A 102,626-nucleotide genomic window follows, 5' to 3' on the forward strand; every position below is an offset into this window, starting at 1 on the left:
ATTAATTCTAGCGAGATAGATTGAACATTTTTTGAAAGGAGAGGAAAATTCAAAGCTGATTAAACCGAATAACTGATGAATATTGCATTTTGAGTGGAAATTATTAGATACATTTGAGGGAATGTTCAGAAAATCTGGGGAAATTTATTTAGTAGACAAGCATTATTAAAGAATTGAAATGCAGTTAAGCTGAAACGTCGTTTTTGTGGATATAACTTCAATCGAGCTTAAAACTCTCATTCTTCTTCTTTTCAGGTACTGGCACCACTGTGTTTCTAAGTCTCAATATCATATTTTGCAATCCAAACTAGCAATTTTACTCCTATAAAGCCTTACAGATGCTTCTGTTGCTACTTTTACGGTGCTAAGAAGTAAAATTGTTAAGTTGGATTATTTACATAAGCTTAACATTTCCAATCCCTTAAAGATTTTGACGGATCGATTTTGATCGTTGCTAAATTTCAATAGGGTACCTCAAATATTACTCTAGTATTTCACACTTTTTCAAATATACCCATATTTTCTTTACTTCTAAAAAAAAAACCCTTTTACATAAAAAAAATGTATAGACTTACCTACATTATTCGTAGTTCCCATGGGAAAGAGAACATATTTAATGAATTTCGTAAGGGTACCATTTATACCATTGATTTTATCGGACTTATCGCGGATTTTTCCCTATTTCCCAAAAAAAAAACACCCTTTAACCTAAAATATTTGTTTAGACTTTTTGAGTTCTTGCTTTCTGTTACAAAAGAAACATTTTTACCAATTTTCATTGGAGTAACAATTTTTTCCCAGTTTTTGTGGTACTAATTTCGAATTTCATCATTTCATGAAAAAAAAAACACCCTTTAACTCAAAATAATTTTTTACTTTTTATAGATTCTTAATTCTTATACCAACCAAAACTATTTCACCAAGTTTTAAAAATTAAAAAAATATAAGTTAGCTGTTATGATACCTTTCTCACACACAACTTAACCTATCAAAAAAAAAACACCCTTTCAACCAAAATATTTTTAAAAACTTTATGAATCCTTTGTCCCTGTTTTATCTTAAATCTTCATCCCAAATTTTGTCAGTGTAGCATGTTTTTCACATGGGTTTCGGTTATATTTCACCTGTTGAGGTCAAAAAACAAGCACCCTGGTTTTTAATCGGAAATAACTTTTCTTAGAGCAATCGTATTGACTTTATTTTTATGTCATTAGATTAAGCATCAAAAAATAACTTGAAAACATGTGTCATATGATGATATTCAACAAACAATTTTTTTCAGTATATTTTTGACCTTCAGATCCTCCCTCTTGTCAGCGAAAAAACACCCTTTCAACCAACTTTTTTTTATAGACTTTTTTTGTACTTGGTTCTTATCCCAAAAGCAAACTTTTAGCCAAGTTTCATGAGTCTAACAATTTTTTTATTTATAAATGCCTATTTTACCTGTAGGTACTATCAATCGATTTTATCGAATTTTGAAAACTTGCTTTCAACTAAAAAAGTCAAAAATATAGAAAAAATGCTAAATTTTGAAAAAGGTAAATTTCAGTCGTTTCTAGACAAAAAAAAAATTCAAAATTGCATATTATCAAAGGATTTTACGTCTACTTTATTTTATTAGTACAAAGTAAGGACCCGGTACGTCCTTCCTACACGAAATGCCCCTTGATTTAGTAAAAAAAAAAAAAAATACAATAAAATCCTCAATTTCTTAACTTTTTTTTCATTGATTTTAGGTTAGAATTCTAGTCAAAAATAATTTTTAAACATTTTTAACCATCTTAACTTGTTAGAAAACTTAATTTTCTATGAAAAGTATCTTTGAACCATTTGAAAGTTAGGCTGGGTTTCGAGTTAAATAAAAAAAAAAAATAAAATGCACGACTGGAGTCGCACGTACTTGCACTTATGCTTTAAGTTACTCTAATGTAAAAGCTTTTTATTCAAGAAAATTAAGAAACTTTAAAATTTGATATTTTCAAGAAATTAAAAAAAAAAAATCTGTTTTTTATAATTAATTAAATATCGTTTTAAATGATATTTCACAAAAAAACCAAGTATGCCAGTTTACTTCTTGTATAAAAGGGAATTTTTAGAAAAAATTTTTCGAAAATCGTTAGAGCCGTTTTTTAAAAAAATAATTTTTTATATATAAAAATTTTCTAACATTTTTCAAAAAAAAAGTTGGTATGCCATTTTGAAGAAATAATTTATTAACGCATAAGAACGAAATTTCAAAATTTTTCATAAACACGTTTTCAAAAAATTGATTTTTCAAAAAAAAAATTTGAAATGTTTTTTAAAATCCAAAAATGAGTTTTTTGAAAATTTTCTAAGTTTTTAACATTACCTTTACCTAAACGATTTTGTATAAAAATTTTCGTTGAAATCGGGGTATTCTTGAACGAGATATTCATAAATCAAAAAAACCGTTATATGACAGGTACCGTTAATAACGGTAAAAAAATATATATTTTTTATTTAGAAAGTTGGCTTTTATGTGTACTACTACACTTAAAAATTTTAATGAAAATCGTTAGAGCCGTTTTTGAAAAAAATTAACTTTTCTATTTCCGTTATATGACAGGTACCGTTAGTTTTGGTCCTAAAAAAAAAATTTCAATTTGTCCTCTAGGGAATCACCCAAAACTCTTAACTACCAAGTTTGAACAAAATCAGTGGAATAGTTTAGACTGTAGCTCGAGGTACATACAGACAGACAGACAGACAGACAGACAGACAGACGGACAGACAGACAGAATTGCCAGACCCACTTTTTTGGCATTCTCCATCATCGTAATGTCATGTAAAATTGTTATCTCGAGTTCAATTTTTTTTACGAATCCTAAACTTGCCCTATAGTACCTAGGTATATCGCAAGTAAAAAAACTGAAAACCAACCAGTGTTTCTGTTTTCTCAGAAATGCACCAATTGATTTAGTAGCACTTTTGGCTATAGTATTCCTGTATGCCAAGGAATCATATTCAGCAATAAAAACTCTCGAACGAATTTGTTCTATTTTTGACCAATAAATGAGGCGTTCAGAATAATAAATGGGTCAAGTCCACTTCTCTATAGGTTTTATGTTTTAAGGTCTTAAAAATTCAGGGTTTCGTTTTATATCAAAAAGTATGAAAGAAAGTAGTTTTTGAGGTATAATTCTATTGATCAGTGAAACATTTATTTCAAAATTTCTGTTATATCAAATTTCAAAATATGTAATACATTAATTTCTATTGGACTTGAACCATTACACTGTTTTACAAAAGTTTTGTTGCTGAAACAAAAATATACTTTTCTGATGGTTTTCGGTGTGCTAAACTCGAATCCAAGGTCAGAAACAACTAATCAGCTAGCGTTTTTGAGATATTACAAAAAAACGTTTTTTCGGACCTTATTCTTTTGTAAAAGGAAAATTGTTTTCCATCTTTCGATACCTGTTTAAATCTTTTCAATATCGTTTGTATTGTCCGAGATATCTTAAAATGAAGTAAGTGGGTTTGGCTCCATATATTATAAATTTTATAAAATATGCCAAACAACTGAGGATATCTCGGGCAGTAAAAAAGATATCGGAAAGATTTAAACAGATTTGAAAAGGTGGAAAATAGTTCTTATCAAAACCGTTACTAAATATGCTAAAACAATTTTACTTATATAAAAGAATAAGGCCCGAATTACTGCATTTTCTAACGGTAATATTTCAAAAACGGGAGCTGATTAATTTTTTTTTTTGACTTCGGATTCGAGTTCATCACACCGAAAACCTTCAGAAAAGCATATTTTTGTTTCGGCAACAAAAAAAAGTTTAATTTTGTTAACCAGTGTTATTATTCTGAACGCCTCAAATTCGTTTTACCATAAAAAATAGGAAATTTATTTTAATACATATATCGTTCTAGAACCAATAGAAACCAACAAATTTTATAAAAACTAAAAAATGGCACCTAAAACGTGAATAAAGATGTGTGAAAAATCTGTTCTAATGAGCAAAAAAAAATTTGGTGATACAAACTGTTGGCTTATATTAAAAATGCACCGAAATAATTAGACCAACTTTATACGAACAACTCCTGCCCCGCTTATCGCTTATGATTCACATTCACCTTGAACCATATTTTTAATCTTGTAAACAATCTCATATACAGTAGCGAGCAAAAAAAATGCAAACGATAAAGGTTAAAAGAGTTTTACATGATAACTAAGTTATTTTACATCGTTATACTACCAAATATGGCACACAATATTGAAAATGTTTGAAATTAATAGCAGAAAGCGGTTTGATTTCGCGAAGTAGGATCTTGTAGATCGGATGATGAGAAAGCGAAAGCATTCAAAATGCACAGTTATGATGGAGCAAATTTGATCAGAATGTGAACAAATACCATAAAATTTATGATAGTCTTTAATAGACTCAATACCAAAAAAATCCGTGCTTTTGTTTTAAATAAAGGGTTCCCAACAAAATACACTACTGGAAAAAATTAAGGGATCAAAAAAAAAATTCCAAATTTTTGGGCGAATTTCAACAGGCCGTAACTTCGACAGAAATGGTCGTACAAGAAATCGATAAAGGAAGAAATTGTAGCTCCAAGTGTCTAGTTTTTGGATTAGAACTTTAAAAATTTTTAACCTCCGCGGTTTTTGAGTAATCGTAGAAAAACCAGCAACAAAAAAATTTTCAAAATTTTTTTAGTTTTTTTTTTGGTCTACGGGCGTGGAAAACCTTAAATTTAAAACAAAACAAAATTCCAAAAAAAAAAAAAAATTTAAAAAAATAAAATTTTTTTTCTTTTAAACTTTTCAAGAGAAAAAAATTCAAAAAATTTTTATTTTTTTAAATTTTTTTTTTTTTTGGAATTTTGTTTTGTTTTAAATTTAAGCTTTTTCTGGAGCAAAAATGTGGAAAAAGCTAGGAAAAACAATTTTTTTTCTCATTACAAAATGAGAAAAGAAAATTGAGCTTTTCAGAGCAAAAAACGTGATCCTTTAATTTTTTCAAAAATTCGATCGAGTGAAACAAAAAAACGGCTGGCTGGATTAATTTGATTTTTTGTAGGGTTTTTGTGGACATATTGAACTGTAAAATGCACACTTAACTTTAGCAGTTTCCTCAATATTTTCGATCTAGCGCTCGATTTTCCAAAAAACCACCAAAAGCCCTTTTTTGTTGCATTTTCAAATTCATGTGAAAATAAGAAAAAAATTTTTTTTTGGAAAAGCAATAGCTAGCCGTTAAGGAGAATTCATTCAAGTTCTTGAAACCCACCTTTAACTTTCTGTGCGATCATTGGTTGCTGAGATATCGATAATCAATCACAAAGGATTTTTTTCCATTTGAAGACCGATATCTCCGCGAGAAGTGGACGTATCGAGGTGTTCAAAAAACCAAATTAAAGCTAAATGAACAAAGTATCCGATCCTTATAGTGGTTAAGCTAAAAAAAATTTTCCATGCCCGTAGACCAAAAAAAAAAAACTAAAACAATTTTGAAAATTTTTTTGTTGCTGGTTTTTCTACGATTACTCAAAAACCGCGGAGGTTAAAAATTTTTAAAGTTCTAATCCAAAAACTAGACACTTGGAGCTACAATTTCTTCCTTTATCGATTTCTTGTACGACCATTTCTTTCGAAGTTACGGCCTGTTGAAATTCGCCCAAAAATTTGGAAATTTTTTTGATCCCTTAATTTTTTCCAGTAGTGTATTAATAAAATATGAACCTAAAAAACCAAAAACATAAACAAAAAATATGAATAAATCATTATACTTTATTGTTTTTTACACATTTGCATTTTTTTTGCTCGGCTAAAAACGCATATTTAGGCAGACTTTTGACCAAATAATTGTCTTGAAGTAAGATATTCCACAAATCGACTCTGTTTCGTGAAAATAAAACATTTTCAATATTGTGTGCCAAATTTGGTAGTATAACGATGTAAAATAACTTAGTTATCATGTAAAACTCTTTTAACCTTTTTCGTTTGCATTTTTTTTGCTCGCTACTGTATGTAACTAAAATCATAACCTTCAAACTTGAACGAATCAACCTGAACAATAACCATCATTCTTCATAAAATGGAAGCACCAATCCCCAAGTCATCTATACTTTTCAAGAATGCATTACAAATCTCTAGGCTTTCAGCCTTGACTTTTCAATACTTTGGTACATCCACCTCAAGACGCATTATACAAAAGACGAAGTAGAGAGGAAGAAAACCTTAACATATTCGACTGTTGAGTGTCAAATTTGAAGAATTATCGTCTCCACCCTAAAATATGAAATCACCGAAATGAAATAAAATTTATTGTCATTTTTTAATGCCTTTTTCAGTTCATATTTCTGGGCTTGAGAGGAAGAGGATGAGCAAAATGAATATACCTATACTATACGCTATATAGCCATTCGAATTTCTTGTTCTCATCTTTTATATGTGAGTGAGTGTTGTGAATTGAGTCCTTGCTTTTGGGCCAAAAAAAAAGAAGAAACAAGAAACCTCCCTTTCCCATTTTGAAAAGAAGATTCTTTTTTGTTTTTGCATTGCGTTGGATAATTTATTGTTTCACAATCGACTGGAGTCCCTAGTTTTTTTTTGGACTTGTTGTTGTTGGATTGAAGAAGTGCCAAACGGATGTGTGTGGTGGATGGTACTGGTGCTATTGCCCTTCACCTCCTCAAGCAATTTTGATTTGTGTCCTTTCAAAAGCGTGCGTCAGTATATTATTTGATTTAATAACAGACGACACAGCTCGTCGGTCGCGGAGAATAGAAAATGATAGACGCTTCCTCTAGAGTGGGCTGGCTTTTGATGTATCCAAAGATACATCATCTCGCGATCTGGGTTTTCCAATCTTGCAAGTTGCGACGCAGCGCAGCGCAGCTTGGCGGCACACCAGAGTTAACCGTAGGCAATGATCGGCACATAGACAGCAAAGTATACGAGGTCCACCCCGCATTCGAAGAGAGATCTGTGCCGGCGAGCAAAGAAGACATTGACATGTAGCGGACATCTGCTACGGATCCCGGCTTGGCCAGGGCAAGCCAACACATCCGAACAACTGTTCCTTGAGGCCTGATTCAACTGTGAGCAGTTGGTCGGATACAAAACTCGACATCGCGTCGTGTGTGAAGCCTCATCTGAAGCCAGCAGTGGCACACATAATGAATAAGCGAGCACAGAGGGAATTCGGGACGGAGGAGCTGGGAAATCATCATCAGGAGACTATGTAGGAATATGACATTTGGGATTTGCATGTTGGCCAATTCGAGTAAATGGCTTAGAGCGCACTGTCTTGGTTTACAGTGTAGCAGCAACAGCAGCAGCAGACGCGAGTGCATGAGGTGGAAATTAATGGGCGCACTTAGTATCTGTCGGAGGGGCTCATTGTTTGGTCAATTTCCGTTGCTTTTTCGCGCGGCACAAAATAGATAGACTTGGCATCGCCGAGTGAATAAACTCAAAGACGAAGACCACGACGACATATGTATGACGATGTCGTTCTTCTCGTCCTCGTTGTCGTCTCGTCTTGGCGGCATGGTTCAGCTGTGGCAAATGGTTTTGAGAGGCTTAAATTGCACCACACGATGCCGACTTATGCACTCTCTCTTTCTCTCTCCTTTAACTCTGTCTCTATATGGACATCCTGATTGAGATGAATTTTGTCAATTTGTTTCGGAGTTGTCTAGCATATAAATGAAAGAGGCTGATTTCTAGGAAGCTCCAAATTGGTGTAGATTTATAAAAGTCGCTGACAAAAGATCCGGGATTGGGATTGGGATATGAAGTTTTAGTTTCCAAGAAAATAAAAAATAATAATAAAACATAATTTTGATGTGAGAGGTCTTTGTGATTGTTATTTATAACCACAAAGAACCTCAATGGAAATGACTTGGAATATTTTCATAAATGATTTAACCTGAATACGAGTTTATAGTTCAATTATTTTTAGTTATGGGTTTATCGCTTATGGCAGTAGATATTAACCAACTTAATATCGAAATTTTCTTTCTCTATTCGTCTAAAAATCTCAGTGTTAAAGTTTGCAAACTTTGTGACTTAAGCGTAAGTAGTTTTAAAACTCACGAAAAATATTTGAAACAATTTCCAAGCATTTGCAACCAACCCAACTGTCTTGCGAAAATGTGTAGAATTGCAAATATCTACTGTTTTTTAAATTCAATAAGATAGTGTCATGCTCGCTGATTATATGTATTAAAATGCTCTTTGCACGCAAAATGAGATAGCAGATAAAACATATCGCACCAATATTACAATGCTATTGCAAGTCAAAATATGAATTCTAGCTGATTGCTGAATCAGCGAGCCAACAAAATTACCGAATACCATTTTGTGGCTGTTGCGCAAATATTTGAATAGTCGCGCAAAACATTTGCGAGCGTTTCCACAATTTGCGAACATAAGTTTGCGCATTGCTATTTTTTTGAAAATAGTGTTCAAATTCCATTTTCTGCCGATGCACATTAAATAGGTATCTGATCTTCGTCGAAGTTTGTAGTTTTGGAAAAGGTTGATTGCTCATAAACGACTCAAAAGATTTGATGAAAAAGTTCAAATGTTTGTTTCAAGCAAGGTCAAAATTTTGATGGAAAAAGTTTTTTGTCGAAAACTAATAAAATCATTGTTAACAGGGTCAGCCATAGAACTGTTTTTTTTTAATTTCTCAATTTCTCCCAAGCCACTGATTCAATTTTAACGAAAAAGCATTCATATAGGCACATATGTAGGTACTGTACATTAGTGATGGGAACTATCGAATAAAAACTATCAAACTATCTATAGTTGTAAAATATTCATTCATTCGATAGTTTTAAATCATTCATTCATTTAGTTACTATTTTCATTCGAATAGTTTTTTCATTCGATAGTTTAGTTACTATTTTCATTCGAATAGTTTTTTCATTCGATAGTTTAGTTACTATTTTCATTCGAATAGTTTTTTCATTCGATAGTTTAGTTACTATTTTCATTCGAATAGTTTTTTCATTCGATAGTTTAGTTACTATTTTCATTCCAATAGATTTTTCATTCGATAGTTTAGTTACTATTTTCATTCGAATAGTTTTTTTTAATTCGATAGTTTAGTTACTATTTTCATTCGAATAGTTTTTTCATTCGATAGTTTAGTTACTATTTTCATTCGAATTGTTTTTTCATTCGATAGTTTAGTTACTATTTTCATTCCAATAGATTTTTCATTCGATAGTTTAGTTACTATTTTCATTCGAATAGTTTTTTCATTCGATAGTTTAGTTACTATTTTCATTCGAATAGTTTTTTTTAATTCGATAGTTTAGTTACTATTTTCATTCGAATAGTTTTTTCATTCGATAGTTTAGTTACTATTTTCATTCGAATTGTTCTTTCATTCGATAGTTTAGTTACTATTTTCATTCCAATAGATTTTTCATTCGATAGTTTAGTTACTATTTTCATTCGAATAGTTTTTTCATTCGATAGTTTAGTTACTATTTTCATTCGAATAGTTTTTTTTAATTCGATAGTTTAGTTACTATTTTCATTCGAATAGTTTTTTCATTCGATAGTTTAGTTACTATTTTCATTCGAATTGTTCTTTCATTCGATAGTTTAGTTACTATTTTCATTCCAATAGATTTTTCATTCGATAGTTTAGTTACTACTTTCATTCGAATTGTTTTTTCATTAGATAGTTTAGTTACTATTTTCATTTGAATAGTTTTTTCATTCGATAGTTTAGTTACTATTTTCATTCGAATAGTTTTTTTAATTCGATAGTTTAGTTACTATTTTCATTCGAATAGATTTTTTATACGATAGTTTTGTCATTAAATTAGTTTTTTTTTATTTAATAGTATTTTCTTTTGAACATTTTTCTTATTCGATAGTTTTTTCATTCGAATAGTTTTTCTATACGATAGTTTTCTCATTCGAATAGATTTTTTTTGTACGATAGTTTTTTCATTCAAATAGTTTTCTTAAAACCCTCTGTAGGCACACCTCTTTTTTGTGACGAGATAGGCACACGGGTGCGAATTTGGTTTGTACTTTTTCACGTCGCTAGAACTTTTTTCAGTCTCAATATTTTGTAGAGAATCATACATGAAATTGATGTAGAATTTTCCGAGGAATTTCAAAATTGTATTTATAATTCCAAAAAAATATATATTCACCGTTATAAAGAGACTTTTTTGTGACCACTTATTTTAAAAATCCTTATTTTTTTATTTTTGTCTTGCCAAATTCGCACCCGTGTGCCGACAGAGGGTTAAACGTTAGTTTTTTCATTCATATAGTTTTCTTAAACGATAGTTTTTTCATTTGAATAGTTTTTTATGTACGATAATTTTTATTCGATAGTTTTTATTCGAATGAATAAATGAATGAATGAACTATTCGATAGTTCAAATCATTCAATTACTAACTATCGATAGTTCCCATCACTAGTGTACATAGATTTAGTATAAATCAAAAATAAAATTAAAAAAAAAAAAAAAATAATAATTAATTAATTAAATAATTGGTCTAAAAAAAATTAATAGTCAACTTTTGGCAAATGGGGCATTAAATTTTGTTTTCAAAAAATTATAGGTATTAATAAAAAATGAGATTTTTTTAGAAAATAGAAAGATGGAGAAGAACGATTTGTAGGTTTTTTTTCACAAACATTTACTAAATCTGTATCTATACCTAAACAATTTTTTAAAATTTAATTAAATTATTATCTATTCTTTTTTCAATAGACCAAAAAATTCTAGGGGGGCAACTGGCTCCCCCCTGCCACCCCCTGTGTACGCCCTTGTATGTATATGGTCGCTCAAGAGGGCACACGAAGGGCATGATGAAAATCACTTCTTTGAACATTTCCATCGCTGCAATGTTTGTTTTGATTAAAACCCAAAATACGTATTTAATTAAGTGCTTAAATTATTATTTGCAAAATAAAATTGAGTCTACAAATTTGAACTCCGAAAAACCAGTATTCTGATGAAGCAAAGTTTTCTCCATCTCAAAGGGGTTTACGTTTGAGTTTTTTTTAGTAAATGAACAAAACACTCAATTGTAATCGTAATTTCGAAAATACCTAGGTACCCAAGATATTTAAAAAAACAAAACCCAGAAATTACCTTTATCGCAATTTAATTGTATTTATATCTGAGATCTGACCTCTGACATAAAAATTAAAATAAAATCACGTAACCAAATAAAATAAATTAAAAATTAATTTCAATAATTTCAAAAGAAACAAAATCATTTTAACCATAAATCAACCCCTCAAAATTCTCTTCAAACACTCTTGAATCTTTAAATCTCTTTACTCTTCTTTATCTTTAATATAAAAATTTTAATCGAAGAGCCAACTGTCATCTGTCAAATTCAGTTCTTGAGTATTTTGTCGCTACCTACTGCCGCTTGCTAAAAGTGAATTGATAAAAAAGTTAATATTATTGTGTTTTTTTTTTATTTGTTTACCCCAAAGTTGTGATTAAGTGGGAAATAAAGTGAACCTGAATACAAATATCCAAAAATTCAACCAAAAAATTCTCTACAAATTGAAAATGAACCAACAACTGTGATACGAAGAGAAATTTTGTTGTGCAGTTTGCAAACTTATTGAGTGAGTTTTTTTTGTTTATATGAAATTAATAGAGAATAAAAACTAACATGAATTCGTTTGTTCAATAAAAGTGAGATGAATCATCATTTTAGCAACAATATTTTTAACAAAATAAAAAATTAGTCTGAAATCTGAATCACAAAAATGCCGACGGCAGCAGCGACGACAAAACATGGAATCAAGTGACAGCTGCAAACAGCTGAGAAATACCCGCCAAAAATAAATTCTCTGCAATTTGTTCTCTTTTCAATTTTGTGTATTTTTCGCTGAGTTTCTCTTGCAATTTGTTTAAATAGAAGAAACTCATTTTTACAATCTACTCCACTCGAACGAATACACTCGAACTCAATGAAAAAAAACGACTAACTTGTGTTTGCTCTCACTCACTCAATTCTGATGAGTTTTTTTCTTATAAATCAATCAATCAAATTGGGTTTTTTTGGTGTCGTCGCGTCACACATCACGAATGCACACAAATCTGTCCCGTTTTTCTGCTGTTTCTCTATCCTTTTTCATTTTCAACTCATTCGCCTGCGCTAGCATTTTCTTTCACACAAACACAAAAGTAGTTGCCGCCGCCATATAAAATCGCATTATTCGTTAACACCTCTCGGTCTGTCTCGCTTGAATGTGCGTGATATGGCATAGCTCTATCAGTTTGTTGCATCTCTCTACTCTACAACTTGCTGCTTGTCACTCAACTTTGCTTTTAATTAAATTGGTCGATTTGTTGTTGTTGTTGAGTGTTGTTAGAGTTGAAGGAATAATGCCGGTGTGTGTGTATTTGGAATAAATCATATTGGGTGTGATGTTGTCTCGTTCTTGGGGAGCTTCTTTGATTTTATTATTTTTGCAAAAAGTAAAATCTCTGCAAAATATGTAGAGAAAAGAGTGAGAAAGATAGAGAAGTTAAGAAAAATAATAATCAAATATGATAAAAGAGCAGCATGGAGGATGAGTTTTTTTTTTCTGTTATTTTATTTTGTGTCCATTTTTTCTCTGATGTTTCTTGTCAATTTTAATCTGGTTCTGCTGATTGCTCTCGTTTTGTAATTTTTATTTTATATTTTCTTGTTGTAAGCCAAAGTGAAAGGAATAAGACAAGAAAAGTATGAGATTAAAAGTTAAGTTTTGTTTGTATTCATTATTGTTGGTTGATGGCAGATAGTGTTGCCGTTGTAACAATTTAAAAAAAAAAACAACATGATTTTAAAACAAAAAAGTAAGAGTAAAATTAAATCATGCAAATTTAAATTCTGAATCAAGAAAAAAAAAAGGAATGGGGTATTACAACCGTTTCAGGGACCCTAGATGATTTGGAATGTAAAAGAGCTTAAACGAAAGGTTAGAGCCATAAATCCATCTCGATTTACAAAAAAAATTACCTTAAAGCGATGCTAGTAAACAAATGAGAAGATATCCCATAGGGTACAATCAATAGGATACAAGCTTTCCCCCTTCCCTTTCATAAAAGAATATAACGTGGACTAAAATCCATCCTCCGTATACTGAGAAAATATTTTATGAGTAAAACAGATAGTTATAATACCCCAGGTGGAAATTCAGATTTTCTGGAAAATCCAAATCAGCTCTATGGATTTTGGGGAGAGCCATTTATTCCAATTCCAACACTTGATAAATCCTTTTTCAAGAAAACCCATTATAGCTTGATTATCACCTCTGGACAAGAGTCTGCACAAAGCGCCAGAGCTTGCTTGAAAGTAGAGTCAGAGAAAATAGAAAGTCTTGATGAAGACAATAACGAACTTCGCCAAAGACTTGACGAAACATTGAAACTCTATCAAGAGTTGAAATAAGAAATCAATTTACTACGAAAGAAATCTATCTTCTTCGCAAAAAAAAAAAGAAGGATTCCAAAAACTCTCACATAAAGAATCAAATATAATTCCCCAGCAAGTGGATATTTACGAATATAAAACCGACAAAGAAGGACTAGAACGTGAAACGGAAAGATCCTCAAAAAGACGTTCCAAAAAGAGGGTGCATACTCTTCCAAAGCGGTAGAAGTAAATGTACCAAGAGATACAAATAACAAAAAAAAAACTGTTAAAATAAGGCCACCGCCACACAGTGGGACGAATGTATGGAAAAATCGGCATTTCTAATATCTTGTGTTTAAGTGATTGAAACTACGCAAAGTTGCATTAAGACGTCTATTTACACCCAAATCTATTAATTAAACATGAAAACTAGATAAATGGAAACGTTTTACCAAGGAAATTCATTTTTATTTAATTAAAAGAGTTGAGCAGCGAAATTCGTTTTAAGGATTTTCTTTTTATTATTATTTATTCTCTTCTTTTAGTTAATTTTAATTTATGTAAAATAGAACTTATAATAGCATAGATATAAAAACATAATAATTTGAATATTCAAACAAAAAAGAAAATAACAAAATAAAGAAACAAAACTTTTTATTCAGTGTCGATTTCAGAAGTATAACTAAAGTCGTCCAGGTTAAATTCTAGGTTAAAACTAAGATCTGTATAATTTTTTGAAGAATATATTGGTATATATCTCGATCATAATTTGATATATGTGAACTTTTTGACCAGAAATTTGACAACTGCTTAGCAATTTTTCATTTTTATAGACTTTGATGACATCATTTTTTAATAAACCGGTAAAATGTTATAAATAATATTGGTTTAAGGAGCATTTTTTTTTTTTAAACTGATGTTATCACTTACGTAATCCTGTATAGCTTTAGTTATATTTAGATTAGAATTCAGCCATTATTCGTTAGCGCTCATGAACATATTGAGTCTTCTAGAAGACTGCTCCATCTTCTACTTTACCTTGAGGCAATAAAATTTATTAACTTCCTGTATTTGAGCTTCTACCTCTCCTATCGACTCCTCTAAGCCAAGAAGTTGTAGAATTTTCAAACTCAAGTTATAAAATTTTCTGTTCTCGGACTATCCAGTCAAGTTTTTAAGTTTTGGCCATTTTTGATATAGGGGGTTGAACCTAAAAAACGCGACTATAAGTACTTGGGGGAAATTGGGGCAAGATTTTTTTCTTGATTCATTTAAAGGGCACTTTCCTGAGTATAAAACCATAAAAACCCCAGAAAGCCTTGTAGGTGTAAAAAAGAAAATCTTACTCAAAGTCAAAAAATTTGTATTTCTACCAACACTTGGAAAATCACGAATAAAAACAAAACCCAACAAAACAAAAATTTGTTTGTAGTTAAATATTAATTTATATACCTTGATGAGTGCTATTATCCATTATTAAATTAATTTTTTACCGCACAAAAAATTTTGGGAGTAAGGCAAATTACAACCTGATTTTTTAGCACCAAAAAAAAATTAAACTAGACAATAGCTGCGTTCCTTTGGAAATATTTATCTACTTTTTAGTACTTAAATTTACTTTGAACTACTTTGCTATACTGAAAAAGTAGTTCAAAGCAGCTTTAAGTACTAAAAAGTAGATAAATATTTCCAAAGGAACGCAGCTAATGTTTAGCGCTCTATAACTTTTGCACTAATTGGACAATGCAAATAATTTTGATGCAGTTAGAACCTAAATATATTTGGGATGACATACCAATCACTCAAAAGTACCGCAATAATATTCGATTTTTTTATTTATTGCTATGGGTCGTCCCACTGCGCCACTGATTTATGTTGTCCGGGTTGCGGACTTTTTTAAAGGCGTTACCATCAACTACTTTTAAAGTTATCTCGCTTGATAAACACAAGTGGAAAGTTTTGGGAAATATACACTTCTCCAGAGTAATGTGATTAAAATAAAAGGGCTTGAGAATATGCCAAACCAAGCCTTACTGCCACCGAAAAATGGTGTACTATAATATATCATATTTTGCATAACAAGGAATTGGAATGAAATTAATGCAATGCTGTTACATTTATGTAACCTGAAAATCCCCAAAGATTAAAAAAAAAAATTTGTCTGGTCAAATTACTTGCTTAAGAATGTCCTATCTCTTCAAGATCGTTTAATCAAGATATGATTACTTTCGACAAAACGAAAACAAGAGGGAATTTGGTATTATTGTATCGTTAGGTAGTAATAACGAGACCGACTTGTTTCTTTTCGGAACATAGACACAAGTGTTGCATTCTTCTAAAACCCGAAAGTTGAACACTTAGTCATTCTAGCTTCAAAAGCGTTTGAATTCCTTGTTTAATTTGAAATTCATTACAACAATTTATTATATCCTATAAAAGAAAACACAATGGCAACACTACCATTCCAATAAGTGTAAAAAATCAATCTTGTTAACTTTTATCAATTTAGTTTAACTCGTTCTTATCACAACATGTACGAGTAGTACTTTATTCTCACATCGAACAAATTCCCCTCCCTGACACACAAAAGAAAATCATCAAGAGAGGGAGTGTATCATAATCATCAAGTAAATTAATATTAACTGCCATTCTACCATCAAAAAATCACAAAAACTATAGCACTTGCTCCGTAAAAATACTAACAAAACAACAATAAAACAATGTACACAATCCCACCTTATTATTATAGTAGAGGGGCGGTACCTTTGCTCTATGAGTATCACACAGCAGCCAAACAACTTGTCCATCTCAACAACAAAAAAAAAACAACTCAAAATGATTGATTTCTCAGTACACACACCCGCAATTTGCTTGCACCAACAGCACAATACAGAAAGCAAAGCAAGTACATGTCCACACACAATCACACTCGTATAGAAAATACCAATTATTCTCTTTTCTTCTTTCCTTCCAACCGAATACCAAAACCATATTGTTGTTGGTTTGTGTTTGATGTTTGGTCATTCCCACTTTCTGATGATGGTTTGCCTTCTATTGCAAATTGTATGTGTTAGTGTGCTCTTGGTGTTGTCGTCGTCGATTCAACAAACACAAGAAGACGAAAGGTGAAATAATGTTGAGTGACAGCTGAGAAAATCCACGATGGCTGCAATTCACGTTCATAGTTTTGTTGTTGTGTTATCACAGACAAACAGAGCAACAGCAGCAGTAGCGCAGCACTCAACTCAAACTGAAAACTGAATAAGAAGACAAACAACAACACAAAAAAAAGGGTAGGAGAAAGAAATACCTTGTTTTTGCAGAAAGAGAAGGCGCATGGTTGGGGAATATACAAGATTTGAATCTGATTTTTTTTTGTATTTTTGCTGAATATTTTTGCATGAGTGGAGCAGAAAGATGAGTGTTGCCGTGATGTTTATGAAAAGTTTACTTAAAAAAAAGTTTTTAATGTTTTAATGACGTTAAAAAAATGATTGGTAAATGGATTTTGTTACTAGAAATAGAGCCCGTTTCTTAGATTTTAAGTAAATAGCATACAAAATTTTTTACTACGGGAGAGAACAAGATAAAGACGGAATCGGTACACTCAGAAAGAGGCCACCTAAAATGAGGCGGATTTTTGCATGGTTTTTTGCCGTCTTAATAAGCGGAAATCCACTTAATTTAAGATGAAAATCTTCTTAATATTATACAAATAAGAGTTTCATCTTAAATCAAGTGGATTTCCGCTAATTTAAGACGGAAGATGAAGAACAAGATAAAGACGGAATCGGTACAATCAAAAACAGACCACCTAAAATTAAGCGGATTTTTGCATGGTTTTTTTTACGTCTTAATAAGCGGAAATCCACTTAATTTAAGATGAAAATCTTCCTAATATCATACAAATAAGAGTTTCATCTTAAATCAAGTGGATTTTCGCTAATTTAAGACGGAAGATGAAGAACAAGATAAAGACGGAATCGGTACACTCAAAAATAGACCACCTAAAATTAAGCGGATTTTTGCATGGTTTTTTTTCTAGCAGAAATCCACTTAATTTGAGATGAAAATCTTTTTAATATCATACATATAAGAATTTCATCTTAAATCAAGTGGATTTCCGCTTATTTAAGACGGAAGTTATCTAGGCAAAAAAAATCCAGAAATCCGCTTAATTTTAGTCGGTCTTTTTCTCTGTATACAGTGAACTATCATTTTTGCTTTTGGAGATTTAAATGGACATCGTCGAGAATTGCAACAAGGACTGTCACTGGGGAATAATTTGGTACAATCAGGTAAAAGAAAAAAGCAGAGTATTTATTTCTAAGGTATACATGTTTACTGAAAGTGAAGTGAATGCCGTGATCTTTTAAAGAGCCAAAGCAAAAAAAAAAAAAAACCTAATTGAAAGATTTTTCATTATTTTCTTCAAAAAGTGGCGCCCCACGGTCAAATGTGTTTGAAAATAGAAAATTTTTCTCATCATTTTATGAGTTAAACAAATGAAATAGAAAAAATAATGCCCTTTTGTAGAGTACCACAAATTCTACAATTTTCAATTCAACCATATTTCAATATTTCAATAGAACTTACTGTATTTGAGTTAGCTTATGTACGAAAAACTGATATTTTTGACATTAAACCTTGAAAAAAGTATGTATATTCATAGTTGGATATATTTTGGCTAGCGATTACGAGTGCACTGCACAAATTTAGTACGTTTCTCTGCAAGGTACATGCTTATTGAAAGCGAAGTGACTAAAAGAAAGATTATTTCATGATTTTCACTAAAAAGTGGCGCCCAACGGTCAAAGGTGCTATGGAGTTAAGGATTTTTCTGAACATTTTATGCGTAAAACAAATGAAATGCATATATGGAGGAAAATCTGAAGAACAGAAATTTTTGACTTTGGACCTTTGCAAAACTAAATATTTTTTTTTCTACAATTTTCAGTTCAATCATGTTTTAGTAGCACTTACGTACTGTTTTGGAGTTATATTAGAAAAACTGATGTTTTCGACATTAAACCTGGAAAATTTTTTTTTTTCAATGCCCGATTTATACTCTTTGAAATCCACTTTTGATGATGGATCAAAGGTGTCTATCGAATTTGGTCTAAGGAGAGCACATAGTTTATCAATTTGCTGCTATATTTGTTCTGACTCATTGTTTTTTGCTTTCGAAATACCAATCTGTTCATGTCAATTGCCAAAATTTGAGTACGTTCCTATATTAGATAAGTCAATAGTGTTTGATTAAGTAAATTTTATAAGCAAAAAAGTAACTGAAGAAAGTCTTTCATTAAATTATTTGCCCCTCAGAGGTTACTTTTTATAAAACTGACATTCTTTATGAATAAAAACAAATTGACTATAAACTTATCATAAATATTTAGATTTACCAGCTTAACTCGAAATTATTCCTTCCTAGGCAGATACCTATATAATATTCGATTCAAAGGACCTTATCCATTCAAACCTTTCTCGCCCCACCACTTTAACTAAATTTATCCTTCGTTCATAAATAATTTTCCAATTTTCTTTCTCAATTTTATGCGTTTGTATTGGTGTGTATATAGACTTTTTCGAGCCATTTATTCCTTTTAATTATCCACATCAATTTCTATTTTCATCATAATAATATATTTAAGGTAGAAGAGAATAAAAAAAAAGTAATTTTCCAGTTCTAATTCTAATACCTTCCTCGAATATTCTCTGTCGCCATCGCATAGCACTCTTCTCATTTCTGCCGTTCGCTCGCGCGTCGACTCTTGTTCAAGGCTCACAAATCTTTGTCACTTGACTTCCTGCACTTTTATTCCATCAGAGCTTTGCTTAGATATTTCATTTCCATCACGCTGCCACCTCCATCAAACTTCCTCCTTCTCTTATATCTACCTCCGACCGAAACCCATGGACGCAATGTGGAGCTCCAATTACGACGCCAGACTAAAGAAAACGACGACGTCCGATGAGAATGACGAAGCGGGCGCGACCCTCTCTGACCGGTTCAAATGTATAAATATATTTATAGCAAATGAGAATCCCAGTCCAGGCAGGATCCGATTTTCAAACTCCTTCCACTTCCACTGACTCATTTTCTCGTCCTCGAAGCAGCCAGCAGAGAGAAGCTATGAAAATTAACGGCCATTATTTTCTTGAATTATTACACCCTACAGCACAGATACACAGAGAATATCACTCATCCTATGTACCGTTTGGTTGTTGGTCTACATCTCCTCCGTCGCGTCGGTTCTCGCTCGCCCACGACCCCTGTTGGTAGAAAATTAAACAAAAACCAAGTGGTTGTTTGGCGGGTGTTTTCGCAGAGGCATGGGCATAGGAATGGATAGATTGGCGAGGACACGAGTGTTTTTCATTTGCAAATCTCTTGCCAAATAGACACACAAATACACTCACTCGCACACAAGTCACACAGCTCACAGTGTCTTGTCAGACCCAAAGAAAAGAAGCTACTCTCAATCTCAGGTTTTTTTTTTTTTGCTTATGGGCTTCTGTAGGCAGTTTATCAGTTTTTCTTGTATATTTACCCGTGGCCCGTCCACGGCAATGGCAACCCATCTCGCAAGTCACCTTCTTCTTCTTTTTCATCTTCTCAGCCTGATGGTGAAAACGACAAGGATCTTTTCTAGCAAAGCTATCCTCTTGTCCCGTTCGCGCGCAATCACTCAGTTGAATGTTTTTGATAGAAAGGCAAATGCGCGGGTAAAGGACCTCTTTTTTTATTTTATTTTCTTCTTTGTCTCTATGACTTTTCTTGGGCTAACTATGGAAATATATATGCGTTAAACTCTGAGGGGTTATGGAAAAGAGTGGGAAGGGTAAGGAAGGGTAGGTACTTGTTTTTTATTCTTTGGCGCAAATTTATTGTAAATTGGGGCAACTCACAGCGAGTATACAAGTGGATGAAATGAATATGAAGTTTTGCTTGCTGAACTGCTGCTACTGTTTAAGCGGTTTTGCGGCATGGTGGGAGTTTGTCAGTATTTCTTGGAGATGATTTAGTAAGGCGCAAGATATACCTACAAAAAGTTGTCCTCTATACAGTAAATCGGAGAAGAAGTAATAAAAAACCTTGATTTTTTAGTAAAAATGGTTTGCTCTCGTGCAACATGTTGCACCTTTAGCAATATGTTGAATCAACAAATCTAGCATCTGATGAAAAAAATGAATCGTCTTTGTCTTTGTAGATAACTAGGTTCCTGACTCAAATTTACACAGGAAAATAATATCTCTATCATGACAAAAAAGCAAATAAACAGAGAGTCCTTAAAAGGCCCTGCAACATGTTGCAAAAACAAATACGAGAATGTACAGAGTAGAGTTCTTGATTTTTCTTTCGTAGCTTATGTTTCTGGTTCAAATTTATTTCAAAAACACATCATTTTTATTTTTATTAAAAACAAATAAAGGAAAAATCTAGAACTATTCTGCAATATGTTGCAATGCATAAAAAAACTAACTTTAAACTGCAACATGTTGCAACAGAAAAACCGACTAAGTCAAGAAACGAGTTTCGTTTTGAAGTAATATCTTTGACTTCATATTGCCCTTTTAACCCAAAGAATAACCCTGTATCTTCATATTTGCGAGCTAATAAAACGATTATCAACATGTTGCATACAAAACTAGTAATGGAAGATAAGCTTAGCTTCTTTGTTTAAATTCTATTAGTCAAACGAAATTACATATGAATCAAATTTTAGAATCTTAAATTTGTTAAAAAAAAAGTCTGCAACATGTTGCAATAGACACAACAAAAAAGGTGGGTTTTATAAAATTTACGCATGGGAATTTGACAAAAAAGGAAACTACAAGACCCTATAAAACACAGGGATCAAAACTTACTGCCTAGGAATTGATATAGGCTCACGCAACATGTTGCTGACAATTGAAAGAACATAATACAAAAAAAAGAATGGATTTCAATAAAACTCTGTTAATGTAAATAAAATTTATGTGTAAAAAAGCACTTACCAAAAGTTTATAAACATTCTCAAGGTCTCGCAACATGTTGCACCTGGAAATAAAAAAACGTGAAAAGGTTAAAGTGGATTTTCAAACAAAAATTGACCACTTTTTCAATATAAATTTCATCTGAAAGACAAAATTTTTCATTTCAAGGCTTTGAAGGATTCAATAAAAAAAAAGACATCTATAGACAACAATTTTTAAAATTTGAGGCCTTTTTTAACTATTCTATCCCTAAGCCTCTTTCTGATTAAAATCCACCCCTATTTCATTCATTTTCAATTCTATCGTCTTGACTTGAAGAAAAAATATAATTTTAAGAATGAAAAGTAGAAAATTTATAGAAATGAAAATCCTTCGGCAAACTTTTCTACTCTGTTTTCTGCTTTTCTACTATACTTTTGCTTACTGCCATTTGATGTTCTATTGCTTTTTGTTTGTTTGTAGGTATAAATATCCTTGTGTGTACGTGTGTTTCTATTTTACTTCGCTTTTTCTGTCTGTGTGAATGTTAAGGGCAATTAAAAAATATTTATAAGTCCCCGAACGGCAAATTCACCCTTAAAAATATATATAAAATGTAAAAGATACGTACCTACTTATATCAAGCAGCACAACAACCCTCATTGTATAATTTTCCAAAAATAATAAAATAGAGCAAACACAAAAAGAAAAACTCAAAACTCATTGCTAAGGGAGCCAAAAGCAAAAAAAAAAAAAAAAGGCAATGGATGTCAGTACTTTTGATTGATTGAGTTGCCATTGGGAGATTTTCCAAAACACATCGAGACGATGACGATGACTATACACAACGCCTGTTTAAGAGTTTGTTCTGGAAAAGAATTATTATAGGTAGGCGGTGGTATAATTGTGGGGTGGGTGGTATATAGCAGTTACAGTGGCTTGGCGCAACCCTTCTTAATTACTTTGGCCCTGAATAATGGCGACGGACGGGTTTGAGAGAGTGAGGGTGGCAAAAGGCATAAAGTAGGTATATATATCTCAGAGAAAACTGTTTTTGAAATTTAAATTAGATTTTTTAAAACCCCCTTTCCCTTTGGGTCTGATGGGTTTGGTATTTTTTAGACTTTTTTTTCAAAATGGCGATGTGCCATAATGTGCGCGCTGTCATAAAAATCAATTGACAATAAATTACGTCAGTCATCTATCACAAGAAAAAAAAATTCTTTCCTTCATCATATCATTTCAATACTTCTCTGCTCGTCTGTACTTTCTCTATACCAGCAGAAAATTCCAAACACTTTACGTGTCAGCATTCTCGCGGCAATCTCTCGAAAAAAAAAACACTCTGAAGAAGATTGAAGGACAGAATATGACGGTTCTGCTTGTTTTTTTTTTGTTCAAATTTTAAATTTATGACTGGGATGAGTCATAAATTATGATTACTCTCAGAAAATATACCTACTTTCGAGTAAAAAGAATAAAATAAAATATTGGAAAGAAAAAAAAAAGATATTTTGTTACATTACCAGAGATCAATTCAATTGAATTGGATTGATTGGGAACGATTGTTTTTTTTGTTGGTTTTTTTCGTGTTGTCTCAATGTGGCCTGGCGTTCGAGGGTTGATTGTGTTATTTTTTGTTTTTTTTTTTTTGTTTGAAGAGTAAATGTAATAAAATAAATAAAAATTTTAATCAATTTGATGTTTTATTATCCGAAAAGTGAAAGAGAGAGCTCAATGAACTGTAAAGACTCTGCCACCATGACCATTTCTGTGTTTTTAAAGAAATGAATCTTTAATGGGTTTTAATGTTTTTAAGATAGTTTTTTTTTTCTATTTAGGGTCAAGGCCGTCACACTTTATTTTTGTGAACAAAAATGCAAACAAAAGTAATTGAACATTAAAAAAAAATCTCTTAATAGGTTTTCCAAACAAAAAAAAAAATGCCTTTTAAAAGACTCTGTTTAATTCTTCGCACTTAGCTATTGAATATGAAAAAAACATTAGGAGAAGATTAGCATATTTATATTCTGTATAGGATTTCTATTATTTAATATGTTCGTTTGGCTTCATACCTCTCATCTTAACCATCACAAAGTTCTAATAAATAGACACCTTGTTTTTCGAGAGTTTTTGTAGGTATTTCTTTTATGTTTAAGAAAATCAAAAACACTTTAGAGTAGTACATAGTTATTTCTATTGTTTGAAAAAATTTTGAAATAATATTATAAGGTTATTACCGAAGTTAAGAAAAAAGATTTTGAAAATTAAAATACATACATTTTTGTGTTTAGAAAAAAATAAATTTTTTTGAGCACTTTCAGATTGCCGTTTCATTTTTTGAAAAAACAAGTTGAATAGTTTTTCAGAAAATTAAAAAAAAAACTAATAGCAGCTACAAAAAGTTTGTTTTTATCATTTTTGTACATAACCTCAAAAATATTGAGAAAAATGTGAAAAACTAGTTTTATGGTTTTTATGTTCCGAACATGTCCCGAACACTTCCCGAACACGTCCCGAACATGTCCCGAGTATGTCCCGAAGATGTCCCGAACATATCCCGAAGATGTCCCGAAGATGTCCCGAGCATGTCCCGAGCATGTCCCGAAGATGTCCCGAAGATGTCCCGAAGATGTCCCGAAGATGTCCCGAAGATGTCCCGAGCATGTCCCGAGCATGTCCCGAAGATGTCCCGAAGATGTCCCGAAGATGTCCCGAGCATGTCCCGAAGATGTCCCGAGCATGTCCCGAGCATGTCCCGAAGATGTCCCGAAGATGTCCCGAGCATGTCCCCAAGATGTCCCGAGCATGTCCCAAGCATGTCCCGAAGATGTCCCGAAGATGTCCCGAAGATGTCCCGAAGATGTCCCGAGCATGTCCCGAGCATGTCCCGAAGATGTCCCGAAGATGTCCCGAAGATGTCCCGAGCATGTCCCGAGCATGTCCCGAAGATGTCCCGAAGATGTCCCGAGCATGTCCCGAGTATGTCCCGAAGATGTCCCGAAGATGTCCCGAGCATGTCCCGAGCATGTCCCGAAGATGTCCCGAAGATGTCCCGAAGATGTCCCGAAGGTGTCCCGAAGATGTCCCGAGCATGTCCCGAGCATGTCCCCAAGATGTCCCGAGCATGTCCCAAGCATGTCCCGAAGATGTCCCGAAGATGTCCCGAGCATGTCCCGAGCATGTCCCAAGCATGTCCCGAAGATGTCCCGAAGATGTCCCGAAGATGTCCCGAAGATGTCCCGAGCATGTCCCAAGCATGTCCCGAAGATGTCCCGAAGATGTCTCGAAGATGTCCCGAGTATGTCCCGAGCATGTCCCGAAGATGTCCCGAGCATGTCCCGAGCATGTCCCGAAGATGTCCCGAAGATGTCCCGAGCATGTCCCGAGTATGTCCCGAAGATGTCCCGAAGATGTCCCGAGCATGTCCCGAAGATGTCCCGAGCATGTCCCGAGCATGTCCCGAAGATGTCCCGAAGATGTCCCGAAGATGTCCCGAGCATGTCCCGAGCATGTCCCCAAGATGTCCCGAGCATGTCCCAAGCATGTCCCGAAGATGTCCCGAAGATGTCCCGAAGATGTCCCGAAGATGTCCCGAAGATGTCCCGAAGATGTCCCGAAGGTGTCCCGAAGATGTCCCGAGCATGTCCCGAGCATGTCCCCAAGATGTCCCGAGCATGTCCCAAGCATGTCCCGAAGATGTCCCGAAGATGTCCCGAAGATGTCCCGAAGATGTCCCGAAGATATCCCGAAGATGTCCCGAAGATGTCCCGAAGATGTCCCGAAGATGTCCCGAGCATGTCCCGAAGATGTCCCGAGCATGTCCCGAGCATGTCCCGAAGATGTCCCGAAGATGTCCCGAGCATGTCCCCAAGATGTCCCGAGCATGTCCCAAGCATGTCCCGAAGATGTCCCGAAGATGTCCCGAGCATGTCCCGAGCATGTCCCGAAGATGCCACGAAGATGTCCCGAAGATGTCCCTAGCATGTCCCGAAGATGTCCCGAAGATGTCCCGAGCATGTCCCGAGTATGTCCCGAAGATGTCCCGAAGATGTCCCGAGCATGTCCCGAAGATGTCCCGAGCATGTCCCGAGCATGTCCCGAAGATGTCCCGAAGATGTCCCGAAGATGTCCCGAAGATGTCCCGAGCATGTCCCGAGCATGTCCCAAGCATGTCCCGAAGATGTCCCGAAGATGTCCCGAAGATGTCCCGAAGATGTCCCGAGCATGTCCCGAGCATGTCCCCAAGATGTCCCGAGCATGTCCCAAGCATGTCCCGAAGATGTCCCGAAGATGTCCCGAAGATGTCCCGAAGATGTCCCGAAGATGTCCCGAGCATGTCCCGAGCATGTCCCGAAGATGTCCCGAGCATGTCCCGAAGATGTCACGAAGATGTCCCGAGCATGTCCCGAACATGTCCCAAACATGTCCCGAAGATGTCCCAAACATGTCCCGAAGATGTCCCGAGCATGTCCCGAGCATGTCCCGAGCATGTCCCGAGCATGTCCCGAGCATGTCCCGAGCATGTCCCAAGCATGTCCCGAAGATGTCCCGAGCATGTCCCGAAGATGTCCCGAAGATGTCCCGAAGATGTCCTGAAGATGTCCCGAAGATGTCCCGAGCATGTCCCGAGCATGTCCCGAAGATGTCCCGAGCATGTCCCGATCATGTCCCGAAGATGTCCCGAAGATGTCCCGAAGGTGTCCCGAGCATGTCCCAGGACATCTTCGGGGCATGCTCGGGACATGCTCGGGACATGCTCGGGACATCTTCGGGACATGCTCGGGACATCTTCGGGACATCTTCGGGACATGCTCGGGACATCTTCGGGACATCTTCGGGACATCTTCGGGACATCTTCGGGACATGCTCGGGACATGCTCGGGACATCTTCGGGACATCTTCGGGACATCTTCGGGATATGCTTGGGACATGCTCGGGACATCTTGGGGACATGCTCGGGACATCTTCGGGACATGCTTGGGACATGCTCGGGACATCTTGGGGACATGCTCGGGACATCTTCGGGACATCTTCGGGACATGCTCGGGACATGCTCGGGACATCTTCGGGACAGGCTCGGGACATCTTCGGGACATCTTCTTGACATCTTCGGGACATGCTCGGGACATGCTCGGGACATCTTCGGGACATCTTCGGGACATCTTCGGGACATCTTCGGGACATGCTCGGGACATGCTCGGGACATCTTCGGGACATCTTCGGGACATCTTCGGGACATGCTTGGGACATGCTCGGGACATCTTGGGGACATGCTCGGGACATGCTCGGGACATCTTCGGGACATGCTTGGGACATGCTCGGGACATCTTGGGGACATGCTCGGGACATGCTCGGGACATCTTCGGGACATCTTCGGGACATGCTCGGGACATGCTCGGGACATCTTCGGGACATGCTCGGGACATCATCGGGACATCTTCGGGAAATGCTCGGGACATGCTCGGGACATCTTCGGGACATGCTTGGGACATGCTCGGGACATCTTGGGGACATGCTCGGGACGTGCTCGGGACATCTTCGGGACATCTTCGGGACATCTTCGGGACATCTTCGGGACATGCTCGGGACATGCTCGGGACATCTTCGGGACAGGCTCGGGACATCTTCGGGACATCTTCTTGACATCTTCGGGACATGCTCGGGACATGCTCGGGACATCTTCGGGACATCTTCGGGACATCTTCGGGACATCTTCGGGACATCTTCGGGACATCTTCGGGACATCTTCGGGACATGCTCGGGACATGCTCGGGACATCTTCGGGACATCTTCGGGACATCTTCGGGACATGCTTGGGACATGCTCGGGACATCTTGGGGACATGCTCGGGACATGCTCGGGACATCTTCGGGACATGCTTGGGACATGCTCGGGACATCTTGGGGACATGCTCGGGACATGCTCGGGACATCTTCGGGACATCTTCGGGACATGCTCGGGACATGCTCGGGACATCTTCGGGACATGCTCGGGACATCATCGGGACATCTTCGGGAAATGCTCGGGACATGCTCGGGACATCTTCGGGACATCTTCTTGACATCTTCGGGACATGCTCGGGACATGCTCGGGACATCTTCGGGACATCTTCGGGACATCTTTGGAACATCTTTGGGATATCTTCTGGACATCTTCGGGACATCTTCGGGACATGCTCGGGACATGCTCGGGATATCTTCGGGACATCTTCGGGACATGCTCGGGACATCCTCGGAACATGCTTTGGACATGCTCTGGACATCTTCGGGTGATCTCCGGGACATGCTCGGGAAATCTTCGGTATATCTTCGGGACATCTTTGGGATATGCTCGGGACATGCTCAGGACATCTTTGGAACATCTTCGAAACATCTTCGGGACATGCTCGGGACAAGCTCGGGACATGCTCGGGACATACTCGGGACATGCTCGGGACATCTCATAGTGATGGGAACTATCGAATAAAAACTATCAAACTATTGTTAGTTTTAAAATATTCATTCATTCAATAGTTTTAAACTATTCATTCATTCATTTAGTTAATATTTTCATTCGAATAGTTTTTTCATTCGATAGTTTTATTCGATAGTTTTTTTTATTCGATAGTTTTTTATTCAATAGTTTATTCGATAATTTGTATTCGAATGAATAAATGAATGAACTATTCGATATTTCAAATCATTCAGTTAATAACTATCGATAGTTCAAATCATTCGATAGTTCCCATCACTAATCAATATTATGGTTCTTTTCAATGATGAGACAAGAGTACACTAGAGACGGTACTTTTGAATGATGTAAGAAACATGAAGTTTTGATAACAAAACTGGGCCAAAAAAAACCTATTTGATTCCAAAATACAGATTTAAAAAAAAAAATTGATACCTACCGAACTTCTGATGTGGTCTCAGTATTGGTTTCATTCTCTACTGTTTGCCAGCTACTAACAAAAGATTTTATATTTTTTGTAACGATATTAAACTCTTCCTGAAAAAAAGTCACCTAAATAACCTAGCAGTACCTGATTAACTATTTTTAATACCATTTCTAACCAATACATGACTCCATATGGAAACCTAAATCTTTCGGAACTTCCATTTATTCTAACTTTCTTTATTCCCATTCTAAAAATCTCAAAAAAAAAACTCCACCTGATTGAATAATTTATCATTTCACTTCAGCACCTGCTATGAAGGTTCTATCTTTACCCTTAAAAAACTCAATTATCTTACAATATGCGGAACCTTCATTTTTATCGCTTTTCATCGGCTTCCTGTCTATGATTTTTCCATTACAGATTGTATGTTTTTTATTTTTCCATCATAACCGCAACAAATTATATATCTTCGACTCGACTGTGGTTCGGTTTAGTCTTCACTTCAAACATTGAAAACTTCAATCCCTAAATACCTTACACTCAGAGAGAAATATAAAGAAAACAAAATTACTCTACACCAAAGTCATATCAATAACTCAGATTTGGATTCGATATGCCTCACAAAAATAAAAAAAAAAAATAACCTAGCAAACCAGCAGGCACTCATAGATACATCTCAGATCCCAGGCATATGAATCTAGCCCAATCCTTTGCCATCAAAGTTTGGTATAATAATCGCAGAGCGACGACGATGACGACGAAGAAAACGACGACTGTGAGAGATTATGGCGTCTAACTTTGATTCCATCTTCAATGAAGCTGGTTCTTCTTCTTCTTCATCTTGTTCTTTATCTTCTTCTTGGGGTTTCATGGTTTTGATTCGATAAATAAACATCTCTGTCGATTTTCTTCATTGGATTTTCCATCAATTTTCATCGTCGTCATCGTTCGTCGGTCTTCTTCGACAGAGTGAAGAATCTACCAGAAAACAAGTGAAACAGAGACAGAAGATATATCAAGGAAATTATCATATAAAAATCGAAGTTATATTGCGCAAGAGAAGGGAAGAAGAAATTTAAGAAGATTCATAACCAAAAAAACAAGCCGCTGTTGCATATACATACATCTACACACAAAATAAGATAGAATAGATACAACAAAATTTAGATACATTATTATATCAATAAATCTGTCAGAATTTCTTCGCTAAGACTTTGATCAATGATTCTTTTCTGCCTGTTTCGTTTGTTTTGTTTTTTTTTTTTTTGCTTCTTTTAATATTTTTGTTTCATTTCAAATCTTAATAAGGAAAAAAAATCTATCTATCTCTGTGTGTATACAGAAAATGTATCTATACAAATCTTATGTGTAGACATAAATTAATTGGAGAATATTCAATTTTGACATGTGGCTGCTGAGTAAGCTTATAGCATCCCATCAAACAAAGCAGGAAGAGAAATAAGACGAATTTTCAATTAAAAGTTGTTTACGCAGCAGATTTTTTCCCATCTTTTTTTTATTTGAATTTTTAGATTTGGGTATTTTTATTGTAACGGGTGTGACATAGTTACATCATTTTTGTTCCTGATTGGTGTACTATTCATTAAATAATGTATTAAGTTTTTAATATATTTTTCAAATCAGATATTTTTATTATATTTTTAATTTGCCTTCCAACTTTACTAACTCTTAAATTAAGATGTATCGGGTGTGACGTTAGAAAATCGATTTATTCTGCTTAGTTGACTTAGAGGCCATATAGTAAAGGAGATTTTATAACGTTTCCAATTAGCATTTATTTGAAAACTGTGTTTTTATAACAATTCAAAAATGTTACGGGTGTGACATATTTTTGTAACGGGTGTGACATTGTAGGAAAAAACGTATTTTAACTATGTATAACCAATAATTAAAAATCTATAGCTTCACATTTCAAATATTTAAGCACTATTAACACAATAAATAATAATTTATTAGGGTCAGAATGTTTGACTCAAGATTTTTTTGAGAAAATTATATTATATTTCAATTTTGGATACAAATTTTGCGACCACTGCAATCTAGGGTTTATAAAATAATGGTTGCTTTGAAACTTTTAGAGTGTTAGATTTTCAAATATCGCGGCTAATATGGACCAAGCGGCTAATATGGACCACGTGGATAATATGGACCACGCCGCTAATATGGATCACCAGCTTTGAGGTATTTGAGAGTCGATATTTTGTCTTCTTCTGCATTCGCTTTCGATTTTAAAATTCTATGACGTTTTTCTTTACACTTCTGATCCGTCTTTATGGTTTTTCTGTATAGTTTGTCTTGTTTTCATACTTTGTTTAATTGTGACCCTCTTTGGGCAGCATTGCCTGCACACTCGGTTGTCTTATGCCCTAGAGTTCAACTACTAGTTTACATTTTAAAGGCTTCATCATAGTTTGAAGAATTATAAAGACTCATTGACTTAAGTCGGTCTTTGTATTTTACTTGAAACCTCATGGTTTCGTAGTGGTATAAAAAATCCGAATTTTGACCAAAAGAAAATTTACCATAAAGTTCTCTATTTTCCTGCTAAAGCTATTCAAAGGAAGGTAAAACCATTTAGCTGTCACTTTCTATTCCAGTCTTTGCACCTTCTATCCTAATTAATATTTGTTTTTTCCAAAAAAAAAAAAAAATTATTTATCTTTTCCACCATCACTTTTAAGCCCCCCCAAAATGAGGGACGCCATCAACCAAAATGAAAGCAGTAGTAATTCAAGATCTTCACCAAACACATCAAAAATAATCCCTTTGGAAAATAAAATTTTTACCCAAAAAAAAAAAAAACAAAACCTTCCATCTTGCATGAATGATAAAAGAGAGAGAGAGAGAGAAGGAAGACTTTAATCCCTTTTCACAAAAGCAAATCATAATTTTCAACCCCCTCTACCCTTCTTAGAGTCGTTGCTTTTCCTCTTAAATTTTTTTTTTTTTGTTGAATAATTCTAATCTCCTCATGAATATTCTGTTTCGTTTAATAAGATACAAATAGAAACGAAGAAAGAAGAATGAAATGAAAAAAAAAAACTGAAAAAAAAGTAAAATACCTACCCAAACGGCAGATATCTACACAACAGCCATCAAGTAAATCTAACAAATGAGAAGCAGCAAGCAAATATACTTTACAATATATTCCTTCAAAAAAAAAAAAAATAAAAGGACTTAAAATTTTAAGAAAAAAAAGGACTAAAATAAATTACTTTCACCCGCGAAAAAGGAAGAAATTGAACTCTCATCGCACAGTAGCCACCAGCACAAGGAAAAAAAAAATAACAGAAAAAAGGTCACGCGCACTCTCTGGCAAGTGATGTCCTTTGGCCATCATGCTGATGGTGGTCTTGATCCTTAGATGGTGTAAGAAGAGGCTGGCGTAAAATGTTGACGGCACAGCGATTACAGTGACAAGGATGACGCTGACGACTACGACAACGACAAACGACGACGATGAGGAGGATAGCAATGGCGAAAGGACAAATGTGGGTGATGGAAAGGTCAGAAAAGGACGCCATCGCCAACGGCAACGAAAGCAATTAAGAAAACAGAAAAGCACACAATTTTCATCTGCTATTTCGCGAAAGAGCAGTTCATCCTTTTTATATATATATTCTGTCCGTCCGAACATCCATCCATCTATCTAAAACAACCCCCAACTATACCCGTTTCCAGGCCCGTAGACAGTTTTCATTTCTTTAAGAGTATAGGGGACATAAGACAGTAGTTATGCTTTTAAGGAGCACGTAATATACTTTCGGAATTCACTGACTTTAATTTAATACTGAACCTCTTTCTACCCCCATCGCCCCCCCCCCCCAAAAAAAATTATCCTCACGTTAAAAGTTTTCTAAAAATTTTGTTTTGACGAGTTTTCTTCATACTTGGACTGGCACGTAACAGCCATTTGTCAAAATATTAAAGTTATATCAGTTCCAAAATGTGTCTAAAGTTTTTGGGGAGGGGGTCAGCACCTTCTCCAAAAAATCAATTAGTTGCATAGTTTTGTAAACACTGAAGTTTATACTAGTTTTCGGAAACATATTTCTAAATGATGGTCATTCGTATAGTGTTAAAAGGTTAAAAAGACTCAAGGGGGTTTTTGCACCCCGACGAATAAACTAACAAATAACCAGCACCAGTCAATGGATTTCAAATGCACTTAAGTTGGAAATCATCTTAAGGTCCTTGTTGGTTTTAAGACGTTCATTATAAACTCTTGGAATTTTAAGAGCTTGGTGTACCGGACCTGCTCATATCTCAAGCATAATGTCCTTTTCTGAAAAACGAAGCCCGTTATCATCATCAGCATGATGAAATGGAGAACAAAAATAAAAAAGACAAAACAAAAATAAAGGACACCCCTATTATAAATGTATGTAAGTACAAAGATAGATAAATACATATATAAATAGGGCTAAAAGGAATGACAAGATAGGGGGGTGGGAAGAGGGCTGGTTATATGGATAGTCGTCGTCGTACAAACAAGAAATCCAGAATCCACCCCTTCCGGGCATTTGGTGATGTGCCATCAGATCACAATTAAAAGAATTACTAAATGTTCGTTTGTCGTCTCGTGGGTCCGTCTTTTTTTTTTTGTTGTTGTTGTTTGGGAGACAACCCAGAGAAATGGTGGTAGTAGTAGTAGTGACGACTACGACGATGACGACCCAAGGGAGTTAAAATGTCTTTTTTTTTTTTTGGTGAAAAAAAGGATATTTGTATTAGTGTGTGTATGTATTTGTATTATGTATAATTGTATACATCAAGCAAGAGACCTAACGTGTACCTAATCTAATGATTTATATTTAGGTCGCCAGCCATTCATTATGCTTCATAATGAGTGATTTATGCGTGCCCATGGACATCATGGAGGAAAATTATCCAAGGAATTGTTTAAATGGGAATGACATCAAGTTTTACTGCGGGATGGATATTTACTTTTTTTTTTTATTTATTTTTTTTTTGCATTCTAGGATTGTATATATGAGTATGAGTTTAGTGTTGTTATTTTGTCCTTAGAGACATTAATATTTTTTTCTTTTGAGTGATAAAAGTATGATGTGGCATTTTAGAGAAATTAAAAAAAAAAAAACAAATTTAGAATTAAAAATGGCTGCCGAACATAATTTCTTTTGACCTTTTTTGTTGAAAAGTCACGGCTTTGTTTGAGGGGTAAATATTATAAACCTATGTATGAATAAACAGAGCATAAGAAAGAGAATGTGAATTAAGAATGAAAGTAAGAAAATAACCATTCAAAGTCAGTTTCGCTATGTCGCCATATCGCTTTGTCGCCGTGTCGTCATGTCGCTATATCACCATATCGCTATGTCGCCATGTAGCTATATCGCCTTTTCGCTATGTCGCTGTATCGCTTTGTCGCTATGTCGCCATGTCGCTATGGCGCCATATCGCTATGTCGCTATTTCGCCATGTCGCCATGTCGCTATGTTGCCAAGTCGCTATGTCGCTATGTCACCTTGTCGCCATGTCGTGTAATTTAAAGAATTTTTCAAAATTACTATAAGCACTTGTTCTGGAGACCTTTGTGCCGCTTGCTGCATATCTATTCAAAAATTTAAAAGCTTCTTAATTTAAATTTAAACGACGAATAACTTTTTTTAACGTCATTCATTTAAACTGACAACTGGATTGAAACTTTCTGACTTTGTGCAATAAGTTAAACAGCCATGATTACACTTTTCGTTCTGCTACCAGAGTAGCTTAAAAAAAAAACTGACTCCTTTACTCGAATATAGTTTATGTCAAAAACTTATGTCTCTCCAAATGAGTTGCCTTCAACTCTTGCAACAGACAAGAAAAATTGTTATATTTTATTTTTCCACCCACTCTCTCCCAGAAAAAACCTTTAACTTGTTCGTCCTTTATAGAAACTTTTATCTCATCATTTTCAAAAAAAAAAAAAAAACAAACAAAAAATGAAAGAAAAGTAAAAAATGTAACTCGCTCTGAAGAAAGAAGAAAAACTCACAGAAGAAAATGTCAAACTGAATATGAAGACACAACCTGCTTAGCAGCAGTGCATCTCTCTTTTAAGCCCAAAAAGCAAAGCAACACAAAAGACGAAAGACAGTGAAAATGACAGCCATAAATTTCTCACTTTGTCTTCATCCTTATGCTGTTTGGAGCTCTTTCTAGGATGAGTCTTGGTATATAATGGAAGTTGTCTATCCCAATACCATTCCCGAAACTCAATCCAATCCACTTCTTTACTTCACTAAAACCATCACTATGTTTGTAGAGATATACACTGTTCTTGGCTTGACCATTTAAAAGGATAAATGAAATGTTAGAAAAACAAATAGAAACTGTCTAAGAAAATCTAGAAAATGAAGAAATTAACGCTCCTCAAGACAACACCGACAGCAACACAACACCGGGAAGACATTGCCAAGTAATGTCCATCAGAGTGCCACAAAGAACAACACAAAATGGTTATTGCATTGGAATTAACCATTGGATATTGAAAATCTGACAGTGATCGGTTGTGATGAGGGTCACACTATGGTTGCACTGTCCCGTCCTGTCCCGTCCGTCCGTCGAGTTGGTCGTCATGTACCAATAGAAGAGGGTTGTTTGAATGAATCCGAATAGGTATACCGAATCTCCATCTTCAAGGAGAACTGCGGTAAAACAAGGTTTTATCTGTCGCTGATTAGATGCCATATTTCTCCCTGTCCCGGCAACCATTATCATTTAATTATTGATTGGATGATGGTGACATTGAATTATGTTTCTTGAGAAGTCATTTCCGACGAGCAGACAACGATACGTTCAAGGTTGTGAGAGAATTTTTTTTTCAGAGCATCAGGTAAATAATCTATTACATAAAGGTAGAAATGGTAGGTATTGGCTTCGTCTGGTTCTTGAGGAAGCTTTAGAGTAACATTTACACAAGTTTCCGACTTTCATCCGACTTGCCTTGGCTATCTCATCTGCTTATTTTTTATTCAAACCTGCCTGGTTCGATTGCCCAAGGTTAGCCTAGGGTTTTTAAATGCTTTTGTTTGTCATAATTTTTTTTAACTAAAGGTGAGCTAATACAAAAAGTGATGTAATTTGTTGGAGTTAACATGGTTAATTGAGAAAAAGTGTAAAAGAACAATTTTTACACTGAAAAAAAGAAACAAATTTTGATTTTTCTGTCTTAATTTTTGAACTAAGGGTGGGCTAACGGAAAAATGTGATGTAATTTGTTAAAATTACAATGGTCAGTTGAGAAAGTATTAAAAAATAAATTGCACGACTGGGGTCGCACGTACTTGCTCTTATGCTTAATGTAACTATAATGTTAAAGCTTTTTATTCAAGAAATTAAAAATTTGTTATTTTGACGAAATTTCATAAGTAGTATAACAAAATTAAATCTGTTTTTATAATTAATTAAACTCCGTTTTAAATTATCTTAAAAAAAAATAAAAATGCCATTTTATTTCTTGTATAAAAAGGTATTTTTAGAAAAAAAATTTCGAAAATTGTAGGAGCCGTTTTTTAAAAAAATAATTTTGTATATACCTATAAAATTTTTTTAACATTTTTCAAAAAAAAAAGTTGGTATGCCATTTTGAAGAGATAATTAATTTACACATAAAAACTAAAGTTTAAAATTTTTCATTGATCCGTTTTCAAAAAATTGATTTTCAAAAAAAAATTTTGAAATATTTTTTAAAAAACCAAAAATGAGTTTTTTGAAAATTTTCTAGAATTTTAATATTATCTTTACTTACACACTTTTGTATACAAATTTTCATTAAAATCGGGTTAATGTTGTACGAGATATTCAGAAACGAAAAAAACCGTTCTATGACAGGTACCGTTAATAACGTTACAAAAAATATTTTTTTATTTTAAAAGTTGGCTCTTATGTGTACACCCAGAGAAAAAACGCATAGTAATTTTTAATCCGTTCTACATTGAATCAATGGTGAATAATATATTCATTAATTTTCTAAAAAGTAGTCCTATGCTTAAGTTACAGTTTGTCACATCAATTTTTATAAGTGAGATGGCACAGTGGTAAAGCACAAGCTTGTCAACCCAGGTATAGCAGGTTCGATCCCCAGCGGATGCCAATTTTACTTTTTTTATTTTTTTAATGTGTGAACAACTTTGATTTAATGTGTGAACAACTTTGATTTAATGTGTGAACAACTTTGATTTAAAGTGTGCTACTTTGATTCAATCATTTTCCACTTTAGGCTAAAAATGTAGTGATTTTCCATTGATTCAAAGTGGTTTAGATTGATTTTACGTTGTTTTTTGGCTCAGTGTAGTACTACACAAAAAAATTTTAATCAAAATCGTTAGAGCCGTTTTTGAAAAAAATTAACTTTTCTATTTCAGTTATATGGCAGGTACCGTTAGTTTTGGTCATAAAAAAAAAATTTCAATTTCCCCTCTAGGGAATCACCAAAAACTGCTAACTACCAAGTTTGAAGAAAATCACTTCACTCGTTTAGGCTGCAGCTCCAGATAGAGACAGACACACAGAATTGCCGGACCCACTTTTTTGGCATTCTCCATCATCGTAATGTCATGTAAAATTGTTATCTCGAGTTCGATTTTTTTTACGAATCCTAAACTTGCCCTATAGTACCTATATCGCAAGTAAAAAGCACTATTAATGTACTGAAAAAGAAATCACCTAACACACCATTTTATATTTGTTGGTATTTTTGAAAAAAGTCAATGATTTTTACACTTAAAAAATATTTGTATTTTGTGGTTCTTAAGGTGAAATAAAACAAATCAACTTAAGATTCTTAACAGGATTGTTATATGGAGTACATTCAATCAAGTGAGAATTCTAAGTCAAATAATAAACATTTAAGGCCCAGTGCCCACACCAGTGAATTTACTTTTTCTAAGTAATAAATTTAAAAAAGATCACTGTGGTATATGCGTACTATTTTTTTTTTTTAAGTGAATAAAAATAAAACTTCTTCTTTGATTATTAACAAAGGGTAGGATATCGAAAATAAAAGTTCGGCTATCCTGGACTAATTTTGGTCAAACAAACCACAGTTTTAAACTAACGAGTTTTTCACAGGAAAACAAAATATAATGTTTTCGGTTTCTGATATGAAAGAAAAGGCACCGGCTTTCATTCGACTTGCCTTGGCTATCACATCTGCTCTAGACCTGTTCTTGTTCTCATCTGATTTAAGTCTGGTTCGAATCCTGGCGTGGTATGATCTGGAATTGGTCAAGTTCGAGTCTGGTTTGATTTTTGTTTATTTTTGTTTGATTCGGGTTGGAATCTAGTAAGATTGTGATTTGGTTCAGGGCTGATTATGGTCTGGTTTTGGTCTGATTCGCAAATTTGTTAGAAGTCTAGAACAATTGATTTTTTTTTTTGTAGTAAAAAAAAGTATTGCCATATGCCAAAAGTCATTTTTCTAAGACAAATCTTAAAAAGCTGATGTTAACTAAGCAGTGTTGATTGTTAACAAAATCTTTGATTTTCCAAAACAACATAAAGCTTCTAATCGACTTCTTTGTAAACCTAACAAATAGCGTGCTAATCAGCAATTTTTTATAAGTCAGCGTACATTATTTTAAGCCCCTCCTGTCATATTCTTGGACTGCAACCTTCATCATGGTTAATCATTCAATTCGCCATCAATGGACGACAAATGAGTAAAATCCAGTCAGGGAACGGGCAACTAGATATGTCATACGATTTTATTGGACAATTTCATGTTGAGATTTCATTCGACGACGACACGGACGATCGAGTATACAAGATCACCAACATCAGAAGAAAAAAACAAGAACGATGACCATCACGATGATGATGATGATCACCATGACCAAACGCGATGTCCAGTCCATCGTCTGATGGAAGAAGATTGCTTTAAAGGATCATCATCATCATCGTCGTGGTCGTCGTAGTCATTGCAGTGAAATAGCTCATTACTCATTGTTATTTGTTTATGCTCTTAGGATCTTTTTGAGATCCTTTTTTTTATATTTTTTGAAAAATTAACCAAAAGGAGTTAAGAAATGAAGAAGAAACAAAAATTATGGCAGGCACATAGATCGCCCATATGTGACAGAGGGTGTTTACCATCTCTCTCAAAGCAATGCCACAAGATAAAAATCATTAATTTTAAGAAGCCACATTAATTTTTATGACATCCTCTTCTGCTGGCTAGGCTATGGCCGGTTAGTAGAATGTGCCGTCCATTTCGTTGTGATGCTGCTGCTGGTGCTTGCTCTTCCGATCAACTACCTTTTCTATATATAAATATAATAAACTGACTCTGTGAGGCTTGATTAATAAATTTCGGTGCATTGATTCTGTCTCAAACGGCGGGTATACGATGGATCCTGAAGCAGGTACGCTACAAGCACACTCAAGTTATATGTGTAGCATCAGTTAGACCAGGGCAACAAGTTGAAGAAGCAGCAGGACGATGACGATTTATTGGCATTGAAAATAGCCGCCTGAATGTTGGCGCGAATGTTGAGAGCGCGAATGCAAGCGTGAGCGCAGTTAAAATGGATGGACATCAGACCACAGAGACAGACACAAACGTTAAGGACAACTTAATCAGAAAAAGAGCCTTCGATGGATGGCCCAAGCCAAGCCAGAAGAGAAGAATACACTTTGAAGTGCGTCTGTTCGTTATATGTTGATGGTACGAGTACGAGTAGGTATTTATATCTATATAGTGCTTCTGCTGAGGCAGGTTTTTCAATAAGCATACCTAATTAATTGCAAGTAATTTTTCTGATAGTACTGTTTTATTTTTGTTGTTGTTTTTGAATGGGATTCCATTTGAATGAGAAGAGAGGGGAAAATAGTTTGAGACATGAGTTACATGAATTGATTTGAAGTTGCTTGTTAAGAAGTTATTGATATATTTACTTCAGAGATAACTAGTTGAAGCTATAACTAAGGGAACAGCGTTTTAAAATGATATGAAAACGTTCCAGGGTTAAGAAAATTTTATGAATTCATCAAAATAGCTAGTTTCACTATTTTATTTAAAAAATCTTAAATTTGGTAACTATTGCTTTAACAAATTGAGAAATAAGGAAAACCTTTCAATTTGTTGAATGACGTTCCAGGTTAAAGGAAATAATCGGAAATTATTTTTTTGTTTAATATCAAAAGTCTACAATACCATAATAATCGTGTTTGAAGTTGAAAGAAAATTTCAGCTTTTCCGCTAAAAAAATTTCTGAAAAAAAAAAATATAGGTACACTCTTCTTCTTTCGAAAAGAAGGTTCTTTATGAAATTACTTTATTTTATTTTTTAATCAAAATCAAACAGAATTTTACGACTCATTTTGTTTACATTATGTTTAAGGGATTTTTTTTGTTGGGGATTGTGTTTTTACGTAATTTTGTTTAGAAGCTAGGGTACATAACTCGTAAAAAATTGTCCCCAGGATTTTGAAATAAAATTAGAAAGTTAAAACAGCAATTCTTTTAATTTAAAATAAAAAAATTAACTTCTGGAAAAACCTTTATACAAAGATTCGATCTGAAAGAACGTTTTAGATCATAGAAAAATTGCGTTCCGGGTTAAAAAAAAAATGTAGATTAGTAGATTTTAAAGTGGCGCTTTTTTTTTTAATATGTATTGGAATTTTTTCATTTTTCAAACTGAGACTCTATTCAAGTTATTAAATAAACAACATTGCAGTGTTCCAGATTAAGCAACATTTTTTGAAACAAAATATATGAAACAATTAAATGAAGAAACTTGAATTTTCTTCCAAAATGGCTTAGTAGTGAAAGTTTTAGGTAGATTAATAAAAAAAAAAACGTTCCAGGGTAAAGAAAATTTAATAAATATTTTATAATATTAAGCTAATAAGTTGAATTTAAAGAACAATAATAAAACAGATAGCAAAGGGTTATTCAGTTCAAATCCATGTAATTGCTGCATAGGTAACTAATGAAACTACAAAATTTATGTCAAATCGTAAAAATATAAACTACTTTTTCAATATAAAATACTTAGCACTTAGAGAAACAAAAATATCCCGACAGAAAATATAATTTCATCAGAATATAAAAACATCATAATAAAAAGAAAAAAAAAATACAAAACAAATAATTTAAATACCCAACAACAAAAATACAACACAATGATTGTGCGGAACAAATTATCGTAAAACTTCCTCAATTCACTTGGCAAATAAATAAAAACTTTTACGACTTTTAAATTGTATATTAAACCCATCAATGCAAGCAACCACCCCTTCTTTCTCTCCCCTTTATATCTGATAACTTCACGTCATTTAGTCGCTGATGCACTAAATGACAACAATTTTTATATTTATAATCCTGAAGCCTGACAAAGATGATGATATCCATTTTTAACGATCCACCATCATCATCATCAAATTCTTCCCCACCTGACCGAACCATATCAATATAATGTCCCAACTTCCATCTTTTCCATATACAAACTAAAAGCGACTACTCACAAAGTCATAAATAAATTATTGCAAGAAAATTACATCTCTCAACATGTTAAAGGTTTCATTAATTTAATAAAACTGCACTGCAGCCTCCTTTCGATATTTTTTTCAAAAACAAATAAATGCATTAATATTGTCCTCTTTTACGCCACTCCACCCTTTTTGAACCTCAATCACCTTTGTCTGTCTAAATACGGATCAGCTTGAAAAAGTCGTAAAACCTCCGCGAATGGAATTCCATCAAAATGAAGCTGTCTTTTCATTTACCTCAATGATGTCTCCTCATGAGTCGTGTCTTTCTTCTCGGGATAAATAAGGTACCTAAGAGACCTGAGAGACTTTGTCATTAGTATCAGCTTGGATCACATATCATCGGGAATAAGAATCTGTGGATGGGTTCCTTGAACCTGTCAAAACCATTCGGGACATATACCAAATCCAAGTCATAGTGATGATCACATCTCAGCTGCAGCAGTCATTTGGATACGAAAGAAAAAGCTTCATCAAACTGCATAATGATGATGGGGCAACTGGGGGCGCACTGCGCTGTTAAAGGCTTCTTAATGGAGAAGTGATAAAAATATTTTAATAAAATTGTCATAAAATAAATATCAATCGTTAGGTTGCTTTTGCTTGTTTGGAGAGTATGAAATTTGAGTTTCTCGCCGTGATGTCGCTAATGATGACGGCTGAAGCTGATGATGACCGAATGATGTTGTTGTGCATCAATTTTAAGTACTGTATTATAAAGCTAAAGAAGTTGGGGCTTTCCAGAATTAGGGTAATTACAATTAAATTGCAGGATAGTTTGAAAAAAAATTATTAAAAAACAAAAACCGTATTTATGTGACATTCAGTTTGAGTCCTTTTGAGTGCGATACATTTTTTTATGTTTGGGTCTTGAAAGATTTATTTAATGCCTTAAAAGATTTGCTTGAAATTGAAAAATCTAAAGTGTCTATAAGAATATAATGGTTAAAAGGGTGTTTTTTCTTTAGTGAAAACAAAAATGATAGGCCACCCTAATGCAATTTGATGAAAACTTTGAATTTCGGATAGAAAGCAAAAATAAAGAGTTTTCATAAAAAAAAAATTGGTGAAAGGGTGTTTTTTTCGAAGAGTCAGTATGATCTGTAATTTGTCCCAAAAAGCCAATGATCAATTTTATTTTTTGTTTCGATGACAAATTGAACGTTTATACTTAAGTTCTTAGATGTTTTATACGAATTATTGGCTTTTTTGGATCAATTACACATTTTACTGTGTCTTTGAAAAAAAAAAACACCCTCTTACCTAAATTTTTTTTAATGAAAACTCTTTATTCTTGCTTTCTATTCCAAATTCAAAGTTTTCATTAAATTGCATTAGGGTGGCCCATCATTTTTCAAAAAAACACCCTTTGAATAATCTTTAAAGGTATTTTATAAAAGGTTAATAGCACTTCAAACGTGGTATTCGACAATAAGCGATCTTTTTTAATTTACCGTAAATGTTTAACTTTTAGTTTTACCCACTTAAAGAATGAACCGTAAAAATACTACTTTTGGTCAGATCTCAGAGGTTATACTGATTATGTTAAAAACCGAAAAACTAGTTGTACCGAAATTCTATTAGCCATTTTATATTTTCGACAAATATCCTTCTTGCGTAATGTATATTTGTACAAAATAAAAAGATATAAATAAATTAACAATAAAAAATAAAAACTTCTCCGCAACATTTTATCCAACTCCCTCTAAATTATTATCCCCGAAAGAAGAGATTAACTATGATTCATGTGATTATCTCTTTGAGAACCGTCGTCATCATGAACCAAAAAACACACCCACACGACCCCCCTTTTATCCAATACTGTCTTTCTTTCCTCAACGAAAAACATCCATCCATCCGCATTTTCTCAACCATCAGCACATGGCCCGAAAAACTTCCGTCGCACTGTGTCGGTACATAACATAAACATAATTTACGGATATAGCACGTCAAACAAAAAAACATACACATACACCACCACCCACATAAAAAAAACCTCCATTTATCCTTAAAATGTATACAATGTCTGTTATATGTTACCCATAACTTACCCCCTTAAAAGACGAAAAAAAAAAACCAGTAAATCCTTGAATACTGAATTACAACATTGTGACGGGCTTTGATGGAAAAGACTTATCTCTATAAAGATATCTATAGCTAGAGCAACGTTGTACAAAATGGCAACCCAGAGAACAGAACCATCAAGCAAACACAATACAAAAAGTAGCAAATCAGCAGACGTCAAAATATACCCTTAAAGTCCTTCGAGACAGAAAAGTAAGAAGAAGAAGAAGAAAATATAACAACAACAACTTATAGAAATTCTTTGTCGATTTTGCGAAAATATCTTCGCACCAAACTGACAAGATTGAGACAGGGACGGAGGTGTGAGAGAGGGTAACAGAGCAAGCAAGTAAATTTCAATTTTTCTTAGAATTATAAAGGTTTTCTTAAAATTTACTAGACAGAAAGTATATTTTAATAGGAAGAGGGTCAAAACCCCCAAAATTCTTTTTTTTCCTTATATCTCTCAAGAAAAAGCTTTTGCGTGAAAATTTTAAACACGTAGCTTGCAAAATCTTCTACAAAAAAATCATCAAGAATTTTTTCAAGTTCTTGGCCCTCTCCAACAAACCCGCGCTTGTCTAGTACCGCAGAATATTGCCTAAGAAAAATGTCACCCCTATTTTTACACAATAATAAGAAATGCGTACATCAAAAAGTCGACAGACTGAAGGAGGAAGGAATACCTTCTAGAAAGGACGAAAACGAAGAAAAGAATTGAACTGCCACAGGAGTGAGTGATTTATTACCAACAGGACCGATGACGATGAGAATGGCATGTTCTTTTTTTTTTGTCCTAGACTTTCTATACATTATATAGCTATTTCTTTATTTATTTGTATTTTATGTTATTTGTTGTTGGTATCCTTAATGTTTGTCCGTGTTTGTTTTGTTTCATGGGGTGACAATGAGTCCATGACACAATAGCGCGACGCGGCTTCATTGTCGATAACAACAACGGGCGGCCACCTTCATAAAAATGTCCTTTAAATACGCAACTTTATGGTCTGATAATTGATGTAGAAATAAACAACCGTCACGACACATGGCTATATGGCTCATTGAGGAGAAAATAAAGGACTTTTCGTTTTATGTGACAATTTTAGAAAGTATGTTCTATTGTTTTTAATTGTTCTTTGAATTCGTTGCAGTTTTTGTGATGAAACGAATACAAAATTAGGTAAAAGGAGAAAGTTTTTACGTAAAAGAAGTTTTGTTACATCATTTCTTGATCCTTAAGACAAAACAGGATGTCGCTGAGTGAACAAGTATTTAGGGATTAGTATGTAATAGTTCTTTGGAAAAATACCTTTCGTTTAATATCTTTTCTGACACTTCTTCGATATTCCCTAATATCAAATGCAGGCATTTTTCAAGCAAATATGTTTTTGGTTTATTTTTTTTTATCATAACAGTATGTATTGCAATGTTTAACTAGGAATCCGGGGATTACTTATGTAATAGTTCAAAGGAAAAAATCCTTCCAAACACTTCTTCGTGATTTCCAAAAAACCTTCTTCGAAGAAATTCCATCAATCCCTTGTTTTTATGTTCCAATAAAATTATACGATGAACTATTATTATTATTATTAAATCAAAATAAAAAAACGGTGTTTATGATATTTTGATTGAAGAAGGCGGTCTGCTATGAAATAATTCTACGTTTTTATTGCACTTTTTCACCTTCATCAAAATTCAGGAAGTTAAAGTATAAAACTATAAAATTTCGTTTATTCCTACAACAAAACACTCAAAACAAAACAATATCGATTGAAGACCTCCTGCAAACAGATTATATACCAACAACCACTCTCTAACTAAAGTCAAAGTTGATAATTTTAATTGTCTCTAAACAATCAATCCCTCTTCTCTGTTGATCCATAGGGTTGAGTTTTGTGAGTCGTTAAAAAAAAATAAAAATAAAACCTTAAAACTGTTTACGACCTCCAAAAGTGTATTTTAACTTTATGACCTCGTTGTGTATAGCATGCAACATGGATTTTGGTCTTTTGTTTCTATTGAATGTTTTTTTTTTTTTTATTGTATAACAGAAGGTCGTCGATGTGATTGATTTGCAGTAAATGTCAAAAATTTACGATGTTAGGTCATAAATTTTGAGACAATTTTTTATTACTAGTAGGAAGTAGGTAGGTATTCAAGAAATGTCCTTTTATTTGATATAGTCACATCTGGACAGGGCCGCTATTTCTGATAATCTTAGTAGGATCCTTATAAAACTAACTTCAAAGATTAAGTTTTAAAGAAGTCCCGAGTTTCCAATTGTTTTAGTTTTTGGTACAGTTTAATTAATTTTTTAAAATGATTTATCATTGGAAAGATCTTTACATTTTAAATTGATATCTGTATAAACCCCGATTATTTTCGGGCTCAGATTTCGAAAATATCTGAATCCAAAGATAGGTTTGTTTCCTCATTCTCGATTTAAAGTGGCAATTTCTACCCAAAAACTTTTGGATTTCAGAGATTAGAGGTGTTCCGTAAAAATTAAGCAAAAAATATTATAATTGTAAAAATGTTAAAGTTAACAGCCCTCTTAAAAACTCTTGGTTTTCACCCTTTAATAGATTTTGAAAACATTATACTTGAAGAATGAAGAATCAGTAAATAGGTTTTCTCGATATTTCTGAATACCTAACAATTTCCCCGAAATTTTTTGTTTCCAAAATCCAAATTTTTTTTCATTAAATAGCCATTATTTGAAAGGTCTTTCAATTTGGAATAAATATTTGAAAACCCTAAATAATTTCGAGCCTTGGTTCCAGAGATATCTGCATCCAAAGTTGACAATTTACCATTTTTTTAAAGGGTTTTGATTGAAAACCAGTAAAAATTCCTTGAGTTTCATAATTCAACAGAAATTTTTCGGAATATTCTTTTTGTTTTCGGTCCTGTACTGCTCTTACCATAGTTTTCACTAAACCGCATTAGCCCCAGCGCCTTTTTTTTACACTTCATCTTAATCTGTCCCCGTTCCAGAGCCTTTATTCAGCTATAAACTTTGTTTTTGTATAGTTTCTTTTGTAAAACATTTGATGTCCATTTAATTGTTAATATAATTGATGAACTAGTGAGTATACATAATGGCCAAATTATATGTATTATGGACACATTAAAAACATGTTTAAAAAAAAGATCGTTTTTATAGTAGAGTTATATTTTACAAATACTTTATAACCCAGCTAATTAATAAAAAAAAGAAAGACATTTTATAACCCTCATATAAATGCAGTATAACCCTTTTATAGTTGTATGAGGGTGTTATGGTTGAACGCGCTGTGTCGTGGTCGTGCGACTCGTAATGTTTCATTTGTTATATACAAAAGACGGAAGCTACATATAAACCATACACATATAATTTTTTGTCATTAAAAATACACCAACATCCGTCATGTTATTTCTTATTGAGTTAAGTGGGTTTCTCAGGGTTTTATTATTATTTCCGTACTTATTGTTTTTTTTTAACTTTTTAGGGTGTATTTTATGAGTTTTTAACAAGAAACATTTATAAATATATTGAATATGTGCCGACAATCTTACTAAAATTGGGATACGGAATTTGAAAAACTGTACGACTTAGTTTTTTTAGACGTTGCGATTAACCTTGATCTCATTTTGGTCAGGAAGTTGGAGCTTTAGGTTATCATCCGGATTGACTTTTTCTGGCTGTTCTTTTGAAGAGTTTTCAAGTTCATCGCAATTTAGCAGCTGATATTTATTAAAAAAAAACATGTGTGAATTCACACGTGGTAGAAATGAAACCTTGAAAAATCATTTTTTTAAAAAAAAAAAAAACAAACATTACACCATTAAAAAGCTTGCAAATTTTCCCAAAGAATAGAGCCATACTTAAAGTTTTACAATGCGCAAAAAGTATAAAAATAATTTATTCTAAACAATCATTTTTCATGAAAAAAGCAAAAAAAAATCATTTTTTCTTCTAACACCATTAAATCCATTTTTTATGACAACTTATAATACATTTTATATCATCTGAAAGCTTATATTTTCAGCTCAAAATATTTATATCGCCCATTTCTATGCAACATCTACAAAAAGAGCTAGAATTTTTTGAACCCAACCAGTTTTCATCAAAAAAAAAGCAAAAAAATCAATCTTTTATCTCTTCTTACACCATTAAATCCATTTTTTTAAATCATAACCTATAATAAATTGTATATCATCTGAAAGCTTATTATTTCACCTTTTATATGATGCTTCAATCATATTTTAACAATGCCTACAAATAAAGTGAGAAGTTTTCACTTAAAAAAATAAAAATTTCTGCTGCTATATCGGTTTAAACCTTAAGTAGTAATATCTACATAATACTTCCAAGAAACATCTTTGCGGCTACTTTCTACCAAAAAATTTGAGTCATCAAAAAAAAAAAACTGTTGACTAATAGACCGAAATGGATGTCATCAAAAAGGCCAACTGACAGTCATCATAAAATTCTTGACAAGCACTTTGACAGCTGGCTGGTCAATACAACCAGCCGCTCTTAATATGTATAAAAAAAATTAAATCAACCTTCAGTCTCCAAAAAAAAAAAAAAAAACCATCATAAGATCCCAATAAACTGGATGTAAAATTTTTATAACTCAAATAAAAACAGCGATTTGTCCCTCTTTCTCGAGAGATCTCATTGTTACAATTTATTGCTCAATAAAATAGGCTTATTTCATCAATATTGTATTAAAAAGTCTTTTTTTTTCCCTCTCTCTCCTTTGACCTTTTTCTCACTCTCTCTGTCATTCTGATATCTGATAAATTGTCTCGCTTTTAAACCATTTTACGATCATCTGTGTTGTAGACGCGACAAAATGTGTGCGTGATAATTCATTAATTTTATTCCCCATCCGGCGATAATTCGAGTAGAATTTTCAAAATCAAATCAAAAAGTTATAAAATCCTAAAAATGAGTTCCCAAAATGACAGAAAAAATTGACAACAAGGAAGAAAATCGAAGAGAAAGAGGAGCGACAAATAATGGCTGTTTAAAATCAATATAAAATCCCAAAGCCGTTACCGAACCGGATTCGAATTGAAAAAAACATCCATAAAACTCTTCATCTTTTGGATATGTCGCGGTGTCGTTGCCGTCATAGCCGTCATTTATTGTCTCCAGATTTTATTCGTCTTCGATTGGCTCCGAACATATCATCCTGATGGAGATGATGCGGCATAATGGGGGATGACTCTTCTATGCCATGTATCATGTCATGTCCATTCGCAGCAACAGCAAGCAATACACACATTCCTAATTCAATATTTTATGATAATCGCCCTCGCTTTTGAGTTGCGACAAGCCGCCGCGCCGCTGCGCTGCCCCATCATCCACGTCCGTCACTCTTCTTTCCCCAGAAGCATACTGATGGGACTTTTGCGTAGGTTTTATAGAATACTCTCAGTTTGAGAATTCAAAATTCAAATGACCATCACCATCATTGACCAAACCAGCCACTTATTTGTGTTGTCTCCATTTTTTTGTGATGAGGGAAAGAGGGGGAAGAAATAGGGAAGAACATTTTTATGGCCACATCATCGAATTAATCAGTTGACACATAAAAATACGCTTAAACACATGATTTACGGATGACAAAAGCCCATAAAGAAGAAGTCTCTCTGTCTGATGTCGACGAGCGACGACTGGCGATGGCGGAGAGACTGGAGACTGGACCACGCAACAGGGTTTCTTCTTCTTCTGGGGATTGAACCCCATTTCTCGTCGAATCCCAAAATCAACTATAATTTGAATAATTTTGGTTTGTTTCATTTCGTTTTTTTTTGGTTTTTTTTTGGATTAAGAGAGACAGAAAAAAATCAGAAGATTTGTTAACATCTCGATCGTATATCATCTAATTTTCATGTTTAACTGTGCGAGTGATTTGGGCGACAACAATGTTGATGATGAGACGACCGATGCGATGGACCGTTTTCTGGTTTTGTGGAGCTCAAATATGTGGTTATGATGGTGACTCCTCTTAAACAACATACACATGATGCAGGATGTGCTTCCATTTGGAGTAGATATGTGTTGTATTCATGCCCACGTGCCTTTCGACAAACAACACCAACGACGTTTGCTGGTTGGTGCTTGGCACGCTGCTGCTGATGCTGCATGGTATAATGGCGACAATTGTCAAACTTTTTATAAATTAGAAGATGGATGCATTATTGAGAGGATTAAGTTGTTCCGGAAATTGTTTTTTGTGTCTACCATCAGATGTGACGGTGGTGATCATAAGTATCATTGGACACTCTCTCTCTTTCTGGGCAGCATGTGCCCACGCACCTTTGTTGTAGATGATGGGACTGATTAACTTGCTCGCAAATGAAGATGAATATACTGTTTAGATAATCTTTTGGAACAAGTTGGACAGTTATTATTGAGAATTCCACCGAGAAACCAAAACATTTTTTTATGTAGGTAGTTTAAATAGACTTTTACTCCATCACGAACTTGTCAGTGGCTTTCGACTCTTTTTGCAGCTTGTTTTGGGGGAAATAGACTGAGATTATGGGTGATATGCATAAAAAAAAGTAAATGCTTTTACTAGAGAGTTTTCAAGTATATACTATTTTTGATATGCATAAAAATCAAGTAAATGCTGAAAATTAAGTATTTACTATCAATCATAGTAACAACTTTTTTGGATGAACTTTTTCAGTAAATACTTTATTCCGTATGCATAAAAACTAGTAAGTAATTTTTTACTTTAGGAATTACTAGATTTTTTCAAGGTTACAAAATACCAACTTGTAAATCTCATAGCATATACTTTTTTTATTTTAACACCGTATATGAAGCCGTGGAAATAATGAATAGCAGTATTAAGTCACATTTGAGGCAATCGGTTCTTGATATTAATTAAAATAGGGTTGTTAATTTTTTTTTTCCAAATGGCAGAATTTGTACGTAGATATTAAATTCCCAAAAAGTCTATAAAAATCGAAGACCGGGTTTTGAATCAAATTATAAACAACTTTATCGTTTTGAAAGGGAAAATGTGGATTGGTTAAGTGAACACTTTATTAATAAGTAATTTCCAGTAAAATAAAAATACTGATCAGCAAGGTTTTTGCCACAAGAGGTAATTCATTACAAACAAAGAAGAAGAGCTTCCTTCTTTAAAAACCTCGTTAAATATTTCCGATATCTGTTTGATTACCCGCGATATCTTAAGATGAAATAAATCTTTAGCTCAAAGACAGCACTGGTCAACCAAAATTTTCTTTTTTTTTGCCACAATAACTAAAATATACCTTTCTGAAGGTTTTTGGGGTACTGAGGTCGAATCCGAAACCTGAAAAATTCTATTATCCTCCGTTCTTGAAATATTACCGTTATAAAAATGTTTTTTTTTGTATAACGGTAGTATATGTATATATTTCAAAAACGGATGCTAATAGAATTTTCCTGATTTCGGATTCAACCTCAGCACACCAAAAACCTTCAGAAAAGTATATTTTGGCAAAAATCTTGTTGATCAGTGACTTAGAGCGGAATTCATAGTCGTTACTCAAGTTAAGATTTTTTTCAACTTGAGCATTGACTTGAGAAAATATTTTTCTCAATCAAACTCACAAAGAAATTTGACTAATTTACGTAAACTCTCATCTAAAAATGTATTTTTTTTTAAATTCGGTATCGATTTGATTTTGTGTTTGACGCGATTTAACGATGTAACATTAAAGGAAAAAAAATGATAGCGAATAATTAAAAAAATATTTATTTTAGATGACAGTTTAATCAAATCAGTCAAATTTAATTGTGAGTTTGATTGAGAAAAATATTTTCTCAAGTCAATGCTCAACTTGAGAAAAATCTTAACTTGAGTAACAACTATGAATTTCGCCCTTAAACTTTAAATAAAGTTAAGTTTGTTTTTTACTAATTAACTTAAACTTAAGAAATCTCGGGCAATAAAAAAGATATCGGAAAGATTTAAACAGTTTTTGGAAAAAAAAATATAGAACCGTTAGAAATTTGTTTGTAATAAATTACCTCACATAAAAGTATAGCATTAAAAACGGCCAAAATTACGTTTTTGGTCATTTTATACCTAACGGTAATATTTCAAAAACGGAGGCAAATCAATTTTTTCTGACTTCAGATTCGAGTTCACTCAAAAAACCTTCAAAAATTACTTTGGTTCGTGTGGTTCTTCGTTTAGTGTCGCCCCAGTTTCAGATTTGTATTCATTAATAAATATTTTTATAGCCTCCGCCTTAGCTTTTTTAATAGAGGGTTGCTGTGCTCATATAAGCTTACTCATAAGTACATTAAGCACTTTTAAAATTCGCACAAAAGCTAAGTGCATTTGGCTTATTGACAAACCTTTCGTATTGCTACTCATCTCTACTGCTGATTTACTTTTGACTCACAAAATAGCACGAACAGATGTTCACAAACTAAAATTTAGAAACAGTAAATTTATAATGGATTAAACCGTAAAACTTCCAAAACAATTTATTTGTAAACACCAAACGAATACAAATAATCTAAAAAAAAGTATTTACTATAATTTTTGGGTGAATTCTAGTATTTACTTGGATGAATTCAGTATATACTAAAAGTATTTGCCTGCTAGCAGGTACTTTTTTTTATGCATACGAAATTAAGTATATACTATGAATTTTACCTTTTACTAGAATTTATAGTATTTACTTTCATGTTTTACTTTAAGTAAGTACTACGTTTTTATGCATATCACCCTATGTCAGTTAATCATCTACAAACCTGTGACTTTCCGCGTTCGCAGAATAAATAAATAAATAAAACAGAAATGGCCCTAGTTTGGATCCTTGTGGAACTCCAGCTTTTATGATTTTACTCGTGTTTGCTGATTGGCAGTTGACAATAGATCTGGAATATAGAAACTAGAAAGTTGAAAATATTTTCATAAGAATATTGAAAAATAAAAGTTGGTAGAACTTGTGAATTATTCATTGCTGCATGCTGGTAAAGCTGCATGTAAAGAACTGATTATTTTCGCTGGAGAAAGTTTTAAGACATTGAAGTCGAAGTCCTTTTAATATTGTGCTGATGTTGCAGAAACGTTTTTTGTGGTTGTTGTCCTTCCTGACTTTTTTTAACTGGATCTATGAATAATGTCTTGAACTTTAACAGAATTAACTCCCTGGATTGTTTTCGTTGAACCTAGCATTTTCCTGATACTATTAGGCTCGCTGAACAGATAAGTGAGAAAATCTAGGGTGGATTTTGTGAAAATGGGTCAAAAAGTAGTCTGGAAAGGCTTTGGGTCTTATCCTCGCAGGATGTAATACCACTGTTAGTGTTTGAAGCACATATAAAAGGCCTTTTAACGATAATTAAAAATCCGAGTTTTATTAACTTGATATTAACAACGGAAATTTCAATGTACCTACAGATTTTTTTACATAAATATTTTTAACTTCAAAAATCTTATCGCCTTTTTCGAAAAACAAAAATAATATAAAATTTTTGCCCGCATCCCTTAATTTTATTACTTTCTTTTTCTTTCCAATAATTCATCAAGTCGATAACATTATCCTTCTTTCTCACAAAAAGAAAGAAAGTAAAATGTCTCTGTTTTTCTTCATCTTAACAAAGTTTTCTTCCATTTGACTGACATTATTCAATTGTTTCACACAACTGAACAAACGACTGACTATAGAGAATGGGGATGAAGGATTTATGTACGAATACGAAAAAAGGAAAAGATATAATACAATTCAACCATTTTCTGTCATTTCATTTTCCATTTCCCCCATTTTCCTGTGAAAACAATGAAACCCATACACATAAAAACATAAAGAATGATTAATTTCTATTTTATCCCTTCAAATTGTAACATTGGATGGAATTGACAGTTTTCCAATGATGGCGGCGGCGGATTGTGTCAGTTATTTGAGTGACAGTTTTAGATATCCTATCAATGATGGAATACACAGTAAACGAGAAATATAAAAATAATAGCAAAATCGAGAAATTAAATAGAGACAGAAAAAAAATTGAATTATAAAAATGGCTGCCTGTCAAATATTGTTCTATGTAGGTAGATATATTTTCTTTATTTGTATTTGTGTAGATTATTTTTTTTTTCTGTTTTGTTATTCTGACATTGACATGTGGATGGAAAAAAATTAAAATATTTTTTTGAAGAAAAAAAAATATAGAACCTGCTGCCACTAACGCTTATCTCTCAATCAAACAAGAGAGATATAGCCAGGTAGATCTCTAACCTAAAAAAACATGTTCAGTGAGGTGTGGGAATTAGAAGAAATTTTCAACTAGGTTTCCTGCTGTCTTTTTTTTTTCTTTCTCTCGTAATTATTGTCGTGTATGTATGGGCCTTTATTTTATTCTTTTTTATGGGTATCATAAAAATTGTTAATATTTTTATGTCAATATGATTAAGAGTTATTAAGTGCAATAAATAACTATTAAGATAGACAAAAGACAATTACCTACTTAAACAAGTTGTAGATTATGTTTATGAAGGTAGGTAAGGTACCCATAACCATTTTTTAAAATGTCATTGATTGAGTGGACCTTCGGAGAAATTCGTTATAAGTTTATAACTAATTTCTAAATTATGTTCTGTTAAGGGCGGCCCTGTGATTAAAAGTTTTGTTAGTTAGTTAGGCCGTGTGTGAATTAGATAGTTAACACCGTGTACAATTTTTGACACTATTGAGGTTAATGAAAAAAATTTCAGCTGTATGGATTATTGTTTAAAATGTGTTCTGCCTTTTTTCTACCATGATACTTCTTTTCAATAAAAAAAAAAAAACAAAAAACCATCTGCAAAAAAAATTTAACTCAAATTTAACCAGGTCCCAGACCCCAATAAATATTCACCTCAATAGTGTCAAAAATTTTAAACGGTGTTAACTATTTAACGCAATTCACACACGGCCTTAGTGTTTGCCTGGCTTTAAGGAGAAACTTGCAGAAAATTATATTGAATACAAAACTCGAATAAAGACTGACTTTGAAAAGTTCAATTTTACCTTTATCGTTAAACAAATAATTTTTACTTGCTCTATAGGGCAAGTATTGGTTTCGTGTAGAAAAAAAAATTTGAGGTTTTAATAAAAACCAACATTACGATGATGGAGAATACCTAAAAAGTGGTTTTCGTCATTCCGTCCGTTGGTCTGTGCGTCCGTGCGTCTGTGCGTCCATCTATACATCGAGCTAGAGCCTAAACGGATGGATGGATTTGCTTGAATCTTGGTACAGATGCTTTTTAAGTTATTCCCTAGACCCGTTTTTTTTTATTTTTTTTAATATCTCCTTTTTAACGCATATCTCCCATATAACGTTTTCGAGGTATTTCAATTTTCTCGAAAACGGCTCTAACGATTTTTATTAAATTTGGTATACGTAATAGACTTATTGATTTTAACAAAACTGCGTTTTTAGTTTTTCTCAAAAAAATGCGGAGAACGGAAATATGGCGTTGCCATTTTTCAAAAATTGACATATTTTTTAAGTTTATATATTTCATCAAAGCAAAAGTCAATTTTATTAAAAATTTAAAGACATCATTTTGAAGTATACAGGGTGTCCCAAAAGTAATGGATAAAACGAAATATGGTGATAGGCCAAATTAAGGGCTCTCAGAATTTGGTAACTTGTTTATCCCAAATCTTTGAGGTTTTCGATTTAATGCAGTTTTTGTGAAATTTCGAAAAATCCCGACTTTGCAACAGTATTTTGCTTCCTCCGCTTATAATTGATTTTTGTTTTTTACAATTCTTTCACTAAAACATTGTCTAATAATAAGAAATAATTAATTAATAAAAATATTTTTTATTTCATATGCCATTTTGCTGCAAATTAATTAACAGTTCCATGTTTTATAAAAACTCAATTTCTTTCTTTTATTTCAGAGCAACACCCTGAAAAAATTTTGTATGGTAAGGACAATGGTTTATTATTTTGAAAACTTGTCGTGTTATTGCAGTTTTCAAAAAAGTACAAAAGTTTCCAAAGTTGAAGTTAGAACTGAAGATATTACAATTTAAAAGCAACAAAACAGGGCTTTTAAGAGAAAAATAACAAAGAAAAATAAACACATTTTCTCGAATGTTGTTTGTTTGTTTTCTTTTTGAATAAAAGTCTCGATTTTTGTTTGTTATTTTGCTCTGAAAACGTCTGTTTTTTTCGCATTCAAATTAAAATATCTTTCGTTCTAATTTCAACTTTGGAAATTTTTATACATTTTTGAAAACTGCAATAACACGGCAAGTTTTCACAATAAAAAACCAGTACCACACCATACAAATTTTTTTCAGGGTGTTGCTCTGAAATAAAAGAAAGAAATTGAGTTTTTATAAAACATGGAACTGTTAATTAATTTGCAGCAAAATGGCGTATGAAATAAAAAATATTTTGATTAATTAATTATTTCTTATTATTAGGCAATGTTATAGTGAAAGAATTGTAAAAAACAAAAATCAATTATGAGCGGAGGAAGCAAAATACTGTTGCAAAGTCGGGATTTTTCGAAATTTCACAAAAACTGCATTAAATCGAAAACCGTAAAGATTTGGGATGAACAAGTTACCAAATTCTGAGAGCCCTTAAGTTGGCCTATCACCATATTTCGTTTGATCCATTACTTTTGGGACACCCTGTATAATTAAAATTATATTTTTAAAAACATTTAAAAAAAAATTTTTTAATTTAATTCTTAAACTTTCGATTTTTTTTTTTCTCGACACTAAACAAAATCTTAAATTTGCAATAGATATTTAAGATAAAGATACTGTGAACTACAAGAGCAAGTACGTGCGACCCAGTCGTGCATTTTATTTTCTAAAGAATTGCAGTGTGGTAAATTTAAATCTGTCTTCAGAGGAAATCTTTCAAGTCCGTTTATTTCTAATCTTTTAAGTTCAAAGAAGATATTTAAATCTTTTTAATCGGATTTTTTAACCATCGATTCACACAATAATCTCAACTTGTACTTTAATAAAGAAAGAATCAAAAATGTTTTAATTTTTTATATATCCCAATAATCAATAATAAATATTCATTGACATAACTACTAACATAAGGCAACTCAATTAGTTTCTTTTTTGTTTTCCATATTAGCGCTCAACCCACATTCAGTCTTCCAATAAGATCCTCTCACATGATCATCTATTTCTACCTACACTATTATGATTATAATTGCATGAGAAGAGATAGCACCTAAGAGCCACTTCATCTTATCAGTCATAATTTCAACTTAATCAAGGTCTTCCAATGATGATGATTCTGATGTTGTGTTGCTCATATGCAACACAGAATTGCCTGACGCATCTTTATTAAGCAAGTTATTTAGTTCATTTAACAGAAATTCTCATAAATTTTGTATAATAGAAATGGATGCAGAGGATAGAGGAAAATTAAATGAAATCAAGAAAAGGACCAGGAAACTGATACACCACTTCCATCCTACTTTGGATGAATTTCTTAATGAAATTTATTTGATGATCTTAAACTAAGTGCGATGTTTGAATCACCTGCTGACAAAAACGTAGGCACCAATGCATTTCTGCAGGTTTATATGATTATGGTTGGTTTATCGGAAAGAATTAAGTACTTCTTCGTTTGAAATTTGATACAAAAAATTGTATGCAATGAGCTATCAAAGAGTGTGACTCACACTAGCAAGTATTAGGAATAATAATTCAGAAACAAAATTTTGAAAAAAAAAATAAATTTTGTATTTTTTTTTTTTTTTTTTTTTTGAAAATCACATTTCTGAAAACGTGACATTGAATTTTTTTGAAGTTTTGGCCTTATGTCCTGATAAGTAGTTACTACAAAATGGCATACTTACCAACTTTATTTTTAAATAAAAAATTTTTTTTTATAAAAAATTCGTTTCTTAAAAAACGGCTCCAACGATTTTGAATTTATTTTTTTTTTAAATGCACCTTAATTCAAAAAACTAAGCTGCATACTTTTTGAAGCTCAATTTCATTAATTTTTTTTTTTGAAGAAGAAGAACGAAGTTGTTTCCATTTGTTTTCGAAAATTTGATTTTTCAAAAAAAAAATTCAATTTTTTTTTTTAAATCCAAAAATTATTTTTTCAAAATTAATTTTTTTGCTTATATTAAAATTATATGAATGCTTTTTTATTAAAAGTTTCGTTTAAATCAAATTAGTAGTTTGGCAGAAAATCAGATTTGAAGAAAAATAAAAAAAACGGTTATATGGCAGATACCGTTAATAATGATTTTCGAAAACAATTTTTTTCATCAGAAGATAGACCTTGTCTAAAAACTAACATTTGAATTTTTTTTAACAAAATCGTTGGAGCCGTTTTCGAGAAAGTTGAACTTTTCCGAAATTAGTATACCTATGACAGGTTATTTTTGGTTCAAAAAAAATTAATTCCAAAAACCCCTCTGGAGAGTTTCCAAAAAATGCCACATTCCAAGTTTGATGTCGATCAGTCCATCCGTTTAGGCTGTAACTCCTTATACAGATAGACTGACAGACGGACTTCCGGGACCACCTTTTTTCGCATTCTCTATCAGCATGGAAAATTGTTATCTCAACTTTTTTTTTGTACGAATGCATAACTTGTTATACCTATAGTACCTATATCGCAAGTAAAAATGACACCGAAGCCAAAAGCGTTTCAGGTAAGACTTTTTTTTACTATGAAGTTTTGTCTACGAAGATAGCATTACATTTCCATGCCAGAAATATGTCAATGTAATACCGCCTTAAGAGAGAACTATTTATTTAAGCTTCAAGGGAAAGAAAATCAACGGGCCATAAGAAAACCTTATTTTAAACGATCGAGACGTAATTTAAGAACATGGGAGGTGGTAAAAGATTGAAGATGAGATGAGTAGTTATAAAATCTATCCAAATTTTGGATATCTCATTTCCTTTAGAAAAGCTCATTTCCTTTCGAAATCTAATCTTGTAGGGTTCTTGACTAATTCCTTAAACCACATTTTATAGTTGTTTAACTTGTACTTATATACAACTTTACTCAAGATTTGCCTTATTGTCAAATAAAATCCATCTGTTGTATTTAAAGGACAAAACCACAAAAAGGAAGGAAAACGTTCCTGTTTTTTTTTTTACTCACTGATAATAAGTGAATAGCCATCATCATCATCATCTAGAAATCACCCTCTTCTATATGTATTTGCTCTCATGTATTTTTGCCAGTCAGTGTCTCCAAATGCTTTATAGAGAAGATTGACTTTGTTAGAAAAAACAACAGAAACAAAAACAATAAGCCCTTAAAATTGTTGTCACAAAACTGGCTTGTGCGGTAGCAGTAAATTGGGTGATAACTCGTCCTTAATGGTTTTTGTGCAGTTTTTTTTCTTTGTTATATTTTTGCTTTTTAACCAGTCGCTCATTCTTAAGCATCATCCCTTGACTATACTTTCGTGGTATAACTAATCGTAAATGTTAAGAACGACCAAAAAGGGTGACAAATGCGAATAATGGTTTAATTTTCTCTGGAGAAGTCGAGTCGTCCCTAAAAACCAGCTTTTCAATCTCTCTGGGATGCTCCCCCGTTTACCGAGTGGCTCGCATATAATACAACCTAAAGCTACTATTAACATATGTCTATATCAAAGCGACAGAAAAATGCGCGCTCATCCTTCCATCATTCTCATTGCAAGGATATTAGCATTCGAGAGAATCTCTTTTTTTTTTGGTTTGGTTATGACAACAACGACAGCACGATAAGGACTTAATGTGCTTGTATAAGGCTTGTAGGTAGAGACTTAGGGTAGATAAATGATTAAGAGGCGAAAAAACCCATAAGCAGGATGTTTTTAATTGGTCTTTCTCTCTTTCTAGGAAAACGGTATTGTATACTAAATTATAATGCTCGTCGAAGAGGACCTCGATGATACACACTTGTGCATCAAATGTAGTGCCACAATTGTCGGCCTCGATAATTACGTCCAGCATCGCAAAACGAATTGTGTTGGCGGCAAGATCCAAGGGACACGAACTGGAGCCACCATTGTTACCGATGGCTATGGAGTAGGTTTTGAATATCCAGGACCTTCGGGCTATGTAAAGACCGCAGAGGAAGCTGTTGGTGGGAAATCGTCAAAAACTCTAAATGACCCTTATGACTTGCCCTATGAATTGGGTGCAGATGTTTTCTTCTCATCGTTGCAACTTCAAAGTGTTCAAGCTAGTAGTGGAGGAGGAGTAGGAAATGCTGGAAAGGCAAGTTCTATTCAGCAGATTTCTGTTAGAAAAGTTGTAAATTCTGGAAGAGATGAGGCCGACGGCGATGATTGGCAAGATGAGGAACAAAATAATTCCGATAGTTTGATGAAGGTTGTAAGGGATATTGGAGAGACGAAAAAATATGAACCAATATTTCAACCGATTGCATTTGGTCATGGATCTCCAGAGCCTGAACAAAGTGATGATGATGATGAAGATATTGATGAGTTTGATGAAGATGACGATGATGATGATCAAGATTATGTTCCAACTCCATATTGTGGGGGAAAATGGAAACCTGGGAGTCAGCCACCACTAAGAAGTGGTGGGAAATGGAAAGGAAAAAGTCATCATCAAAGCCATGCAGTTCCGAGTTCTTCTGGTGGTAAATGGCACAATAAGTATGTAGCCAAAAAGTACTTGGAACCAGAAACCTTTCCGAGCCGTCCAAAACTTTCGTATAAAAAAGATAATCCATCAAAATATGAGGTTCCACAAAGCGGTGGAAAATGGAAACCTGAAAGTTCAAAAACACTGAAAATACCAGAACCACTTCCAAGTGGTGGAAAATGGAAACCCTCAGCTGAGGACGATGAGTCACCAGTTATTCAAGCTCCTTCCACTGGAGGCAAGTGGAAACCTGAAGATGAACCTTCAACTAGTGGCAAATGGAAACCTGAAGAACGAACAACTTCAAAAATTGTTCCAGCTGAAGTTGTTACTGAATGGGATGAGACAGAAGCTTGGGAAGATGTCCACAATGTAAATCCTCCAATTGAGCACACCAAAGGCAAATGGGTGCCAGGAATGAAATATGAAAAACTCGATTACAAAGATGAGGTAAGTGATTTATTTAACTCATAAAATGTATCTTGAAATGAAAAAAATTACGTTCCACAAGTTTTTTGGTCCGATCGTTTTTGCTTCAAATCGTTCGAATGATCAGAAATTGAAAATATCAACGGCAGTGGAAAGTGGAACCCTTCTCACAAAAAATAATTTTATAAAAAGTATCTATATTATTGTGGAACGTATTCGCTTTTTTTATTTCACAACGATTTAACAGTGAGTTCAGAAACAGGGCTAAAACGCTCTTTTGTCTTAATAAGTTATATTGATTTTCGAAAAATTAATACGTTCCACACTAAAAAAATAAGTAATATTCCAAAATATTATGTGTGGAACGTATTGGTGGCGACATGAAAACCCTAAACTTTTATATATTATAAACTGTATTGAGTTTAAGTCATCCAGAAAAATTTTTTTTTTAATTTTTAAATCTAAATGTTAAAATTAAATGAAAAACGAATACGTTCCACAAACTATATCTTTCTATTTAATGGGAAGTCAATTTAAGTAAAAATTACATATTATAAGAAATTATTGTTTCCCAAAATTTTCAAAACTACATTCCACATAATAGGTGTGTTTGGTTAAAAAACGATGATAGTTTTTCTTTTTGCTTTTCGACCATAGGTATGCTCAGAAATTGTCAATTAAAATTTGTGGAATACGTTGTTCCATAAAAGAACGCTACGTAGAACGAATATGTCGCACTGATTCCAATAATTTTAAAAGAACTATGAAAAGATTAATGTAAAATAAAGAAATTTGGTGTGGAACGTAGGTTTCTATATTTAACCCAAAATAAATTTTTGTTTTCCATCGTTATTTGTTTAAATATTTCCCTTAGGATCTTCCACAACCTCCACAAGACTTTTGGTGTAATATTTGCTGTCGAAAACTCAAGACCAAAACTATTTTCGAAAAACACTTAAAATCAGCTGTCCATTTGAAAAAATCCGAAACCGAAGAGCAACTAGAACGTGCCGGTGTCGACAAACATCTTGAACTACCCACACAAAATCTTCAATCAGCTCCACCAGAATTCCTCTTAAATCGAAAAACTTCCCCCGAACCTGATCCGTCAAAGCGAAAAAGACGAAAAACTTTTGTCAAATGTGAAATATGCAAACATCGAATGCAAAGATATCTAATGGGCAAACATTTGATATCTCACTATCATTATGTTAGAAGACGTGCTAATTTAGCAAAGTCATATGGAATGGTTCTTGACAATATCCATCAAATAGTACTTCAATCACCATTTCAATGTAGCCCCTGTAAATTCTATGCCAATGATGAGGAACAATTCCTAAACCATTGGAATTCCGTTGAACATCGTGATCGAACTGAGGGACCTGGCAAGTTTTGGTGTAGTTTCTGTCAGTTTGAATGTGAAGACAACAATCAAATGAGACGTCATCTTTTAGGAAGTGATCATGGGGAAGTCATTATGGCTATCAATAGATCAGTTCCGATAATTATAAGTAAAAAGGTCTCCATTGAATGTCTAAAATGCCATCAAAGCTTTCGATATAACATCGAACTGCGACAACATGCACTTCGATGTGAAGTCTTCAAAACCGAACCAATTGGAACAGCATCTGATGAATATCAGTCAAGGTTTCGATGTGCATTGTGTCCTGAAGAAGTGCTCAAATCGAAGACGGCTCTGCAGAGGCATGAGAAATTCAAGCACAATAAACGACGGTTTTATTGTTCGATATGTAACGAAGAGTTTAGCAACTCTGAAGCAGCTATTAAGCATCGCAAGACCAAAGAGCACCGTGAAAAGTCCACAGAAAAGTTGAATAAAGCGAAAAAGGAGAGGTGTACAAAAGTTAAAGAGGATCCCGGAGATGATTTGAAATGTGAACAATGTAATCACATGTAAGTTAGAATGATTCCTCATTTTTTCAATCTTTTGAAGCTTAAATTTTTGTTTTTCAGGTCTTCTTCCGAAGTTGAAGCCATGCTACATCAAATAAGTCATCCTGATGGCTGTAAGAAGGTTGAAGAGATCCCACCGGAAATCTCCAAGAAGAAATTGAAAGAAACTTCTTCGAGAAAGTGCTCATACTGTAAAGAGTCTTGCCCAAATAAATCGGAACTAAAGGCCCATCTCAACACAGTCCATCCCGAGATCAAACATATTTGTCCACTTTGTGGAGAAGCCTTTACTCTGCCCCAAGAACTAGGTTCCCATAGAAGATACAAAATATGTGTAGCATCAACCTCTAAAAAACCATCATCTACAATCGAAACAGACACCTCATCCCAAAAAGATCCAACAACAAAATCCTGGAATTGTTCAGATTGCACATTTAGGCAAGAATCCTTAAAAAAACCTCAAAACCTAATAATTTTAATAAATAAATTTAAATTTAATTCAAAAATTCCATTCCAGCTCTGCCTATGAATCCGAGTTGATATTCCATCGTATAATCCATTCAGAGGGTGGCTTAGAAGCCCTCGAATCGTCTGGGACAAAAATTAAATGCCAACTTTGTGAGAAATCATTTGCCAAACATTCACTTCGGTATCATTTGCGTCAGCATACCAACGAAAAGATTTTCCAATGTGAAATTTGTAAACGGTCATTTTCGAGGCGACATAATTACAAAGAACACATGGAGTTTGTGCATTCGGTTGGGGATGTTGTAAGGAAACGCCACAAGGGCGGCAGTCGACGACGGTCAACGGATGAGAGTTTTATATGCGATACATGTGGCAAGATATTTCGAACAAAGTGAGTACTAATAGAGTAGTTTTTGATATTTTTTTGTAATTTTTGCAGTGATAATGTGGTGGGGTAACAATACAATATTGTTAAGTGTGTGAAATTAGAACATAAACAAAGCTGCAATTACTTGCGTACTTTTTGGAATTGTTTCGTTATGTATTTAGGAGATTGAAATTATTTCCTGTTTAATTTAATTATATAGAATTTTCAAGAAGGCCTAAAACTACTCGTTGCTTTTAATTGAAATATATAAATTGTGGTTTGGTTTTTCTTCCGGTATCCGTCGCATCTATTTAAAACTATTCCTTTAATTTATACATTTCATTAATTTTTCCGGTTCTATGGTTCAATATTTTGACCTCAAAAAAACATTGACAAGCTTGATGAAAAGTATAAATCACAAAAGGACAAAACAGTTAGGAGCACTAATACCCAAAGGGTTAAAAGTTCATGATGTTTTACAAACTATTATCAATAAGATTTATGTGAGGGTCTTTTCTATAAGTATTTTAATTACTCTTTCTTAAGAATGGAATCATTTCGAAAATTGTGGATAAAATCCTTTCAAAAAAGTTTTTTTTTCTTCGCACAACATTTTGTCAATGTTTTTATATGACAACTTACTATAAATTTTATACCATCGGAAAGGTTATTTTATCAGCTAAAAATAATCACCACAATCATGCATGTAGGACATCTACAAAAAGAGCTGGAATTTTTTGAACACAATCAGTTTTCATAAAAAACAAATTTTTGTTCCTTCCATTAACTTTTTGTCCATTTTTTGTATGACAACCTACTATACATTTCATATCACCGGAAAGCTTATTATTTCAGCTTTAATAACATACCTCAAATATACATTTACAATGCCTACAAAAAAATTTTTAGAGCTGATTATCTACTCAACGAGACATTATACTTAAATAACTTTATTATCTCTCAAAATTTAGAAAAACATTTTTTCCCAACATTTTTCTGTGGTTTACATCGTTGGTGCAGTTATACCGACTCCACCCCACATGACTTCAAAACAACATCAAAACTAATAATGGCTGACATTATTATATACAAAGTCGTAAAACATGTAAGCTTGGGAATTTATCGTTAAATCTGATTGCCAAATCGCATTATATGGTGAAATTCACATTAACACCAGTGCAATAAACAAAACATTTCAATCGTCCACTTATGGAACAACTATTGAGAGCGAAAAATCTACTGAAATAGCGCGCTCTGGCTCTATATGTAGGTCCTTGATGTACTCACCAAATATATATACCTATAGTTGGTATATTCCCATAAGAGAAAACGACTCGCCTCCATATACATAGGTAGCCCATAGCCCAATAAAGCTTTTTTCCATTTTCAAATGCAATTGCCAAAGAGTCCTAATGGCCTCTGGCAAAAGTGGGTGAAAAATTTCCAATGAAACTAACCGATTTAATGCAATCTGCAGTTTGTAATACCCATTCCCAACTCCATCTCCCGTTTTAGAGTGAAACATTTCACTTTTGCAAATGGTGAAGTTGGTTGGTACACTATACACGATGATGCGATGATGTCCTTTGGTGTACTTGCCGCCACCACCTCCTTCTTTGAAACCTCGATATATTTCTAATGTTCACATCAAACATTATAAAATCCCCGAAAACCCATAAAAAGCTACTTTATTTCGTAATAATACGTAAATGCAATGAGCACTTGCCAGAGAGAAGTTACAAATATATATATGTACACAATAATATCCGCCACACCCAATAGAGGGCGCTTGCATCATTGCAATAGATTCAATAAGTGCCAGTCTATTTCTAAGCCTTTTTGAGAGGAATAAGGAGAATTTCACAAGTCAAATTTCTAAGGATCTTTTCTATTTCTTATAATTCTGCACTATTCCATTCTTTGTGAAATTCACCTTTTGCATAAAATAAACACAATTTCTTTTTTGCATCATCTCATACAGTTTTGAAGTGACCAAACTTGCTCCCCAAAGAAAAAGTGATATGGCATGTCGCAGCACTCTGCAAAAATCGAATCAACTTTTCCTCAGTCAGACCTCATTTTCATCGACGAAAAATGTGAATATGTCCTGGTTGACTGAAGTTTGAAGTTGTATACAAAGCTAAAGGAATATTATATCCTATCCTTTGAGAATAGGTTTTGAAAATCGCTATTGATTCGCCATTGAGAAAGTTGCTGCTATAGAGCAATGCCGAAAGGAGGATTCCCTTTTCCAAGCTTTTTAGAGTGTATAAGTGCATTAGAGGATAAGTGGAGGACCGAGGACGACATGTAGCCTAGGCGTCTTTCGTCCTTCGTCGCTTTGTACATATATCTACACCTACTCGTTATTGTCGTCGTATATGCGAGTAAAATTGAGTGGCATGCATCCTTGCAAAAAGGGATTCTGAGGAAATCATTGACATTTGAGGAAAAAAATCGAAAAGTTCAATATATTGAAGTTGAGAGTATAGTTTTATGTTTGTGTGTGTGAACGATAAAATGAATGGAAATGGACTTGGGCTTCTCTGGCGGGAGAGTCTTTATTAGTCTCTGGGTGATTTAAGATTCAGGAAACGGAAAATGACGATGAGTGGTTGTTTATTTTTTTTTTTTCTGGGTTGATGCAATTTAGCTAGAATTCAATTTCGAGCGTAAGTACTTTTGAGTACATAATAGAAGTATAGAGTTGTATATAAAAGGGTGCTTGAAGACTTGGCTGGCGAGTGCAGAAGCCAAAGTGGTTCTTAGAAACTTGCCATCAAAATAGGAAATGAATGCAAGTTTATGACAAGTGAAGAAAATTGGAACGAGTATAAAGAGTTGATTGTATCAAAAAGAACTGATGTCAAATGGAAGTAGGTAAATGGAAGGTTTTTGACAGCATGTTTTCCAAGAAAAACAAAACACTAAATAAATGTATTTATGTATAAACTGTATAGAAAATCACATTTTAACTTCTATTTTTTGCAAATTTACCAATTTTTCGAAACAAAAAAAAAATTGATTTTGAAATTAGTAGAAAAGACTGTGCTGGATTTGCAAAAATTTACTTAAAATGTGTTGTTTTATTTCCAAATACCTGTTTCCAACTGCTCCCAACATCAGTTAAATTATGAAAAACTGTCCCCAACTCTTTTTATATTGTTTTCTTTTTAAAACATAGGAGATCTTTTGTTATCATTTACCTAATTTTTGAAAACGAATTAAATTTTTTTTCAACAAAAATTGTGTCCACAAAAATCTAAGCTTAAATTAAGAAAAAAAAAAAAAAAAAAAAACAGTACGGCAACAGCAGACTGCTTACATTGCAAGAATCACAGAATCCGTTGGTTATGTACAATTACATACAAATTGTCACTACCAAGGGACTTGAAAATTTCTGATACATACGAAAGGAATTCGTGATAAGGCCAAATTTATATTTTTTTAATATTTCCTCAGGTACTTGTATTACTTCACAATCCTAATCGGTTTATCGGTAAAAACGAGAGAAGATAGGATAATTCTCAGCCTTTTTCTTTAAAAAAAAAATTTTGATTCAAAAAGCTGATTAGAAGCATTTTTTAAACGAAATTTTACTCGAGGATAATTTTCAGCCTTTTCCTTTTTAAAAAAATGTTTGATTCAAAAAGCTGATTAGAAGCATTTTTTAACAAAATTTTACTCACTCGAGTAATGGAGCTGGTTTAAGATAAAAAAGAGAATTAAAATAGTCGCTTACCTCAATTTTTTTCTTAGAGATGACCTTAGTCTTTTACGTTCTTAACCAGGCTTCATAAATATGTAAATATTCATCACGCCTTTATTCCTCTTGTTGACATGGTAAGTATTTTTCAGTTCATTTTCTGATGCAATTTTTATTATTTGAAGCACAAAAAGGAAATTAAATTGATTAGCAAAACAAAAATATTTTCTAACAAATTTGATTAAGGGCCAATTTTTCAATAGTCAGTTAAACAGTCAGTTAGTACTTATTCCCCTGATAGAGAAAAAATCATTTTTTCAACAGGCAGATATAGCTTATTCCTATGAATAAAACTATCTGCTTCTTTCAGAGAGGAATAAAAATTATTCTAATAGCCCAGGGTAATTAGTAATTTAAATCGCATTTTTCGCGGGACAAAATTTTTTTCATGGAATGTGTTCGGGTGGTTGTCCTTATCATAAAAGTCAATTTGTTGGGATAATTGGAAGTTGGGAACAGCCGCCATCTTGGAAAAGAGATTGGTATCGTTTTTATTGAATAGCTCCATTGTTATTTATTTTAACAAAAAATGACAAAGGTAAGACTTATTAACAATAAAATTATCTAAGAAATGATATACAAAACAATTCCGTGAGTTGATTAAATAAAATTTTATAGTTGGTCAAAGTGCGGGTTTGTATCGCAAGGTTGGGACAAAATGACATTTTTTCATATATCTGACGAACTTTTGATTTGTTTGGATAATTCTTCAAGAATGAATTGTAGTACTTATAATTACCTATAAAATGAGCCCACAATCGTTATTGTCACCATCGTATTGTAGAAGTTATCTAACTCCGAAACTCTCCATGTACTAGTCAAAAGTAAGAAAAAAGCTGTTTTTTTGCTAGTAGGCCGAGAAAATTTTGGGAGTAGAGGTATAACCAAAATATAAGTACGCAGTTTTGCAGCCATACGCGTGTTGATGTCGATTTCAAAGGTCTGACAACTCAAATTTTGTGCTTTATACGGTTTTTGGGGGGTTAAATAACGTAAGTTTTCCAGTTAATGTGAATGGGTTAAATTTATACTATTTGAAATTATAAATATACAAGCTGATGCTCTATTATTTTTCCTAAATCTGAACACCCCAATCTTGAGGATGTGACCAATAGAACTATATATATAAGCCGTTTATACGATTATGTTTTAGAAGCTTTTTTTGTTTAGATTTTTGTTTGTTTATTTGAATTGAAAAGCCTGATATGGTTAGTTAAAAAAGCTTATATCGTGAGTTCTATTAACCCCATAGCCGAGATTGAGGTGTCCAGATTTAGGAAAAATAATAGAGCATCAGCTTGTATATTTATAATTTCAAATAGTATAAATTTAGCCCATTCACATTAACTGGAAAACTTACGTTATTTAACCCCCCAAAAACCGTATAAAGCACAAAATTTGAGTAGTCAGACCTTTGAAATCGACATCAACACGCGTATGGCTGCAAAACTGCGTACTTATATTTTGGTTATACCTCTAATCCCAAAATTTTCTCGGCCTACTAGCAAAAAAACAGCTTTTTTCTTACTTTTGACTAGTACATGGAGAGTTTCGGAGTTAGATAACTTCTACAATACGATGGTGACAATAACGATTGTGGGCTCATTTTATAGGTAATTATAAGTACTACAATTCATTCTTGAAGAATTATCCAAACAAATCAAAAGTTCGTCAGATATATGAAAAAATGTCATTTTGTCCCAACCTTGCGATACAAACCCGCACTTTGACCAACTATAAAATTTTATTTAATCAACTCACGGAATTGTTTTGTATATCATTTCTTAGATAATTTTATTGTTAATAAGTCTTACCTTTGTCATTTTTTGTTAAAATAAATAACAATGGAGCTATTCAATAAAAACGATACCAATCTCTTTTCCAAGATGGCGGCTGTTCCCAACTTCCAATTATCCCAACAAATTGACTTTTATGATAAGGACAACCACCCGAACACATTCTATGAAAAAAATTTTGTCCCGCGAAAAATGCGATTTCATGCCCATATTTTGACTAATTTCCCTGAGCTATAAGGAATTATTTCAATAAAAATACTGTGTCAATTGTCAGAGCTGCTTTGAAATAATTTTGACAAAAAATACAGAGAAGCACAAGAAAACAAAAACAATTATAAATAAAAATGACGTTTAGTTTTGAATATTTTTGAATTTGACAATTTTTTTTTTGTTACTCTGTAGAATAAATTATTCTTGATTGAAAAATTCAATGTTGTTATCCGATTGTTTATGGGCCTAATAAATTTATTCGTTGAACAGTTAACTGACTGTTTATTAGAAGATTGAAAAATCGGCTCTAAACAAAAAAAAAATAAAAAATTGAAAAACAAAATTTTCTGAACTGGCTACTGAGAGTATTAGCATTGAATAATTATAATTATTCAATGGTTTTAGTATGAAAACTTGTCTGGAGAAATAAGGAGTTTTTTTAACTTTTGAAAATGATCGCTCAAGTTCCAAAAATTGGAATAGGTAAAATTGTCGTGTAAAAATTTTCATTGTATATTACTGAGAATTTGTTCGCCTGTCAATATTTTGGAAAATACAAATATTTCAAACAATTGCGGTAGTATTGTCATCTGTCAATTTCAATGAAGCAGTCGCCTGGATCGAGCCGAGTCCAAGAAAATTAATTAAAAAATGCTGTATAGCTCGCAATTTCGACAAAAAATTACGTTCTCAAAAAACTCAAAAAAAAGTCCCTTGCATCAATTGAAAAAATCTGAACATGGCAAAAGAAATATTCTGTTACTCTGGTTTGAAAAATAAATTACCTCAAAGTTCCTTGTTTAAAAAACGAAGTACTGCACTCTTATCCTGCTGCTCCTGCCTTAAAATTGAACCCCTACTAGGATAAGGTCAAATGATGAAAGTCGTTTCGGTTCTCTTAAAAGTTCTAAAGTTCTGTTTACCTGAAAACCGAATAGATTAGTGGAGAAAAAAAAGTGAAACTATGTTGTCTTTATCAAAGGTGAAAAGCTGAAATATCGTTTACATCCAACGAATTTACTACAATTATTGAACAAAGATAATCCAAAATGTAACTAATTCATATCGATATTAAAAGGAGGTCCATTTACAATGATTAAAAATAGCCTGTTGGTATTTTTTCCACAAAAAAATTGCAATAAGCATGCTGTTTGTAAAATGATCAAAAAATGCATCATAACAACCCCGAGGCAATAATAACTTATCCTTCAAGGAAATTCCTAATTTTGAAACAATGCAAATTATTAATACAAAAAACAAAACTTAAGAATAAGAGTAACAACTACAACCCCCCTCTCCCTTATTTTAAACAAAACATCAAATATGAAAAAAAAAAATAAATACAAAATACCAAAAAAATTGCAATAATCATAAATTAAAAAACACATCCTGCAGGCAGATGGCACCCAAAACGAACGTAAAAAAATGTACTACATACTCTCGCGTATAAAATAACTCATTAGATCCTGAACTGAACACACTTGCAGCACATGCAATTCATAACAAATCACGCTTATGACCAACGCCAGGACTATTATAACACACACCCTGAGTTTTTTTTTTTTTTATAAGTTTTTGGGTGTGTGATGATACATGTGATGGTGGTCATTAAGGATATTTTTCTAGGCAAAAAAATTATAATATACAAAAATAAAAAAAACAATAACAACAAATAAGAAGAATTACAATAAGAACAAAAAAAAAAACAAGAAAAATTATTTGCACACAATTAAGTGCAAGGATTTTTTTTCAAAAATGATATACAAAACACATTTTCATATAAGTGAAGTCATCTCTGAAATATGAATGTTCTCGTAAATGTCCTGCAAGGATATGCATTTTTAATGTCTTCTTTTATTTTTCTTTTGCTTTGCAATTTAGAGGTAGTTATGTGTTATTTTGTTCGTATAGAAATATTTGAATTTTATTTTGAAACAAAAAAAATTACACTTGATTATGTTGTGTCCTTTTTTCGTTGTAATTCTGTCAGCTTGTCATATAGTGTCATAATAATATTTTTTTTTTCGTCTGACAGAGAAAGAAAAAATAAAAGAAAATAGTGTTGACAAAGTGTTGGATTTTTTTGTAAAACAAATAAATCTTGAAGATCTTTTCCAATGATATCTAGATTCCTTTGCGAATTGAGGCTTTTTTGCAGACAATTTTGTTTATAATCGATTTTGATATAAAAGTACTGCGGTATGCTTCACAAGGGTGGATTTGTTAGTTTTGAGCGCCTCATGAAGCAAGGACAAAGTGACAAGGCAATAACGTGATAAGCGTAATAAAAAGACAAGGTAACAAGGCAAAAAAGTGACGGGCGACCCGAGTAAAAATGGAATTCCGCCGCACCACCGCTGCACCCCGTCCGCACCATTTAAAACATTTCTAATCCGCCGCACTATCGCTGCACCACGTCCGCACCGCACCATTTCATTTTGAAAATATGGAAAAAATTCGCTGCACCACGACTGCACCACGTCACCACCATTTCATTTTGAATAAAAAATTCGGTGTACGACCACGCACCATGGTCAAAAATTCTATTCTCGTACTTATACAAATGTTTAAGTCGTCTTCAAAGTTATTTTGACTTCAGCAACAAATTGCCAGTTTGCACAGTGGTCGAGTGGTTAAGGCGTTGAACTTCTAATTGAAAGTGCTCTGGATACTCGGGTTCGAATCTCCTTCTCATCGGTTATTTTTTTATTTTTCAATAATACAAAATTATGTACCATGGTGCACCGAATTTTTCATTCAAAATAAAATGGTAAGGACGTGTTGCAGTTGTGGTGCGGCGGTGATGGGCCGAAATTTTCCGCTAAACATCGGTGGTGCAGCTGTGGTGCGGCGGTCAAGATTTTTTTTATTTCTTTCTTTAAAAAATCAATTTCTATTTTTACTTGGGGAATTGGGGACAAAGTGACAGAATAACAAGGCGCAAGGTTTTATGTCGACAAAGCAACAGAGGCGATAGGTTGACCAGGTGCCATAAGGCGAAAAGGTGACGCGACAAATAAAAAAAGGTGATTTGGCGGAAAGTTAAAAGAGCCAAAAAGGCGAAAAAGTGACAGAGCGATAAAGTGATGTAGCGACTAGGTGACAAGGTAACAAACAAAGCGACAAGTTGATAAGGCGAAAAATGTTACAGGACGAAAAATGTGACAAGGCACAAAGTAATGCAAGTAGTGAGTTACCTGATGGGCTGCAGGAGTGCTGGAAAATTCATGACTTGTTGCACCCTTTAAGTGCCTCGTAAAATAGAATATCGTACCAAAAAGAAGAAACGGTCAAAAGGAATTCAAGTGCATGAAATTTCCCGTGTTTAATGGGCCCTCTATAAAAAAATCTTTAATCCGCCGCCGCACTGTTGTCCAAAATGACTTATCTCGTTGCAAAAATCATAACTTTTGAACGGATTGAGGTAGCGGTACAGTTTTTTTTTTAATTTGAAGGAAATTTCCAGGGCTGTTACACCAATGAATTTCAAGAAAATTGTTTTACAGGGTGTTTAGGAATCATCGGCCGAAAACCGATTTTCTTAAAAAAAAAATATTTAAATTAAAATTGGTATGCCATTTTGTAGAAATCACTAATTCACATCTAAAAAAAGTTCAGATTACACTTTTCCATGATATTACGATTATAAAGAATGCCAAAAAAGTTGGTCCCGGAAGTCCGTCTGTCTTTCTGTCTGTATAAGGATCTACATCCTAAACGGATGGACCGATTGACTTCAAATTTGGTATGTAGCATTTTTTGGAGACCCTCCAGAGGTGTTTTTGGAATTAATTTTTTTGGGCCAAAAATAACGGTACTTGTCATACACCAATTTCAGTAAAGCTGTAATTGCTCAAAAACGGCTCCAACGATTTTGTTTAAAAAATTCAAATGTAAGTTTGAAAACAAGGTCTATCTTCTAATGAAAAAAATTTTTTTGGAAAATCATTATTAACGGTACCTGCCATAGAACGGTTTTTTTTAAATCCGATATTCTCCGAAACGGCTTATTCGATTTCAACGAAACTTTTTTTGAAGAAGCACTTATATAACTCAAATATAAGCCAAAAATAAAATTTCAAAAAAAATAATTTTTGGATTTTTAAAAAAATTTTGAAATTTTTTTTTGAAAAATAAAATTTTCGAAAACGGGACATTGTATTTTTTTGAAATTTTGTTTTTAGATGTGGATTAGTGATTTCTACAAAATGGCATACCAATTTTAATTTAAACATTTTTTTTAAAGAAAATCTGTTCCTTCTGCCTTCATTTTTTTTCAAAGTACAAAATCTCGGCAGTGCGCAAGCATGCGCAGCTAAATATTTTTATTTTGAATCAACAATTGATTGGTACACATACCCTATTCGGCTTAATGAATGGAACCGAATGGATTTTTTACGGTACCTGCCATAAAACCGTTTTTTTTTCAAATCCGATATTCTCCAAAACGGCTTATTCGATTTCAACGAAACTTTTTGTGAAGAAGCACTTATATAACTCAAATATAAGCCAAAAATAAAATTTCAAAAAAAATAATTTTTGGATTTTTAAAAAAATTTTGAAATTTTTTTTTGAAAAATAAAATTTTCGAAAACGGGACGTTGTATTTTTTTGAAATTTTGTTTTTAAATGTGGATTAGTGATTTCTACAAAATGGCATACCAATTTTAATTTAAACTTTTTTTTTAAAGAAAATCTGTTTTTGGCCGATGATTCCGAAACACCCTGTGAAATAATTTTATTGAAATTCATTGGTATAACAGCCCTAGAAATGTCCTTCAAATAAAAAAAAAAATTGTACCGCTAACTCAATCCGTTCAAAAGTTATGATTTTTGCAACGAGATAAGTCATTTTGGACAACCGTGCGCCGCTACTGTTTTTTTTTCATTCAATTCGATTCACCGACATCAGCCAAACAAAAACGTAAATTGCCAAGGATAACGTCTGCGAATCAAATTCAAATGTCTTTTCTCGTCTAGCTTTGCCTCTTCTATATGTATCTCTACTATATCTAAGGTATATCCAGACATTGCACAAATCCTTTTCGTTAAGTCCTCGCACAAGTGGATTGGATCGATTCCAGAAACGCCATCACACAGAGTAGAAACAGCAAGATAGAGGATAGGATGTTTGTTTAGGATTTCTTATTTCGTCACACTATCTGCTCATGATCCTTTCCTGTCACACTTTGGGAGAAAACTTACAAAAAAAAAAACAAAACCAGAACGAAGCACAGTATAAAATAAACTTTTCCATTTTCACAGTTTGCTGAAGCTCTATACGCCTGCAAGTAGTAGTAGGTAGATGGCAAAGGAATGAATGTGATTGCCACCACTTGCGTCCACCTACCATTTCCAATTTTACGATATAAGATATGTATCCTGGATGCCTTAGAAAAGTTTCATTTTATATAGCGTGTGTGTGTTTGTGTGTGTGGGTGGGTACTGTGGATATGCACTTTTGCAGCACTACTCTGATGCATAGTTTTATATCCATCAGGATCCCATCAACACTGCCAGAGAGCCAGTTAGACGAAATGAACTCTTCGTCTTTTCCTTTTTTCTTTATATTTTCTGATGATGTTGTGCACATCCTTCTACCATCCAGGATTCAGGATCTGCTTCTGCACTTTCGTAAAAGGAGTTTTTTCTTATTTTTTTCATTTTCAACGTTGTTGCAATTGGATGTTGTAATTGTGACGATATGTAGCGCACTGTGAGTGGTGTGAAATGACACGCTGCTAGGAGGAGGATATAATGCGATGACTCTGTTCCAAAGGAAAAAGAAAAGAAATTGCAATTGCTTTCTGTTGCAGTTAGGGTATGAGAGTATGGTGCTGGTATACTGGATATAACAGTTATTCAGGATTAAATTAGTTTTCTTGTGCAGAACACACAGGAGCAAAAAACACTACTTGCAGAACAGAAAATGATGTTGATGATTTTTCTGAAAAGTAATATACCTTCACTTCCTATACTAAACTGTAGCCAACGGTGTATAGTTTTTTTTTTTTGTTTTGTTTTTCATCTCCAGCCCTCCTTCTATTCTATATAAAGGAGGTTCCTCCTCAACAGACTTTACTGCACAGAAATGGCACTAGATGTCTCACTATGAATTCTTTGGTCATTATGTTGAGTGGTTTTAGCTTTTTCTGTTTTCTTTAATTTTAGTATTTTTTTTGTTTTTTTTTTTTTGTTTTATAGAATTAACAGTGTAGAAGAACTTTGTTTCATTTAAATGTATTTTGTTGTTAATTTTTATTGACGAAGTCTAAGTTAATGGTTATGGCAAATGGGAAATTGTTGAAGAGGAAAACGAAAATAAATAACTAGATGACGAAGAACCATTTATATAAAAAAAGGCTTGATAAATTAACTTGAATTTTACGAATTCTTAAAAATCTGTTTATAACTTACCGAAGTAATGAGTAGTATCTTTTTCACCTAGAAAGAAAAAAAAATATTTATTAATAAATTTTTTTGCAGAAAGTATGTAACAAATTTTTTTGTTTATACTCAAAGTTTTTATGTTATTATTGTTTTATTTTATTTGGGAAGCCACTACTGATTGACAAAAATTGTATTAATTGGGCACCCAGTAAAAATAAATGTTCGGGTTCACTGTGGTGTATGCGTAACTTTTTTTATGTACGCGTTTTAACGAAAATTTGTTATAAGTTGTTATTAAATGAAACTGGTTCTATTTTATTGATCACTCACTCACCTACATTCAACAAAGGCGTTAGAGCCGCGCTTTTTGTAAATAAAGTCTTTTATGGGATCGGGTCAAAATTCTGGCTTCAAAATTCTGCTTTTCAAAATTCTGCTTTTTTAACGAAAATTCTGCTTTTTTTCTATTCTGCTTTTCAAAGTTCTGCTTTTCAAAATTCTGCCAGCATTATTCTTGAACAAAAAAATTCTGCCAATTCTGTTTTTTTTTTATAGCATATGCGCTGACTAAAGAAAAATATACCTCATTAATGTAATTTAACATTGGTAGGTACTTTCCTAAATTTTTTTGTTTGAGTGTCGCAAATATTTTTTAAAATGCAATGACTGACTTTCTTTCAAATAAAATCTATAACTTATTGGAACCTATCGGTTGTTTGATACAAAATATTCCTTTAAAAAAATTTTGAATTATTTTCGGAAATGTTTTCTTAATTTTTTCAAATTTATTTATTTATAAAACGAAAATTAATATGCATTCAAAGAATAACAAATTATGTAGGTAAGTAATCAAATAAGCAGATAATTTTTCAAGAAGATGATTTTACAGAATTCTCCAAAAAATAAAAAACGGTTTGGAAAATGTTAAAAAGCGCGCGCTTTTTAACATTTTCCAAACCGTTTTTTAATTTTTTGCAGAATTTTGAAAAACAGAATAATGAAAAGCAGAATTTTGAAAAACAGAATTTTGAAAAACAGAATTTTGAAAGCAGAATTTTGTAAAACAGAATTTTGAAAGCAGAATTTTGACAAAAGAATTTTGACCCCGGCAGAATTTTGACCCCAACCCGTCTTTTATGTCTGGTTGCTGAATTATTTGCAATCTAAATATTTTTTTTTACATTCGGGAGCAGAAAATTTCGGATCAAAGAATAGAAATAAGTTTTAGTTTACAGATATGATTGCACAGTGCACAGCCTATGCATTCCGATAAAAAAATTACAAATTAATTTTTTTCAGATTTTTGAGAAAAAATCAAGGTTAACCCCTTGCCAAAAAAAATTCCATTTTTAAAAATTTTCTCCAAATGCATCGAGTGAGATATCAAAAGAAAGGTCTGTTTAAACTCTATTCATAACTGAAAACTAAAAGTTTCTTCGAAGTGTGGTTCCTGAGATATTTCCTACCAAACGTTTTTTTGTTTGTTTGTTTCTTTTTCTTACATTCCGAAGCCGATATCTTTTGAGCAAATTCTCGAAACAAGTTTTGGTTTCCAGATATGAGTTCAATGTGAAAACGCCTATGCATTCCGATAGAAAAATTACAAAGTTAACCCCTTGTCAAAAAAATTCCATTTTTAAAAATTTTATCCAAATGCATCGAGTGAAACATCAAAAGAAAGGTCTCTTTAAACTCTATTCATAACTGAATTTTAAGGCAAACATGAGAAATCAAAATTTAAAAAAAAATTACTCATACGCCAGAGTGTACATATGTGGAAAAAAAAAACTATTTTTACTATTTTTGGTTATGTTTTTTATTGTTCACATGTTTACTTTTGAAGGTTCCAGCTGTTAGAAAAGGTGTTACAGTTCATGTCATCTTATTGTTTTTCAACACAATAGAAAAATAAAATTAAAAAGTTTAAATGTGCTTTTTTATCCTTCCATTTCCCATTGAAATGAAGATGTTTATTTTTTTTTTTTTTTTTTTAAACATCTCTGGACATCATCTTTTTTAATGATCCAGACAAATTATAACTCAATGTATGTCATTTGCGTCGACAACAACGGCATATCCTTCAACACAATCACACAATGCACCCGGCAAAAGTATAAAATAAAATAAAACAAAACTCTAACTTTTTAGCATCAACATTCTTGAATAATAACCATAAGACGAGAAAACTACAAGAAGATGAAGGCAAAACTTTCATTATAAATTCTTTGGTTGTAGTTTTTTTTTTTTTTTTTTCATTCTTATTTCCTTGGACCATTTGATTTCTCGATCTGATTCGTATCCTTGTTGTGCAGTTATCGTATATATAAAAGTCCAAGGAAAACATAGTCTGTCGAAAGCAATTGCATTTAGTGTGCATTAGTTTTGTGATGATTTCTTGGTTTTTCTCTTACTCTCTCTCTTTCTCACTGGTCATTAAGTTTTATTATATTATTCAAGGAATATATTGTAATCGTCTATGTTGTTAGAAATGAGCAGTTAGAAAAAATAAAAAAAATTTAATTTTAACGAAGAAAAAAATAACAAAAATAATAAAAAATTATTAAAATTGAACTTATATTGAATTAATTTAATTTTGTTTAAAGATGTTGCAAGTTTTCTATCCCATAAAAAAGAAAGATTCAAGAAATAATAGTCACGTAGCCAAAAAAAAAACTTATCACAATTCTTTTTTCATTTTCTTCAATTAACAAAAACCTCTAACAACCACATTTACCAACTTCTTATCCAATCAAAAGACGACTTTTTCCATATGACAAAACGGTAAGTTCTTCATGCATTCTTAATGTCACCCAGAATCTTTTACCCTCTGTTCACATCTTTAAACAAACAAAACAACAATGACAAAAAGAAGAAGAAGAAAAAACCATATCCTTAATAAATGAAGGTGAACATAAGATGAGAAGCAAAACGCCAAATAATGCAATGTATACTTAAGTAAACCTTTATTCATTCAGGGATAATTCTGGGGATAGGTAGAATATTATAATGACACATCCTTGCACAAGGACCAGAATCTCCAAAGAATTCGTATACTTTCATATCGCATTGCATCATCATGATACATAGCCAGGTTCACACTTACTCTAACTATAGCTTTTTATAAAGCCAACTTTATACAGCTCTCTGTACCTGGGAAACCTTATAGTTGTAGCTCTTATGACACCGTCATTGTCATGGTGCTATCATTGCGCGCCCGATGCTGCTGTTGCGACAAACGGATACAGAGATACACCATCATCCTGTTTATACGTTTTGAGGATGAAAACTAATAATAGATGGCCAGGATCTTTTATTTTTTTTTTTTTCTTCTTAATTTCACAAAGGTATAAAAGGTAAGAGAGTATATATCGTTGTCGTTGGGTTGGCCTTTATTTCTAAATAACTTTGTAGAACTGAGTAGATACACCTTGAGTTTAACAGGAGCGCATTTTGTTTAGTGATTTGTAAAACCAAGACCTTTTGCAAAAATACCATTGAACAAGAATGGCGCCCAACGTGAGATCTTCTATCCATAACTTACTTAGTAAAGAATTTGAACCTCAATAAATCTATTAACTGATTCTATATGACAAAATAGAGGGAATTTAAATAAGAAGTAACTTTTGTTGAGGTCCTCACATTGGGCGCCACTTATGAAATGCTGAGCTTTCAAGTCAAATGAGGTAGAACATGCTCTTGCAAATGATTCATGCAATCTTGAAACTCATGAAATGCTGAGATTCAAGTCAAATAAAGTATAACACGCCCACAAAGTCAATATTGAAAAAAATTCATTGAACCCACATACATTTTTGTGGTTTCCACATCGGACGCCACTAATGAAAATTATGAAATGTTGGTTTTTTTCAAGTCAAATAAGGTATAACGTGACCAAATGACCTTGTAAATGCCAAATTTCCATAGAGTTCAAATTCTTTTCTTTGTACATTTGATGAGAAATCTTATAGAATTGTTATCGTCTCCACATTGGGCGCCACTTATTAAATTATGTCTTCAATAATTAAAATTGCTCTTAATCGAGTACAAACGCTTTCCAACAGAGTTCTATATATTGTCTAAATAAAAATACATATTTTTTGTTGAGATCCTCACATTGGGCGCCACTTTAAAAAAGACCAATTAAATGCATCCCTGCATATTGCCAACCAACACCAACAGTTCAAGGTGTGATGATATTAAGAGTCAGGATATGGCACGTAACTCCTTTTCTATCCTGATTCGCTTCAATCTTTGAATCCTGAGGCATTGCGCGTCTGTCGCAACGCCATCTTCGTCTGCACCCAGAGGTCGTTTTCAGAACTTCCTCAGCCTCATTCCACCACTAAACCGGAGCCCTCCATCTCTCAGCTCAAAGATTCAGAGCATAAATATTTATGGCCGTGTGTTTCTTGTTTCGTCGCCAATGCTTCCAACTCAATTTCTGTGTATGTGTGGATGTGTTTTTTTATTTTTTTTTTTTTTTTCATCTTCTTGGATTCTTAAGTTTTTGTTTTGAAACAGGCCAATGTGTGTGGTGTGATGGTAGAAATGTTAAGAGGTGCAAGCGTAATGCGCCATTGTTGAGTGCCATCAACGTCCTTTTTATATCCTTCTCTTGCCTGCATCATCGTCACGATACGCTGCTAAGGTGTTTTCTGAGATGGTTTTTGGTGGTATGATGGTGGGCGTGATGATGTGTAGTGTGTTGGGACTAAGAATATACCTTCTACTGCATAGAAAATCACCTGAGAAACTTTTTCGGAAGTTCATAGCTATAGCTCTCACATCATGGGTATAGGTATAAGTATATCCTGGCGACAAAAAAAAAACCTGGTGTCATTGTCGTTTAATCGTCTTATATCACATTTTCATTGTGTGTGCAAGGTATTATGTGTCGTTGTTTGGTGTTTAAAAGTTAGTGACACTAAAAAGGATGAGGATGGCTATATGATGAGGCACTGCAACAAGGACAACGAAATGACATTGGCAATTGTTTTGTCAAAAGCAGTTTAAGACACAAGTGAAACTGTTAATAGACATATAAGACAGTTTTCTTATTGTTTGCCTCACTCTAGGTAAGGTAGATGTTTTGACACCAAAAGTGTGTGCTTAAAATGCATTTTCGGTAACTCTTAATGGTGTCATATCCAAGTGAGAGAGAAAACCGAAAATAGGAATAGGTTTTTTTGGAGGAAAATTAAATCCACATAATGGGGGAATTTTGAACTTTGAATAAATATTTGTGGTGTATTTAAAAGTAAGATGACTTTTGAACTCTTTGCAGATATTAAGAATTGAAACTTATATTTTCTTGAGGTATTTTGGTATTATAAGAGTTTTAGAAGATTGATCTTCAAAAAGAGAGCAAATAAAATACCTTACACTTTTTTCTGTGAAGATTGTCATAAAACTGAAGCTTTTCACCAGACTTTCGCATAAGCCTTTTCATGCAAAAGTCGCAGTTGCGTCGGTTCGTCGTAAAAGTGGTGATCTCAGCAAAGTCTTTCCAATATAAACTTTGCAGAATGTAATTGAAATGCTATTTCGTAACTATGTTGGATTTTTGTTTGTGTAGTAAATGGCGCCCAATGTGGGTATTTCAACAAAGAACCTCTGATGAACATGATCATGTCATATTAACTTTCGTAGATTAAAGAATAAAGTATTTAACTGTGATTTTTCCATAAGTTCCTTGTACCTCATGTTGGGCGCCATTTGAATTTTTTAGTAAAATAAAAATTAAATAATTCTCTGTATTAATAAAGAGATTCAAAAGATGTTTAACATACTCGTTTGTAGGTGAAATATAATTTCATCTTGCAGATTTAAGTAATAACTTCATAAGTGGCGCCCAATGTGGCGACTCTTTAAAAATCTCTTAAGGAAATAAACACGTTTAATGTAATTTGACTTGTAAATTTCACAAATCATTTCACAAATGTAAGGATTCAAACAAAAAACAACTGATTAATTTAACAAAAAGTTCATGTAATTTCAAGAACTTGTTCATCAAACTTTATTTTTACTATATAGATATTTGTTTGGACGTTAACAATTAGGATATTCAAAAGAAAAAATGCACGCTGGACATAATTTTTATTTTAGTTTAAAAAATCTTTATATGATTGGCGCCCAATGTGGGGACCTCATAAAGTATAAAGCTTATAAACAAGTAAACAGAAACTATTTGCCCTGGTTAAAATTAAAACCATGTTTTTCCCCAAAATATCACAACAAAACGCTTAAACAAGTTGTTATAGAACTGGCTTATTTCAAAATTAGTAATTCTTATGGAAATATTTATTTTTTTAAGAAATTTAATCTAATTGTTATGCGAACTGAAATTGCGTCTTAATATTCACCCTCGAGGAGCATCCATATCAAAATTAAGTGGCATCATTCGAAATTCTTTACTACCCAAGTACCAACTATTAAAGTCTTTTTTTTAGCATAGTAATCGTCGTGCGAATTAATTTGAACAGCTCATTTGGAATTTATGAAATTCATGAAACAAACTAATGTTCTTCTCCCCATCAAAAATAAAACAAACAAACAAAAAAAAAAAAAAAAAGATATTCAATTTTTTTGTTTTACTTTCTCTGGAATCCTGCAAAGTCTTGAAGCCAAAAAATACACAAATAATGCCTTCATTTATGTTATATATTTTTCTCTCTCTCTCACTCTTGCACTGTCAGTATTTTCATCTTTCGTCCTTTTTCGCATTAACATTTGGAAACATCCAAACAGACAAAAATACATTATACATTTCTAAATTATGAATATTACCCTCGTATATCTGTCGTCCTTCTCAAATTGGCTCTGGTCCTCATTTCATCTCTCGTCATTACGGATAATATTTGGATTATGACTTTCTCCTACAACCCACACCAACACCATCAGAAAAAAAAATAAACTTATTCCAGCCTTATGGTATAGCAAAGTCCATATAACCACTACCACCACTACACAACAACCAAAAAAAAAAAAAAGGACGAAAAAGAACTGAAATAAATGTGATATAATGTCGAGATGTGGAAGCACAAAACATCATCCAGGATCCAGATCCAGTGATTCGGCATCGTTGATGTTGGCGCTCATTTCTCTCTTGTTCGTCATGACGAGTCCTTTTTTTTGGGGGGTTGTAGGTACATATCCTTTTTTAACTTGCTTTTTGGTATTGGGTAGAAGAAAAAGATGGAACTGATGTGAAGAAGCACTTTCAAATTTGCATCAAACTACGACAAAAAGGACGAAAAATTCTAAATTAATATGAAACTCTTCTGCTCTATCTATCTCCGCATATAGAATATAGTCCTTGTATATTTATATGTAATCCTTGTCTGGACCATAACATGAACCACTTTGTTCACATAAACATATAGAATGGGTAGAAGGAGAGATATTATTTTAACTGGCAAATCCAACTTTCAAAAATTTTCTATTTTTTTTGCACTTTTTTTTTTTTTTTTGGTTTTGTTGGGAGAAAAATGGGAAAATGAGACGAACGATTGTTGGTTTCGGGTATATACTTGGCGCTGACGGAGGAGGACACATCTCGAAAATGGCAATGGAAAAGAGCGGACTTTTGCTTGCAATTCTGTCAGAATTTTAGACGAGTTATGATAATTGCCTTGAAGATCTCGCTTTTCGGATGAAAATTGTTTGCAGTTTTCTGTTCTGTTCTGCGGTTATGTCAAATGCAATTCGTGTGATGGGATGAGAGGAGGGATTTAGAGTATTAAGGAAATAAAATGGCGTCGACATGGACAAAATCGACAAAAATGTTCAAAGTACAACTACAAATATATATGAAGGTATATGATGCTATTTTTGTATAAGACACGATATGGCGATACATTTAAAGGAATTGTAGAAACTTTAAGTCTCCTTTTGCGGAGCATGTTTATGACCATCAGCGAGGGAAGAAGGACATATGAAATGTAGTAGTTTTCTTATTTTTTTTTTTTTTTTCATTCGAATTACGACAGGGAATTGGGTGGATATTTATATAGGAAATGCAATTGCCAAATGGATAAGAGCGTTATTTATAAGGTTTAAGGTCATTGAGTAGATTTTGGAAGAAAATTTTCTAATATCAAAGTTCAAAGGACGATATTGAAGAAGTTGAGGGATCTTCATAAGGATCAACTAAAAGTCTTACCGAATTGGGTTTTCTGTATGAAAATGGAAAATCTTTTCAAAAGTCAAGTGACACGCTAGAGTGGTTTTAAGAATAAAAAAAAATACAAATTTAGAGCTCAAATTTTATAACCATTTTTGAGTTGATAAATAGACAAAAATTGGTATTTTTTTTAAGCAATTTTTAAAAACTGAAATCATACTTTTTTTATTTTTGCAAATTTTCGAAGTGTAAAAAATAAGCACAAAATATCAGAAACATGTTCATTAGGGTGGGTCAAAAAAATCGAAATTCTTTTTTTTTGAATTGGTACTCCGAAAAATCGATTGCTAGACCCCTCTAAAACACACCAAATATGAGCTCTTTATATTAATGGGAAGGTCCTCCGGTTTGCAATTTTCCATTTTTACATCAAGCTTCTACTAAAAAAAAATAATTTTTTTATTAATTGACTTTTTAGCAAATTTCTTTTCATATTCTTGTAGGAAATTGAACGCTCTACAAAAAAGGCCTTATACACTTTTTTCGTTTATCTAACCGTTGAATAGATATTTGAGGTCCAAAAATCGAGAAAATCTTTAAAAATTCGTTTTTTGTTCTTAATTTTGTAACAAATTGAAAAATTATAATGATCAAACGCGCAAGACATATTCTTGTTGGAAATTGATTGCTCCACAAAAAAGGTCCTATTAACTTTTTTCATTAATCTAACCATTCTAAAGATATTCGAGGTCAAAGTTAAAAAAAAATATAAAAACATTTTATATTTTTAAAAAATTTCTAATTCACTGAAACTTCATTATTTTCAAATTAGCAAGATATATTCTTGTAGGAGCTTAAGCGATCTACAAAAAATTCCTTGGAATCAAATTGATTGCTTTAACCGTTTAGAAGATATTCGTATCCAAACCAATGCTCACTGATTTCAATAGTTTTCTTATGACCCGTATGCATTGCGATTTGGATACGAATATCTTCTAAACGGTTAAAGCAATCAATTTGATGCCAAGGAATTGTTTGTAGAACGTTTAAACCCCTACAAGAATCCGTCTTGCTAAATTGAAAATAATGAATTTTCAGTAAACTGGAAAATTTTTAAAAATATAAAATGTTTTCATAATTTTTTTTAACTTTGACCTCGAATATCTTTATAATGGTTAGATAAATGAAAAAAGTTAACAAGACCTTTTTTGTGAAGCAATCAATTTCCAACAAGAATATGTCTTGCGCGTTTGATTTTTATAATTTTTCAATTTGTTACAAAATTAAGAACAAAAAACGAATTTTTAAAGATTTTTTCGATTTTTGGACCTCAAATATCTATTCAACGGTTAGATAAACGAAAAAAGTGTATAAGGCCTTTTTTGTAGAGCGTTCAATTTCTTACAAGAATATGAAAAGAAATTGGCTAAAAAGTCAATAAATAAAATACATCAAGCTTCTACTAAAAAAAAATAATTTTTTTATTAATTGACTTTTTAGCAAATTTCTTTTCATATTCTTGTAGGAAATTGAACGCTCTACAAAAAAGTCCTTATACACTTTTTTCGTTTATCTAACCGTTGAATAGATATTTGGGGTCCAAAAATCGAGAAAATCTTTAAAAATTCGTTTTTTGTTCTTAATTTTGTAACAAATTGAAAAATTATAATGATCAAACGCGCAAGACATATTCTTGTTGGAAATTGATTGCTCCACAAAAAAGGTCCTATTAACTTTTTTCATTAATCTAACCATTCTAAAGATATTCGAGGTCAAAGTTAAAAAAAAATATAAAAACATTTTATATTTTTAAAAAATTTCTAATTCACTGAAACTTCATTATTTTCAAATTAGCAAGATATATTCTTGTAGGAGCTTAAGCGATCTACAAAAAATTCCTTGGAATCAAATTGATTGCTTTAACCGTTTAGAAGATATTCGTATCTTCTTATAATTTTTTGGGTTCTAAAATATTCCAAACTATATTTCATCCCTCAAAAAAAACAAAAAACTTTAATCAACTCATTAGCATTTCAAGCACATATCTAATCAGGATAATTGGTTGAATAGTGACAAAATTTCAAAATTCAAAAAACTAAAAGTTCAAACTAAATTTAAGGATTCAACTCATGTAGATCTCTACCTTACCTTCTACACATATTCATATAATATGATAATCCTTCATCTCAAAACACACAAAACAAAAAAAAAAAAAAACTAATGTTCCATCATCACGTATTTCAAAAACATAAAACCGACAACGAAGAAACTTTTGCTGACCACCAATTATGTATGCTAATTAATCTCAGAGATGTCTTCTCTCCTGCATCTAAACTATCTGGGCAAATCCCCAATGGTCGCACCTTTCAACAGATACAAAAAAAAAAAAAAATATTGTGAGTTCTGAGTTGTGACAAAGAACTGGCGAGAAAATCTCTCAAAATCAATTTTAGTTTTCCTGGACGAAATTCAATTGTAGCTTCTACCCACACAAGAGGCCTCCATGTGTTGTGGCCAGTCAGTAGGTATGTTTTAGTTGAAGTCAGGTCTTGTGTTGAAGTTCGCAACTGAAAAATCACGTTTTGAATGCAAAATCATGTTGTATAGGTATGCTCCCAAAAAAAAAAATTGGACGTGGTGGAGTACACACATGACCGAGAGATTTATTCTTTTACGTCTTGAAGGCTGTTATGTTCACTCTCCTAAAGGTAGAACTCAGCCGGTATATCTATCCAATCCTGGGATTTCTAGTTTTTGCTTGCTCTCTGTATGTTCGATTTAATTAATTTAATTATAAAAAAGCAAATGTATGTATGCATGTAAGTATGCTCTGGCATGTCATATGGTATGATTTTGAGAACTTTCAAGCTGGTATCTATACCCTTACCTATATGAAAAAGAGTTTTCGTCTTAGTTGGGCATTTAAATAAAATTATTTTTTTTTATTCTATCTGCAGGTACTCACTGAAATTACACATCAACATCCACATGGAACGTGATAAGAAATATTTATGTCCTATGGAAAATTGTCAATATATTGGAAGGAATAGTACTGCCTTGAGTATACATATGAGTAGCCATGAAGTGAAGACAGAATTCAAATGTCAAGAGGCGAATTGCAAATATCAAGGAAAAAGCGCATATCATTTAAAAAGGTAAGTTATACGTATTTTGTTCAACTATCAATATTTACGTTTATTGAAATCTTATGATTGTAATAAATTTAAAGAGTAGCAATAACGAATATGGTCAAAAGGAAACATTTCGTATGTTTTGCCCTAAGGTTGAAATCCTTAATTTCAACGATCCAATTTTATTACAACACAAGATTAATATAACCTTTTTCAGACTTTTTGAGAAAATAAAAGAGAAATGAAAAAACGAAATAAAAAAAAAACAACTTTTAAAACTTTAAGCTAGCTGTAACTTGTTGAAAACTTTTATTGATCTAATAATTTCGTTAAATTGATTTGTGTCAAATGATGCAATATTTGTATTTATTTGGGAAAACATGCATCAGGTAAAACCTTAAAAAAAATTGTTTGTTTTTCTTAAGATTAAGAATAAGAAATAAATTTTTTATTTAAAACACAGTTACAATAAATATTTGAAGGGGATTTTGTATGCATGTTTGAAAAAGTTTTTTTTTTCAATTTTATTGCGAAAATTAATTGGAAAAATACTAAAATTATTCAATTAAATATTTACATAAAATGCTTTAACCCGTTACATATATGTCAAGAACGTATATTTTAAAATTAATAAAATTTAAGCACTTGCATTGAATAATTATAAAAGCACGTATTTTTTTTTTTAAATCAATATTTTTATTTTTTATAGTCATTTTTTTTCGACATTTAAAAATCAAAATAAAAAATGTAAAATGCTGTTTTCAAGTATTGAAACAAAAAAATTCAATGCAAAATATGTGCATTAAATATTTGTTTGTTAACACTCGTCGAGTTTCTTACAAAGGAGATGGGGCAAAATTATATGGGACTTGGGCCATGAGCGTACATTAATGAGACTAGTCTCAAAATGAAGCTGGAGGTTAGTATATTCAATCAATTAATTTTTTTTTTCAAATCGTAAGTCAGGTTCTTGAGATACAAGGCTCCAAAGTTCGTTCTGATAACCCTTATTTGTCCCTTTTATATGCAAATATCATGAGAACTACAAAAGGTATATTGATGTTTTTGATGTCAAATGAAAGGTTGTTAAGTACTAGTAAAGGTACTAACCTTTTAAACAATATAAAATACATATTACACAAAACAAAGAAACGGCGAAAAAATAAATAAAAGTAGAATATTAATTTGAAAAAATCGATTCATGTTCGACATTAATGGCATTTATTTCCAAATTAAATATGCTTGTAATCGACACGTACGTATGTATGTGTAGTTATAAAACTGTTTTAATTTTTTAGAATGCGATTAGAACCGGTTTAGAAGCTTGTTTATTTGTGTTATGTTATGTGGAGAAAACCAATTGGTTAATACACTTTTCAAAAAAACTTGGGAGATCACTTATAGAAAAGGAACGGATAAGATGTTGTTATTTTAAAGAACAATTTAATTAGAACATTGGTTTATTGTATTTAATTCCATTTTCATTAATTTCAAAGAACTTATCAGTTTATTATATGTAGTTTCAAAAAGCTCCAAGAACTATATTTTAAACTAAAACAGAGATAAAAGTGGATTTATCGGAAATCTTCTTTAGTACGTATTTTGTAATCTAGTTTATATAAACAAAGTTTAGCCCAGAGTTCATCACAAGAAATTACAGTTTTTGTGTCTCTCTAATATAATTTGGTCAAATAAGGACCAGTTGTGCAAACGTGGTTCAGCCTCGGATCAGGAATTTAACCCACCGATTTTGGCGGATTAGCTACGGGTCAACTTCGGTTCATGCATGAATGTGGCTATTTTCACGTATTTTTACATATGTGGTTCAAGGTACAAGGTTGAACCAGTGCTAAACCGCAACAAAAATTGATATTTTAAAATAATATTTTATTTTTTTTATTTGTTCGCCGTTTCTTTGTTTTGTGTAATATGTATTTTATATTGTTAAAAAGGCACTAAAACCACCTTTCATTTGACATCAAAAACATCAATATACCTCTTGTAGTTCTCATGATATTTGCATATAAAAGTGACAAATAAGGGTTATCAGAACGAACTTTGGAGCCTTGTATCTCAAGAACCTGACTTACGATTTGAAAAAAAAATTCATAGATTGAATATACTAACCTCCAGCTTCATTTTGAGACTAGTCTCATTAATGTACGCTCATGGCCCAAAAACGCCCCATCTCCTTTGACTTTTTGACCTAATATTATCATCAATATTATGGTTGACAAAAGTTTATGTATGGTTAAATGGCCAAAATTGTATGAAATTCGACAAGTATTAAAAAAAATTTAATGCACACATTTTGCATTGATTTTTTTTTCTATGCAGAAATTTTTTTTCAATGTAATTATGTATTTTTCAGTTGCAATAAATATTTTTTTTTCAATGCAAATTTTTTCAATAAATATTTTTTTCAATTTGTAATGGAAAGCAAATGCATTAAAAATAAATTAATTTTTTACAACCTTGGTTTAAACATGCATTGCAAAAAATAAGTAAAAGAAATGTTTTTTTAATAGCCCATTTTTTTTTTATGACAGTAATGTCAGTACTGTAAGTGTTTGGAGGGTACATTGTAAGTCAACAGCCAGATAATGAAAGTGTTGGCAAATTCGATTATTCAAAAAGGTTGAAAATAATTTTGTCTAAGACTCTTAATAGTTCGCAAGGTAACTATTTGTCTAGTTTCTATCAACTTTTAGTTTACCAATTTCACATCAAACTTATGTATTTATATGGAAACATTAAAAATTAAATTGACATGTGTTTTATTATTTTCTGTGGAAAAATCAAACAATACCTAAAGATCTTTGACGCTAAAATATTCCCTATAATCTATGATCGAAACGGGCTATATTACCTATTTCCATTTGTTAAACTTCAATTTCAAACACAGCATATAAAATGCTTCTTTGAAGTAGAAAATTGACATCCAAGTTCTGATCAAGCCGTAAATTGATATCCAATGACAATTTCCATTGCATCAAATTTAAACTTCACCAAACACGAATTTCAAATTTCCATTTTCTGCATCAAATCATCCGCCATATACCTACTCTCTCGTATATAGTTACATCTCTTGCACACTCAAACTATCGTAACAAAACTCAAAACAAGATCATCTCAATACTTTAGAGCTGTCCTCGAGATCATCCAATAAGTTACCTACCTCGTTTCTGATCTTCTGTTTTTTTTTTTTTTTTTCTACAAAAAAAAAAAAAATTCCACATCACACAGCAAGCTATAACCACCCGCTCCTTGCTCGCGGATCTATACTTAGCCATCACACAAGAAAAATAAGCATGCATTCCAGAGTTTGACTTCGCCTCCTCTTTCGCAAAAAGGAAGATCAAGATCAATGTCCGTCGCTTTGTTCTTTTCGTTCGGTCTATACTTTTTTAACTATAATGTGTAGCTTGTTTCAACCATCGACGTGTTCGACTGCTTCCAATTCCATAAATGGACCGTCCGTCGTCGGTCGTCGTTGTCGACGTCTTTGGTTGTAGCGTAGTAGGGTACTGTACAGAAGCATCTCATCTACTCCAATATACGCTCGTCATTCCGTTCCGCCATGCAATCGACCGCGTCGAGCACCATAACTTCTCATCACATCGCATGCATGCAATAGCACTAAAATACATCAGCGCGGCATGTGTATTCTATATATATTCCCTGCTCCACCTTCATCCGAGAGAGGGACACCGGTCTGGCTTTTTGTAGAGAACCGATCATCATCATCATCATCGTAGTCGTCGTCGTCCTCATCATCATCATCAGCGTGGCCAACAAATGTTGCACATCGCAAATTAAACGAAAAACCGAAATCTAAGCTTGTGGAATCTCTGAAAGTTCTTATGGTTGAAGTTTGCATCCAGGGACGGATTTACTTTTTTGAAAAATAAAAAAAAAATGTAAGGACTTAAAAACTGGTTGGTTAGGTGCTAGACTGGAATGTATTTCAACTTAAATGTGGGTAGGTTCAAAATTTCAATAATTGGGGCGCCAGTGATAAATTGGCAGACCCCACTATTAAAGAGCCTTAAATAAATTCTCTATAAATCCAACCGAGTTGAAGCATAAAACAGCGCCTCAGATAAATAATCTGTCTGTGTCCATCCTCCAGAATGGTCGTCCTTTTTTTTCGTTTGTGTGTGTGTGTTTGTTATGCGAAGGCTGCCATGACAGCAGAACCAAAATGCATCTCTAGAACATGTGCATATTGGTGATCTCGCACAAGAAAATAACATGACGCGCCATTGTGTGGCGGGTGGCTGTTTTAGAGTGCTCCAGCAACATCAGGAGGAGAACAAAACATCAACCTGACGACGACGACCAAGACGGCCGGCGATGATGATGAGGACAACAACGACAACCACGGGCTTGAATGTTGCTCCTGCTCCTGCTGGCTAGCTGCTGTTTGGTGGAGTTTTTTGTTGTTTTATTTTATTTTTTGTTCCTTCTTAAATTTAAACTTAGTCGTGACTTATCGATTGGAATGATATGGAAAATTTTTGTAATATTTCTTGGACTCTTGTGGCAACGTCTCTTTTTTTTTTGCTGTTTGTGGAGGACTTTTGATGGCGGCCTCAATGCAGATGCATTCAATGTGTGGCTTGGCTATATGTGGCTGCTTCGGTTGCTGCTGTGGTGATCTCTGATGATGTTGGCTGTTGTGAACCAATCTGATGATGAGCCATTTAAATCTGAAGCCATTTTTTTTTTTTGTTGGGTATTTTGCTGTTGATTCTTTTCTTTTACCCAGATTCACCTAATATGGCCGAAGAGGACATGTTCTAAGGTAGATCAACGACAACAACTGTAGTAGCTGAATGGTAGAATCAATTTGAGTTCAATTATACACTGAACGAAATAGAAATTGATCTCGGGAGTCGAAAGAGGAAATTAATTTTAATAATTAATTTGCAAACAAAAGAGCTGACGAACGAACTTGAATTTTTAAAATGATATTAGAATTTGTCTGTTTTTCAGCAAAGTAAATAATTTTGTGTAGGTTTTTGAAAAAAAAAGGTTTAAATAATATAAAGAGCTTTTGCACGCTTCAAAAAGTTTGAACGACTGTGCTACGAAAAGTGCTTTCCAACTAATTTCCGATAGAGTCATCTATTTCGTCGGCTTGCTTTGCCGAAAGCTGTTTATCTTTTTTCTAAAATTCTTTCGTGAATCATACAATAAATTAGCAAACCGAATTTCAAGTTGGCAAAATATACTCAAAAAACAGGAGGTAACTTCAAGGCAGTCAAGAAAATATAGATGAACATTAAGAAAACAAAGTTTACAGCTGCAATAATAATTTCTTTCAGTGTATAAATGACCTCATAGACCTAAACAGAATACACCTCATGTATGATACTTCAATTTATGGTTTAAAAACAATAACAAAAAAAAACCTTCCCCACTTTTCAACTACACATAGGCTTCTGTCTCTACATTGTTCCTATATTCTCTTCGAAAGATGCGCGCTATCATTTCAAAGATTTCCTTCAATTTTCTGGGATTCGTGAAATTCATTTCAACTTCTTGTGTATAAATTGAAAATAACCCTGATCCTGTGATGTGAATGAATCCTTCGCGAGTTCGAGTTTGGGCCTTGTGACTTTGCGCTTTTGTAAAAGATCGAGATTTGAATCCACAATTGCTGGCTTATGGCGGAGACACAGAAAGAGAAACCCTCTTTCATCATTCTTATACGAAAACCGCAAAACAAAAAAAAAAACCTTTAAGAGAAATAAAAAAAGATCTTCAATTAAAGATCAGAACAAAAGGTGCTATAGAGTCAAACAGTCGATTATTGGCTACTAATTAAGGTTCTTCAAGAAGAAAAAAATAAAAAAAATAAAAAAAGATAAAAATGCATTGGTGTTCATCACGGGATAAACTATAAGCGGTAAGTTGCGCGTCGTCTTTTGTAACAATTAATTCTCAAAGAAAAGACAAGAAGCCAGATAAGTTTTTTCTCAAACTCAAACGAGTATACTCAGAGCTATTTGGAAGATATGATGATTATACCCATGAGAGTATTGTTTAACGAGGTTTAATTGAAAAGGAGAATTTCGATATAACTATGAAGACGAGTATAACCTTTACATAACTCAAAGATGATCAATCAAGATTCAAAAATTCTCAGCTTTGTCTGTGGAATTGGAATTTTTTTTTGTTGAAAAAAAAGGTAAGGGATGCCAATTTGCAATATGGTTGCGTTTAGTGAGGAATTAGTTTTTATAAAGTGGAACGTAATAGCGGCGACTTAGATAAAAATTGAAATACGCAAAGAGCTTAAGTTGTTTTTAATGAGTTTAATAGTCGAGTAATATAACAGCGTCTAATTAAAGGAAGAAGAAGAATAGTCGAGTAACTTTAGCAAATATTTCAATATCTATAAGACCTTACAAAAACTCAATTCTTAAAATTGTAAAATTTTATGGGGTTCCCCCGAAAAAAATTCGACAAAAATTTTTTTCTATGGGAGTTGCGGTCACTCTAATGTACATACACAAATATATTTAAAGAAGTTTTCTGCTCTACAAAAAACTAAGGGACGATTTTTTTGGAATGAGCTAAAAGAGAAGAACAAATTAAGTGTAATTTAAAATTCTGAACAAAGTATTGGATGCATTGAAAGACCTCCATTTTAATGATCCAATGAACAAAACTAGCAATAAGTTTTTAAAGTTGTTAAATGTTTTAGACTTTTTTCGTTGTTTTAATTCTCTTTTGTTTTTTTTTTTTTTTTTTTTTGAATTGAAAAGTCTCAAAAAATGTATCTTGTGTTCTAATTTATTTTACAATTCAATATAAGTGGATTGTTAAAGGAATGGTAAATTTTTTTTTAAACAAACAGCCTTTGCTGAAATATATAATTAATTAGTAAAACCACTCGAAACCAATTTATGTTGCAAGAATATAAATATTAGTGAATAAAATTTAAGAAGTAAGGATTCTATGTAGATAAACGGAGAAGGAGAAAAAGACCACCTAAAATTAAGTGGATTTCTGCATGGTGTCTTGCCGAAATGGCTTCCGTCTTAAATTAAACGGAAATCCATTTAATTTAAGATGAAAGTGTTCTTATTTTAATGATAATAAGAAGATTTTCATCATTGCACAGACTTGATTTTATGGTAAATGTTGGTTTAGGGGTTAAAGTATTTTATGTAAATATTTAATTGAATAATTTTAGTAATAATTTTTTAAAAAAAATGTAACTAAAAAAATATAAAAAAGTGTTTTTAAAACTATAAAAACACCTTTTTAAATGTTCTTTTTACCCCCTTAGCCATCTCAATTTGATACGCCTTGAACTTCATATCTTAACCATTTTTATATACCATTTTTATAAAAAAATTGAGAGATTCTTAGGACCAATTTCAAATGGCCTAAGCGAAGCAACGAAGTTGTCTTAGCGGGACAGAGGACCCAAAAAAAAAAAAATGAATCCTGAGAACCCGCGAAGTGAGCCAGGCATGATACTTTTAAGTTAAAAAGCTGTTCATATTGGCGAAAATAGTTAAGAAAATGAAAATCTGATAAAAAGGTAATTTTCTTATTTTCAATTTTCTCGGAAATTATAAGGCATAGAAGCATATGGTTTTTAGTATTTGATAAGAAATTAATTGAGGCAGCTTATTTCATTGATTTATTTCTTATTTAAATTCACATTCTTGTTAAAAATAGTATTTAAAGTGTTTTTTTTCAACTTTTTTCCCAAATTTTTGAAGTTTGAAGTTGATTATTTCGAGAACAATTAATTGCAATAATTTGATTTAAAAATTAAAATCAAATGTACAATTCTGGCTTTTGAAAAAGGTATCATTCATAACTGCAAGTGTTGCCGTTGTTTTTAAATAATTTTTTTTGTATTTAACGTGATATTTTAGAAAATTGGCCCTCCCGCCTAAACGGGGGGAGATGGACCCCCTCTCCCATAGCAAAAAATTATTGTATTAAACTCCTCTACAAAATACCGTTATCAATTCTTGTCGCCTAATTTATCGTACTCTCCCCAAGATTTTTATTCCAAATTGTCCCGATTAGAAATACAAAAATATGAATAACTTTTGAAAAGGAGCAGCTAGGATTTCAATTCCAACGGATTTTGGACGTATAATCATCAACGAATACAACCCAACTTGCAGTTTTTGTCGACATTTTTGTGATACCTATCGGTGCTTTCTGCCCACCGCACTGTGGGCTAGAACGCTATTTTAGCTGGAATTAATTATAGAAATTCTCGAAATCGTCTAAAATTGCAATTAAAGGCATTAAAATGGTGTCGAATGATATAATAATGATAATTTTATGGCACAACCGATTCTAATGGTAAGAACAACATCAAAAATAAGCGAGTTATTATGTAAAATGAGGTTTTCAAATTTTCAACACATATAAAATTGGTCTAAAAAACAAAAATGGGTTCTTTGAAGTTTGAACGCATCAAATTCGAAAATGGTATCATTGAAGCGAACAAAAGTTGTTTTTACTTATTATGGAATATAAAATGTTAATGCAAATAAAAAAATCGTTATTTGAAAACATTCAACTCGTTTTCTTTTCATTGTAAGTGGTTTTTCTGAATATTTTGCTCCCTATACTTTCGGAGTTACAGCGAAAAAAGTTTACTCTTGTAGGACATAGTTTTATATAAAACATAAAGCCATATAGGCTAGCTACTTTTTAAAATTATTTCTAGAGTGTGCCTACGCGTGCCTTTTTTTTTAAAGCTTAGGAACATTCGTTTTATATAAAATCGGTGATAGTAACATACTTTACTTTAAAATTTATACACAAAAGTTCAATATAATAACAATTTATTAGCAAATACTATATTAAAATACATCACTCATTGATAAACTAGCAAAATTTTCACAATCAATCAGTTAAAACAAACACAGTAAACGAATATCTGGATAGAGGAAAAAGTGGCCTTTTTTGTTTTTATTTTCGAAAAATTGCTTTCGACTGTGTTTTTTAGGTACCCAATGAATGTTTTGACCTCAACTTTGAATGAGAAATTATAACTAGTCCATTTATCTATCGAATGAGACCAAAATTATCAATTTTGGAAGAAGTTGACATTTTTAATTAATTCCAGCTAAAATAGCGTTCTAGCCCACAGTGCACCGTGTTGTATAACAATGAATTTTTTATTTTTTTTTTATTTTTGGAGGTGTGTTTTTTTTAATACAAATTTTTAAACATTGCACATACAAAATTGATTTGCTGTCTGAAGAAAAAATTATCCACACAAAAAATTCAAAAAAACAAAAAATTAACTTTGTTTTTAAAATCCAAAAATGATTTTTTTGTTGAAAAATGTTAATTTATTCACACTCCATTAAAATTAAAGCCTCCATTAAAAATTAGAAAACTGTCAAATCGCATAAAAATTTTAAAATTTGCCCTTTTTACTATCTGCTTTAAATTTAATGGGCCTTAGTTTTATATACTAAAATTTTTCGTACAAATATTAATCATTTGCTAGAAAGTCAGAATTTAAGAAAACCGTTCAAAGGCAGGTACCGTTCATAACAATTTGTTAAATATGTTTTCGAAGTGAAAACTTCTTTAGTATCGTAGTGATTTGAAACAAGATGAAACGAAAACGCGACACGACTTCAACTTGTTATAACTTTTTTGTTTTAATAGATAGATAAATAAAATTTGTACTGTAGATAGGTAATTAAATAAATTATAATTGTACCAAATTTCAATTAATTTCATATTCAAAATTCGGAGATAACGGTAAAAAGATGTTCTTTTCCCACACACGTTATATCTTTTGATCTAGTGCACATACAAATTTGATTTAACTTTAATACGCATGCTGATAACTTAACCTTTTATTTGATATATCACACATAACGTTACGTGCTCTACAATTTACACAATCTTAAATTGAAAAAAAATTTAAAAATACCTCAAAACACCTGTGGAGATCTGTTGGCGATGGCCAGCTACCAGTGTAGGAAGTACCGTAATCTCAGTCTGGAAATTCGACATGGTTGACTTTAAAAAATTCTAACTTCTCTTGTAGACATCTTTGAAATAAGATTTACACATCATTATACAAGGTGAAACAATAAGCTTTCACATGGTATAAAATTTTGTATAGGTTGTTAAACAAAAAAATTGATTTAATAGCATGAGAACATAAAAATAAATGTTTTTTTTTGCTTTTTGGATGAAATTTCATCGAGTTTAAAAAATTCTAGCTCTTTTTGTAGATTTCTCATACACCTGATCGATATATATATTTTGAGCTAAGACAATAAGCTTTCAGATGGTGTAAAAATTTGTATAGGTTGTTAGGGAAAAAATGCATTTACTAGCGTCAGAAGACAAAAATACGTGTTTTTTTTTTGGTTTTTTTGATGGAAACTGATCGAGTTCAAAAAATTCTAGCTCTTTTTGTAGATGTCTCATAGACCTGATCGATATATAATATATATATATTAGGGTGGGTCAAAAAAATCGAAATTTTTTTTTTTGATTTGGTACTCCGAAAAATCGATTGCTAGACCCCTCTAGAATATACACACCAAATATGAGCTCTTTATATTAATGGGAAGGTCCTCCGCTTTGCAATTTTCCATTTTTACATCAAGCTTCTACTAAAAAAAAATAATTTTTTTATTAATTGACTTTTTAGCAAATTTCTTTTCATATTCTTGTAGGAAATTGAACGCTCTACAAAAAAGGCCTTATACACTTTTTTCGTTTATCTAACCGTTGAATAGATATTTGAGGTCCAAAAATCGGGAAAATCTTAAAAAATTCGTTTTTTGTTCTTATTTTTGTAACAAATTGAAAAATTATAATGATCAAACGCGCAAGACATATTCTTGTTGAAAATTGATTGCTCCACAAAAAAGGTCTTATTAACTTTTTTCATTAATCTTACCATTCTAAAGATATTCGAGGTCAAAGTTAAAAAAAAATATAAAAACATTTTATATTTTTAAAAAATTTCTAATTCACTGAAACTTCATTATTTTCAAATTAGCAAGATATATTCTTGTAGGGGCTTAAACGTTCTACAAAAAATTCCTTGGAATGAAATTGATTGCTTTAACCGTTTAGAAGATATTCGTATCCAAACCAATGCTTACTGATTTCAATAGTTTTCTTATGACCCGTATGCATTGCGATTTGGATACGAATATCTTCTAAACGGTTAAAGCAATCAATTTCATTCCAAGAAATTTTTTGTAGAACGTTTAAGCCCCTACAAGAATATATCTTGCTAATTTGAAAATAATGAAGTTTCAGTGAATTAGAAATTTTTTAAAAATATAAAATGTTTTTATATTTTTTTTTAACTTTGACCTCGAATATCTTTAGAATGGTTAGATTAATGAAAAAAGTTAATAAGACCTTTTTTGTGGAGCAATCAATTTTCAACAAGTATATGTCTTGCGCGTTTGATCATTATAATTTTTCAATTTGTTACAAAAATAAGAACAAAAAACGAATTTTTTAAGATTTTCCCGATTTTTGGACCTCAAATATCTATTCAACGGTTAGATAAACGAAAAAAGTGTATAAGGCCTTTTTTGTAGAGCGTTCAATTTCCTACAAGAATATGAAAAGAAATTTGCTAAAAAGTCAATTAATAAAAAAATTATTTTTTTTTAGTAGAAGCTTGATGTAAAAATGGAAAATTGCAAAGCGGAGGACCTTCCCATTAATATAAAGAGCTCATATTTGGTGTGTATATTCTAGAGGGGTCTAGCAATCGATTTTTCGGAGTACCAATTCAAAAAAAAGAATTTCGATTTTTTTGACCCACCCTAATATATATATATATATATATATTTTGAGCTTAGACAATAAGATAATATCAAATTTATATAGGTTGTCATATTAAAAACATTTTTCTATTTTTTGCAAGAAAAATGATTTTTTTAAGGTTTCACTTCTACCACGTGTGAATTGCACACATGATTTTTTTTTTTTTACAAAAGTACCTACGACGATTTTGGTCATATAAAAAGTACCGTTAATTTTGGTAAATACTATTTTAGTTCTAATTTCACAAAATCCTTACATAAATACCAAGTTTGAAGCAAATCGCTTCTGCGATTTGAACTGTTATTAGCTTTTAATTTAAAGCTGCAATCAATGGGGAAAAATCTATAGAACAAAGCTTTGACTTCAGCTAAGTTTGGATGCAGCATTGAACAGGCATTTGTTTTGAGTTTAAATCTCACTGTGTGTATAAATTGGTTTTGTGGCCATTTTTAAAAACGCTTAGGTCTAAATATCTCGAGAACGACTTGTCGCACACAAAATTTGCGGGCAACTTTCTGATTGAAAATTATAACAATCTTTATTTCTCACATATATTATACGGTTTGTTGCGTTTATTTAAGATCAATTTTAGTTTAGGCACTTTGAGAACGGAAATTTAAAAAAACAGCGTTTCTTCTTAGTTAAAACCCTGCCATAAGTTTTCTTTGAACCTAAAACTAAATTTGTTTTGACAGTTAAATTTTATGAATGAATTATGTGTTTAGCAACTGATTTATCTTCATCAATTACAAAAACAAAATAGCAAACAAAACTAAAAAAGAACATAAACCACCATCAGAGATCTCATATAGATCCAATTGAATATATACAAAAATCACGAAGTCTATGCTCATTGAAGAAACATTTTATAAAATAAGTAGCCAAATTGTAATTTGCCTATAAAACGTTTGTATTCCATCAAGATGCACGCCTTCACGCATTTTGATTACCTATCTATCTCCATTTGGCTACTGTTTTCCTGTCGAACTTAAACTTAAAACTCTAAACAAAACCCAACTAAGCATGACCATCTCAAAACAGTTCGCCAGATATACACATTGCAAGTTGCAATTTAAAACTCGTAAATTTCTTCGGTTTATCGTCAAAATAGATCACCTAAATCCCACCTAATTACAATAATCTTAATCCGAAACAATCCACAGAGTAGGTAGTCTCTTGGAAAATAAAAATATATTTTAATTCTTTTTAATCCTTTTGCAATTGTACAAGATTGTGGACTATGCCGCGCATAGGACTAGGATTCTATTTTTTTTCTGGTTCTTATTCGTATAAAACTATTTCACAAAAGTCGTGACCATAGTCATCGTCGTGTGCAATATCCACGATAAGATTTTCAATAAATTGTTTTGGATGCGACTTTGTTGATGTTGGTCGCTGGATTCACCTTCATCCAGTCGTCGGCATAGAGACAAAATAGAGCTTCTGATTGTGCGTTAAGTTTTTAAGAATCATGACTATGTCCTTTGAAACTGATTGTTAATTTTTGGTAATCTATTTTTATTTCTTTTTTTTTTATTTTATTTAAGACACATGAAAAGTCATTTAAAACCAGAAAAAATCTACAAGTGTCCCGAATGTGATTTCAAGGCCAAGATACCAGCTCATATAAGACGACATGTAAGAACACATACGGGCGAGTGTCCTTATAAGTGTCCACATTGTGATTACAGTTGTGGTTACATTGTAAGTTTGATATTTTATAACATTTTTATTTAATTTTAATAATTTTTTTCTAGGAAAATCTTCGCAAGCACATTCTTACGACAAAGAAACATCCTGGGAAGTTCATATATCAATGTACGGAATGTGATCCAAATGACCAATACAAAACAAACTATAACAATGAGTACCAATTGCATTTGACGAACGTACATGGCAAATAAGTTTAAGTTTTTATTGTTACAAGATTTAGGTCCATTTTCTTCACTCGGAGTTGAACAAAACTTGAGAATTTTTATATTTAAAATTCTCAAGTTATGTTCAACTCCGAGTGAAGAAAATGGACCTTACTTTTTTTGTTTTAATTTTAATAAACTTCTTTCAAATTCAAATAATGTAACAGGAAACTAATAAAATGAACAAAATCATGGCTGACGAAATTATTTTGGAAATGGTTGGTTTATTTGCTTTTTCTGTAAACAAATTCTTATGGAAAGAAAATGGCTTCCATTATTTGAATTTGAAATAATGTAACGGTTTCTATTTTATCGAGTTAAGTTTCGTCAAAATTATTTGAATTTTAATTTAATGCCTTTCTATTGCATAGTTAAAGGAGATGAACTGGATTTGAATGAAAATATTTTGTTAAATAAAGTGTTTCCGGTTGATGTCTATGATATTTCCTTCATATGGGAAATTTTTAACATTCTGTCCCAAAACTAAGGTTTGAATATCAGATACATTAAGGTTTATTGTGCATTTTTCTTTATACTACGTTTGCACTTATGAAAACAAGTTATTTACATACAACTTTTTTAAACTCTTATCAACCATTTTGTTTTTAAATTCAGAAGAAAATTAATTCAAACCTCATGTTTTATCAAATTTTTTATCTTTCAGTTTTAATGATAGTAAGAGTTGTCATTTTCGACTTTGAATGATTTGGAAATTTCCACATTGCATTCTACTTGCGAAATATAAAGGATTTTCAATTTTAGTTTTTCTCACTACTTCCATTTTTTTTTACTTGCGATTTGGGCAAAAACTGGTCCTGCAATACAGTCTATCAGCCTCTATCTCCAGCTACAGGCTAAACGCGGAACTAAGGTGAATCTTTACAGTGGAAATTGAAATATTTTTCTGGACAAAGTTTTGGTGCCCGCAATGGAAAAAATTGCTATAACGATTAAAATTTTGATTAAAATGTTTGAACTTTCTTTGGCAAAGGACGTACTTTTGAAAAAAGAAACATATATTTTTTTTAATAAAACCTTATAAGTATAAATCATTTTCTTGATTTCTCACTCCTTTCTTCGTGACCTTTATTGAATAAATTAAGTAGTCCTTTTTGGTTTATGAAAAAGAATGCTGACAATTTACTTTGGAGAAAAAAAAGCATCTGATTGATCTTTTTTTTTTTGTGATTTTTTTTCCCCCAAACAAAAATCAGAATTGATTAAAATATGAAATATTTGGTTTGGAAAGGGCATCAATCGTAACCAGGGCTGTAAAAATATCAATTGAAAAAAATGCATTTGAATTGCATTAAAAAAAATACTAAAACTTGCATTAAAAAAAATTTTTGCAGCTGAAAAACATTTGTATTATTAAAAAAAAACATTTATTGCTAATAAAAAAAATTGCATAAAAAAAAAGTGATTGCAACTAAAAAATGTTTGTTTGAAAATAAAAAAAATACCTGCATTGAAAAAAAAATTCAATGCAATGTTAATAATTTTTGTATGGTCAAATCTCCAAAATCGTTAGAAATTTGAAGAATATTTAAAAAAAATAATCAATGCACACATAATGCAATGATTTTTTTTTTCAATGCAGAAAATTTTTGATTTGCAATAAAATTTTTTTAATGCAAAATATTTGTATTTGCAATAAAATTTTTATTTTCAATGCAAATATTTGCAATAGCATTTTTTTATTGCAAAATTTTTTAGGTATTTGCAATAAATATTTTTTTTTAATTTGCAGTAAAAAGATGCAAATGCATTAAAAAATTATTTTTTACAAACCTGATCGTAGGTAGGACTTTCCTTCACAGGTAATCCACAAGCTAATAGCTTGTGACAAACAGCTTAAAATGGCCTTACGGAGATGTTCCTGCAGAGGGTTTATCTATGCACAAACCGGATTACTTGCGTAGGATGTTATAATAAGGCCTTATAGAAGTTGTTGTAGGTGTTGTACAAAATGTTGAATTTATGCATAAAAAACAAGAATTAATTGTATTTTATTTCATTTTTTTTATTTTCTTTTGATTTTTTCTGTTTTGCATTTTCTGCATATTATTTTATTTAGGTATTTTAATTTTTTCCTGTTTTGTTTCTTTTCCTTTTTTGGAAATTCCACTGCTATTTCTGTTGCTCTGAAATGATGAGAATATTATTTTAATTGAAAAAGAACACATTTTTTTTTTATTTTCATCACATGGCCCGGCCAAGAATCGATCCCACGTACCTGTGCATACCAAGCCAGCACCTTACCAGTAGACCATGCTCGAATATTTAAGATGAGTGGAAAATTGGGAGCTAATTGAAACCTCTCATTGAAATGCAATGTTTTTTTCTAATGCGTTACAAACATTGCATATCTGCAGGATAAAAACTTTGCATACTTACAGGTGAAAACATTGCATACTTACAAGAACCTCTTGGAACAGGTCTTATAGAGGCCTTCTGTCACTTGAAAATACAAGGCTTCTTTAGAACGGTTCAAACAGGTCTTATAAAGGTCTTCTTTAACTGATATTTACAAGGCTTCTTCTTAACACTTCTATATAGCCTTAAGGAGACCTCCTTTTTTTCCAAAATGGATGATTTGCGTAAGTAAGCCTTAAACTAAACTTATACAAACTATAGCTTGCCGAATCGAAGAAAATGGACCTTATGCAAGTAAAATTGTTACTTGGGATAGCACCTCTAAAGCTTTATAGAAGCAAAATTGTTAGTCGGGCTATATGTTTACTAAACATTGTATATCAATTCAATTCAAAATTCATATACAAATTACTAAATTATATTCATACGATTTTTTAGAAGTAATGTCGATAAGAGTAGCGTTCTGTCTGTCATTTT

General features: G+C 32.5%; 1 protein-coding gene across 1 annotated transcript; it reads left to right on the forward strand.

Annotated features, from left to right (window-relative positions):
- Positions 1–11,405: 11,405 nt before the first annotated feature.
- On the forward strand, positions 11,406–99,783 carry LOC129917994 (zinc finger protein 546). The gene is made up of 8 exons (XM_055998275.1): positions 11,406–11,618; positions 58,674–59,897; positions 60,751–61,790; positions 61,851–62,228; positions 62,308–62,649; positions 85,867–86,064; positions 99,405–99,561; positions 99,615–99,783. The coding sequence occupies exons 2-8, from the start codon at positions 58,701–58,703 to the stop codon at positions 99,759–99,761; spliced, it is 3,459 nt and encodes a 1,152-aa protein (XP_055854250.1). The 5' UTR covers positions 11,406–11,618; positions 58,674–58,700; the 3' UTR covers positions 99,762–99,783.
- Positions 99,784–102,626: the final 2,843 nt, after the last annotated feature.

This window comes from Episyrphus balteatus, chromosome 4, assembly GCF_945859705.1.
Source record: "Episyrphus balteatus chromosome 4, idEpiBalt1.1, whole genome shotgun sequence".
NCBI classification, from domain to species: domain Eukaryota; kingdom Metazoa; phylum Arthropoda; class Insecta; order Diptera; family Syrphidae; genus Episyrphus; species Episyrphus balteatus.

Bases quoted from the DNA above. Each gene is read 5' to 3' on its own strand.
- LOC129917994 (XM_055998275.1), top strand. From the start codon at position 58,701: ATGCTCGTCGAAGAGGACCTCGATGATACACACTTGTGCATCAAATGT. The intron at 61,791-61,850 runs GTAAGTTAGAAT...TTTGTTTTTCAG, and splicing joins TGTGAACAATGTAATCACAT to GTCTTCTTCCGAAGTTGAAG. The intron at 62,650-85,866 runs GTGAGTACTAAT...TTCTATCTGCAG, and splicing joins GGCAAGATATTTCGAACAAA to GTACTCACTGAAATTACACA.